The sequence below is a fragment of the Giraffa tippelskirchi genome, chromosome 5 (assembly GCF_054371585.1).
Source record: "Giraffa tippelskirchi isolate mGirTip1 chromosome 5, T2T-mGirTip1v1.2.pri, whole genome shotgun sequence".
Lineage (NCBI taxonomy): Eukaryota > Metazoa > Chordata > Mammalia > Artiodactyla > Giraffidae > Giraffa > Giraffa tippelskirchi.
In genome coordinates this window covers 108,565,374-108,709,219 of record NC_137279.1, presented here as the reverse complement: position 1 = coordinate 108,709,219, position 143,846 = coordinate 108,565,374, and the positions used below count along the sequence as shown (strand labels likewise).

Sequence of the window (143,846 nt, the reverse complement as noted above, 5' to 3'; positions counted from 1 at the left end):
GACTGGGTTTATCTGCTGTTTCTTCATTATTGCATTAGGTTTGAACCTTTGGTAGTCATATCACAGAAGTGATGCTATGTTACTCTCATTGCACTTTACCAGGTGGCACAGGATTTCTATCTGTTCCGCTGTTGTTGGTATTAACTTTGATCACTGAATTAAGGTGCTGTCTACCAGCCCTCTCCACTATAAAATTATTCTTTATTACTTTTGTAATTAATATTTTATGAGGCGGTACTTATCTCCTTCCTTATCAAACTTTCAATTTATTCTTATTCTTCATATCAATGGTGACTCATTATTTTCTATTTTAATTAAAGGGTTATAATGTGTTACTATGATATTATTTTCTCCCAGATTCTGTCATTGTGATCCCCTTAAAACTGACTTCTGTGACTTTTTTTGGACACATCTCCATCATTCTTTGAACATTTCCTTTCTTTTTGGAAAAACAGGATGTTCTAGGCTCAACTTACAGTTTCCCTGTCCCAGTTATGTGCTATGGACTGAATTGTGTTCCCAAAATTCATATGTTGAAGCCTTAACCCTGAAAGTGACTATATTTGGACATAGGGTCTATGAGGAAGTAATTAAGGTTAAATGAGATCATCAAGTGAAAGAGGAGAGTGAAAAAGTTGGCTTAAAGCTCAACATTCAGAAAACAGATCATGGCATCCGGTTCCATCACTTCATGGCAAGTAGATGGAGAAACAGTGGAAACAGTGAGAGACTTAATTTTGGGGGGGCTCCAAAATCACTGCAGATGGTGATTGCTGCCATGAAATTAAAAGACGCTTACTCCTTGGGAGAAAATTATGATCAACCTAGACAGCATATTAAAAAGCAGAGATGTTACTTGGCCAACAAAGATCCATCTCGTCAAGGCTATGGTTTTTCCAGTAGTCATGTATGGATGTGAGAGTCGGACTATAAAGAAAGCTGAGCACTGAAGAATTGATGCTTTTGAACTGTGGTGTTGGAGAAGACTCTTGAGAGTCCCTCGGACTGCAAGGAGATCCAACCAGTCCATCCTAAAAGAAATCAGTCCTGAATATTCATTGGAAGGACTGATGTTGAAGCTGAAACTCCAATACTTTAGCCACTCGATGCGAAGAGCTGACTCATTTGAAAAGACCCTGACACTGGGAAAGATTGAAGGCGGGAGGAGAAGGGGACAACAGAGACTAAGATAGTTGGATGGCATCACTGACTCAATGGACATGAGTTTGAGTAAACTCCGGGAGTTGGTGTTGGACAGGGAGGCCTGGCGTGCTGCAGTCCATGGGGTCGCAGAGTCGGACACGACTGAGTGACTGAACTGAACTGAGATCATCAATGTGGGGTCTTGATCTGATATGCTACTTATAAGTAGGGACACCAGAGAGCTTCCTTTCTTTCTCTCTGCCCTGTGAGGACACAGTGAGAAGGCAGCCTTCTGCAAATCAAGAGGAAAGACTTTATAGGAACTGAAACAGTCACCTTGATCTTGGACTTCTAGCCTCCAGGATTACAAGAAAATACACTTTTGTTGTTTATGCCACTGTCTCTCATATTTTGTTATGGCAGCCCAGGAAGACTACCATATCATGGAATTAGCTGTTTCTCTAAGAAGGCCTAGTTTTTTTCCCTTGAGAATAGTATTTAGAAGTCGCTATCTGGGTGCTGCAGGTGCTCATTACACTGGAGGTGTCACTATTCTCAGGACACTGGGCTCGAGGATTCATGTATGTGCTCACATGCACGTGTGTGTGTGTACACATATTTACATATGTATTTGTTTCTCTATTTATATTGAAAACAATGAATTCACACCAATCCTTCCACTTCGAGTCTCAAACCACAGTGTAGATTCTAGTTTTCCCCCTTTTCATGTTTGTAACTCCCACCTGCAACAATGAGAAACCTAGCTCCATTATGCTTAATATTAATTAGCTTATTTGATCAATTTCCCTCTATGTAGCCAGTCTCCTACTGCTGCTCCCTCCACAGCAAGGATCCCTTTCTCACCCCTTCTAGGCTCTGATACCCCATGCTAAATCGCTGCAACTGCCCCCTGTGTGGATGCCCTCTTCAGCCTGCCTGGGCTCCAAAACTGTGTACTGGGCCACCCCCAAATCCTCTTCATTCCTGTCAAGCTCAAATACTCATGCTGGCATGTCCCCACCCCTGTGTGAATATCCTTCTCATTTCTCTCAGGCTCTAAGGCCTCTGCCCCAGATCAACTTCTTATGCAAAAGCCCCCTTTAACAAGTTTCAACACCCATCCTCAAGTTGGACCCCCACATGCTTGCCATCCTCAACCTCTTGGACTCTGACACTCTCTCCTGCAAGGACACCTCCTTCCTTACCCAGCTCAGGCTCCATTATTCTGCATCACCCACCTCCCCTTGCTGATGTTCTCGCCCCACTCAGGCCTTTACACTCTGCCCTGGACCCCCCATTTCCTCCCTGGTGTAGACAACTTCACCTGAGTTGGGCTCTGACATCCCACTCTGAGACACCACAGCTATTCCCCTCCTCTAGTGCGGATGCCAAATTTGTTTGGCCCATCTATTGGCTTTTGGATTGAATTGTTCTGGAGGGAAGAGGAGTGGAAAGAGAAAAAAGAATTCCTCATCAATGGATGTGACTGTATATCTGTGGGAATAAATTTACAGATTGCCTATAATATGGAAATGAAGAATTTGGGAACACCCTAAAGTCCACTCAAGGTGTTATGGGAGGAATCCCTGGGAAGTAGGACAAAATGTAATTGTAATTTAGTGGGTAGTAATCTAGTAATGAGATTCTAATCATTGCACCCATTTTAAGACAAATCTGTATACACTGAAGGGGATTGGTTGGGTTCAAACCTGGCTGCTTCGGGTATTCTCTGCACATAGCAAAACTTCCTAAAAATCCTTGTATCGCCCCACTCATTATGGCAGCTGTTCTTCACAAATCTCTTCTCATTCTCCTTCCAGAATCTTTCAGCCCATCTGGCACCTCCTTTATTCTTCTCTATTCCAACCTCCTTCCTCTTGCCTTCTGAGTCTCTCTCTCTCTCTTTTTCACTAGTGCCTCTTATAAAATAAATCTGATTAGTTTTTACCTTCTCCATTCCACTCATCCCTTAAAAAAAAGTAGAGGAATTTTCCTTAGAACATAGAAGTAGGAATGACTGTGAATTCACTAATATTTATATATCTATGTAAATGTGATAAGGACTTCCCTGGTGGTGTAGTGGCTAAGACTCCATGCTCCCAACGCAGGGGACCTGGGTTCCATCCTTGGTCAGGAAACTAGATTCCACATGCTGCAACTAAAGATCCCATGTGCCACAATGAAGACATGGAACAGCAATATAAATAAATGAATAAATATTTTTAAAAATAAAATATGATGACTTTATTAGTTAAGGTTTTTTGGATACAAGTAACCAAAACCAATTCAAGCCAGTTAAGTTAAAAGGAGAACTTATTACATACATTTATGGAATCAAAAGAAAAGTTGACTAATGGGATTCCTAAAAAGGTAAGAAAAAGGGTAGCTCTAGGGTCTTCATATCAGATATTTGTGATTCTTCCTCCACTGTGACCCACTGAAGAGGACCAAAAATCCTGAAACCTTTCAATGATTCCCAGTTTCTAGAGGATAAAGGTATTACATGAATTATCACTACATTAATAAAATTACAAGGGGGAATATGCATGCATATGCATATATAGAGGTGTGATAATGTTAACTGAATTATGTATAGGCCTAAGTATTGAAAGACAATAGGCTTAAAAGATCACTACACACAACAATTATAATAAACTAAGCTGGTAATTATAAAGCTAAACAATCAAGAAGCCAAAATTTACAGTAATTTATAATGAATGTAATTTATAATTAATGCTCAAATAATTAAGCTATCAAAACCCACAGTAAATTCAAAACAACACTGATGAAGCACTAACAATAAAGTGCCATTACTCCAAATTGCAGGAATTCCAACTCGCTGTGCGCCTGCTCCATGAGAGCATCTCTTCATTGCCAACTTGGCCCAGCAGACAGCTTTCTCAGTGGAACATCAAATTAGAGTTCTATTTTATAACAGTCACTTTAGCTTGCAGACCCTGCATTTTAGTGATCTACAGTGACCCATTCAGTAGATTATTAGAGAAGAGTCTCTCATTATATACTGAATTTATGGCACTGTATAGAAATGTCATTTGCACATAAGAATAGAAGCAAGGCCTTGCATTCTGGGAAGGTTTGAGGCTCACCCATAGTACTTTGGGAGTCACTGCTCTGTAAACCTATCATGTTTTCTAGCAACTAACAGCACACTCATCTTCCTTGGGTCAAAATCTCCAAAGCTCAAGGCAGAGCCTTGAGCTCTGGCCCAGATCTCAGCTGGCCCAGCTGGAGCCAGCTTGAGCCCAGCCTCCAACTCCTGGGGTTGGGATGGCGGGGAGGGGAGAAGAGGAAGTAGGACCTCTTCATGGGAACGTGTTTTGTTTGTCTGCCCTGTGAATGTGGAGGGCAGTTCCCATAGAAGAGGAGCTCTGCAGATGATAGCACCCGCTAAATCACGGTGCTGACAATGAATACTGGATGAGACTTATACCATACAAATGCAGAGGCAATTGGAGTCTTTACTGTCTCCAGCTTCTGTGTAGCTGGAAGAAAAACCTTGATTCAGTTCAATCCAGGCAACAATGTAAACAATACCTCCAGGAAATAATCTCTCTGTGTGAAAATGCTCAGTGTCTCCCAGTTTCTGGAAACTTGTCTCCCCACCCAACCGCCCCCTTAGAATCACGTGGTGACGTCCCTGGTTTCTGAGTCTCCAGGGCTGTCTCTTTGTCTGTGGTCCTGGTCGCCACTTGCTCTGCTAAATCCAGCAGCTGGATGGTTTGTGATGTGGTCCGTTTCAGGCTCGGCAGGGCCCTAAGTTACTCCCTGGCTAACTCAGCCTTCCCTTAGTGTTCCTGGTCTGATGGAGGTCCCTCTGAATTTCTATCATGTCCCTCACCTGGCTCCCCAACCCTGTTGGTCTGTTCATAGACTTCTCTAGACCTTCATTCTGCCTGATATGGTTGCTTGGTCCTCATTGTCTATGCTTTGCCTCATAAAGTCTTTATGTCCTTAGTGCTTCTCATTTTCTGGATGTTTGAGGAGGTCAGTCCCAACAGTCGGGTGTGTGTGTTTTGTGGGGTATATGAGTGTAGGGTGTGTGTGTGATGAGGGGGGGAAGTTACCTCCTTTCTCTATCTCCCACTTCCTCTTCCCATAATCCCTCAGGATTGAAAGGAAAGCCTTCCCTCACTTTCTCTGTCATGTTCCTCATCTACCACAGAGAGAACTTTGCGGCTTCACTGACGCTCTAAGAACTGGTTCCTGATGCACTGAAAAGGAAGATAAGAGAACTTTGAAAGTGACAGCCTATGTTTATTGAATACTCATTATGTTCCAGACACTTTCTAACTACTTCAATGTATTACAGAGCTTGTTATCTAAAAGGAACACAAGTGACTTCCCTGGTGGTCCCATGGCTAAGACTCAGCACTCCAATGGGAACACAAGTGACTTCCCTGGTGGTCCCATGGCTAAGACTCAGCACTCCAATGCAGGGGACCTTGATTCGATCCTTGGTCAGAGAGCTAGATCCCACATGCCACAATTAACAGTTTGCATGCCACAATTAAAGATTCCATATGCTGCCGTGAAGATCGAAGATCCTGCATGACTCAACTAAGACCTGGCACAGCCAAATAAAATAAATAAATAAATACTTAACAAATAAAAAACGAATTCAATTTGTTGAATATATGCTTTGTGTGTATTAGCTTAAATTCTTATAACAATCTTCTGAGGAAGATACCAAGTCATAGAGAAATTCATTAACTTTCTTAAGGTCACACAACTGGTAAATGATAGAACCTGGATTTGAATCCAGACGTTATGCCTCTGAATCTGTCATTTTAGCTAATTGGCAATTCTAACTTTTAATATAATAGCCTGGATCTAAAGATTAGTGTCTTGCTGAGAAATCTCATTTTAAATGTCCATCACAGAATATTAATTCTTAATTTCTTTTTGCAATCTTCTGCAACAATTTACTCTCGCCCCAGGCAGATACTTGGGGCTAAGTACAGGGAAGAGCACATCCTCTGAAAGGCGAAAGAGAAAAATCACATTAATAATTTTACAAAATATTGACTTCTTACCACCATCACCATCATTATAACAATACTAATAATATAGAAGTGTATAAATTAGAAGGTAACAGAGGCAAATATGGATGGTACCCATCTGAACACTGTGTAGGGAAAGGAGCTCTTGACCAAGTAGACTTTACTGCTAAGATCTTCTTGACAAAGATACTTCTTTCTTTTTTAATCTCTGAAGTTATTATATTACTTGCAGTTAGAACAGACAAGGCCATTAAAACAATGTTTGTGTGAAATCACCTTCCAAGCCCTGTCAAGGAAAATCCACACTTTTCCCTTCCAATCCCCATGCTTCCCATTTGAGCTTCTTAGGACCAGCGGATGAAACTTGCCATGAAACAGTTGACAAAGATACTTCTGATGCCTTGACGGGTCCTCAAGCTATTAATACTTAGCTGAGAGATATGCCCCAAGGTTATGAGACCTCCTAGAACTGCTAGGGGGTCTAGCTAGCCAAGGGATTTCCTGGGCATGTGGCCTCTCAAGTTTCTCATCCACAGAGAGAAGAGGCACCAGTTAGGTACACTCAGGTCTCTGGCCTGCTTGACAGTTGTATTTTGTATGGTAACTAAACAGATGGGTACCCTATCCTGGTGAGCTTGGTTCACACAAGCTTGCCCTGGGACAGATCCTCTCTTTGGTGGAAAAATAAAATTTTTGAACTAGGAAGGTTGAGGACAAGACATGGAGATTGGTATTAACCAAGACCAGTGCCCTCTTATGGGACTAACCTGGGCAGCCACGCATTCCTTGGGGTCACCTTTCCTGTCTCTGTCTGAGTCTGGGTTCTGCGGAAAGAAGAGCCTGAGACAAAGGCTTCAATATGAGATTCTATTGGCAAGTGGAAACCAGAGAGTGTGAGTGAGGATCAGAGAGTGTGAAGGAGGGATGGAGAGAGCTATTCCAAAGGCCTGCGTCAGAAAGCGGGCTACTTCCTGGTTTGTGTGGGACTGTCTGAGAATTCTATCTGGAGGAAAGAAAGAAAAAGCATTTCCCCATCGGTTCCCATCCCTCTCTGGTCTGAGAGGTTCATCCCTCCTCTCAATTAGCCAAGTGTTGATTCTCTAGCTCATTCAAGTTCCCCTCTTTGTAGGTGAGAAGTCCTGGCTGGGGTGCAGGCAGTACTAACAACCCGAAGGTGGTCCAGCCCACTGAGGCCTGACTCCTGCCTACAGAGAGCTCAGTAAGGCCAGGAGGATCTGAAGAGGTGTGTCTGTAGTGCCTGCTTCTTCAAACAGCCACAACCAGCAGCACAATCTCAGGAGGGTCATTTCAGCGCGTCTGGCTTTAATTTCTTCACCTATAAGGTGGGAGGGAAGGGAGGTGGGGCAGTAAACTCAGTCATTAAGGCCCCTTTTGATTTTGACATTCCTCATAGAACAAAACTTCCAAGTGGGACCTGAGGAGAAAGGATGAGCCAGATACGAGACTAGCAGGAAGGAGCAGGCTTCCTAGGGAAGGCGTGTCTTGGGGGCTAAGTGAAGGAGGTGAGGCTGAGGTAGAAGATATGGAGAGGCTTCCATGATGTGGGGATCAGGAACACTCGGTTTGTGTAGAACAGCTGGTCATTTGAGGATGGAGTGGAGACGAGGTGTTGAAGGCATGTGGTGTGATGGCAAGAGCGGGTGAGAATCTGGGGTCTGATTCCAGCTCTGCCTCTGACCAGCTGTGACCTTGGGCAAGTCAAGCACTAGGTCCCAGTTCCTCAACTGTAAAGTGAAGAAGGTATTTCAAGGCTGTCAAGGGCTTGGGTAAGTCTGAGCGGAGGGGCCTCACGAGGTGAAGCTAGCGCTTGGCAGCTAACCCAGGTATAGGGGTGAATGTGCCCTTTCCAGCCCCACAGAACAAGAAGTGAAAACCTCTACTGATGGAGCAGTCAGACATTGAATTCTGAGACCCCTAATGGAATAATAGCAGGATTTCTAAATAGTAAAGACCTTGAGGGGAGGCTGGACTAACTAACAACATGAGGGAGGTGAGTCTGGGATTATTTGGGCCCAGATATCTGGCTGGGGTCATCATCTGGTCACCATTCTGCTGGGAAGAGGACTTATTTATTCAAGCAAGATGGGCTTTCGTCAGTCCTTCAGGTGGTTACTGAGACAGCGATGGTAGGTTGCTACTGAGAACCAAAGGTTCAAGCTCCTCCCACAATGTAGACATATTGTTAGGGTGCAGCTGTCTAACCAGACACCCTAGTTATCTGTACCAAGGCCCATAGCATGAGCTCTGGCCCAAAGAACATGAGTAGAAACGTAATGTGTCAGTTCTCAGCAGCGAAGGTTGATTATCAGCTGTGCCTTTTCCCCTCTTTTCTTTTCCACAGCAGCCTTGGAGCATGGTACACAGATGGCAGCATGACGACAGGGAAGGGCTTGGATCCCCGAGTCACTGCCTGGAGGAGAGGCGCTCAGCAACATCCTCATCGGACTTTTCACTGGCAAGAAATAAACTTGCATTGTGTGTGTCCCATCACATTTGAGGGTTGTTGTCATGGCAGCTATCCTGTCCTGTCTAGTACAACCATCCTAGAAACTTCCAATGAGCTCCAAAGCAGACACTCAGTTATTTGCGTCTACAACTTGGGAAACCTAAGGATGAGCCCATTGATAAGTCTTGGATGATATTTATTTTAAAATACCTAGGGCATGCTTGCTACATGCCAGATCTCTTTCTGCATTTGGGGATACAATGTCAGGATGACAAAGTCCACAGTCTTTTGAGGCTTACGTGTCAGCAGAGGGAGACAGATATCAAGAGGATGTGATAAATGCATGACTATAGGAGCAAGGGGCTTCCCTGATAGCTCAGTTGGTAAAGAATCCTCCTGCAATGCAGGAGACCCTGATTAGATTCCTGGGTCAGGAAGATCTGCTGGAGAAGGGATAGGCTACACACTCCAGTATTCTTGGGCTTCCCTTGTGGCTCAGCTGGTAAAGAATCCATTTGCAATGCAGGAGACCTGGGTTTGATCCCTGGAGTGGGAAGATCCCCTGAGAAGGGAAAGACAACCCACTCCAGTATTCTGGCCTGGAAAATTCCATGGACTATATAGTCCATAGGGTCGCAAAGAGTCAGACACAACTGAGCGACTTTCACACTTTTATAGGAGCAAAGTAAATTCAATGGCCTGCAGTGGAAATGTGGGCATCTCCTAGGACTGTTCTGCTTATTCCTAAGTTGTAGCCAATCCTTTGGTCACTTTATGTTATAAAAACAGCCTAAATTTCTAAAAATTTATTTTTAATTGGAGGATAATTGCTTTACAATGTTGTGTTGATTTCTGCTATACAACAACGCAAATCAGCCATAAGTATATGTATGACTCCTCCCTCTTGAATCTCCCTCCCCATTCCAGCCCTCTTGGTTGTCACAGAGCACCGGGTTGAGCTCCCTGTGTTATACAGCAGCTTCCCACTAGCTATCTATTTTATATATGGTAATATACGTTTCAATGCTACTCTCTCAATTCATCCCATTCTCTCCTTCCCCCACTGTGTCCACAAGTCTGACCTCTATGTCTGCATCTCTATTCCTGCCCTGCAAATAGGTTCATCAGCACCATTTTTCTAGATTCCATATATGTGCATTAATATACAATATTTCTTTTTCTTTTTCTGATTTACTGCACTTTTTATCACAGGCTTGAAAACTGGGATATCTGGTACAAGATAATGGTTGAAGTGAACTGAAAGTTGTTCAGCTATGTCCGACTCTTTGAGACCTCATGGAATTCTCCAGGACAGAATACTGGAGTAGGTAGCTGTTCCCTTCTCCAGTGGATCTTCCCAACCCAGGGATCGAACCCAGGTCTCCCTCACTGCAGGCGAATTCTTTACCAGCTTAGCCACAAGGAATCCCACTGGAGTGGGTGGCCTATCCCTGCTTCCCAACCCAGGAATAGAACTGGGGTCTCCTGCATTGCAGTAGATTCTTTACCAACTGAGCTATTAGGGTTAAATGCACCAATTTCATCCAAAGGTTGAATTAAAGACCCTGAGTTTTGGCCTGTTTCTGGCTTCCCGCTCTAGGGAAAAGGAGGGACGTAGCCAGCTTCTGCTTTCTCTTAATACATTTTCTTCCCCATCTCACCTTCTCACCTCTTCCTGGCTAGTATTTTGCACCTTTCAGTGGGGTGAGGGGGAGAGGGAGCATGTGGTAAGGGGTTGGGGCAGTTCTTACTTGACTGGGAGATTCTGTGTTCTTTAGGCCAGATAGATACTTAAAATTAACTCTTTCTTTGGAGATTCCAAGCACTGGAATTCTTTGGCCCAGGTAAATGCATCTCAATTGTGAAGTTAATTGGTTTTTCTCTCTTGATCCGTAGAAACCTGGCCTTCTCTTCCAGCTTCTTGCTGCTGGAATCACTAAATCTTCTGGGGGTCCCCACTGGGCGGAAGAACCCAAGACAACACTTCTCTGATTTTCCTCACCTGGTTCACATTGGTCCCTAAGAAATACTCAAGCATCTCATATGCCAGCAGGCTCTGGGAGCGGAGACTGAAGCCAGTTCAGCACCCTCCACCCAGGCTGACCACTTTCCCAGGCTGACCACTTGGGTTTTCTTGGGTAAGAGGAGGGCACAAGTCCAATATCTAACACTCCTCCTCCTCTCTTGCCAACCTAAGAGAACACACAGTAAGCCCTCTAGTGGTCCTCTAAAGCCCTCTCTCCAGGCTTGAAGGAGGTAGCACTCCCCATCTGGTCCCTTCCCCTTGGGTGGAAGGAGTTGGTTCTCTCATGAAATCGACAATTCCTTCCAAAGAAATCCTCCATAAATCCCTCCTTCTTCATTTTCTCACCTCTTTTCTATTTTTGTGATCTGGCTGAGAGGACCAACAATCATGGAAATGTCCTTGGCCATTTCCTTTGTAGATGTTTTGGAAATTTATTTTATTTATGCATTTAGTTTTGGTTGTGCTGAGTCTTTGTGGCTGCGTGCAGGCTCTCTCTAGTTGCAGAGAGCAGGAGCTACTCTCCAGTTGTGGTGCACAGGCTTCTCTCATTGTGGTGGCTTCTCTTGTTGTGGAGCACGGGCTCTAGGCATGCCGGCTTCAGCAGTTGTGGCTCACAGACTTAGTTGTCTTGGATTAGGGATCAAACCTACGTCCCCTGTATTGGCAGGTGGATTCTTCACCAGGGAAGCCCTCGTTTGTAGATTTTTCCTATGATTATCTAGCTTTGAAATCTCACATCTGTTCTTCCTTGGTCTTTTGGTAGAAATTTCTATTTCAATGTCTTGTTACACAGGTGAACAAACAAATTAAAGAGAAGATAGTTTCAAATTGTAATGAGCTGCATGAAGAAATGAAAATAGGGTGATGTGACAGAGGGTGGCCTGGGGGAAGAAGAACTCGTTTAGAATGTGTGAGCCGGGAAGGCATGATCTGTGATCTGTGAGGACATGGCAAGCTGAGCTGTGACCTAAAGGACAAGCAGCCAGTTCTGCCAAGATATAGGGGTGTGGGGAGTAAGGGAGGGTAAAGGATTTCAGGCAGTGGGAATAGCCGGGGCAGAACCCCAGGTGGGAACAGGTTTGGTGTGTTCAAGGAAGGCCACGGGCTGGGACTGAATGGAGCAAGTGATGGAGAGGACATTGGAGAAGTGAGCAGGCCAGATCACTCAGGACCGTGGGCTTGATGAGGGTCTTGGGTTTGTTTTAACTGTGCAGGGAAGTTGTTGCAGGGTTTTGAGCAGGAAATGACCTGATCTGATCTATATTTTAAACATCATTCAATGATATGGAAGGAAAGAAGGGGAGGGAAATATTATAGCAAAAAACCAACCTTACAGGCCTAATGAGACTCAATGTATAGACCTGCTTTGAATCCTGTTCAAATAAATTGTGAAAAGAGAACTTTGAGACAACCCATGAAATCTGAATACAGATGGTGTCAAATGATACTAAGTAATTACAGTTAGTTTGGCTAAGTGGGATAATAGCATGATTCTTAAAAGAAATTCTGTATTCATTTGAGGTGCACAATGCACAGGTGTTTATGGGTGATGTGCCATGCTATCTAAGATTTACTTAGTCATATTCCATACACACACATACAAACAAAACAACAAAAACCTGAGGCTTCATTATACTATGTTCTCTACTTAGGTATCTTTTTAAAAATGCATATGATATCACTCACATGTGGAATCTGAAAAATGATAGAAAGGAACTAATTTACAAAACAGAAATAGACTCATAGTTATAGAAAACAAACATGGTTACCAAAGGGGAAAGTAGTGGGGATAAAGTAGGGATCTGGGATTAACAGATACATACTTTATATATATTTATATATATAATAATAAATATATATAATATGAATATATATATAATTTATATATATTTATATATTCATATTATATATAATATATATAATAATATAATAAATATATATAATATATATTTATAAATATATATAATACATATAAATATATAAATACAAAAAATATATATATATATAAAGTATGTATCTGTTAATCCCAGATCCCTACTTTATCCCCACTACTTATACATACTTCATATATATATATATATATATATATATATATGGGAGAAGGCAATGGCACCCCACTCCAGTCCTCTTGGCTGGAAAATTCCATGGACGGAGGGACCTAGTAGGCTGCAGTCCATGGGGTCGCGAAGAGTCGGACACGACTGAGCAACTTCCCTTTCACTTTTCACTTTCATGCATTGGAGAAGGAAATGGCAACCCACTCCAGTGTTCTTGCCTGGAGAATCCCAGGGATGGCAGCGCCTGGTGGGCTGCCGTCTATGGGGTCACACAGAGTCGGACACAACTGAAGCGACTTAGCAGCAGCAGCAGCAGCAGCATATATATATATATATATATATATATATATATATATAAAATACACAAACAACAAGAGTCCACTGTATAGCATAGGGAACTAAATTCAATACCTTATAATAGCCTATAATGGAAAAAGAATCTGAAAAATAATACACATATACCATATATATATATGATTGAATCACTTTGCTGTATACTTGAAACCCTGTAAATCAACCATACTTCAAAAACATTGGGGAGAGGGACTTCACTGGTGGTACAGTGGATAAGAATCTGCCTACCAATGCAGGGAACATAGGTTCAATCCATGGTCTGGGAAGATCCCACATGCTGCGGAGCAACAAAACTCATGTGCCACAACTACTGAGCCTGCGTGCTGCAACTACTGCAGCCCGAGTGCCTAAAGCCTGTGCTCTGCAACAAGAGAAGCTACCGAGGTAAGAAGCCCATGCACCACAACAAAGAGTAGCTTGGCACAACTAGAGAAAGCCCACACAGCAACAAAGACCCAGTGCAACCAAAAATAAATACATAAAATCTAAGAAAAAAAAAAGGTCACTGAAAGAAATCATTTTCCCTTAGGAGTTGTGGTTCTACCCTTTAGGTAAAACCCTTGGTTTATCCTCTCCTGGAAGATATGATTTTTCCACACTAGGCCATTCCATAGTGCATTTCTGCAATGAAACCCAGAAACACAGACCTCACATTTACTCTTGGTGAGATCAAGGGTACAAACATCTGTAGCTGCTCAAACCACTGTGTCAGCATTTAGGGAGCTTTAATGCAGCCATAAGTACTGGTCCCAGCAAAGGAACTCCTGACTGCCTGTGATCTGCCCAGTTCAGTTAAGTTCAGTCACTCAGTCATGTCCGACTCTTTGCGACCCCGTGAACCGCAGCGCACCAGGCCTCCCTGTCCATCACCAACTCCTGGAGTACACCCAAACCCATGTCCATTGAGTCGGTGATATCATCCAACTATCTCATCCTCTGTCATCCCCTTCTCCTCCTGCCCTCAATCTTTCCCAGCATCAGGGTCTTTTCCAATGAGTCAGCTCTTTGCATTAGGTGGCCAAAGTATTGGAGCTTCAGCTTCAACATCAGTCCTTCCAACGAACACCCAGGACTGATCTCCTTTAGGATGGACTGGTTGGATCTCCTTGCAGTCCAAGGGATTCTCAAGAGTCTTCTCCAGCACCACAGTTCAAAAGTATCAATTCTTCGGCACTCAGTCTTCTTTATAGCCCAACTCTCACACCCATACATGACCACTGGAAAAACAATAGCCTTGACTAGACAGACCTTTGTTGACAAAGTAATGTCTCTGCTTTTTAATATGCTGTCTAGGTTGGTCATAACTTTCCTTCCAAGGAGTAAGCATCTTTTAATTTCATGGCTGCAGTCACCATCTGCAGTGATTTTGGAGCCCCCAAAAATAAAGTCTGACACTGTTTCCACTGCTTCCCCATCTATCTGCCATGAAGTGATGGGACTGGATGCCATGATCTTAGTTTTCTGAATGTTGAGCTTTAAGCCAACTTTTTCACTCTCCTCTTTCACTTTCATCAAGAGGCTCTTTAGTTCTTCTTCACTTTCTGCCATAAGGGTGGTGTCATCTGCATATCTGAGGTTATTGATATTTCTCCTGGAAATCTTGATTCCAGCTTGTGCTTCTTCCAGCCCAGCATTTCTCATGATGTACTCTGCATAGAAGTTAAATAAGCAGGGTGACAATATAGAGCCTTGACATACTCCTTTTCCTATTTGGAACCAGTCTGTTGTTCCATGTCCAGTTCTAACTGTTGCTTCCTGACCTGCATACAGGTTTCTCAAGAGGCAGGTCAGATGGTCTGGTATTCCCATCTCTTTCAGAATTTTCCACAGTTTATTGTGATCCACACAGTCAAAGGCTTTGGCATAGTCAATAAAGCAGAAATAGATGTTTTTCTGGTACTCTCTTGCTTTTTCAGTGATCCATCAGATGTTGGCAATTTGATCTCTGGTTCCTCTGCCTTTTCTAAAACCAGCTTGAACATCTGGAAGTTCACGGTTCACGTATTGCTGAAGCCTGGCTTGGAGAATTTTGAGCATTACTTTACTAGTGTGTGAGATGAGTGCAATCATGCGGTAGTTTGAGCATTCTTTGACATTGCCTTTCTTTGGGACTGGAATGAAAAGTGACCTTTTCCAGTCCTGTGGCCACTGCTGAGTTTTCCAAATTTGCTGGCATATTGAGTGCAGCACTTTCACAGCATCATCTTTCAGGATTTGAAATAGCTCAACTGGAATTCCATCACCTCCACTAGCTTTGTTTGTAGTGATGCTTCCTAAGGCCCACTTGACTTCACATTCCAGGATGTCTGGCTCTAGGCAACTGATCACACCATTGTGATTGTCTGGGTCATGAAGAACTTTTTTGTACAATTCTTCTGTGTATTCTTGCCACCTCTTCTTAATATCTTCTGCTTCTGTTAGGTCCCTTCCATTTCTGTCCTTTATTGAGCCCATCTTTGCATGAAATGTTCCCTTGGTATCTCTAATTTTCTTGAAAAGATCTCTAGTCTTTCCCATCCTATTGTTTTCCTCCATTTCTTTGCATTGATCGCTGAGGAAGGCTTTCTTAGCTCTCCTTCATTCTTTGGAACTCTGCATTCAAATGGGTATATCTTTCATTTCCTCCTTTGCTTTTCACTTCCCATCTTTTCACAGCTATTTGTAAGGCCTCCTCAGACAGCCATTTTGCTTTTTTGCATTTCTTTTTCTTGGGGATGGTCTTTATTCCTGTTTCCTGTACAATGTCACAAACCTCCACCCATAGTTCATCAGGCATTCTGTCTATCAGATCTAGCCCTTTAAATCTATTTCTCACTTCTACTGTATAGTCATAAGGGATTTGATTTAGGTCATACCTGAATGGTCTAGTGGTTTTCTCCACTTTCTTCAGTTTCAATCTGAATTTGGCAATAAGGAGTTCATGATCTGAGCCACAGTCAGCTCCTGGTCTTGTTTTTGCTGACTGTATAGAGCTTCTCCATCTTTGGCTGCAAAGAATATAATCAATCTGATTTTGGTGTCGACCATCTGGTGATGTCCATGTGTAGAGTCTTCTCTTGTGTTGTTGGAAGAGGATGTTTGCTATGACCAGCGTATTCTCTTGGCAGAACTCTATTAGCCTTTGCCCTGCTTCATTCTGTACTCCAAGGCCAAATTTTACCCCAGGTGTTTCTTAACTTCCTACTTTTGCATTCCAGTCCCCTGTAATGAAAAGGACATCTTCTTTGGGTGTTAGTTCTAGAAGGTCTTGTAAGTCTTCATAGAACTGTTCCACTTCAGCTTCTTCAGCATCACTGGTTGTGGCATAGGCTTGAATTACCGTGATATTGAATGGTTTGCCTTGGAAATGAACAGAGATCATTCTGTTGTTTTTGAGATTGCATCCAAGTACTGCATTTCGGGCTCTTTTGTTGACTATGATGGCTATTCCATTTCTTCTAAGGGATTCCTGCCCACAGTAGTAGATATAATGGTCATCTGAGTTAAATTCACCCATTCCAGTCCATCTTAGTTTACTGATTCCTAGAATGTCGATGTTCACTCTTGTCATCTCCTGTTTAACCACTTCCAATTTGCCCTGATTCATGGACCTAACATTCCAGGTCCCTATGCAATATTGCTCTTTATAGCATTGGACCTTGCTTCTATCACCAGTCCCATTCACAACTGGGTGTTGTTTTTGCTTTGGCTCCATCCCTTCATTCTTTCTGGAGTTATTTCTCCACTGATCTCTAGTAGTATATTGGGCACCTACTGACCTGGGGAGTTCATCTTTCAGTGTCCTATCTTTTTGCCTCTTCATACTGTTCATGGGGTTCTCAAGGCAAGAATACTGAAGTGGTTTGCCATTCCCTTCTCCAGTGGACCACATTCTGTCAGGCCTCTCCACCATGACCTGTCCGTCTTGGGTGGCCCCATACCACATGGCTTAGTTTCACTAAGTTAGACCAGGCTGTGGTCCATGTGATCGGGTTGGCTAGTTGTCCGTGACTGTAGTTTCAGTCTGTCTGCCCCCTGATCCCCCCTCTCAGTGCCCACCGTCTTACCTGGGTTTCTCTTACCTTGGACGCGGGGCCTCTCTTCATGGCTGCCCAGAGGCAAAGCTATTCGTGGGTGGCTCTTTGTTTTTGGTGTTGTCCTTTTCTTTTTCCTTTCTGTACAACTGGTAAGACAAATGGAGATGCACATCTGTCACTATGGATCCATCAATGGCTTGGATTTTCTGGATGTAATCTTGTTTAATGGAGCCAGGTCTTTTATTGCCTAAGATTTTTCTTCCCTGTGTGTAGAGCATTGTTGTTGTTGCTGCTGCTAATGTTCTCTGATGTCCTGGCACTAAAATATACAAAATACACACACATTCTCTCACACACACATACACATACAGAGTGCTTTTATTGCTCATCGAGAGTGGAGGCTCTGCCTAGCATGGTGTTCTGTGATGACCTAGATGGGTGGGATGGGGGTGGGGGTCAAGGGGAGGGGCTATATAGATGTATAATTATGACTGATTCACATTATTGTACGAAAGAGACCAGTACAGCATTGTAAAGATATTATCCTCCAATAAAAAAGATGTCATACCATTAAAAAAAAAAGTGGAGGCTCTGAATGATGCTTGGAATGCAGTTGTGATGGTGTCGTGTGAGCTAGGCAGACCTCATCCCTCATAGGCAGCAGCTGCTTAGCCTATTTTGTATCCTACCATCCTCCCGGATCCTTGATTTCCTTCCTCTGCTTGGCCTACGCTGTCATGTTGTTCTCTAGAAAAATCAGGTCACCCTGTACCTAACTTTCCCCGGCCAATGATTTTTAGCTGCTTACTAAGCTTGTTGTGTTGCATCTGATCCTCACTCAGCCCAGCCCTGTGCGCTACCATTAGAGAACACTACAAATCACCACTTGAGGACTATAATATCCACTCTAATGGTTAGAATACAAGGTCGCCCTCTCCCTTGTGTCCAAGTAGCAGTTGTAAGCTCCTGGAATAGGTCCCTCATTGCCTCCTGAACAACTTCAGTGTCTCCTGAGTTGGGGTCTTAAATCTCACTCCTCATCACATAGTTTTACCTTAGAACAGGCTCATTTGTGTGCTTTTCCTGCTACCAGAGTTTGGCATCTCCTCCCCAGCTGTCACTTACGGGATTTCCCCAGTGGGCATGATCCCTAACCACCTGCCATCAGGCAAGTCACTTGTATTTGAATCATATTTCCTTCTTATGCAAATAAGAGTAACATTCCGTTCTTCCTTCTTTCTTCTTCTTTTAAATAATTTTTTAAAATTTATTTATTTTTGGTTGCGCTGGGTCTTGGTTGCTTCGAGGGAGCTTTCTCTAGTTGTGGCAGGTGGGGGCTACTTTTTGTTTTGGTGCATGGGCTTTTCATTATGATGGATTCTCTTGTTGTGGAGCATGGGCTCTAGGCCTGTGGGCTTCAGTAGTTGCAGCTCATGGGCTCAGTAGTTGTGGCACTCAGGCTTAGTTGCTCCGCGGCATGTGAAATCCTCCCAGAACAGGGATTGAACCCATGTCCCCTGCATTGGATGACAGATTCTTATATGCTGTACCACCAGGGGAGTCTTCTTCTTTCTTTCGTGGCATTGTGCCAGGGCTGGGGGCATTTGCTGGGATGATCTGCGACAGGACTTGTGGCTATCCTTTACAAAATATAAGACCCTGCACTAAAATTAGCAATCATTGTAATAACCAAGAAGCCTCTCTAGGAGGTGGGAAGTGTATATACAGCAATAGCTACACAAGTCTTTTTAATTCAACGAAGCCTGTATTGAGTATGTGCCAAGCACAATGATCAGTAAGACACAGTCCCTGCCTAAGGAACTTAAAATCTTCTGTCTTATACAGGCAAGAAAACAGGTGCTCACAATTCAGAGTGATAACAGCTATGGTAATACTAAGTCCTTTATGCAAATACACAGAAAACACATCCAATCTAGACTAAGAGACCTCAGAGAAGACCTCCTGGAAGAGGTGTGGGGTACATGCAAGCTGAGCCAAAAGAGAGACTGGAAGACAGTTGCTCAGTGTGGCTCTGAGAGTGAAGGCCAGTGGTAAGGCTAGAGAGGTAGGCAGAACTAGATCATGGGGGGTTTGGAACATTAGGGTGCTACTGAAAGGTTTTAAGAGTGATGTGACCAGATTTGTCTAAAAGCCATCTGAAGAATATTTGGGAAAAAGAGAAGACTGAATGGGGAAGATCAGTTAATAGGCTACAAGGATAAGCTAGCTAGGAGATTATAACAGCACTATCTAAGATAATGCTGGAAGGTTGAAAAGAAGTAGGTGGATTCAAGAAATCTTTGGGAGGTAAAAGTCAATAAAATCTGATGTTGAATTAGATACGAGTGTTAGAATAGAAGAGATAGTAAAGGGTAGCACCTTTATTTCTAGCTTGAAGAACTGTATGGATGGTGGTACCATTCACTCAGGTCAAGATCATAGAAGGAGGATGGCCATATAGAAAAATGATAATTTCATTTTGGGCTGTGACTCACTTTCAGGGTCTTTGGAGTCCATGTAGAGACAAACATAGTATTTGCATGTTCTGATATGATGCTTGGCTGCGTCTAACTCCAGGAAAGGACAGAATTACAGAGTACATGGTACTTAAATGACTGCTGATGCTGGCTCGACACAGGATTTAGCAGAGACTACACTGGCTGATCCCTGGGAGGAGGAAATGGCAATCCATTCCAGTATTCTTGCCTGGAAAATCCTATGGACAGAGGAGTCTGGCAGGCTACTGTCCATGGGGTCGCAAAGAGTTGGACATGACTGAGCGACTGAGCAGGCATGCATGCACACTGGCTGACCAGCAACTCTGTGTGTGTAGTCTGGCTCAAACAAATGAGTTATGCCAATCAGATTTTGTCTCTGGAGAGTTTCAGCCAAGGCACTGAGCACAGAAGGTCATGAATGGACATTGGTGTTCGAAGATCTTATGGAATCAGGGGCTGTGGTAGCAGCCATGTGAGTTGCTAAGAGGGAAGTGAATTAGCCTCCCATTGTCTTCCTGAAAGTCCTGAAAAGAGAGGAGGATAGAACAGACACAGATTGATGAAAACCTGGGTGTCATGTCACCACCCCTGAGATAGAAATACAGATTTAGAGAAAGAGAAGGTGCCTAGTTTATTTTCTAATTTTTACTTCCAGTTTCCTTGAGCCTGGCTGTCCTTGCACTTTCTCTCCTTTAGTTTCTCTTTCTCTGCACACACACATACAAACATGTATATGTATACATACACGCACACATACATGTACACATACATATATGCACACACATATACATGTATATGATTGTGTTAAATAAACATATCATTCCATTGAGTTGGTGATGTTATCTAATCATATCTTCCTCTGTCGCCCCCTTCTCCTGCCCTCAACCTTTCCTAGCATCAGAATCTTTTCCAATGAGTTGGCTCTTTTCATCAGGTGGCCAAAGTATTGGAACTTCAGCTTCAGCATCAGTCCTTCCAATGAATATTCAGATATCTTTTAGGATTGACTGGTTTGATATCCTTGCAGTCCAAGGGACTCTCAAGAGTCTTCTCCAGCACCACAATTGTAAAGTATCAATTCTTTGGTGCTCAGCCTTCTTTATGGTCCAATTCTCACATCCATACATGACTACTGGAAAAACCATAGCTGTGATTATATGGACCCTTGTCAGCAAAGTGATGTCTCTGCTTTTTAATATGCTGTCTAGGTTTGTCATAGCTTTCCTTCCAGGGAGCAAGTGTTTTTCAATTTCATAGTGAAGGACAGAGAAGCCTGGTGTGCTGCAGTCCACGGGGTCACAAAAAGTTGGACATGATTTACTGACTGAACAACAAATAACAAAAAATATTTAAAAATTTTACTTTAGTTCTTTTAAAAGTGCACAGCCAAAAAAGTTGTAATTAGAATGGAAACTGGTACCAGGAATGGCATTTCAAAATGCTAGAACCTTAAGGCTTGAGGTTTGAAACCAGCTACGGTATCTCTGGAATGAGATATAATACAACTTTTTTTTTTCATTTAGGATAGGAAGTTTGCAGTCTGTGATTTTTTGGTGGAAAAACAGCTAATTAAGTTGTCACTTACTATCGCTTGAGACCCAGACCACATGCACACCAAAGGTGAAGCTTTGGGAAGCTTGATGCCTGAATGTAAGGATAATGAAGCAAATTGTTTACTGCTTGTCACCTTAGATAAGGGCCAGCAGCAAAGAGGTTTATGTCCAGAATGTCTGCCTATGAGCAAATAAGAAAAGCAGGGTGATTATGTAATGCTGGTGCAGGAAGCCCATTTTGCCTGTAGCTGGAGCTGTCTGATTACTTAGAGTCAAGTCCAGAAACTAATGGGCCCTGCCAGACTTTGGTCTGGTCCTAATTTTCTGTCTCATTGAGTTTCTAGTGCCAAAGTTAAAAGCTCTGATTGACAAAGATGGATGTTCAGGCCATTGGGGAAGAATTATTTGGGAGGAGAAGGAGTTGCTGGGGAAGATGACACCCCCACAAGCTTCCCCTAGGCATTTCCCACTCTGCCTTCCCCAAGAAGAACCCTCCCACCAAGAGGTCAGTCTCACAGCCAGAGTTGGAATTTAGCTTAGAAAAGACTTATCTTGTGTTTTTCAGCTACATCCCTTCTGTACCATGTGACATCAGCCAGTAAGAGAAGGACGGTCAGATTGAAGAACTAACAACTCTGGGTTCTAAACAACAGATGTATGAGCCTGGTCCTCAGGATTCATTTGGGATGTTAAGTATAGGCAGTCTCTCGAGGACATTGGCCTTACTGTGCCAGCTATGGGTCCCCGTTGCTTTGGGATCTGATAGGATTTAATATATGCTTGGGTTTCCCAGGTGACTCAGTGGGTGAAGAATCTGCCTGCAGTGCAGAAGATTCAGGAGACACAGGTTCAATCCCAGGGTCGGGAAGATCCCCTGGAAGAGAGTATGGCAATTCACTCCAGTATTCTTGCCTGTAGAATCCCATGGACAGAGGAGCCTGGTGGGCTACAGTCAACAGGGTCGCAAAGACTCAGACATGACTGAAGCAGCTGAGAGCACACACCCACGCAGGCACATATGCTTAGACCAGGAGTCACAGTGTGATTCTTGTCCTAGAGATTGCTTTCTTCCTCTGTTTTGCAAAGTGAATAATTTTCTCCCCCTGCTGTCATCCTGTTTTTGCGCCTTTGTTGGATATTAGGGAAATGGCAGAGGTTACATGTACCATTTAGTTCATAGACTGTAAGAAAGTGAGCAGTCTTATTTGGACATGATCTCACAGAAAAAGAAGAGGAACAGACAGAAGCTGAACATTATAGATTCTGGGGTAAGCAAGCAGTCTTTGAGACAGCCTAATGATACTCACTGACTCTGGATGAGGAGCAGAGAGTGACTTCATGTTGTTTCTGTTGGGGAGATGTATGATTTGTAGCTGTAAATGTGATTAAGTTAGATGACAGCGGCTTTGAAAATGTTTGAATAGGGGAAAGATTCTGTGTGCCAGGCAGGCAAGCACAAGAATGAAATTGACAGGCCTTTGTTATTTGTCCTGTCCAGTGATGCTGGAAGGGACAGCTCTATCTGTCACATGATCTCCTCTTTCTATAGTGTCACAGCTCCTGGCCCTGTGATGGACACTTAACCTCGGGCAGCCGTTCCTATGACTTTGTCCGGATTGAGTGGATACGCTCATTCAAGCAGACTCTCTCTCCCAACACTTGAATAAGGATTCATGGACTCTACTGCCATCCAGCATGGGCTCTGGAGTTGGGTCCTGTACTCTTGGGGGTTAATGAGTGGTCAGAGAAAGGTGAAGGAGTATCAGATGATAACACAATAGACCCTGGAAAGCGGGAGACAGAATTGCTGCTTCTGTTCCTAATGGGTTCCTCCTGACATCAATTACAGATCTTCACATTTCTGACAATGTTTTATTTTCTGTCATTGGAATTCACTGGATTTCTGCTTCCTTAAAGTAAATTCCAAACTGTAACAGAAATCTAGAGTTTGGGAGACAGATCTGGGTGGAGATGTGATTTTCGGGCCCTCCACATTTCTATGGAACCAAGACTCGGTGAGAGATGAAACCACCTAAGAAAGGCATAGAGGGAAACAGAAAATGTTGCTATTTTGATCATTTTAAATACTTTACTTGCTGTTAAAGACACTAGCACAGAGGTAAAGAATCTGCCTGCCAGTGCAGGAGACTTAAGAGACTCAAGTTTGGGTCCTGGGTTGGGAAGATTCCCTGGAGAAGGGCATGGCAACCCACTCTAGTATTTTTGCCTGGAGAATCCCATGGACAGAGGAGCCTGGCAGGCTTCAGTCCATGGAGCCGCAAAGAGTTGGACATGACTTAGAGACTGAGCAGGTACACATGCAAGGGCTTGTGTATATTATTTTACTTTCCCTTTAAACAATTCTGTGAGGTAGCTATTAGTATTAACATAGTTTTACAAATAAGGAAAGGTGATAATAAGGGTTGAATCACTTTACCCAGGTCACACAGCCTATAGCAATAGCAGTGATGGGCCCTGTCTTCTCACTGATCTGATTTTAATCCCCCATTAGGAACAGATAGGGATCCACAGAGCCAAGCTATTTGGTCTGGGCTGGAATCCGGGGGAATCATTCTTCCCTTGGGGTGGGCACCACTGTTCACCTGCTCTTTGCAGAGAAGCTGCTAAGACAGTAAATGAAATAAGGGACATTTGTCGCTGGAGCCCTTCATTTCCCTTTGTAGGTTTCCTCCTCTCTGGTCCCCATGACCAGCCTGCTGCTCTCTAGAGCCTTTGAGGAAGACCATGATGGCCCATCATAGGAGGAGGGAGGGGCCTGTGCTCCAAAGTTATCCCTCCCTGGGACCAAACCCGAGTCTCTAGTGTCTCCTGCACTGGCAGGCACATTCTTGACCTCTGCACTAGTGTCTTTAACAGCAAGTAAACTGTTTAAAACGATCAAAATGGCAACATTTTCTGTTTCTCTCTATACCTTTCTTAGGTGGTTAGGACTCCACCCTTTCACTTTAGGGGGTGTAGGTTGGATCCCTGGTTGGGTGTAGGTTGGATCCCTGGTTAGGGAACTAAAATCCCACATGTCCCACAGCCAAAAAAAAAAAAAAAAAAAAAAACCCAACAAACTTATCCTTCCCAAGGTCAATTCCCAGTCTCTCAGAGCTGTGTTTAATGCCCTCACATTTTACTAGTTGGGGGTAGGTAGTAGGGAGAGATGGAAAACGGTGTTTTTTGGACAAAGGGTTAGTTTGGGAAATCCCAAGTGAAATAAACACATAGAGATTTCTTAACCACACACCTTCTCAGAGTGTTAAATGTGTTAATGTGCATCTCCCCAGGGGGCATATTACGGGAAGAATTTCCTAAACCTACTTGACCACAGAACACTTCGGAATGTGGTTGTTTTCTAGTGGGGGAGGAGAGAAAGATATTGTGGAGGAATATGTGTGCATGTGCTCAGTCGCTTAGTCGTGTCCAACTCTTTGCGACCCCATAGACTGCAGCATGCCAGGCTCCTCTGTCCATGGGATTCTCCAGGCAAGAATACTGGAGTGGTTTGCCATTTCCTCCTCCAGGGGATCTTCCTGACCCGGGGATAGAACCCAAGTCTCCTGCACTGACAGAGAGATTCTTTACCACTGAGCCATGTGGAGGTGGGACACCTCAAATTCACCTCCAAGGTAAGCAACCACCTCTCTCTATTTGCAAACTACTGGCCTTGAGCAGAAATCTCCCTACTGCAGTGTGTATTTATGTCTGTACACTCATGCAGGCAGACAGAATTCCTGATTATCAGCTCAAAGGCAGGAACCAGATTGATTTTTATCACTTAGCTCTTAAGGTCTTCCATCCCCTAATATTTGCTTGGGTCCCCTTGAGGACTCGGTATGGACTTGCTATGAAGCCTGCCTCACAGTGTGTGGGTGTGAGGGGTTCTGGCTGGTTGTAGTGGAGCAGGGCAGGGCAGAAGAGCTTTTCATTCTAAAAAGGCCTGGAAGGAGACCAGGCAAGGTAAGAGGACACCTTGCCCCTTGCCCCTGGCCCTGATCCCTTGGGGGCCCTTTGGTCTACCCTACCTACTGAGGATGAGTGGGAGGAGCCTTGCAGGAAACTGCTCTCATACTGACACCTTCTGTTTATTTTTGCACCCCTAATTACCCTTTCAACTTGCTCTGGTTTATTTTTAGAGGTTTCCCATCCACCTCATTAACAGTTGGTAAAAGCTCCTGTCTCATATTTCTACTGTTTATACCCTTAATTAAACACCGGGGCCTTTGTTATCTCTGAATACCAGCCTTGTTAGAATTTAAATGGGATGGCTCCTAGCTATGGCCTTACTGATTTTAAGCATTCCCTCCTGATCCTACAACCCTTTTGTGTGCCCCCCTGGGGTTGTCTAGAGCCCTGTCTCCCCAGGGTTCTCTCTGTTCCCTTTTGGTTGTTCTTTTTCATAATCAAGGACTGAACTTGTAAAAGCAGAAGCCTTGAGATTCTGGCTGCTCTGTTTTCTGTTTTTGTTTTGTTGATTTTTGGCGGGGGTGGGGAGCATCCTTAGGCTCCTTCTTCCACCCTCACCTAAATTATGAGGAAAGAGGTTGGTTGGGATTTTTTTCAAGCTTTGCCATCCAATGTGTAAACAAAACAGCCGATGCTTAATTAAATGCACACCAGGACTCAGATCCCTGATCTTACACCTGCTGATCCTCTCATCTCATCAGAAAAGTGCTGCCTAATTACCTTCTCCTGCTGGCCTAGTTTACATTCAAACCTTCTTAGTGGGACCAGCCAAAGTATTAAATGCATCTATCATCAGAGGCAGGGCTTCCCAGGTGGCGCTAGTGGTTAAGCATCCACCTGCAGGAGACTTAAGACATGTGGGTTCAATCCCTGGGTGGGGAAGATTCCCTGGAGAAAGAAATGGCAATCCACTGCAGTAATCTTGCCTGGAGAATCCCATGGAAAGAGGGAGCCTGGTGGGCTACAGCCCATGGGGTCACAAAGAGTTGGACATGAGTGAAGTGACTTAGCACACACACATCATCAGAGGAATCAACCCAGGGACCACTTTGCAGAGGGAAGAAGGCTGGTGTGGGGCAGAAGGAGCACTTTCAGTCTGGTGGTGGCACAGGTCCAGGTTTCTAGGGAGGAAAGGAAGATGCTTTCTGGGCGGTGTTTGGGGGCCTGTCCAGGAGCTGCACTTTGGGCAGGGCAAGCAGTCCGTAGTCCGTCTTTCGTGGCTTAGGCCCACACGAGGCTTTGTGGACCTCACAGCCTCCCCGGCAAGAGTAAATCTGTTGTCTGTGTTGAAGGTTCGGGGGTATAGGCGGTGGTGGCCCCCCAGTCGCTAGAAGCAGGAGAGAATAGTTAGGGTCAGACTTTTCCAGGTTTTCTTTTTCTTTCTCTGTTTTTTTGGCTGTGCCGCGTGACATGCAGGATCTTAGTTCCTTGACCAGGGATCGAACCAGTGTCCCCTGCAGTGGAAGTGCAGCATCTTAACCATCGGACCACCAGAGAAGTCCCTTTTCCAGGTTTTATTCTCAGTTACCCTTGGCCTTGGGCAAGTGACTTTACTTCTCTTGTTTCCTAATCTGTATAGAGAGGTAATACTAATAATACCTACCTCATCAGATTGATATCAGAATTAATCAGGTAATGCATGTAAAGTAACTGGCATGATGACTAGCCCATCATAATCAATTAACAGGTAATAGCTGCCAGTGTTTGGCCATATGGTCCTAATTGGCCACTCTGGACCATAGGGGTAGTAGGAACACTTAGAGAACCTTCCAAAGATATATTCTCTTTAGCCTCTTTCTCCCAGAGAAGACCCTGTGTTCTGTGGATGGTGTAGAATAATTCTGGGTCATGCTGATGATGTTGATTTCAGTCTGAGGAGAAGTCATCTACTCCTTCACTCACATCCCAACTTATCCAAGAGACATTTATCAAGCACCTACTCTGCAAAGCACAGTGAGGACATCAGCTCTCAAGCAGCCTCTACTCTGATGGGAAGACCCTAACTATGACATACATCAGAATGAAATGTGACCTAGGAAGGAGATACAAACACTGGCCTTAGAGGAACAGGAAGAAGGAACTGTTCATTTTGATCTGGGAGGTACAGAACTCAGGGAATATGGAGGAGAGACATTTGAACAGCAACATAAGGGACAAGAAAGGTTTCAAAACAAAGGAAGAATGGAAAAGACTCCAGGATGAGGGAATAGCATTAACAAAGTCACGGAGAAGTGGAGATCCATAGGTGTTTGGGAAATGCAGTGTGCATGTAGAGAGGGGTACACGGTGCTAGACTTGAATGCCCAGGAAGGGAGTCTGAAGGATCAGGGTCGGGGTGTGGGTGTGCAGACAAAGAGAAGTGACTATGACAGAATGTGACATTTATTTCGGAGAGATGGCTAGCTGAGTCTGTGTGAAGATAGCTCGGGTCCCAGCATTTCACCACCAGGAAACCTCTTTCATTAATTTACTTCCGTATATCTCACAGTTTGATTTCGGCCACTTACCAAATTATATTTATTAATAGTTCACGAGGCTGTATTGAGATAAGTGTGCAGTTTCTAGAAGTTCCTTTAAATACTGAAGACCCATAGATAATCTGAAAGTGCCAGGTTGGGAACCAAGGGCATCAAGAGAGTTCAGAGAACAGAGATCTGCAGACCCCTGGTAAATGTCTGCAGTCTCCTGGCCCAGTGTCGGGGGTGGGGGGGCCTAAGCTAAGGCAGGGCTGCAGAAAGACAGGCACAGGTGGGAGGCAGTCTGTGGGTACAGTGAACAGGGCATGTGAGTAATTGGGGCCAAGGGGAGGGAGGAATAGAAATTCAGAGATTCAGAGGCCTGAGCATGAGACTATCAGTGGTATATTAATCAAGGGAGTGGGTACAGGAGCCCTAGAGGCTGGGAGGGAGGAGAGTCAGTGGAGAGAGGGAAGCAGACTGTAGGTTCCTACAGTCACCCACATGGAGTTCTCCAGCAGGAAGTTGGGAGCTTGGAAGGTATTGCAAGACTTTTTCTCATGGGGAGAAAAACTGGGACTCTATTGCTCTCTCATCCTCAGGCTCAATGCACAGTACTAGAGGGTGGGACTAGCACCCTCCTGGACAGACCTCCACCTTATCTCTTACCATCTGCTCCAATCAGTCCCTGATCACAGAGTCCACTCCCCCAAATTCTCCTGCATCGTCCCTTGGCGCCTGGACCATGCTGTTGACTGGTGAGTGCGTGCTAAGTCGCTTCAGTCATGTCCGACTCTTTGCGACCCCATGGACTGTAGCCCACCAGGCTCCTCTGTCCATGGGATTCTCCAGGCAAGAATGCTAGAGTAGGTTGCCACGCCCTCCTCCAGAGGATCTTCCTGATCCAGGGATCGAACCTGCATCTCATGTCTCCTGCATTGGCAGGTGGATTCTTTACGACTAGCACCACCTGGGAAATCCGTGTTGCTGACTATCAGAAGGCCAATCCTGGGTTAGGAAGTGAGGTGGATGGAGCAGCTCTGGACAGCACTCTGCCACCGTCTCCTGTGTCCACGCCCAGCTTGCAGTTAGCCTGGTTTAGAGCAGATGTTCTCAGTCATGTCCAGCCTCTGCTTTTGCTCTGTGGTGATAGAGCAAGGGTGTGAAATGGGAAGCAGATGGTTTGCCCTCAGTAGTTGTGCCTGAGCTGGCATATTGGTGGTGGTGGTGTGGGTGGATGTGACCTTCAGGGCACAGGGAAGAGTTTCCCAAGTGGGTGACTTTGCTGCTAATACCCCCTCCTGGTCAGGTGACAGTGTGCTGCCCATGGGACTGCCAGATAGATCCTGGGCTGGGGGGCATAATCCCATCCCAAGACTGTCCATGAACTCAGCTCTCTGTGACTGCCTGCCGTGTGGAATCCAGGAATTCAGAGCACAGTCACCCTATGAGCTGGGTCTGGGTTTCCTTGATTAGGAACAGCTGTCCTACTCCAGGTAAAGCCAGTCTCTAATTCTGGGACCAAATGGTCCTCCACGCATGGGCCTGGACTTCACCGGCATCAGGCCCATCTGCCGGCTTGTTGAAAAACAGATTCCTAGGCTCCACCCCAGGTCTAGTGCATCAGAATCCCTGTGGTAGTGATTTACATTTTAAACAAAGTTTCCAGGTGGCTTGAATGCACAGTAAAGTTTGAGGGTCATTGCTGGAGACCACCCTCATTACCATGACTCTTGATTTTCCATAGACCATTTCCTGACGCACAGGCTTGTGTTCTGATATGGGTACCTGACTCTAGTCTTGGCTCATAAGTCCTCTCGCTCTGGCAGTAGGTGTTTCCTCTCTGGCAGGCCTGCCATGATGGGACACCGGGACATGCTGGGGAGCAGGGGAAGCTATAGTGACCGCCCTGGTCACTGATGGAGGGAAAGTTGGGAGCCAAGGATTAAACCAATGGGCCAATGCTAAAGTTCATGAAAAGCCAAGGGAGAAGTTTGCTTTGGGAAATACTGGGTTTAGGCTGCAGCTGGACATCAAAGGCCTTGTCTGTGGCAGGTGGCAGTTTGGGCCTGGTGGGTCTTGGCAGCTGACACCACCACCAACATCTGCACAGAGACAGTAGGTGGTGTGAAGGTGGTGGTGGGTGAAATCGTCCAGGGAGAGGGCAGAGAGTTGGAGAGAGGCCAAGCGCTGGGCCTGGGGGCCTTCTTAGTTCTAGGGGTGTAGGTATAAGAGTTGGGATGGATGCAAAACAGCATCCCATGAAGGAGACCAGAGTCAGGTAGGGAGAGAACCTTTAGAAGGGAGGGCTAATTACGCAGGAAACACTCCATCCGGGAGCCACAGAGATGAAGTGGGAACATTTACTTTAATAAGCCATTGGCTTTGCGTCCTGGAGAGGAGAGAGTGGAGATGAGTGTTCGTGAGCTTTGGCTCTGCTCTGGATGGGGGTATGCCTGGGTGGTGGAGCACCTGTGCATTTGGCTTTCCTTAGGGGCTGGCATGGACTCTCCCACTATCCGGCTACAAGCTGGGCGGTAGCCCCTCCTCTGGCATGTCACCGTGTTCTCCCTGCACAGCTGGGCTTGGCCAAGCCTGAGCTGTTCCCCCATGATCATCCTGTGCTGGCTCCCCCTGCCCTGCCCCACAGGCGGCCTAGAACAGCCTGGCCCTTCTCTGCTCTTCCAGCCGGAAGCTGCACTCTGCTAAATGAGCTGGAGTTGCTGGAACTTTCCAGGACTGCCTAGGCCACTTAAACTTCCAGGTCGGTTGAACACCAGCCAGTTTTCCACTTGGATTTGAGTTCCCCCTCCTCCTCACATCTAGGTGCCTGGGGAGGCTGAAGAGACTGGCCGCTCAGCTGTGGCTGAAAGCAAGGAGGCTCACTCCAGGGGGCAGGCGTGGAGTTGGGGAGGAAAACCGATCAGTGCTGCTTGGTTTCACGTTTTTTCTCCCCAAAGTGAAAATCCAGCTGGCTCATTCCCCCTGTTTGCCTCTGAAGCTGTATCTGGTATTTATAGAGGACTGAACCAAGGGCCAATCAGCTCGGAATGGAAATTCCTGAGCCTGGAGTTCTCTGGAGCAACCGGGCTCTTGGCTTTCTCTTTTCCTGGAGTTCAGCTAAGGTTTTCTCTTGAAAACTTTGAAGTTCTGAGAAGTTTGAGGAGGTACAGATGGGGGATGGACATGAAAACACACACTGACTGTCTTTCTCTGGGTGTGGACACCTTGTGTGTTTTTTTGGAGTTGATGGTCTGAAGGTGGGTGAAGGGCCAAGAGAACAGAGAATGGATCACTGGGGGACCCCAGGGAAGCAGCTGTGGTGCCTGGCTCTCTGGGGGGTGATGGACATTGTCTTCTGTTCCAGCCTCTTGAACCTCCCATGTCTGACATTACCTGCCCCTGCGGACCTACTACTGGGCATCAACCAGAATTGGTTGTTGTTAGCATGAGCCTTCCAGCAGCAAGAAAAAAAAAACAAACGGTGGGAGATTTGACATTTAAAAAGACAGCTGGAATGAGTGAGATATTGACTGACACATTCATTAAATGTCACCACTTTTGTTTCTTTTCAACGTTCAGTGCTTAAGGTATTCTAAATTAATTACATAGCCACTTGATTTATTCCTTACCTCCCCCCTCCCTGCTCCCTCCGACCCTCTCCAGGCTTAAGAGCCACACAGAGGCTTAGCCCCTTTGTTCTCAAGTCACCCCGTTGTGAAAGAAACAGGCCTTCACTGCAATAAGCTCTACTGCAATAAGCTCTTAGGGTGCAGATTTGAGGCAGAGCCTGACCACTGGCATCAAAGCAACTATGCCCAGTTTTACGAATGAGGGAAATGAGGCTCAGAGAGGTTCTGTGATCCACTCAGTGTTGACTGGGGAAGCTTGAGAAGCTTAATACAGGACAATGCAGATCTTTTGCTTCTAGGCTCTTGGGTTTTCTAGATGTATTAGAGTCATAGATGAATCCACCCTCCCTTGGCGAATCTGGCAGGAAACAGGTAGCTGCTGGGATTAAAAGACTGGAGACTGTAGTTCTACCCCCACCCCTACTTCATTGCTGGGGAGAGAGCCCTTGGGAGCATTAGGGCAGCTCCAGGTTTGAGACCAGAGGTTACAGGAAGAACTTCTCTGCATAGTAACTCACTCATATTTGGATCATCTGGGAAAGAAAGTTCCTGGTAATTGAAGGAAGGCAGTGACTGAAGCTCGTCTGGCTTTTTGATTTCACGATCCATTTTAACTGCAGTGTGTCATTGTCAGTAATTTCTCCATGGAGATGAAAGACCAGGGTATAAAAGGCCATAGCCCTTTCAACCATGATTAGCAAGTCCTCTGTCATCTCAGGGACTCACATTTCTAAAAACACTTAGAGTTTCTAGCCACGGGTTTTCATCCCTTATTGCTCCACAGCTGAAAGTGTCCCCACAAACCTGACTCAGGCACAGACTGCAAGGTGAAGTCACAGAGAAAAGAATCGCTACATGTTCAGGATGCCTGAGGCTCCTGCCCACACTGGCATGCTGTGTCTCTCTGGATAATCCCTGATGTGTCACCAAACCTCCCCAATCTGTGCAGAAAAAAAGAGGCACCTCAGGGGAAAGAGTCACATAGCTCCCCACTCCTCCTTCCCCAGTACTAATTTACTGCAAGCTAGTCATCCTCAGCTGAGATCCCTACCGGAGGAGGCTCACCGCTCTGGTTCTGAAAGGAAAGAGATACAAGAAGTCATCTCACATGCCTGAGTCTGCAGGCTTCCTCTGAATTCTTCTGTCTGTCCTCTAACGTGGCAGTTCATCATCAGTTTCCCTTTTCATCATTTAATGGCACGGGCTTTGTTGGGAGCTGCACATCATAGAGTGATGAGCCCTTTCCAGCCTTCACTCTTGTGAAGTGAAGTACAGCCTTCCCTTCACTCTTCCTTGCATTGTCCAACACGGAACATGTTTATGGGCTGACTGGCTGGAGCTGGGTGTGATGGGCAGACTCCCCAGGTCTTTGGCTGTCTCTGGCACCCCACTCTAGTACTGTCACCTGGAAAATCCCATGGACGGAGGAGCCTGGTAGGCTACAGGCCATGGGGTTGCTAAGAATCGGACACGACTGAGCAATTTCACTTTCACTTTTCCCTTTCATGCACTGGAGAAGGAAATGGCGGCCCACTCCAGTATTCTTGCCTGGAGAATCCCAGGGATGGGGGAGCCTGGTGGGCTGCCATTTCTGTGGTCGCACAGAGTCGGACACGACTGAAGTGACTTAGCAGCAGCAGCAGCAGCAGCAGGAGTAACTGATATAGGGAAACAGATTGGTATGCGTGACTGAGGGTGCACAAAGAGGCTGTTGTAGGGCTCTCTCCAGAAAGGATGAAGCTGAAGTCTCAAAGGGTGCATTTTGGGGTGCATCATGAAGGGGATGCACAAATGGCTGGGTTAGGCAATCCTTCTCTGCTGTTGTTCAGTCGCTGAGTTGTGTCTGATTCTTCACGACCCCATGGACTGCAGCACGCCAGGCTTCCCCTGTCCCTCACCATCTCCCGATCTCTGGTTTATCTCTAGCATTGTCCTGACCAAATTGTAATTTTCTATGTATCTGTGTCCTCCTCTGAACTGTGAGCTCCTTGAAGAGCTATGTTAGAAGGCAGCTTGGCATCATGTTTAAGCATGTGAACTCTGGAATTTAGATATCTTGGTTCAGTTGTGTGACCTTGGGCTAGTTTCTTTTTTTTTTTTTTAATTACTTTATTTTTTATTGAAGGATAATTGCTTTACAGAATTTTGTTGTTTTCTGTCAAACCTCAACATGAATCAGCCATAGGTATACATATATCCCCTCCCTTTTGAACCTCCCTCCCATCTCAAGTTTCTTAATCTTTTAGGGTTAGAGGAAAAATTAAGTGATATAATGGATATAAAGCCCTTAGAACAGTGTCTGGCATATAGAAAATGCTTCGTGTTTGTTAGTTATTATTAATTTGTGTGCCTTCAGCCCTAGTGTGTTACCTGATACATTCTGTGTACTCAACATGTGTTCATTGAGTGAATACCTATGTTCACGCAGAAAGAGATGAGTCTTCATTCATGGGAATGAGTCCAGCTGAAGTTCTTGTGTCTTCTGGGACTAAAAAGGGCAGGAAGGAAAAATTGGGCTATAAGGCTGAGCTAGGTCGGCAGGTTGAGAGTTGGGTCAGGACATTGAGAGTTATGGGAGATGACTTCCACAGAAACTTGTCAAGAATTGAGTTGGATCCCTATCAATACTACTCGAAGCACTCTACAGAGTCAATCAATTTGTAACCCCCATCAAGGTCCCAATGATTTCTTTTTTTTTTTTTTCAGAAATAGATTCATCCTAAAATTCATATAGAATCCCAAAGGACCCCAAAGAGCTAAAACAATTTTGAAAAAGAACAAACTTGGAGAATTTATACTTCCTGACTTCAAAACTTAGTACTTAAATCAAAACATTTGCATTCATCTCACACGCTAGTAAAGTAATCCTCAAAATTCTCCAAGCCAGGCTTCAGCAATACGTGAACTGTGAACTTCCAGATGTTCAAGCTGGTTTTAGAAAAGGAAGAGGAACCAGAGATCAAATTGCCAACATCCAATGGATCATTGAAAAAGCAAGAGAGTTCCAGAAAAACATCTATTGACTATGCCAAAGCCTTTGACTGTGTGGATCACAATAAACTGTGGAAAATTCTGAAAGAGATGGGAATACCAGACCATCTGACCTGCCTCTTGAGAAACCTGTATGCAGGTCAGGAAGCAATAGTTCGAACTGGACATGGAACAACAGACTGGTTCCAAATAGGGAAAGGAGTATGTCAAGGCTATATACTGTCACCCTGCTTATTTAACTTCTATGCAGAGTACATCATGAGAAACGCTGGGCTGGAGGAAGCACATGCTAGAATCAAGATTGCCAGGAGAAATATCAGTAACCTCAGATATGCAGATGACACCACCCTTATGGCAGAAAGTGAAGAAGAACTAAAGAGCCTCTTGATGAAAGTGAAAGAGGAGAGTGAAAAAGTTGGCTTAAAGCTCAACATTCAGAAAACTAAGATCATGGCATCCAGTCCCATCACTTCATGGCAGATGGATGGGGAAATAGTGGAAACAGTGGCTGATTTAATTTTTCTAGGCTCCAAAATCACTGCAGATGGTGATTGCAGCCATGAAATTAAAAGATGCTTACTCCTTGGAAGGAAAGTTATGAGCAACCTAGACAGCATATTAAAAAGCAGAGACATTACTTTGTCAACAAAGGTCTGTCTAGTCAAGGCTATGGTTTTTCCAGTGGTCATGTATGGATGTGAGAGTTGGACTATAAAGAATGCTGAGTGCCGAAGAATTGATGCTTTTGAACTGTGGTGTTGGAGAAGACTCTTGAGAGTCCCTTGGACTGCAAGGAGAACCAGCCAGTCCATCCTAAAGGAGATCAGTCTTGGGTGTTAATTGGAAGGACTGATGTTGAAGCTGAAGCTCCAATACTTTGGCCACCTCATGCGAAGAGCTGACTCACTGGAAAAGACCCTGATGCTGAGAAAGATTGAGGGCAGGAGGAGAAAGGGATGACAGAGGATGAGATGGCTGGATGGCATCACCGACTTGATGGACATGGATTTGGGTGGACTCAGGGAGTTGGTGATGGACAGGGAGGCCTGGTGTGCTGTGGTTCATGGGGTTGCAAAGAGTCGGACAGCGACTGAGCGACTGAACTGAACTGAATCAAAACAATGTGGTACTGGCTAAGAGACAGAAATAAAGACCAACAAAACAGAACAGAGAGCCCTGAAATAAACCGTTACACGTACAGTCAAATGATCAAGGTTGCCAAGATCATTCAATGGGGAGAAGACAGTCTTGGCAACAAATGAGATTCACATGATAAAAGAATAAAGTTGGACCCTTACCTCACAGCCTACACAAAATTTAACTCAAAATGGATCAAAGACCTAAGAATAAAAACTAAAATTATAAGAACTAAACTAAATAGAACTAATAAGAAAACTAATAAGAACTAAAACTAAAACTATAAGACTATAAGAAGAAAACACTGGAGGAAATCATCAGGGCATTAGATTTGGTGGTGATTTCTTGAATATGACACTAGAAGCACAGGTAACAGAAGGAAAAATAGACAAGTTGGACGTCAAAATTAAAAACTTGTATTCATCAGAAGGACATGATCAACAGAATAAAAAGGCAGCCCACAGAATGGGAGACAATATTTGCAAGTCATAAATCTGATAAGGGATTAACATATTGAATACATAAAGAACTCTTAAAACTTAACAATAACAACAGCAAAAATTCAAAAGTAACCAAAGGACTTGAATAGACATTTTTCCAATGAAGAAATATAGACAGCCACTAAGCACTTGAAAAGACACTCAACATCACTAATCGTTAGGAAAATGCAAATCAAAACCACAACAAGATACCACTTCATATCTATTAGGATGCCTAACATCAAAAAAATCAAAAGATAGCAAGTACTGGTGATGATATAGAGAAACTGGAATCTTTGTGCACTGCTTGTAAAAAATTGTGCAGCTGCTATGGAAAACATTATGACAGTTCCTCAAAATATTAAAAATAGAATTATCAAGGTTCAGCAATTCCACTTCTGGGTATATGCCTCCTCAAAATTGAAATCATGAAGAGATACTTGTGTACCTGTACTCACAGCAGCATTATTCCAATAGCAAATGGTGAAATGTCCACTATGGATGAATGGAAAACAAAATGTGGTACATACACACAATGGACTATTACTTGGCCTTAAAAAGGAAGGAAATTCTGACATGTAACATGGATGAACCTTCAAGACATTATGCTAAGTGAAATAATCCAGACACAAAAGAGTAAACATCATACGATTCCACTCTTACGAGGTGCCTAGAGTAGTCAAATTTACAGACAGAAATCAGAATTATGACTTCCAGGGGCTGGAGAGAGGAGGAAATGGGGGCTGCTGAATAATAGGTATAGAGTTTCAGTTTTGCAAGATGAGAAAGTTCTATGGATGGATGCTAGTGATAGTTGCACAAAGATGTAAATATCTTTAAAGCCACTGAGAGGTACACTTAAATATGGTTAAAATGGTAAATTTTATGATATGTATATTTCACTACAATTTTAAAAAAAGGCAAGATCATAGCTGAGGTAGGGAAAAAAGGACAGGGTGAAAATAGATGGGTGTCAAGTTGCATTAAAGCATTTTGGATTAATTTGTTGTGAAGAATCATTTTGTGAAGCCCTTGATTGATGTTTTTGTTTATTAGCATTTTCATATATCAGCTTCGCTTGGGCACACCTCCATTATTATTCACATCACTTCCATTTTCCTTGACCTCTAAATGTTGATGGGTCCTGAAGAACCTCTCTATAAGACCCTCCTTTTCTGATTATATCGGCGTGGCAGCGTCAGCCTCCTGTTTTCACATCTCATTTTGGTGTGTGAGCTTTCTATAAATTAACATCTCATGCCTGACCTCTCTGCCAAGTTACATGTTGACTGCAGCTGTCTGTTAAACAGTCTTCCAGCATCTCAAACTCAGGTGGGCCCAAACTGGACTCATCAGTTTATCCCTTGTTCTGCTGAGTTTCTGGTTTCTGTGGAAAGCGCCATTATTTTTCTGGTGCCTGAAGTATAAGACCAACAACTTTGAATCCCATTGCCCTCTCCCTTCTTTTAGATCTGCTCAGCTATCAGCACCGTGGAGTTTTCTATCTGTGAGCATCACATCCTGCACAGGTGCCCTTGTTTCCCTGTGCACTGCCTATGGTAGCCCAGCCCTAGGTCCACTCATGAGTCTCTTCCTCTGGGCTTGCCACATCCGTGCTGGGGGTGCAGCTGTGACCTAGCCAGAGGAAAGCCAGGGAGAGCCAGTCCTGTTCCCTCTAGTATAAGATTAGACACTTGGATAGGGCTTACTCCAAAGAGGAGCAGAGCAGGACACAGGACAAATTGTGAAGTCCCAAGTGGCTTGTTGGAGAAGGAAATGGCAACTCACTCCAATATTCTTGCCTGGGAAATCACATGGACAGAAGAGCCTGGTGGGCTATAGTCGGTGGGGTCGCAAAGAGTCGGACATGACTGAGCAACTAAACAGAATGGCTTGTGGCTGAGTAATAACCTTAGGAGGTGAGGCTGGGTAAGTGGATGAGGTGTGACATTTAGATGAGGTGTTACAGTTGGACCAAGTGTCAGATTCAGGCGAGTCTTGAAGTTCCAGGTGATCAGCTCTTTGGGGAGCAGAAGTCAAGGCTGAAATGGAGAGGGGAGGGGCAGCAGGTCCATTTCCCAGGGGAGGTGGATTGCAAGAACTAGGCAAGGGCCAGGGCAGGGAAAAGGAGTACTCCTTGGGAGAGCAGTCCAGCATCCTGCCTGGGCAGACAATGCAAGCAAGGGGGGCATTGTGTTCAGGGGCTCCTTGTCTCCCCTAGATGCAGGCTGTGTGGAAGCCCTGGGATTTCCACTGCTCTAGGTCTTTACCTGTATGGACTCCTCAGTCTGGAATGTGCCTCCTCCTCACAACTTCCACATCTACCCATCCGAGATCAGGGGCGCCTCATTCCTTGAGCTGTCACTCAATCTGCAGAGCTATGTTATTCTTTTTTGTACTTCTGTAGTCTTTTATTTCACCTCCCTTTCTGTACTGACCACTTTCTACCTTGGACTAAGAGTTACTTATGTTATCAACTTACTAGACTAGAAAGCTTTTTGTGGGCAAGATTTAAGTCTGAGGCTAGCACAGTTGTGTCGCCCAACATACATGTGCGAGATTCGAGGTACAGTTCTTGGTTTCATGCAAAAATGAATAGACTAAAGTTTCCCTTTATTAGTGTCTCTGAATCAATCCTTCAGTAGCTGTCACCCTTCATGGGTCTGCGAAGTTCACTGTGGTCTTCCCACATGCTAATGATCAAATATTTCTACTTCCTCTTCCTCTGGTTGCTTGAACCCCTTATGTTTTGGAGGCCACACGAATAGTTCTGGGCAATAAACTGTGAAGGAAAGTGACATGTGTTCCTTTTAAGCCAGAGCACTGAACCCAGGATGAGACCCTTCCGCGTGCTCTTTACCCTCAGGCGTGGCAACTGACCCTGTCTAAGGTGTTAGCTGCTTTGTCACCCTGAGTTCCCCTGAATCAATCCCATGAACAGAACCTCTGTGACGAACATTAAGCTTGAATGAGAAATAAGCCTTTGTTGTTTGCAATCGCTGAAATATGAAGGCTGTTACTATTGCATAACCCAGCCCAGCCAGTCCAACCCATCTACCCTGATGGTTGATCTGCTCTAGATGTGACTAGCACATACATCATCTGATGTCAGTGGCTGGCGGGTGATCTGATGGGAAGGCAGAAGCAAGAGGAAGCTGCTTCTTTGGGCAGCAGAGTGCTTCTCTCAGCAGTTCAGCTCCCTTGGTGGCATCTCATTGTGGAGTGCCAGTAATTTAGATGCAGATGTGCAGGAAGGGAGAGAACTTTTCACTCTATGGGCTGCTTTCTAAATTAATTAAAAGCTGGGGGTGAGCAGAGAGGCTATCCCATTAAGTTTTTTTTTTTTTTAAATTAGGAGTCTGCAACAGGATTTTCTCAAGTATTGCAAAGTAGACGAAAGCACCGCACTTTCCCCACATGAGTGTGTGACCCGCTTCCCTGGAGAAGCTTCAGCATCTGGAGGGGCTGCTTGTTGAGCCGAAGAGCTGAGGAGACAGCAGAGCCCCGTGTACCAAATGCTCTGTGAGCTACAAGTCTGACAAAATGCCAGGTAGATTCCAGCCTTCCAGGACATGCAGGTATTCCTCGGGCAGAATAAAAAACAAATAAGTCCTTTGCTATACCTTGATTGAAGGGAAGTGGGTTACCTATGTGAAACAGAGATTAAAAGTAAAAGCTTTGCAGTATTCTGTATGTGTGCTGACTGCTAAACCTCAGGAATGTACAATGACAAGAGAAATGGGCCAGAGAGAGACATTTAATTGAATAAAAACTCCAGGCTGTGACGGGGTGGGAAGACACAAAGCAGTAATTAACAATAATTTTTTAAATGACGATGCAATTAATTAACATCCTGAGGATAAGGAGAGAGAAGGGGAGAGGCATTCTTCAGCCTGAAAATACTGCTCAATAAAGGGAACTTTGCATTTAAAGGGCTTCCCCGATAGCTTAGTTGGTAAAGAATCCGCCTGCAATGCAGGAGACCCCAGTTCGATTCCTGGGTCAGGAAGATCCTCTGGAGAAGGGATAGGCTATCCACTCCAGTATTCTTGGGCTTCCTTTGTAGCTCAGCTGGTAAAGAATTCGCCTGCAACACAGGAGACCTGGATTTGATCCCTGGATTGGGAAGATCCCCTGGAGAAGGGAAAGACTATCCACTCCAGTATTCTGGCCTAGAGAATTCCATGGACTGTGTAGTTCATGGGGCAAAGAGTCGGACACAACTGACATTCACTTTCACTTTTGCATAAAAAAAAAAAAACTGATATGCAAAAGGCCCTGGTTATCGTGACTTTGGGGCTTCCCAGGTAGCACTAGTGGTAAAGAACTGCCAGCCAATGCAGGAGACGCAGGAGATGTGGGTTTGATCCCTGGGTTGGGAAGATTCCTGGAAGAGGGCATGACAACCTACTCCAGTATTCTTGCCTGATTCACACTGATCACACCCGCTTCTCCAAGAAGGAACTCTACCCTGATTCACACTGATCACACTCCCTTTTCCAAGAAGGAACTGCTCTAAGGCAGCATTCTCATCTGCCTCCAGGTTTGAAGATGATGGACAGTTGCGTGTGCATTTTGAGCTCACTTCTAGAAGGACCCCCTCACATTAATTTCTGGGCTCCTGACCCAGGAAGCCCACTGCCCCCTTCACAGTTGCAGGACTTGCAGCATCTACCTAATGATTGAAATGGCCATCTTGATGGGATCATTCTAGGGTCAAGAATGATCCCATGGACAGAGGAGCCTGGTGGGCTACAGTCCATGGGGTTGCAAAAGAGTTGGACAAGACTGAAGTGACTGAGCATGCATACACGCATGCACACATGCGTTGTAACTTCAGCAAAGCTCACATCACCAACCCAAGAAAGACGTTTCTCCTAGCAGAGGAAGCTGACAAATGAATCAGTCTTGTATTTCATGTCATTCTGCAACTTGTAATCATTGTGTTCTCATCTGTGAGGGAGAAAGATCAGGGTAGACAGTGAAATTGGCATAAATTCACGCTTTAGGTTGAGTACTGGTCTCCCTTGAGGATGCTGGGGATGGGGTTCCAGAGCTGACAGCCTCCCTGGGGTGGGCTTCCCAGCCTCCAGACATTTACCAAGACTGCTGGAGCAGGAGTGGTAGCAGTTGGTCAGGGTGGTGTGGAGGCTGACCGTAAGCTGCTCAGGAAACGATTTTCCAAAGGCACTGGGAGGCTCATTCATGTGAAACAGTTGCTTGGACATGAAAGGAACGTCTAAGAGCAGTAACTCTTCCCTGATACACACTGATCACACTCTCTTCTCCAAGAAGGAACTGCTCTAAGGCAGCATCCTCATTGCCTCCAGATTTGAAGATGATGGATAGTTGCATGTGCATTTCGAGTTCACTTCTAGAAGGACCCCTTCACATTAATTTCCGGGCTCCTGACTCAGGAAGCCCGCTGTCCCCTTCATTGTTTCAGGACTTGTAGCATCTGCCTAATGATTGAAATGGCCATCTTGATGGGATTATTCTAGAGTCAAGAATGAAGCTCATGGACTGTTGGAAGTCTTTTCATGACCTTGAGTTTTTCCTCACTCTCAAGAGAATCCAGCCGCAAGATGACTTGACTAAGAAGGCCTATCGATCGTAGATCGTAAAACATTTGGGGAGAAAACTGGTCTTTATATCCGTGCCACATTAGCCCCAGCCTAAAGCTCAGTACAGGGTGAATTCTGGGTTTATCTATATTTTTTTAAAGCTGAAAACCTCTTTTGCCACAATATCTTGTTACCTCCTGCCCAATTTGGTCATCTTGAGGATTAGAAGACACTACTCAAAGTTACATCGACACAGAAATCTGATAACTTGACTTAAAACCAGGGTAGCTTTATTGAGTTGCTGCTCCTAAAGCATGTGTCACATATAAAGAGTAAGACACAAGGGGTGTGAACAGTTTTTACATTCTTGACCTTCCATTGTTGAAAGAAGCACTTCTTCAGCAGACCTGCCTCTTGTAAGTTACACACACAGCTCTAGAAACTGGCATTTCTCAGCTACGCACAGAAGTGAAGACCCACTCACGCATTTACCAGACTGATGGAGCAAATCAACCTAGTTCTAGGGGGTTGGTGGGAAGGCCACTAATTAACTCAATAGAAATGTACAATTACAATACAGAATAGTTCAAACATACTTTTTTCCTAAACTGAATTTGACCTACAGTAGAGATTTAAAGAAAAAAAAAATCCTTCACTACCACTGAAACAAACAAACACTGAAATACTTAATAATTTCTAGAACTAAAGTTTAAGATGAACATTGTCCCAGAGTCAAGGTGGCTAAAATAGACTTAAGCTGACTTGGTTTCAATCAAGAAGGTACTCTTCATAGAAAGATACGCTCCACCTAGTAGTTGGATTTCAAAACTCCCCATTCAGAAAAGAACATTTTAAGTAGGTTTTTCCTTGATCTGTTTAGGCATTTTAAACAGCTGCTTGATACTTCATGGAATTTGAAAGCTATGTATAACGCAGAAATCACTCCAGAACATATGTGCTTCCTTTTTTTTTTTTTACAAAGAAGGTTATTTTTGAGAACAAAGATTCTGTTTTCAAACAAATGTGGTCATTAACTGTGGCGCGCCAGAAAACATATGGCATGTTTTGTTTCAGCAGAACCGTTCCTAACGAACGTGACTCAGTTCCCATGAGGGATCAAGTCATGTTCAATTCAGGAGGAAAGTTCACAAGGACGGGGAGCCAGAAGCCCTGCACAACCAACCAGCTGAAGGCTCACAGATAGCTCTGAGTGCTCGCGATTTCAACATGGGACCAGGAGTCTGCACCTTGGTTTATGTCACATCAGCAAAGAGCTTCTAAGAGTCATAAGTCACCTTTGTAAAGGCTCTTGGCCAGATTTGCAGCTTCCCATGGGCCAATGAACAAAGCAGCCATTGCTCATCCTGCTCCTCCAGGGTTATGGAGCTCGGTGGAGACACAAAATTTCAGAAATTCAGACCACCTTCCCACCAAAGACGGCTATTTTACATTGTATTTAATAGAATCAACATATGGGCTCTCCCCTCTTTATTTTTCTCTTCTTTTCTTCTTGACAGCAGATCCATAAAAAGTGAAAGAACCATGAAAACATCACCTTGAGAGACAGAAAAGACTAAGACAGCTCTGACCACACGACAAGTGTCTCGGCCTTGGCTGACACAGGGGCAGCTAAGACTCCGCAGTGAGAGGCAGGCTGCCCCCGCTGCAGCACAACACTGTGTTTAGACGGTTGAACAAGTGCAAAAAGAACGCTGCTGAGTCTCGTTTGTGTAGCCCGGCCGCCGCCGTACAGGCTCATGGTGTCGGAGGTGGTTTCGGAGACGGGCACGAACTCTCGCTGTCGAAGCTGGCAGCTCGGTCTTGCCACTGCGAAGAGGGGGAAAAAGCACTTAGCCAATGCCAAGGGAATGTACATCTCAACTTGCCAAACTCATCTGGCCCATGCACTGAATCCACTTTTCTCCGGCTTTTTGTAAGCTTTTGTGAATTTTGCTGTTAGCCATGCAAAAAACAAGGAAAACAGCTTTAGGGCAGGGGGATGAATTGGGAGATTGGGATTGACATATACACACTATTGATATTATGTATAAAATAGACAACTAATGAGAACCTATTGTATAGCTCAGGGAACTCTACTCGGGATTCTGTGGTGTCTTAAATGGGAAGGAAATCCAAAAAAGAGGAGATTGTGTGTACGTATCGCTGATTCACTTTTCTGTACAGCAGAAACTAATAAAACAATGTAAAGCTACTATACCTCAATAAAAATTAAAAAAAGAAAACAGCTTTTGAGGTTCTAGTTTGGAAGACCTGGGTTTTAAAAAAGACTTGCTGTAGAGATAATGAAAGCTTTCTTTAGTGTGTGGAGTGTGTGTGTGTGTGTGTGTTAATGAGGTGCTATGACTGGACCATTTCTGAATGCTTCAGCCATTTTTCACACTGAAAATCAGATTTTGTTAGCAGCAGAAGAGGCCGTCTGCAGAGTGTGCCCTTACTGCCAAGAACCCGCAATCATGAATTATTAGCAATTTGTCTGGGAGCTGTTAGTACAGCTAAAACTCTGATCTTGCTTCCCCGCCGGCCTCTCCTCTTCAGTCTCTGTGCTTCCTGGGGGGCTTTACATTCGACTTGTGAAGAGGTAGGAGGCAGGAGGAGATGGCGGCCCCTGCCACTTTTGGGTACCCCCACCTTTTCCCCTCTTACTCTCCTGTCCCACAGGCTGCCACCCCTCAGCCCAGTTCTCACCCCTCTGTGAAGATGGTGAGATAATGAAGCGTAATGGAGGGAGGAGAGGACTGAGAGTGGATGACCACACTTGGTCATTGAACCCTTCTTTACACTTCAAAGCCAGGCAGAGCTGGAGCAATGCTTTCTGGGTGAGGATCTGACCCTGTGAATATTCTAGACCTGCTGTATAACTTCAAAGTGAGTCAATGTCCACTGCATACTCCATCCTTTCTGGGAGCAGAGGAAACTCAGGACAAGGCTCCAGCGAGAGAAGTTAGGCAGGTGGGTGAGATGGCGTTTCTTTCTTTCTTTTCTTTCCAGCTGTACCATGTCACATGCAAGATCTTAGTTCCCCGACTGGGGATCGAACCCGTGCCCCCCGCAGTGGGAGATCAGAGTCTTAAGCACTGGACCACCAGGGAAGCCCTGAGATGGCCTTTCTGAACCTGAAGCTCAGCCCCTTCTGTTTCTCTCGGGCTTTCTGGGTCTCCATGTGAAGTGACGGGGCTGAGAAGAAGTGGACTACGCCTTTGTGCAGTGTGTAGGGGTGGAATGGGGAAGGACAAGGTCCTGCCTCCAACCTCCACCTCACAACACAGCCTTTCTAGACAGAGCTGAGCCACTTAAGAATCAGACCATCCCAGCCAGCATCTCCCGTGGGAGCCCACAACACGGAGTTGAGACCCAGGCCTATTGATCACCTTCATGTTCCCAGATTGAAGGAATTCCTCTCTTTCAGTCCCTAGGCTCAGTTCTTCATGGTCCCTTTGTATCCCTGGACAGGCCAACTTGCAGATCTTTACAACTAACCAAAAAAGGCTGGTCCGGAGGTATTGACGACCAGCGTTACGTGACCTGAGCCTGAGCTCAGGTCCTGGAGACCGGCTGGGAGATTGCCCTGGCTAAATCTTTTGTTCTTGCAGATAAGAAAACAAGTATGCAGAGGAAGCCAACACAGCCAGTTAGGAGCAGAACTAGGATCTGAAATCAGGTCTACTAACTCCACACTCAGTATTCCCTCCACTTCATCCTGCAGCCACCTTCCCACCTGGACATACCAGGAGAAGGAGACACACGACGGAATAAGAAACCTAACCTCTTTGGGTCCATACCAGGTACTTACTCCTAACTCCAGGTGGCAGTCTCTCTGCTTGCAGCATCCACGTGAATGAAATCACAACCGAGGGTTTCCCTGGTGAAATATTTTAGATAAATAAATGTCTGGTTGTTGAGCCCACTGTGACTTCTGACTCAAGAGTTCTTAACCAGAAGGTGCCAAAAGATGGTTACCAATTTTCTTTCTATTCTTTCATTGAATAGACCTTCATTTTAGAAGTTCTACTTTTCTCTGTTACAACCTTTAACGTCACTTTTAACGTCGGTGAAAGGTACACTGCAATTACTGGCTTCTCCCCTGGGTAAGCATGCCACTTAAACAACCTGATGGATAGGCCAGTCCACAGGAGAAAAAACGAAATGGCCACATGGAGTATTTCTTTTTCTCTTTACATAATAGCTCAAAGAGAAGTCACACAGAGCATAATTGTTTATCCAGAACAAATGAAGAAGGCACACTGGCTCCCCTGCCAGCCTCTGATTTTTCCTGTGAAGATAAACAGGGAGGAAATGGGGTTCACGGACAATGGGAAGGTAAATGATTCCTGGCAGGCTTATTGTGGTGGCTCTGAAATAGCAGAGAACTTGTCCCCAGCACACCAAGGAAGGTGATTAGTGCAGGGTGGCTGTGGTCCAGTGAGATCTTTTATTGTTCTGAAATGGGTCAGATTCCAACAGATAGGTCCCATCCCTGGCAGGCGGTTTGAATTTGTCCCTTCATAGTAAAACGCCTTGGAGAAGATGGCTGGCTAACTTGGGCTCTGTATGTGGTGACAGCGATGACATGCAGCACTGAGCAGGAGTGCTGAGAGGCAAGCGGCCATAGTCACTGCAGGGGGAAGGTTGTTCGTTGCGGCTTAATCAATTTTTATTCATGAAAAAAAATCCCAGCAGGGAAAAATACCTTTTCAGTTAATTTGTTCCCTCAACCTGATTTTAAAACCCCAAACAAGTAAGTATGGTGTCCTCTGTTCTTGTTAATAAAAAAATAATGATCACAGAGCTTGAAACCCCTCTAAGAATGGTGCAATATAAACACAGTGGTTTCTAGATATGATGCCATTCATCTTCCTGGGGGTGGGAGAATAAAGTTTTTTGTTTTTTTTTTTAATGTATTATACAAATGGGAGAAACAAGTTCCAGGAGCCAAGTTCTTGCTCAATGTCCAGAACTGGACCAAAAAGGAGGCAGGATGTAAACTCTAAGGATGACTGAGATGATAAATATTCAAGTACAACGCATCACATGAACACAAGAAAGGCTTACTTTATATTATCCTTGTGGGTTTTTAGGTGCATCTTTATAAAGGGACTTCAACAGTGGGTGCTAAAAGCATAGGTACGCATTTTTATAAATTTGTACTGAAGAAATCCTAAGTTGCCAAGATGAATGCCATTCTCGGCTTCTTCATACAGAGACATGATCAGCTGAGCAGAAAACGGAAGGCTGGGGAGTTGGGGAGGGGCAGTCTTGGGAACCTGGTGTGCGAAGTCAATAAAAAAGTAAACCCAAAGGATATGAATCAATTTATTCTCTTTTCGTTTTCCATATACTGTTGCTTTCCCTTTGCTGTCTCATCAAATATTCATTTTCAAGGGCTTGGTTCTACTTTATCTTTCTTTTGTAGTCTGGACCAGGGAGTCAGAGTTCTCAAAGAAACAGGACTTGGAATCAATTATTTGGCTTAATTAGGTTGTATTCATTATGGAAAACGATTCTGGGGCTGAGTCCCAGCCCCACTGTACTACCCTGCACCCCACTTCCAACTCCAGCCACCGCTGACCGGTTACTCCAGTTCGTGTGAACAGACTAACCCAGTAACAGCAATGGGTTATTGTATCTTCAAGGTTAGAAAGGTGATACGAGATGTGGGCTCACTCTTCGTCCAGTCATTTTAGGTCAGAGTTTCTCAGAAAAGCTGAGATGGGAAAAGCTCACCCCTTCATTTTACCAACCAGGAAACTGAAGACCAGGTGGGGCAGTGAGGTGCCTGAGACCTCTCAGCTCCCGTTCCTTGCTCCTGCCTCTCTGCCTGCCTGAGCATTTTAGTGTACCTATTCTATCATTAAATATCTCCAAAGGATTTTAAAGGGGGAGGACAGTTGCCACGCCCCCTCCCTAGATTGAATAAGCACTGCAGTCAGTGAGGTGCTGGCTTCCCACTGGAGGCTCATGTGTAGGCGGAGGCTGATTGTGGGTACCTTACCCACACTTTGCAGAGAGGGCCTTCCGGGAAAGCAGGAGGGCCCAAGAGCTGGCCTCCCTCAATAAAGCTCCAGAGCTGTGGTAAAATCCAGGCAACCAAGAGATGGAAATGTGAGGTTTCATGCTGCTGGAGCACTGAAGAATTGATGCTTTTGAACTGTGGTGCTGGAGAAGACTTTTGAGAGTCCCTTGGACTGCAATGAGATCAAACCAGTCTATCCTAAAGGAAGTCAACCCTGAATATTCATTGGAAGGACTGATGCTGAAGCTCCAATACTTTGGCCACCTGATGCAAAGAGCCGACTCATTGGAAAAGACCCTGATGATGGGAAAGATTGAGGGCGGGAGGAAAAGGGGTAACAGAGGATGAGATGTTTGGATGGCATTACCGATTCAATGGACATGAACTTAGGCAAACTCCGAGAGATGGTGAGGGACAGGTAGGCCTGCAATCCATGGGATCGAAAAGAGTTGGACATGACTCGGTGACTGAACAACAACAACAAATGCTGCTGGAAGCAGGCTTGACCACCCTGAGCAGGAAAGGGAGCTGGTAGCTCCTCTGGGTTTTCTGCCTACATCTTTTCCGTGTCACAGAACATGGGGAAGGAGTTATTCTGTTTTTAAGGAGACTCTGCTTTTGAGCTGAGGGGCCATGTGGTTTATATTTTTTATTTATTTTTTTTAAGGTTTATTTTTTTATTAGTAGATTTTCCAATTTTTATACAGCTCTTGAGACTTCCTGGCTTGAAATCTATTGCTAATAAAATGAGTGAATGATCACCTCGCTTTCTAGGCTATGGACTGGAGTCTGAAAGACTCAAAATGAGGTTTAAAACTTTCCTCAAAGTTTTAAACTCCTGCCCATAGGCTTCGACCACCCCAACCCGTGTCCCAACTCATTTAAGAAAAAACAGGCCAAGAGACCATCAAGGTGATAAATGGCAGGATCTTAAACTGGTGGGGTTTGGTAGAGGTGGGGCAGATTGTCGATGTCACTGGAAGGAACATTTTCTTCGCAGTCGAGAAAGAAATAACTAGCTCAGGATTACGCAGCAAGTGGAAAAGGGCCAGGCCTGGAGCCCGTTTCGGGACTTCCAGGCAGTGCTGTGTCCATTACATCTCTGTTAGGATGTGGCTGGAAAGTGGGTCCTTGAAGCCACACTCTCTTCTCCAGCAGTGGGGAGAACCTACATTCATGACAGCGGAATCCTCTCTCTGGCCAGCTCCATCCACACAGTGAAAACTGCCACAGGATGGCCTGGCTAGAGCCTCAGGGAACTTACTGCTTGGACAGGGGTGAGATTTCCTGCCAGATTCTGATCTCACCCTCTTGGGGCTCTCTCCGAAATGGCTGACTTGGCTCAGGGACTCTGTGAAAGCATTCCTGGCCTGGCATGGTGAGCAGCTGGCCAGGCTTCCTCCAAGTCTTTATTCTCCATTTAGAACTCAGGGTCGCTTTCAATACACTCCACATCAAAGCCTTCTTGTCAAGCAGGTTCCCACTGTCTTCCTCCATTTCCTTCCTGCCTGTTACACCCTGGGTGAAAAGCGTGTTCCACCCCCCACACCCAGCCGCCTCCACCCCCACCAAGGACCCACAAAGGCGAGGTCTCGCAGCAGCCGACTGCCATTCTCTAGCCCGCGCTGCCATGCAGCAAACATGCCAAGGGCCAAGCGCGACCTCACCCACCTCTTTGAAGGATTTCTTTACCTCCACCAAGGAGTGCCAGTGTGCAATGGGCTTCCGTGGGTATGCCAGCATCTCGTTCCAGTGGTCCCTTCCCAGGCCTTCGGCGCTGATCCCCACACGACAGACTCCAATGATCTCATTGTGACCGACTCTAAGGGAGAAACAGAGGGCCTGGCATCAGTGACCAGACATGCTCTCAGAAAGCGAGGTCCCGCAGTCTGGGCCTCAACCCCGCTGGTCTAATTCAGAGCGCTGAGCTCTTTAAACAGATGCTTGGCAGGGCCTCAGGGTGCCAGCTGCAGTGAGACATTCCCCAGCCTCCTTGGATGGACTCTGGACACAGACAGATGAGCAAAAAGTTCTAACTTTGTTTGGAATCTCAGGAATGGTGGGCAGATGGCTTGACTTTGGGGAGTGGGAGTTTAAGTCTCTTCCTTTATTTGACTCAGCAAGTGCTTGAGACATCAGCACTATTTGGAAATAAATCAACCTACTCTGAATACCATTTCTCCACACCCAGCAGCTATGATTTGATTTATTCATTCAGCAAGAGCATCAATCATCACTCACATTTGTTCACCAAACACCTTCTATGCCTGAGAGCTTGTGCTAAAGATCCTGGATTGAGGCTTTACTGCATGGTTTTTTTTTTCCCTCCTTCAAGCATAAGTGACAACTGGAGAGAAGGAGGCACAGTGGCTGGAATAGTTGGAGAATCTGTCTGAGTCAGCCTTGACAGGAGAGCAGGATTTGAAAAGTGGAAGAGAAAAAACTCATACAAGGTGAGTGAAGTCAAGTTGGATGGATACCCTGGGTCCAGATCTGGAAGGTCTTTAGAGTTCAGGGGAAGAGCTTGGACAACAGGAGCCAATGATGGTTCTTGAGAAGGGCAGGCCCAGGAACAAAGTGATCTTTTAGGAAGGTGTGACTGGGTTGAGAGAGGGAGTGATGACAGCAGGGGTCAGTTTGGAGGCTGCACAGATATCCCTAAGCGGGAGTGGAAGCAGCAGTGGGAATGGAGAGGAGAGGGAGGGGTTCTCAAGGACAGATGCCAGAAGGAGGAACTGGAACAGTCAGGAGTGAATGCAGGTAAATTGATGGGTGGGGAAGCCCCTGATGGCAATGAGCCCTCTGGGAAGTGAAGCTTGAGCTTCTTTGGAAATCCATGATCTTCCTCAAACTCTTGTACCTCCCTGGGTGGAGCCAGATTTGAGGCCATTGAGTGCTTGAGCCACATGAACCACAAGGTCCAAGGTCAAAGAGCCCTGTGCTGTAATGGGGTGGGAGCGAGAGGCAGGGGATCATGGCCCCCTAGGACCTTACCTACCGATCATAATCCATAACGGAGATGAGCAGGCTGACTTGGTCCATGTTCTCCGGGGGAATGTCAAAGATGATGGCCTCATTGTAGACAGGGTTGAGGGTGTTCTTCTTTATGGTGGTTTTCTTTTTCTTCAGTCTCCGCCCGTCACAGAGCAGGGACACTTTGACATATGGATCTGTGCCCATGGGGGCAGCGGGAAGGGAAGGGAGCGTGTTAAGCAGATGTCCTCAAGCACCATTTGTGACAGAGGGATGAGAGCCCCAGACCTACTGTTGTTCTCAGATGGTATCAGTGGGATGTTAAAATAATTAAACCACCTTGTATTTATGTCGCACACCTGTCTCTGTGGACGCTCTGTGCTTCATAAACAGAGCCTTTAGCGACCTCAGGCTTTCTAGGAGAGTGTTTAATGGACTTTCGCTAATGGGGAAGCTGGCCCCAAATCAGACAGGAAACCTGCCCATGGTATGCAGTTCACGACCCTAAATCTCGGCTCCATTGTGGCTGGCTGGCTCCAAAGGGTGCTGAAGCTGAACAAAGGCACTCTCCTCCTTTTCCCTTCTTGGAGGTTTTTCTCTAAGGGCTTCTTGTCAGCATTAGTAACCAGAGGATAAAGTGGGTAAAAATAGAATTGATGACACCCAAGGAGTAGCCACAAGACAGAATAAATGAACAGCGACAGTCACAATGCTTGTGTGGTCCTCCCAACCTGACAACAGGATTATGGGTCTCATTGCTCCCTCAAGCTCACTTCTACCCAGCATCAGGGAGGGGAGGAGTGACCCTGCTCTTGGCCTCCCTGGAAACTGTTTCCTTCCCACTCTTGGCAGCGGAGGAGGAGGGGGCCATGGCCGGGGGACTGAGTGCCTCAGCCTCCTGGGACTCGGGGTGGCCGGCTGCCATTTCCTTTCTCAGTGTGATCTTGAAATCTCTCCAGCCCTCAAAGAGATGTCTTTTTACTGACCTCCCGTGCACCTCCCATCCTTGTCTCTTCTTTAGTTTTCTGAATGGGTATTTCACGCTCAGCTTCCTACCCTGAAATTTTCTACTCATCCAAGTGAAGCGACATCTATTGTATCTCACCGTGCAGGTGGCTCGGTCACCATCATAATTGTTATTTATGCTGCACAGCTCAAGACACAGGAGGGCAACTCACAGGTAATAACAGCTTTTGAGACACTGATGTGCTGAGACACCTTCTTGCCCAGAAGCCAGGGCTCATGAGACTCTGTCAGGAGGTGCAGGCCCAGCAGCCTGCTCCCTGGCTCCTCATTCACAAGTATGTGACTCTAACTCCTGGGCACCCAAGTACCCACGAGGACCTTACGCTCCCTGGGGAATCGTTCAGGTGGTAGAAGAGGTGTACAGCTTTGGGGAAGCTACAAAGAACCTCAACACCAGAAAAGAAACTCAAGCCTTAAAGGCAGTTCCATAGTTGCCCAGGTGCACTGCTGACTAACCAACATGACGACAGCAGCTGTGCCTTAGCCGTGGGGGTGCTTGGGTTTATGGGGGACCTGGGGAGACCACCAGGTGTTTAACCACCCTGCTGTGTCTGACAACCCATTGGCAAGGTTTCTCTCAGGAGGATGCTTGGTAAAAAGGAAGGGGGAGTTCCTAGAACTGCTGTGAGACAGCTTTCTCATGTCCTCAGGTTCTGTTCTCTATGGATATGCCCTGGACAGTGTTCAGGTCCAAGCAGACAAGTGGGAAAGTTACTTCCAAGACCTGTTGTTGACATGGCAACCTCTACACTTCTTAAGAGTGAACGTTGCCTTGGAAAGTGTCTTCAGGCTTGAGGCTGCCAAAGGCTGCTCATCCCCTCCCATGCCTATGTCCATACACTCCCATAGCGGAGCAAATGCCCACGTGGCCAGACTTAGAAATGTGTGACAGAGCCACCTGTTCCCTGGTGCTGCCAAGTCACTTCAGTTGTGTCCTACTCTTGCGACCCCTATGGACTGTAGTCTGCCAGGCTCCTCTGTCCATGGGATTCTCCAGGCAAGAATACTGGAGCAGGTTGCCATTTCCTTCTCCAGAGGATCTTCCCGACCCAAGGATCGAATCCTGTCCCCTGGGCCACTAGGCAAATGCCTGATGACTAACTGGGAGATTCTCAGCTTCCTTCCCCACCTCTATTCACTCCTATGAGGCATATCTAATTTATAAAATTCCGTGGGTATTTCCCTTGAAGGAACACATAATCTCACTATCATCCAAGAGGCTAAACAGAGACAGGACTGTTCCCTGGGTGGTTTGTGCTGGGGCAGAAGCTTGAGCTTCTAGTGGAATTCTGGCTCCAAGTGACCTTGAGGTCCTTTCCTCTCCAGTAATCTAGGATGCAGCTGAGAGAGGGGCACAAAGACCAGCAGTGTGTGTCAGCCTCCTTGTCATAAGGGGCATCAAATTCGGCATTTAGTATATGCCAGGCATTGTGCTGAGAGATTTATATATATCACGTCATTTAAAATGTCAATCCTATAAAATATTTATGATTATTCCCTTTTTATAGATAGAGAATTTGAGATTTGAGAGATTAAGAAACTTGCCTAAGATTTCAATTTAGGTCTGACTCCAAAGTTTACATTTGTAACCACTAGACTCAAAGTAGTGCAGACTAGATGTGGCAGAGATGGGTGGGTGTACTCACTCACCATCCTTTTTGGGGGTACTGATCCTTATGATTATTTTGTATTGTTTTTTATGGTCATGGTTCCAGTGGATAGGCTTAGGGAATTGATTCATGAGTAGTTTAGATCAAGGAGAACAGAAAGATCCTTGGTTTTAGAGGTCAATGTCATATAAATCAAGAACAGGCAATTAATGAGCTCCCTGCACCCCTGAGTTTAGTCCAACAGCAAAGCAATCTGGGTTGAAGGCAAACTCAAACTTATCCTCCAAAACAGGAGATCAAGTTTGAGAGACCGCTGGCATGAGTGTCCCAGGTGCATCACCCTTTGACAAAGCTACCCATTCATTCATCATTCAATACATACTTATTTAACGCTTATTATGTGCCATGAACTGTCCCAGACACTTGCTTACATCAGTGAACAGATGGAAATTCCTAGCAAAAAGAGGACCCTTGAATCTTCAGAATCAAGCTGAGATGTAATACCAGATTCCAAATGAAAACAAACAAAATACCCAATTCCAAACCCAGGTAGAAAAGAGAGGCAATCATAAAAGAGAGGTTAGAACTTCTTAGCATGAGAAAAGGCTCTCACTCCCAACCCTCATGATGTGCAACAACCCACATGATTATCTTGGTAGCTTTGCTGTAAGCACTCTCTATCTAGCACATCAACTTAATTACACCAGAGAAGACAGCGTGGGGACTTGGGGAGCAAAATCCTATTTCCTTCAGCAGTTTTGAGAGTCCTCAATGAATTTCTGTCCCTGCACACACTTATTTTGTTATTAAAATGAAATCTACATTGGTTGCATTTTTGTAGAAAGCCAGCTTGCTGCTGCCTAAGAGCCTTGCACGTGTTGGAAGAGGTTCTTTAAGCTCCCCACCACGTTCTGACATGTGGTGGTAGCTTCTGTGGAAGGAAAAGCATCAGGGCAGGCACTTTCAGGGGCAGCTTTCAGCCTGGAAGTCATGAGGGATGCACAGAGACGTGGGGGTGGCAGTGGCGGGGGAGCTCTGGGAGCAGAGGCATTCAAAGCCGCCACAAATACACCTGACTTCAGCGTTTCTTGACCACCCTTCCCTGAAACCTCATTTTCCAAAGCCTAATATCTCATCTTCTTCCAACTGCACCAGGTTGGGTCTGGGCCCAGATGTGTTCATCTGGATCATCACCTCTTTACAGCAACTGTGATTGCACTAAGGAAATAAAGAACGAAAGGGAAAATCTTCCATATACTCCCAGCCAAGTTCAGAGGCACCTCTGAAGTGGATTTATGTTTGTAATCAGAATCTGGAGAAGAGCCTCTTAGGAGGGAGTTTTAGGGAAACAAACCAAGCATTTGCTACTCTGAGTGCAGCCCAGGCTATTCTACATGCCTGCTCCTTGGAACGCTCCACCCTCTACCACTTCTTGGGCTAATTTGAGTCAACTCAGGGCAGAAGGTTCCTGAGACTCTGCTGTTATATTACAACCCAAAACCCTGCACAATGACCACAACTTGCAGAATTGTGGGGAAGGATCAAACCTCTGACATTGTGTCCAGCCTGCAGGCTCTGAGGCTGCCTCCAAACCAGCGTCTCCTCAGTTGCTAGAACGGCACTTGTCTCTCCTGTGGTACCTAGCGGCTCTCCTGGTGCTGAGACAGAGGCCCAGAACCCTGTAGGAAAACCTCAAATACAAATGCACTTTGCTTTTCAGTGACTCTGTTCCTCTGACTCACTACAGGGCTGCTGCAGGGCTTCGTGGATCAACAAACACTTAAGACACTCAAACTTGACATAACTCTTGGAAGTCCTGAGGCCTCACACCAACTAGAAAGATTTTTCCTTCTTATTTTTTCCTCCTATTTATTTGGTTCTTATCCTCTCTATCCTCCAAGAGAAGGAATGATTGTAATAGCTAATATCTACTGACTGCTCAGTCACAGAGTTGGACACGACTGAGCTACTGAACAACAGCAACTGGCTGCTTATTAGGTGTCTGGCTCATTTCTAAGCATTTACATGAATTAACTTGTTTATCCTTAAAGCAACCTGTGTAAGGTTTTTTGTCAGGAAACCAAAACATTACACAGCAAGAAAATTGCAGAATTGCTATTCAAAGCCAAGCCATTTGCCTGCAGGGCTGTGCTCCAATCGAAGAATACAGGCAATTCCTCCCCCTTCTCTCTGAACATCTCTCCACATCCTAAAGTCTGGACTGTAGAGAGGCCATGTGGCAAGCACCTGGGTAGGAGAGGTACCTGAGTAGCCTGTGATGTCCATTGCCTTGAGGTTCCGGCATTTGATCACGGTGAGGGTGAGCCTGCCTGCTGTGGGCAGGTAGCAGAGGGAGAACATGATCTCCCCCAAATCCACACTTTCCTGCAAAGAAGCAGACAGGAGGGGAGGTGAGGGCCGGAGCCCAGGAGAAGCTCTCTGAGGCAGAGTACTATAAGGCCAGATGGTCTGGCCTCCATCCTGGGAGTAACTGGGTATAAAAGGCAGTAATAACGACATTGGCTCTTCAGCAGACACTGTCCTCTTCAACTTTCTTTCTCAGCTCTGATCAGACTCTGGTCCTGGTCCTCTCTCTCCTGCTTTGGCCTCATCTGCCCTACCTGTGCCCTTTGGCTGCAGCCCCTCCAGACCACCAAGCCCTTGGGGGCCCAACCCTATTTTCCAGCTTTCCCTTCTCAGTCACTTGAGCCCTTGAGTCCCCACCCTGCTGGCCTGTGGTCATGATAGTATCCTGTAACAAGACCCACTCTGGCCAGCAGGGGTCCCCTCTCCCAGCATATCTGATTCTAGCTCTCAGCTCAGTCATTCTTCATGAGGCCCTCTGCCTTGGAAGCTTCTTTGTGTCCTAAGTCTCTTCAGTTGTGTCCAGCTGTTTGTGATCCCATGGACTATAGCCCTCCAGGCTCCTCTGTCCATGGAATTCTCCAGGCAAGAATACTGGGGTGGGTTGCCATGCCCTCCTGCAGGAGATCTTCCTGACCCAGGGACTGAACCCTTCTCTCTTGAGTCTCCTGCATTGGCAGGTGGGTTCTTTACTACTAGTGCCACCTGGGAAGCCCTGGCACCTTCCTTGCCTCTCCTGAAACACACCTAGCACTCCAACTTCCAGGCTTGCGCGTGGAAGCACAAGGAACCAGGACCTGCTCAGGACATGGTACTGACCAAGAAGACATACACTTGCCATTCCATGTTTGTGCCAGGTCTTGGATCCACTCTGTCCTTATGTGTGGTCATGCTTCAGCTATGAACCCAGCCTGGAGCATTATACCCTACTGCCTCTTCTGACCCCAGAAGCATCATGACCAGGGATCCCAGAAAGTTTCTGAGCAACAGAGAATAGGAAAACTTCAAAGATGGTAAGCACGTCCGACTGTTGAATTAAACAGCACTCTGCTGGACTGCCTCCTCTTCCTGTTCCCCAGCTGACAGAGGAGGGTGCTATCACTGCAAAATCTCTCTCTCAGGCTCTGAGGCTGACTTGGGGCTCCAGGACGTAGAGATGTTTCCTCCCGTAAAGCCCCCAGATCCAGGGTGGAAGAGGAAGAAGTCAAGGTTTGGGGTGGCTCTGATTTCAGGCTGGCTGGGGAGGCCTCCTGGAGGAGGTTGACTTCAGAGAAACAGAGCAGTCAAGGATTGTGCCAAGGTTTTTGTCTCTTCTCCTCACAAAGAACCACCCTCTACTGGGGACTCTGAGAGACTCCTGACACTTGGCCCCTCCAGCAGAATAATTCCCCCACCCCTTCCAGAGTGCTTGGTCCCAATGCTTTCCTCTAGGTGGCACTATACCCACTCTTTCCTTAGCCCAAGATTTGTCCTTTTTCAACCCACTCCCAAATCAAATCCCAGGAGTAGCAGATGAATCCACCCAGCTCCCTGGACAAGAAGCGGGTGGGGGTATTGTGGACTGGGGTGAGGGGTGGAAGGGTGGTGTCTGGCTGGGGCAGAGCTAGACACACTGTAGAGAGAGCTACCACCTCCCCACACACACACCCTAGTACATGGAGCCAAGACCGAAACCCATGAACTGTGCCCTGTGAAGCTCTTCTGTGATGGGCATTTCCACCTTTGAGGCTCACAGTGACTGTGCAAGGCCGAGTGTATTGTCATTATTCCCTCCATCTCACAGATAAGAACTCAGTGGTTAAATTCAGGTGTAATGTCCTGACCAGGCTTGTGCAGCTGGTAGGAGGCACAGCTGGACTCCAACCCTCACGATAGCAGCCCACCTAGGGAACATCTCAAGGTAACCCTGGCTCCTCTAGACCTTAGACCACAACTTCACCTGTTCTTTCCATTTGGATTTACCGAGCCCCTGTTAGACGCTCCATGTTTTGTGGAGAGTGTGCTGTCCCCCTCAACACACATGCAGCCTAGAGGGGTGTAACCAGTTAAAAGAAGGTGCCAAGAGGATTTCCTTGGTGGTCCAGTGGCTAAGACTCTGTGCTCCCAATGCAGAGGACCTGAGTTTGATCCCTGGTTGGGAAACTAGATCCCACATGCTGCCACTAAAGATCCCAAATGGCAGAACTAAGACCTGGTGCAGAGGAAGGGAGGGAGGGAGAGAAAAAAGGAGGAGGGAGGGAGAGAGAAGGACAGGGAGGGAGAGAGAAAAGGAGAAAGGGAGAGAAGAAGGGAGGAAGAAATAAAGGGAGGGAGGGAGAGAGAAAAGGAGAAAGGAGAGAAGGGAGGGAGGGGGGAAAGAAGGAGCCAGGATCTGCATCTCTCTCAGGTGCATCTCCTGTCTCCCTCCGGAGTCCCCTAGTCCAGGGAGGGAGAAACAGGAAGTGGCCCATGACAAGTGGCACAGGGCAGCGTGACTGTCCCCTCAGGCAGCAGGGGCCAGGTCAGCAGTGCACCTGGCTGAATGTTCCATCTCTGGAGGAGGCACCGAGCTACAAGGAGGACCCCAAATCCCTTGATTTCCTTATAACCCTCCAAGGTTCAATCCTGCCCAGTGTTCAAGAAATCGGTTCAGCCTCAATAACAGCAAGAAGAACCAAGGTTATTGCATGAGTACCACGTGCCAAGTCCTTTGCTAAATTACCTCCGTGAGTCTCACCACAGCCCTGTGGGGTGGGTGATCTTAGTACCCCCACCGCATGCAGGAGGAAATGACTGGTGAAGTTAAAGCGACTTGCTGAGGTCAAATGAGTGCTCTGGGGCCAGGCTTTTATAGGCCAGGACTGCTGCCCGAATGCCCTCGATATCGCCCCCTGTGCAGCTTCCAGAATCAAGACCCATCCTCCTAGCTTGCATTCTGGACCCTTAAGGATTAGTCCTGTCCTACCACCTCACCTGATTATTTTTCTGTATTTCTCCTCGCCAACACTCTGCTCCAACCAGCCAGTGTATCTTTGGTCCCTTTGGCCAACATGCCTCCTCTTCCTGTCTTTGTTTGGATGACAATCCCATGCATCTTGGAGGGCCCAGGGCCACGCCCCTCACAGGGACCCTCACCCAGGGTCCAGCCCATACTGAGCATGTGTCCCCATGTCCCTGCTGCACTTTCTGCCCCTGAGGTGCTCACAGGGGTGAACGAGTCCCTGCTTTGCTACAGCCAAGCCCTCCTATAGCGTCCAGGGACTAGAGGCCCCTTTGGGGCAGGGGCTTCGCTTTACACCTACTGTGCTTCAGAGATGCTTGATAGCCCAAGAGGAGCTACACAGACAGAAGAACCCTCGAAAGGAATGATTCTCCATATCAATGTTACCATCAAGTTAGGGCCCTGGTAAGCAATCTAGAAGTTCCCAGGGTCCCTGTGAGCGTGTGCTCAGTCGCTCAGTCATGTCTGACTCTTTCCTGTGAGAGGAGTGAGCACAAGGCTGCTGTCATGTTTTCCCACTCAGCCACCTGACAGATGCAGAGTGAAGCCTTCAAAGGCAGTCTTTTCGCAGGAGTCTAAGCTGGTTTGTTTGTGAGCTTGGGAGACTTGCCTGGGGCTGTGGGAGAGCCCTCAGGGTGAGCGGAATCCCCTGGGGCTCTGTGGGCCGCCTTCAGAGATGATTCCCTCCAGGGACAGCACAGTCAGCGGGCTCCTCCTTCCTCAGTAGAGCCGCCAGCTGGTGGCACACGAGGTGCTGAGTCTGCAGCCAGACTTGGAACTCCCCACCCCCCTTCTGGTTCCTGCACCCAACAGTGAGTTCCACCCTCCATCACTGGGCCCCAACAAGCAAAAGGAGTGTATCAAGAGTCCACTACGACTTGGGGGAAGAGAAAAAACTGGGGCCAGGTGGCCCGAAGTCCAATCTTGGACCTCCTGCTGTGGGTGATTGGGCCTGATGGCAAAACAGCTACTCTTGGTTCAGTGGGTCAAGGCAAATATTAATTCCCCTGCACACGTAGACAGCAGTGTGTGATCGGTCGCTTCAGTCATGTCCGACTCTTGTGACTCCACAGACTGTAGCCTGCCAGGCTCCTCTGTCCATGGGGATTCTCCAGGCAAGAATACTGGAGTGGGTTGCCATGCCCTTCTCCAGGGGATCACCTCTACCCAGGGATCGAACCTACATCTCTTATGTCTCCTGAATTGGCAGGGGGCTTCTTTACCACTAGCGCCACCTGGGAAGCCCTTGTAGACAGCAGAGGACCGGGTTACTTGATAAAGGAAAATAAATAGTTTACTTTTGAGTACATAGATGGGGCTAAGCAGACAGAAAGTCAGCATCTCCCGGAGGCATCTTTCTCTCTGGAAAGCCAAGCCCAGCTTGGCCCCATGAGCAGCCTTGCAGAGTCCTCTCAGCACCACTCGCTTTCTCAGGAGGTTTCAGATCCCGCACACTTGCCAGCCTTTTATCCTCACTGAGGATGTTTGTGGCTTTGGCTTTAATAAAACTAGGGGTGACCAGGGGCTGCAGAACAGCCAGCGCATTATTGCTTTCATTTTCACCTTCTGTCAAGAGAGGCCACCATAGGGCCCCTGACTGGCAATGAGCTCCCTGGTGCAGAAGAGGTCACTGCTGTCCAGAAAGCAGAAGACTCCAACTTAGCCCTCTGCACTGCTGATCCAAGGGGCTGATAGGGTGGGTCTGAGCCCAGCAGCAGCTGGTGAAAGTCTTGGCTATTGCTTGGAGAGGGGCAGGCCTGCAGCCAGGATGTTAGCGCTTGGAGAATCCTGTCCTTAATTGCATGAAGCCTGTCCACCTACATCATTGCCCATTCTAGTAGCAATCTCCTTAGCTGCTGCGCCCAGATGTTTGGGCAGTAAGTTTGTAAAGGCCCATCCACTGTACCGCATTGCCCTTGCTGTTTCCCCAGGAGTCCATCTGCAACAGCTCATTAAAGCATTTTTCTCTCCTTGATGCACTCACACAGCCCTAGGTGTAGAAAAAAAAATTTCCTATCCGTGGACTGCCCAGGAGAGACTGGGACTTTATTTAGTCCCTCCACCACTAAGTACTCAGGCTTGTCATTTCACATCTCTGGGCTTCGGTCTATAAAATGAGAGCATTACCCCAGATGCTATAGCCTTAAGGTCCCTGCCAGCCATAAAAACCAAGCATTCAAACTGGAAAAATCCATCATCAGCCATCACCAATTAAGATGGTCCAAGGATGCCTAAGGGCTTCCCTGGTGGCTCAGAGGGTAAGAATCTGCCTGCAATACAGGAGACTGGGGTTCAATCCCTGCGTAGGGAAGATACCTGGAGAAGGGAATGGCAATACACTCCAGTGTTCTTTCCTGGAGAATTCCATGGACAGAGGAGCCTAGTGGGCTACAGTCCATGGGGTTGCAAAGAGTTGGACACGACTGAGCGATTAGCACTTTCACTTTCACACTTTTAAGGATGCTTAACTGGTATCTGTCTGTTTACCCACCTCAAGGTATCCAGGAACTTTGTTTTGAAATTCATATGCTCTCATTCCTTCCATTCCCACTGCCCCCCACCTGTTTTGTTCTTCTCCAGGGCTGGCCTTCTTCCTCTTAAATAGGCAATGAGTGGCGTCAATGCCTCTGTGTCCGCCTGGGGAATCCAGGCTGAGCGAAGCAAGAACGATGTTTCCCCATCTCGTAGAGAACACTTCTAGTCTCTTAATCATTAAGTGGCTTGTCTGAATCGCTCAGCATCAGCAGAGAAGTATCCACTACACTTTCAGAAAAGTCACAGGAGAGTAAAAGGATCTTTGAAGCACTGGGCAGGAAGTGCTGTTAAGTTACCCTGGGGCTGGGGGGCTGGAAGGGAGATGGGGTGGAAGCCAATTTGGCTTCAATGGGTAAAGAAAGAGCCAGTGAGCAATCCCTCTGTGTAGGCCTGGGGCTTGGAATCGAGGGTAGAGATGAGTCAGATGTGGAGGCTGGACGCTGGGACTGATATCCACCCCCACGGCCCCCCAGACCTCTTCAGAGCCCACGCCATGACCAAAGCTTCTATTTGACTGTGGGGATTTTATGATGAATGCAGTGTTCTCATTAGATGGGGGGCTCTGTGGGAGCAGGGATACGGACTGGTTTTACTCATCATCAATCCCCCATGTCTAGCCCAGGGCCCAATTCACAGTAAGAGCTCAGGAAATACTGGCTGATGAAGGAATGGTTGAGCCAGTGGACTTGAGGTCAGGCAACTCTGGGTCCAGGGTCCAGCTCCGTTTATGAGGAGTGTGACTTACTTTAATCCTTTTCTAGTCTTGGTTTTCTAATCTGTGAAATGGGGCTAATAACAGTACCTACCTCCTAAGGTTGTTAAATAAAGATTAAACAAGGTAATTTGTGCCAAGTGCTTAGCACAGTGCCTGGCACACAGTAAGCACTCAGAAAGCATTAGCCATGATTATAATTTATTACGACTATCACAACTACTATTATTGAAAGCTCACAGTCTTGGTATAAGGCAGGAGAGAGAAAGGCACATAGGTAAGCAGCAGTGTCTGGCTTGATCAGTGCTGTAGGAGAGCTGTGGACAAGATGTGGGACCTAGAGGAGGAAAAAAGGAACTCTGCCAGGAATTTTAGGGTAGGCTTCCCAGAGAGGGTGATACTCAGTAGGATCTGAGGTGAGTGAAAAGAGCTTATAGGAGAAGAAATAAGCAGGAGGTTCTCAGGCAGGTGTCATTGGGTGCATAAAGACAGAGGAGAGGCATGGGAGTCCATCAAGGCTAGAGGGCAATGTGGACCACAGGGCAGGCTGAGAGCAGCCCAGACCAGGCTGGCGTGTCTGCCTCAGGGCCCACACCGCACAGTTTGCCCTTGACTCAGCAGGTGACTGAGACCTCTCTACACCTGCTCTTCCATCCCTATTTCCCTCTCAGGCCACAGCATCACTTTCCACCTAGGCACCCACACCAGAGACCATCTTCACCTGTGTCATCCATTCGTTACTGCCTACAAAATGTTTCCAAATACAGGGAGACAATAGTAATGAGACAGAGTCCCAGCCCTCCAGGAGCCTGTGTTCTGGGGGAGGGAGACAAAACTCAAGTAAGCAAAGAAAGTATTGTAGGGTGCTGAGTGAACCTGGGCAGGGACAGAGGGTAAAGAGTGGGGGGCAGGGTGGAGGCTGTTCAGACAGAGTGGTTGGGAGGCCAGTCAGACCTGAGAGAGGGGGGAGGTGGACTGCCATGAGGGGACAGCAAGTGATGCCACGGGAGTGGCATGCGGGGAGGGGAGGGGTGGTTGCTGTGCTGGGGAGCAGTGGGGGAGGGAGGCAGGGCCAGGTCTCAGAGGCCCTGAGGGGTGTTTGGATTTTCTCCCCCATGGAAAGCAGGACTTCGGCAGAATTGCAGAAAAAATGGGTGGCCGGGGAAGAGTGGATCCCTGGGTCGGGAAGATCCCCTGGAGGAAGAACTGGCAACCCACTCTAGTCCTCTTGCCTGGGAAATCTCATGGACAGTGGAGCCTGGCGGGCTACACTCCATAGGGTTACAAAGAGTCAGACATGACTGAAGCGACTTAGCACACACGCTCGGGGAAGAGAAGTTGATAGGATCCCAGCTTCCTAGCCCTCCTGTGGTCTCCATATCCAGTCAGTTTCCCAGCCAGGCTGTTCTGCCCTGTAAGAGTCTGCAGACTCTTAGGCCTGCTCCTCCCCTCCCCTCCGCACTACCTTAGCTCTGACCCATACCAGGACCTCCCAGTTTTCTGACTCCCTCCTCCAACCCCCTGGTGGCTCACATGGTAAAGACTCCTCCTGCAATGAGGGAGACCTGGGTTCAATCCCTGGGTTGGGGAGATCCCCTGGAGGAGGAAATAGCAACCCACTGCAGTATTCTTGCCTAGAGAATCCCCATGGACAGAGGAGCCTGGCAGGCTAAAGTCCATGGGGTTGCAAACTGTCAGACACAACTGAGCTACTAAACATAAGCACAGCCCCCAACCCCTCGGATCTATCCTCCTCGCTGTAATCAGAGGGTTCTCCTGCTTCAAATCGTTCAGTGGCCCCCCATTCCAAGCTAGTTTTATAGTTGGAAAACTCTTCTTCAAATGAAATATACACAATGGATGAAAAGTGGCTAGAAATGAGGCAACCCTGAATATTCGTTGGAAGGACCGATGCTGAAGCTGAAGCTCCAATACTTTGACCGCCTGATATGAAGAGTCGCCTCATTGGAAAAGACCCTGATGCTGGAAAAGATTGAGGGCAGGAGGAGAAGGGGACGAAAGAGGATGAGATCTGTTCGGTTCAGTCGCTCAGTCGTGTCCGACTCTGTGACCCCATGGACTGTAGCATGCCAGGCTTCCCTGTCTATCACCAACTCCCGGAGTTTACTCAAACTCATGTCCATCAAGTCGGTGATGCCACCCAACCATCTTATCCTCTGTCGTCCCCTTCTCCTCCCACCTTCAATTTTTCCCAGCATCAGAGTCTTTTCCAGTGAGTCAATTCCTTGCATCAGGTGGCCAAAGTATTGGAGCTTCAGCTTCAACATCAGTTCTTCCAAGCAACTTTCAGGACTGATTTCCTTTAGGATGGACTGGTTGGATCTCCTTGCAGTCCAAGGAACTCTCAAGAGTCTTCTCCAACACCACAGTTCAAAAGCATCAATTCTTTGGCACTCAGCTTTCTTTATAGCAACTCTATCCACACATGACTACTGGAAAAACCATAGCTTTGAATAGACAGACGTTTGTGGCAAAATAATGTCTCTGCTTTTTAATATGCTGTCTAGGTTGGTCATAGCTTTCCTTCCAAGGAGTAAGCGTCTTTTAATTTCGTGGCTGCAGTCACCATCTGCAGTGATTTTGGAGCCAAAAAAATAAAGTCTGTCACTGTTTCCATTGTATCCCCATCTATTTGCCATGAAGTGATGGGACTGGATGCCATGATCTTAGTTTTCTGAACGTTGAGCTTTAAGACAACTTTTTCACTCTCCTCTTTCACTTTCATCAAGAGGCTTTCTAGTTCCTTTTCACTTTCTGCCATAAGGGTGGTGTCATAAGGGTGAGGTTATTGATATTTCTCCGGCAACCTTGATTCCAGCTTGTGTTTCATCCAGCCCGGCATTTCGCATGATGTACTCTGCATATAAGTGAAATAAGCAGGGTGACAATATACAGCCTTGACAAACTCCTTTCTCGATGTGGAACCAGTCTGTTGTTCTATGTCCAGTTCTAACTGTTGCTTCTTGACCTGCATACAGACTTCTCAGGAGGCAGGTCAGGTGGTCTGGTGTTCTCATCTCTTTAAGAGTTTCCCACAGTTTGTTTTGATCTACAGTTTGTTGTGATCTCTCTGGGTAGAGGATGAGATGGTTGGATGAAATCACTGACTCGATGGACACGAGTTTGAGCAAACTCTGGGAGATAGTGGAGGACAGGGAAGCCTGGCATGCTGCAGTTCATGGGGTCACAAAGAGTGGGACAAGACTTAATGTCTGAACAACAACACCCAGAGTTAAGTGTCGCCAAGAGTCGGACACGACTATACCACCACCACTGCCCAGAATCCCTACCTTCAACCCCTCAGCCTACTTTCTTGGAGCATCTAGGAGTCAGGGTGAAAATCACTCACCCACAGCACCCAGGTCACTCAGGCTTCTTCATGGTTTGGTCCTTGCCTTTCTTGCCAATCATTCCAGTCCAGGTGCCCTATCATGGGCTGTTCCATCCTAAGTGCTCATACATGCCGAGTCATATAAATTTCACAGAAGCCTTATGAGATATATGCTATGATTATCTGCATTTTCTTCATGGGGACCCTGACGTACCTTGAGGCTCTTCCTCCAGCCCAGCACACAGCTACTCCGTGGCAGAGCTGGGATGTGACCCCAGGCAGCCAGGTTCGAGAGCCCACAGTTTTGGCCACTACAACATCCTGTCTCTCTACAGCTCCCCCTCCCAAACACCAGGTTCTTCTGTACCTTCACGCCTTGGCCCTGCTCTTTCCATTGCCTGAAATAACCTCTCCTCCCTCCTGACTGTCCTGGACAACACTCGTCTTGCCAGCCCAGCTGTCCTGTTCTCTCCTCTTGGGTCCCTTCTCCTCACTCCTCTGGTCAGGCTTGGGGTGTCTCCCATGGTCCCTGGGTCTCATGGCCTGGGGACGGGCGTTACAAAGGCTTTGAAGCAAGGCAGGGCACATCTGAGATGCAATCAGCAGGATCTGGTGACCCACAGGATGAGGGGGCTGCAGTGGAGGAGAGCAGAAACCAACATTCCTTCCACCGCGCACATCCCCCAAGGCTGGATCAACTCTCTGCTGAGGGAGAGGAGCCGAGAGGGTGGGTGCTTCTCCTTGGGTGCCACGAGGGGGGGTCCTGCTGTGAGCACCGGGCTGGCTGACGTGGGCTGTTCCCTGCTCCTCTGGGGGCCTGGGCTTGCAGGGCTGGGGAGAACGCCACATGCTGAGGGTGGCCCGGGTGGAAGGGTGGGCTGTGTCTGTTGTGTTGCTCGGGCTCCCTGCTGGGAGCCGAGGCCACTTCTGTTTGTTCTGACTTCCATGCCTGCTTTTTCTCTCAAGTGCTCTCTGCCCCAAGGGCTTTGCAGCGTTATGAATAAATGATCTAGCAAAATGGAGGCAACTTAAACGAACTCCATACACTCCAGCTGCAGCCCATGTTGTGGGCACAGAGAGCTTGGGACTGGTCGATGGAAAAGAGAGAGACCCTCAGGCTCACAGAGGGCAGAGAGGCGAGAGAAGTGGGTGTGATCCTCGAGGTGGGCTCGGTCCCGGGGACACCTCCAGACACGACAGCACATCAGTGGGTGGCAAGTGCTTCTCTATCTGAGCATCTTCAGGGAAACAGCTGGTCTTATTTAGGAAACTTTTTCACAGCCTCTCCTTCAGGAACCTGCCCTTGAAAAGAGGTTTAGCGTTTGGCATGCACCATTACTTTTGGGCAAATATCCATGAGTCAGAATCACACTGGGAGGTATAGATCTCTTCCTAATGACTTTTTAAAAGGTGGGCGGAGAGGGAGAGGGGCTACGAGGGGGCAGAAGGAGTTTGAGGAGAGCAGAGTTTGGGGAAGTTCCAGAAGAGATGGAGGCCATGCCTGGTCAAGCTGGAGAGTCTGCCCCACTCGTGCCTGTCTGGAGAGGCCAGGGCCAAGGACCTCACCTCCGCTCTGGTCCATCCACAGGCATCTTCGCTAATGACAGAGAGGAGTAAATGGCACATTAATGAACTTAATGATGAGCATCTGTCTTCATTTCTTGCCTCAAATGGTCCTGCCGCGTGGCTGTCAAACAGCTGTCAGTTTCCCCCAGAGGGGGTGGGTGGCTCAGCGGTGAGTGATCTGCTCTTTGCCTGGGCAGGACTGCAGCAGCAGGGCTCTCAGAGGAGGGAAGACAGATGCCTTGGTCCCAGCGGGATGGTCTCCTGGGGCAACGGAGAAATGTTTCTGCAAACAGGTGTCCTGGAGATGCCAACGGGCAGGGGTCTGGTTCCAGACAAGGTCTCCAGCTTAAACCACCAGTGATGGGGGCTTTAGCTTCTCCATCTCTTCACTGACCTGAAAGTTTAGGTTTTTACCTGTCTCCTGTTCCAGACACTCTGACCTCTGGGCCTTGCTGCGATGAGGCTTCTCTCTGAAGACCCTCTTTGCAGCCTTGCATGGAGTTGCCCAGGCTGTTCTGGAAGCATTCGCTTCTTTCAGTTATCCTCCCACCTCTGCAGCTATTCCTTCCAGTTTCTGCTGGACCATCCTTCTGTCCCTGCCTCTAAGCAGTGGGTTCTAAACAGTCATTCTCTCTTCACTCACCCATAATGTCAACACCCACCTCCATGCTCATGACCCCCAAATTTATGGTGCCTTCACAGACTCTGCCTCTAGACTCCACACTCATATGTTCCAACATGACATCCCAACCTGGACATCTCACAGAAACTTGAGATTCTCGGGGAGAACTCTGAGCTTCTGCTTACATTTTCCTCTTGTTTTCTTCAGCTCGGGAAATGGCCCCTCCATCCCCTCCGTTTCTCATGGTTGTTGCCTGCCTTCCTCTCTCCTCTGCATTCAGTTCATCACGAAGCCCTGTCAGTTCCCATCACTGAGTCCTGTTGATTCTATCTTCAAATCCGATCTCGAGTCTACCCACCTGTCTCTACCTCTAGTGCCACAGAGAGGACAACATCACCTTTCACCTGCCCGTGTCACACCTCCTAACGGACCCCTTGCTTCCCTTCGTTTTCCTGCTCCACTTTCCACACAGCAGGCAGAAAGCACTTCCAAAACTGTAAGATGGACCATGTCACTCCTCTATTCAAAACCCTTCAGTGACTTCCTCCTGTGGTAGAACAAAAGCCAAAACCCTTACCAAAACCTACAGGGCACCACCTGATCAGGGCCCACCCCTTCCTCCACTCGCCCAGGTCTCAGCAGCAGGCGTTAGCCCCTCAGGCTCTGTCAGCCCCTCAGGTGTGCCCCCACCCTCACCCTGCAGATTGTGTTCCCTCTGCTTGATCATTCTTTTCCCAACTCATCACACACAGCACGTGTCCTCTCATTGTTCGGGCACTTCTTCCAAAGCCATACCTCCTGCTCTAGACTGCGTGTTCCCAAAGGACAGGGACTGGGCCTGTTTGACCAGGACCGGGACTAGGGCTGAGCAAACCAGGGGCCCAGGGCACAGCGGCAAAGTTGGTGGAGGCCCTCACTCAGTTTCACTCATAAGTGCCTCCAACGTGAATGCCTCCTTGAATTCCACCCCCTTGGTGCCTTGCTTACCCTGTTCTCCCTCCCATCCCATATTTTACTCACCACTGTATTCCCAGGACTGAGCATAGCACCTGGTCTATAACACAGGCTCACCAATTTTGGGGGCTTCCCAGGTGGCACTAGTGGTAAAGGACCCACCTGCCAATGCAGGTAGACGTAAGAGATGTGGGTTTGATACCTGGGTTGGGAAGACCCCCTGGAAGAGGGCATGGCAACCCATTCCAGTATTCTTGCCTGGAGTATCCCATGGACAGAAGAGCCTGGTGGGCTATGGTCCGTAGGGTCACAAAGAGTCAGACACGACTGAAGCAACTTAGCATGCACGCATGCACCAATATTTGTTGAATTAATGAGCAGCTCGGCTTTGTGGGGTACACCTAGTTAGAAGGTGATGAAAAGGACCCCTGCTTAACCTCAGCCTCAGGTCTGTCCAGCCTTGTCCCTGTGGCTAACAAGACATGGCTAACAGCTCAGGGTGGTGCCTCATAAGGTGCTGCCCAGGAAGTGGTCTGGAGCGCTCCTGTTCTGGATTCCCTTGGGAGGTGGGGACTTGACTCCTGAATTGCATCCCAGGTCTGTGGAGTCAGGATCTCTGAGGGTGGGCCTGCATGAGTGAAGGATTGACAGGCTTCCCCAGAGACTCTTATGTATCTTTGGTTTGCAACATAATGCAAACAAGGAGATTCCGAGGCTGCCCTGGACTAGACCCTAATAGAGTCTCCGTGACCACGAGCAAAGTGATTCAGTATCAGTGCTGCCAAGTAAAAGTTAGCATCACAGAGGGCCTCTTCTCCTTTGTTAGGTGCAAACAAGGTTGCAATGGATCAAAGCCATATGTCAATTCCCCTGGACCACTTGCTCACTCTTGCCTTCCACCTTTTCCCTTTGCACCTCAGGCACACTGCTTAGCTGAATTTTAGTAAGAAGGTGCCTCACCCAGATTTAGATGGTTTAAGAAGACTGGATAGTGCTTTAAAAATGTATGACACCATTTTGTAAATGTTCCTTATTGTGGTAGTTCTCCAAGTGTGGTTCCCTGACTACCACCAGCAGCAGCACTTAGAGCTTGCCAGAAATGCAAATTATTGGGCCCACCCTCATCAGGTGTGGGGCCCAGCACTCCGAGTTTTAGCAAGTGCTCTAGGGAAGTCTCTTCCTGAAGAATCCCATGGATAGAAGAGCCTGGCGGGCTACAGTCCATAGGGTCGTAAAGAGTCAGACACAATTGAAGTGACTTAGCATGCACTCAGGGAAGGTCTCAGGGGCTGAGAACCTTTGCCATGTGGAATTAGAAAAAGCAATTGAGCACACATACTCTGATTAGGATTCTGATGTTTCTTCCACTTCATCTACTTATTTTGGTGATCAAAGCCAAAGTCAAGAGAGAAGGGGACTGAGAGACATGCAGCAAAAGCTTGTGTGTAGAGGCCATGCAACACACTGGACTTAATTCATTTTGTTCATACGGGATTCCTGGGAGGACGCATGATTATTGCCATACTGAGGATCACAGAGACTAAGTAATCACCTAGGGTCTCAGAGTGATCCACCAAGTCTGGATGTGGACTCCCAACTGCTGACTCTGAGGCCTTGCTCTTCTCCTCCGAGCCACCCAGCCTCCTTTGGAATTGTGCTCCATGACACCTACCTTCAGCCCCTGGTTAATGAGGCTCCGGTGAGCTAAGGACCCATGTGGGTTTTGAAAGTGAAATTTCTTGGTGTTCCAAAAGCATGAAGCACTAAAGAGGAAGCCCCTGAGATTTAAAGTTGTGGCTTCCCTCTGCCTGCCCCTGTCTGCTTCCTCCTGAAGGGGGACAAGTACGATATGTAGGGCTCCATCTCCTGCTCACTTCAACCAGCCAATGCCCACATCCTGGCCTCAGTCAGCCGTTCCTCATGAAATACCCCTGTATGTCATCATCTCATCCAGTACTAAGTTGCTCCAATGGACACTGTCTCGTGCAAGAAGATGGGTGAGGAGGAAGCTGGGCCAGCATGCAAGAACCCTGGGCTCTCTCTGCATGATCCTCCCCACTGGCTTCTCTGGGGTGCAGACACCATGTCTGGGAGGAGGAAACCCTTCACAAAGATGTTTCAGGCATATAAAGTGTTTCCCTCTGTCTCCTGCAGAGTTGGAGTTATTTTCCTCATTTTTGTTTTCTTGCTTCTTTAGGTCTTGAGGTGGGGCAAGGGGACAGTCTGCAGTCCTTGTGGGCCTCCTAGGAGAGCTGCAAGTGGATTCACTCCTTTGGTGTGTGATCTTTGTGGATCGGAGCAAGACAGCCCCAATCACATGTCACTAGGCAGCTAGAGACCACGAGTGATTGGTCAACTCATCCGGTCCTAGCTCCCAAGCAGGACCACATTAAATTCAACAACTGTGGTCTCTTAAAAAAAAGAAATCTCACTACCACCTTTTCCAGTGTTTCACCCTCCTGGAACTCAAAATTCTCCTTGATGTCCAATCCAGTGCCTCCCAGGTCACTTACGCCCTTCCCTCCTAGTCCACATTTGCTAGTTCATCATAACACAGCCATATGCCTTCAGAGTCTTGAAGACAGTATCACTTTTGACTGCCTTCCCTTCTCTAAAACTGAGAAATCCAGGGTCCTTGGCCTTCTAAAGTTTCCAGGTATTTCAGTGGCCTTCTTCTAGACCCACAATAGTCATCAACAAAAAACTCTTGCTTTCTGGGCTGGTGGGAAGTTGAGATCTTGGCTCTTCATCCAACCAGAGGGCAGGGAAGTTCTGGTACAAGGGAATGAGTACCAACAACCCAATGGGGGATGCATGGGGTTTGGGGCAGGGTTCAAATCCCTGCTCTACTGCGTTCCAGCTGCATAACTGTGGATGTCATTGAACTTGCTTAACCCTCTCTGACAATGAGCATCAGAGGTGGTTCCCTATGTGGCAGCTGCTCTAAGCCCCTGATATGGAGGCATATGAGGAAACCACAAGGAAGACTTTGCCAGCTGCTAGTAGAAAAAAAAATCAAGATTTATGTGCAGTAAGCTCACAAGGATTGTAAACCTCTCCTTTTCCTGCCATACTGGGGAAGGCAACGGCCCCACACCTGGTGGGCTGAGGGGCCCGGTGTGCTCTCTGGATGTCTGAGTCAACAAGAGGAGGAGGGGCAGTTGCCTTGGGCGCATCCCTGCATGGAGGGTGGGAACAAGGACATCTTCTAGTCGGGATTTCAGAGGACACAGCTCCTGGCTTCAAGGCCCACGAGAAGCTGTGCTGGCTGGCAGGCTGCCTCTTTTTTCCTCCTATCCCAGGGCTTCCCCACCCAGCAGCATCTTTAATAAGTAGGGCACTATGGAAGGGCATCTGTGGGTAACTTCTTGGACTCTAGGCTCCAGCTCAGGTGTCCTCAGCAACAGGATAAACTTGGGGGTGAAGCGAAGTGCTGACTCATTGGAAAAGACCCTGATACTGGGAAAGACTGAGGGCAGGAGGAGAAGGGGGAACAGAGGATAAGATGGTTGGATGGCATCACTGACTCAATGGACAGGAGTTTGAGCAAACTTCAGGAGATAGTGAAGGACAGGGAAGCCTGGCATGGCACAGTCCATGTGGTCACAAGGAGTTGGACACAACTGAGCAACTGAACAACAAACACTGAACTTGGAGCCAGGACGCCTAGGTTCAAATGCCAGCTCTGATAGCCTACATGTTGTTACTGGGCCTCCCTGAGCTGCAGTTTTCTCAGCTGTAAAATGAAAGCATCATACCAGATGACCTCACCTTCTCGTCTATAAAATGGGCTTAACCATGAAGATGAACAGATGTGTGCACTTAAACCCCCTGGATGGTGTCTAGTGCAGAGCAGACTCTTCATGTGTGGCTGCTTGCTAAGTTGCTTCAGTCATGTCCGACTCTGCATGACCCTATGGACTGTAGCCCGCCAGGCTCTTCTGTCCATGGGATTCTCCAGGCAAGAATACATACTGGAGTGGGCTGCCATGCCCTTCTCCAGGGGATCTTTCTGACCCAGGGATTGAACCCAGGTCTCCTGCATTGCAGGCTGATTCTTTACCATCTGAGCCACCAGGGAAGCCCCAGGCTCTTCATACACCTCCTCCAACTCTCGGCCCACTTCCTGCTCTGTCCTGCTGTGGACATGCGTCTGGCTGGGGTTGGCCTTCGTGGTCTCCAAGCTGCATTCTGACAATCTACCTCTGGAAGGAGAAGCTACTGGTGGGAGAGGAGGGCAAAGGAGGAGGGAGCCTGGCTCCAGGACCCCTAAAGATACCCGAGGAAGCACAGAGCTCTGTGCTGGGAGGTGGTTGTGAGGCCCCGGGCCTCCCCTCCCCATCTGCTCACCCAGGAGCATAATGATGAAACACCAAATTAGCTCCATTATTGTAACTCCTCCAAAAATTACAAGCCACGTGCTCTGCCAGAGAAGCTAATGTCTCCCACTGGTGAGCAGGTGACACTAATGGTTATTTCCTTTTCCAGGCACCGAGTACCCAGTGGCAGAAACAAAGAGCAAGGCTGAGGCTGAGAGGCAGCCCCGGGGGTGGGGAGGAGGGGATCATGGAGCCGGGCCTCTTGCCTGCCCCCGTACTAGAGCCACCACTGGTGGGGCCTGAGCTCCACAGGGGAAGTTCTTTCAAATCCTTCCTTCCCTCTCCCAGGGGGAGTGCCTCTTGGCACTGAATGAGCCTGAACAGCCCCCAGGCTCAGGAAGAGGCCAGTCTGGTATCAAGGCAAGGCCATACTCCCCCAAGCCTCAGGGCATCCCCAGGCTGGGCATCCCCAGGGTTCTCGCTTCTCCTGATGTGGCTGCTGCTGCTGACAAGGGGGCCTGCTACTCCCTGGACACACTCCTCCCTCAACTCTCAGGCTCCTTATCCAAGTCACTGCCCAGCTTTCCCTGCTTCCCACACAGAGCAGAGCCATCTTCTCACCTCCTCCTCCCACCCACCTTCATCGGCCTCCCCCTCCTACCAGATAGCTCCATCTCCTGTCTGTCAGAGAGGCCACTCTTCCTCAAGGTGGTAGGACATGCCCAGGCCAGCCCAGGCCCCTTCCCTCCAGGCCAGGCCATGGGAATCACTGATTCTGGGACCTCCGTTCAACGCCATCCACAAGTGCCAGGGCCCTGCAGGGCACCCACTACTTGATTCTAGCCCATCCCTTTCTTAGAGATTAGGGTGGGAACTGGGTCTCTTATGGAATTCCTAGCCAAGCACCTTCTGCAACTACTGCAATTATCAGTTTGAGAGTAAAGACCTCTCTGCGATTTAATCAATGTAAGAGCTCAAGGGGCCTTGGATATTAAAAAGATCCCTTCTCATTTTACAGATCAGAAAACGGAGGCTTTGAAAGGCTGGGTGGCCAGTTGGTGCTAGCTGGAGTTCTTCAATGCCTCTGTCTTTCACTTTCCAATTTCATTCCATATGTATAAATTAAGCACCTGCAGGATGAAGGCCATGGTTAAGAGCTACAACATGTACACATATTGCATACTCAGTCATGTTTGACTCTGCAGTACTGTGGACTGTAGCCCGCCAAGCTTCTCTATTCATGGAATTTTTCAATCGAGAATACTGGAGTGGGTTGCCATTTCCTACTCCAGGGGATCTTCCAGATCCAGGAATCAAACCCAGGTCTCCTGCATTAGCAGGTGGATTCTTTACCACTGAGCCACCTGGGAAGCCCTAAGGACTACAGGGGATGTACAAATAAATAAGGCTGAGTAGTGGCAGTGGAAAGGCGAGAACCCTGGATTTCAGAGACTGCAGACCTCTACCGCAGTAAGGATGATGACAAAGAAGAGCCTTCAAGATACCACTCATAGCTCACATTCATCAAGCACTAGCCGCGTGCCAGGTATTTGGCTAAGAACTCTGGGCTTATAGATTAGGGGTTAGTCTTACCCACATTTTACAGATGAGGAAACAAGCAGAGACATACTCGCAAAGATAGTAACCAGCTCACTTAACCAGCTAAAGAGAAGAGAAATGTGGTTCAAACCCACACAGCCAGACCCCAGGGCCCCTCCTCTCACCCACTGTGCCAAACCTTGCTGGTTTGCCGAAAGGTTGTCCTCAGCAATCATATAGCTCAACTCATTACCCAGTGCTCTGGTTTCCTCTAATGCTTCTGGAGCCCTGGTTAAGCAGTGCGTGACAGTGCTTTACATCTGTTTTCTCAATTACTTGTTTTTATAAATCTTTTAAAAAGAACCTCATTTAGTGCCTCACAAATTCATGAACTAGGTCTTATGATTACCCCCACTTTGCAGATGAAGAAACTGAAGCCCAGAGGTATTCATAAGGTTTTTGAATTTGGAGACCATACTCTGAACTGTCTCTGTGATGTTCATTATTCTCTCCTGTCCTAGGAGTAGGAGTAGCTTTGTTTTCCTCAAGCATCTGGTTTATATTTATTTCATGGACACAGAACTCTGTGACCAGGTGTCCTTTCTCACGTAGCTGCTAGAATGCTTCCAGGCCCAGGGTGAGTCAGCTCCGGGCAGCGTTCAGATGGTGGGGCATGGGTGCTGGGTAGTGGCCTCCTTGGACTCCATTTGACTTTTCCTTTTTTTTTTTTTTTGCCACATTTGAATGATATCTTAAGTTTATTTTGAACCATATCATAGGTCTTGTGAGCTAGTTAAATCCTTTTTAGAGCAACACAAAATGACAGACACAAATAAAGGAAAGTTTATAGTACTTGTGGTGTGCAACCTTCAGACAATTCACTCTGTCTCAGCTTGATTTTCTTTATCAGCAGAATTAGGATAATGTCCCTACAAAGACTTGCTGAGGACTGAAGGAGACAATGTGTGCAAAAGGGTTCTGTAAATTCAATCGTGCTATGTCAGAGCCAAGTGGACTTATTGGTACTATTGTTCTTAATATGGTAACAAGATGGGATCCCGGCCCCCAGGGCACCTGACCCGGAGGCTGGTGAGGGGCCCTGGCTGGTTGGGACCCAGTCCTATGTGTTGGAAAGACACTCAGAGCTGCGGATGGGTTTCTTGGAGGGGCCCCAGGCTGCTGTGGTGGGATTAGAGCTGTGCTAGACCACCCCGCCCTTACCTGGAGGCTGTCCCTGGGTCTCTGGTCACTAGGAAGCCAGCTGACCCAAGAAGGACAAATGATATCGCCAGGGCCACCCCCAGTCCCCAGAAGGTCAAGTGTTCACTGTGAGGTTGTCCGTCTCCCCCTGAGGGTCTTCCAGGATGTTCCAATCTCATCAGCGAGGAGAGGAAATCACTCCTCACCAGGGAGCTCAGGGATTCCCTGACAAAGATGGGCAGTGGCCATGGTCTGGAGGTGTGGTAGGGGCACCCGATTCCTGAGTCTGTCATCACCCCCTACTCCTCAACCCTGCTCACATTAACAGTCTCCTCCTCCTGTTCTCCACAACACATCCTTCCCTTCAGGCCAGCGTTCTTCCAGAATCTTCATCTTGGAAACTTCCAGGCCTAAACCAGACAATGTATCAACCCTCTCTCAGCCTCCACAGCATTCCTGCCCCTCATTGCATTTGTGTGATTTTTCTAAGTAATAGGAAGATTTTGGATTTCATCAAAATGTTAATGGCAGTTATCTCAGGATAATGGGCTTATGGTGAATTGGATTTCTCTTTTTGTGGCTTTCTGTATTTTCCAGAATATCTAAAACAAGAATATAATGCTTTGCCTTGAGGCAAGGAAGGGTAACATATATTACAGTCGTGCAGCTTTTAAAAACGATCTCAGTTTTGGTTCTCTGTTCTATCGCTTTCAAACTGACTTCAGGGAATCTCCTCAGTGTGCTTCATCTATAAAACTGAAATACTGAATTCTCACTGTGTTGAGAGGGTTAAATGAGATATATACCTGGAACATACTTTAGAAACATGTTAGGCATTGTTGTTAGACATGGGAACAATAAACTGTGGCAAGAACCTCTGGAGGCCCTTTCTCGTGGATAGTTCACTTCAACCTTGTGAAATATAGGCTATTTCCCACATTTTACTAATGAGGAAACAGAGAGGTGATGTGATTTGTCTAAGGCCACACGGCAGAGGCAGGATTCACACTCTGGCTTCCTGACTCCAAGTCCTGCTGACCTGCAGGTTCTTGCAGGCTGGCACCGTGTTTGCCAAATGCCTTGCAGAAGCCTCTTGGAGCCTGACTGACAGAACAGAGCTGACCACGTGGCCTTGAACAGTCCTGCACCTTCATCCATGCCTCGGCTTCCCCAGAAGTGAAGAGATAATCCTTATCCCCGCTTCTCAACATTTGGGGATAGCCTAAAGTAGAAGCAGTTGTGGGTTTATTACAGTCACCCATATGGGCATGTCACAAGCTGAATGATCTTTAGGACACTAGGTCTTCCTGAAATTTTTCTTTTCCAAATGCAGTTTCTCAGGGCAACCAAAAGATGTCCCTCTCTGGGGGCCTGGAGTCCTCAGAGGGGAGGTGACAAAAGAGCCAATCAAGCGAGATTGAATGAGTAGAAGCCCCTTGTTGGGTCCCTAGTGTCTGAGGGACACAGTGTGCGTGTGTGCGACTGTGTGTATGTGTGTGTGTGTGCGTGCAGGGCTGCCCGAGGTCTGGCCCAGGGAAGACCAGGCCAGCTCCAGCCGGCCAGACCCAAGGTGGTCAGGGGACTCTGTTGAGAGGCTCACTTCCTTTCTCATGCAAGAGAAAACAAGTTGCTCAGCCAGAGTTTCTCTGGTAAACACTGCCCAAATTGGGTTGGGGGAATATTTTTCCCTGGGGAACCCTCACTCTCGAAAGAGAGCTGGGTGTCTGCCCAGCCTTGGATAGGATTTACTAATACAAAAAAAAAAAAAAAAAAAGCCCTGTCAGCAGGAATTGGAATTACAAAGGCAGTCGCTGTCTGTCTTTTTCTCTGGCCTCTTTTTCTTCCTACGCCTACCAAAATGGCCCAGAAGCAAGAAGAAAGTTTGTTCCCCTGTTTTTCCTCTTAAAAGTCACCTCGAGGGCTAACCTCCACTTTCAAAAGGCCTGTGCAGGGTTTGCCTCCCAGGACAGCACATGGGCTGCAGAATTCTTCCTAATTACACTGCCCTTCCCCACTGCCCTCTAGGCGTCCAAAACTTAGCTGTTCTGCGTGTTTTCCTCCTGCTTTTTCACTTGCTGCCTAACTCTCAGTTAGTCTGATGTGTTGGTCTTGGGGAGCCAGGCTTGGGGGGGAGGACCCTGGACTGTCACTCTAGCAGGACCCTTGGGGAGTGACTCAGCTGGAGACGGTTTCTGACAGTGTGGGGGAGGCATTTTCAAGCAGGTGCCTCCAGTCACACAGCCAGCCTGTCCCCAACTTCTCCTGTTTTCATGACACACCACCAGAGCTGTTTTTCTCTCTGGAATTTGGACTGATCTGACCACGTGATCCAATGTGTCACTCCAGGGATGTGAGTCAACCAAAGGCTCTCGGAGAAGGTGGATTCACTGGGCCCCTAGAGGAAGGAGCCCCAGGCCAGTGCTGTTATAGGGCTGGGCTGGGGGAACTCTGCTCCCCATTCCTCCCACAAGGACTCTGGAGAGGGCTAGCCTGAAGCAGTACCACCCTTATTCCCCATCCCAAGGTACCCCATCTTCCTCTTTGGGTTTTCTCTTTGGGACTAGCTGCCCCGTCATGGAGAATGAGTAGAGAATTCAGAGTAAAGAATGAGAATCAATCCAGTCCTAAGAGGAAAACATGGCTATAGGGGACGACTGATGAGGATGAATGAGGGCCAGATGGGCAGGGAGTTGGCCAGGGGATGGCACAGGGGTTGGCTGTGGGGTAGGGGGAGGCCTGTTGGAGAGGCCACATTTATCTACATTGTTGCTGATACAGAAACACCATAAAAACATGCTAACACTTGGACATGGTTGACCCAGACTCTACAGCTAGCTCTGTCTCCTCCCTCGTATGTCTAGGCAGAGGCTTGGAGGTCAGGGGTTAGTTGGCTTAGGCTCCAAGGCACTCTGATCTATAGCTTCTGTTTCCTCCTTGGTTTTCCTGCTGACGTTGCTTATTGCTTTGCCCATTTCCACTCCCAGTAGAGACTGGGAGTCTCCTGTGTGGAAGAGACTAACTGTGGCAGAGAGAGTGTCGTCTTTGCTCTGTGCCTTTTCTTCACTCTCTTTAAAGCTCCAACCCAAGTGTAGATCCAAACCTGGTCTACTCCTGCTTCCCACCGCATCCCTGAGACAGCCTGGCAATGTGAAAAAGAACTTCTCCAAATGCTAACGGTGAACCAAAGAAACAACCACAGAGGACACAACGGCACCCTAATAGGTGTTGGGAGCCGTTCTGGAACTACTTCCGGGTGACAAAGTCACGGCACCAATCAAGAAGAAACTGCAAAGCGTTTCTCTCCAGGATCGGAACCTTCCCTCCTTCCTGTTTCTATGCTTTTGTTGTGGCTAACTCTATCTCATTCTTTGATGGCTGGAGTTGTAGGGGCTTCCATGATGAGATCATGAGAGTCCAGTAAAAAGAAAAATGATCCCTTGCCCCAGAGAAACATTCCAAAAATGGTTAAACCTACTGAGGTCCCTGACTGGTGGGTCCCTAACATTCAGCCAGGGAATAAGGCCATGATCATTTGGAAAACAAGCCCTAAGCCTATTGTGACCTGGCCTCATGAGGAAATTGTTATTGATGACTGGAAAACTTGGGTCATGTATCAGGGAAAATTACAGAAACTAAGCCAATTGCCTTTTCCCCTCAGAATCTAAGCATAAACGGAAAAGATATATATAAATTGTATTGTAAATAGTTTCTAGGTAAACTGCAAAAGACTTCCCCCTGCCAGAAATAGTCTTGTGGTATGTGGGTAGATGGTAAACAAGCCACCACTGACAATGGCTGTACTATGAAAAACTTTGCCCTTAGCCACTGCTATAGTTTTTAGTCATTGAAGCAAGACGCTGTACTTGCTGTAGTAGCAGGCTGTACAAAATAAGCAGATGGAATAATATGATTTATAGATTATGTTTTAGTAAAATAAAAATAGGTTTCAGGGTAAACATGTAACCAAAATGTGACAATCGACAAGGAAAAAACTTTTAACACATCTTAGAATCAGGGGATGTTGATCTGAATGGAAAAATATTGTAAGAATCATTACGTAGAAGATCATGTGCTATATAAATAGAGACTAAAGCAATAAAGATTATGGTCTTTGGGCCATCAAAAAACTCTCTGTCTCCTTTCTTTTCCTTTCGCCGACGCCGTTCATCCCTTGGGGACCCCTGGACCAGCTGGAGCGGGACTCCGGCAAATAGGGTGCTTTCAGAATCTTTCACCACCGAACTCCAGGTCCAAAGGGCTGGGACGACTTCTCAGGCCCTTCCCCGGCAGCTCTTTGCCCATTTCTGGTGAGCAGCACCCTCTCTTTTCTGGATACTCGTCCGTGTACTCCTAAGAGCCTGTATCCTTCTTGACGGAAACCTCATCCCATTCTCCTACCACCTGGGGCCTCCCTCTTAGGCCTCATTTTGGTTGGCAGGGTTGTTTCATTCTCAGCCTACTGCAGAACTAGGAGGGCTGAGATGGAGAGTGAGTCCTGCTTCCTATCTCAGGTAGCAATTTCATCTGCGCCCCCCAAAGAAGGGCCTCTCCTGCATATACAGGGATGGCCCTAGATGCCCCTTTATGAGCTCGCAGAAGGCCAATGGCCATAGCCATTCTTAGGTAACAAGAGGCAACAAACGCTAATTAAAACCACAATTGCCTTCTATGGATAGAGCCTTCCACACTGCAAAGACAATATACCGATCAGGTCCCACCACTCATGAGCAAGGTGGTCCATCATTTATTTGAACACCTTCTTGGTTCTGAATGTTTGAAGACGGGGCTGGAACTGAGTCTAGGCTTAGAGGCTAGCGAGAACTAAATTCCCCAGGGCAGTTTAAAGAGGGGCATGGTTTGTTTGTGACCGAGGCAGGGAAGCTGGGGAAGGTGGAGAGGAGCCAGCCAGCTGATGGACGCAGGCATTCTATGGGAGGCATGGCGGGAAGAACCTCGGGGAGCAAGTGCCCCCTGAAGCCTGGCCAAGTGGCCATGGATCAGGCAATGGGGCAGAGATATCCAATTCCCACAAGAACAAACCTCCGATCAGAGCTGCTATTCATTTTGTGTAACTTGGGGTGGGGTGGAGCCATGCTTGCATCCCATGACCAGGTCAATGAAAGAAGAGGCCAAGAGGGGGACCCTTCAGAAGAAGCAGGAAATTAGAGACAGAGGGGACTAGGAGAACAACTGTTGTCCCCATCCCAGGAAGAGGCAGGCTCTCAGGGAGAGCCCCCCCAACCCGCCCCAGAGCCAGCCTTGAGGCAGCAAAGAGGGGAGTTAGGAACACATTCAGTGGAGCCAATGTACCCGTGGTTTGACTCCTAACTCAGCCTCCCACTGGCTTTGCGACCTTGATCAGGTTGCCTGAGTTCTCCAGTCTGGAAACCAGATAATGACAGTACTCACCCTGCAGGGTGGTGGTGAGGATTAAATGTAAGCACATAGAGCCAGGCATGTGGAGGCAGAGAGGCCCCAGCTGATGCCCTGCTTCCACCTGCTATCAGAATTCAGCGCGCACACGGTGATCTTGTGGGTCTAGTTCTCTCATCCAGCCCCATCTCACTTCAATTCCCTCCCACTGGGCACATGCTCAGACTCACGATTTCTGATCACAGTAGGAAACAGCTCCTGGAGAAACAAGGTTCATTGCTAAGGATGTTGTTGGTGCCCTCCCTGAGCACCAAGCTGCTCTAAGTCCAGAGCATCGGCAGGAAGACAGGGAGTTTTCTGAAGCAGTCACTGGTGCTTCTCAGGTCATCAAGACTGGGTGACTCCAGCCATGCTGGCCAGAAGGACACTTCAGAGAGGGGGGTGCTTTTAAACATCCTGCTCAGTCCCTCCCATCCCAGGTGCTGTCTCTCTACTAATTCCCAAGGCCAAGTGGACTCCATGGAAACCCTCTGTCCCCAGTTTTGCTGCAGCCCTAGAGAGACCCTCTTTAGAGATCACCGATGCAACGGATGTGAACTTGGGCAAACTCTGGGAAATGGTGAGGGACAGGGAAGCCTGGCATACTACAGTCAATGGAGTCGCAAAGAGTCAGACATGACTTGGCGACTGAACAAGAACAACAGAGACACCCTCAAGGTCTTGGAGACTTTGTCCAGAAAGGAAGGCATTAAACATTCACGGAGAATGAGTAGGTGTCAATTCAGACCTGAGAAGAAAACACAGCTACAGGGGTGGATTGATGAGGATGAATGAGGGCCAGATGGGCAAGCGGTTGGCAGGGGCGGGGGGTGGGGGGATTGTAGTGGGTGGCTGCCTCCTGGAGAGACCACAGTTATCTACATTGCTGCTGACACAGAAACACCATAAAAATATGCTAACACTTGGGCAAGGTTGACCTAGACTCTACAGCTAGCTCAGTTTCCTTCCTCCTCCTAGGAAGAAATAGGTATGTGCGGTGGAAGGCTTAGTGGTCAGGGATTAGTTGGCTTAGGGTCGAGGCTCTTTGATCTATAGCTTCTCTTTCCTCCTTGGTTTTCTTGCTGACATTGCTTGTTGGGTTGCCTATTTCCATTACCAGTAGAGACTGGGAGTCTCCTGTGTGGAACAAACTAACTGTGGCAGAGAGAGTGTCGTCTTTGTGCCTTTTGAACTTCATGCCCTGGGCTCCAAGTCTTGGCCCTTTCCTCTACAGTACCGAGAGGTTCACAGGCACAGAATGAAGATAGGGAGTGGGCAGAGGCCTGGGAGGGAAGGGGAGAGGGAATGAGTGAAATAGCCAGGGGAAGAGAATTCCCTGTATAAGCCTAGAGACAAGGCAGCCAGTGAGAAGAGCATGAGGCTGGGTCTCATGAGACCGAGGTTGGGGTCCCGAGCTGCACAGACTCACGGAGCCATCCCAGACAAGCTCTGTGATTTCTCTGGTCTCATCTTGCTCATCTGTGACAGGAAGACCCTGGGCCAGACTACTTCCAAGGCCCTTTCCAGCTCTGACTTTCCCTAAGTCCTCGAGAAAACGGAATCATAACACCAGGGACCAAAGAAATTAGACACCCCTCAGGGACGGCCCCAATTCTTCCCAGTTGGTTGCCATTCTGGCCATGGCTACACCCAATGATCTGAGTCTCTTTGGACTGCAGCTGATCTAGGGGACTCACTGTAATCCCTTCCTCCAGAACAAATCCTGTGGTTTGAATGTCCTTGACAGTGTCCAGAGGGGATGTTTGCCTGTTGCTTCCCTGCATGTCTGTGTTCAGTTGCTTAGTGTCTGACTCTGTGATCATTGGGTTGTAGCCCACCAGGCTCCTCTGTCCATGGGATTTTTCAGGCAAGAACACTGGAGCGGGTTGCTGTTTTCTTCTCCAGAGGATCTCCCCAATCCAGGGACCGAACCTGAATCTCTTGCATCTCCTGCCCTAGCAGGTGGATTCTTCACCACTGTGCCACCTGGGAAGTTGGTGACCAAATAATATCTCTCCAGGAGAAAATGTCGCCATGGATTATCAGGTGGTAGAAGCCACAAGACAAGTGTGTGCTCTGCACGGCAAGGTGGGGGGAAGCTCATCAAATGCACCAATGTTGGAGGAATAAATTTTGGTTGATGCATGAACTTGTTGCCTAATGATTTCCCATTCATTCTCTTGTAAGGGGAAGATTAGATATTTATACCATTGAGATGCACAGCATACTAATGAGGAGCACACAGAGCCAGGGCAGGGCAGGGTCAGCTGGCCCAGCCAGCACGGAGCTATTGCAAGGTGCCAGCAGAGGAGGGAGGCAGAACAGGGCTGTGGTCTGGTTGCCTGTAGAAGCTGGGTCCTGTGGGCAGCTGACTAGGGTGGGCAGTGGGGCTGTCTGGATGCTAGGGTGAGGAGGGAACTGTTTCCATGGTTCTGAGCCTCTGGCAGCCTCTTAAGGCCATTTCATCTGAAGCTGCAGAGATGACCTATTGTGAAAGGCTGAGTTTAGAAATGACTTGAAAGAGAACCCCCAAGGCCAACGGAGCGGTTACTGAGCAACTCTGCTTATAGCCAGGTCAGAGCCCTGTCTGGACCAATTAGCTTGGTTTTCCAACCCCGCTGGGAAACCTTTAACCCCATGTACCTAAGAAAAGCTACTGGTCCCAGGTGGCCCAAGTGAGTGTTTCTGGAAGGCTGGTGCAGCCATCACCTCTGCTGAAGGGACAACTTGCAGGTCTGGAGCTCTTGCTTGTAGTGCGGGGACCCTGCGGCAATTCTGAAATTCTGTCCCCTCTCTCCCCTGAAAAGACTTGTTGCCTGTGGGTTGGAGCTCAGACCCACACCCCGCCTCTTCCCTTTGCTGGGTTTTTGATGGATTTTCAGCAACCCTTAGGTAAAGGAGCCTTGGCCCTTTGAGCAGTTCCCAGAAGAGTCAAAGTCACATTGGCTGCGGAAACTGGGGCCTGGTGGGGTGAGTCACATTCTCAGGACCTGAGCTTTGAGTGTGGTAGGACCCCTGGTGCACCCCCTTCCTACTTCCTCCCTAAGTAGAACAAGAGCTCAGAAGGCGGGGCTGCAGGTCTTATTTTTGGAGCAGGGAAAGCACTCCTGGCTTCGACATCCCCATCAACACTTGGCATTCTTGACGGAGGCAAGCAACCAGGCCCTTCCTCTCCTCCCCTCTCAGAGGAGACATGCTGGCTGGCTGCATTCTACATTGGCAGGGGCTAAAGGAATCAGCTGTGTGGGGGTCTGGTCTGGACATTTTTGCCCCTCCCCCAGCTGAAGAATTGATGCTTTTGAACTGTGGTGCTGGAGAAGACTCTTGAGAGTCCCTTGGAGAGTAAGGAGATCAAACCAGTCAATCCTAAAGGAAATCAACCCTAAATATTCATTGGAAGGACTGATGCTGAAGCTCCAATACTTTGGCCACCTGACGCAAAGAGCTAACTCATTGGAAAAGACCCTGATGCTGGGAAAGATTGAAGGCAGAAGAAGAGGGTGACAAAGGATGAGATGGTTGGATGGCATCACTGATTCGATGGACATGAACTTGGGCAAACTCTGGGAGATGATGAGGGACAGGAAGGCCTGGCATGCTACAGTCCATGGGGTCGCAAAGAGTAGAACATGGAGACTGAACAACAAACAATGGCCTGAGGGTGGAGGTGCAGGAGAGCTCAGCATTCCTAAGAATAATGAGGATACTGAGGCCAGGCCCCAGGGAGTGTAGAGGTAAGTGAACACTAGTATAGACAAGCAGCTCAAGCTGAGCAGCAAGTAAACAAGTGAGGCCTGCAGCCCCGAGCCACGTGGGGGCTTCTGACTCAGGCTGGAGTCAGGCTGCCAGGAGGGCACAACCAGGGCTCACAGGGGCCAGGCCACCGAAACAGTGGGCAGGGCTGGCTGGCTTCATACATTATTCAGAGCAGCTCTGACTGGATGGCCTAGGGAGCAGTCTTCATGGGTTTGGGCGGGCAGCCCGGACCCAGGCCCAGCCTTGCTCCCTTCACATCCCCTGGAGCCTCCATGTGACCCTGATCTGCCCTGTGCACCTCTCTTGGAAGGTTCTCTCTCTCGGCTTCTCTCCAGGCTTGGTCCTGCTTGCAAGAGTTCAGTCCAGAATTCAAGGCAGAATTCCAGGGATACCTAGCCTTGCTGCAAATTCCTGATGCAATGTGCTGTCTTGGCCTGATTTGCTCTGAGTGGACTGGGGCCATTCATCCACTCCCCTCAGCTCCATCCCACTTCTCCCCAGGTGTGGCAGATACATACATGCACACTGCAAAAGCAGCCTGCCGAGTCACTGAGAGCTCACTTCCCTAAATGACACATAAATGAAAAACAAGAGTTCCCCTAAAATGATACATACAACCATGTCCCAATCTTCCACTAATGACCTCATCTCCAACAGGGCTCCAACAGCTCTTGGCAAGGCTGATGCTAAGCAAAATGGTCACATCTCAGTCTGACCCATTGCAGGGTCTGATGTTGTTGATCCTTCCCTCTCTCATCCTGGACACACTGTCTTGGTTTCTCAGGAAACTGTACTTTCCTGGTTTTTTCCTCCTAATTAACTGGTTGCTGGTTATCAGCCTCCTTTGCTGACTTTTCCTCATGGTCCCCGCGGTCTAAACAGTAGAGTGCCCCATGGTTCAGTCTTGGGTCTTTCCTCTTCTCTAAATTTGGAATCTCAACTAACCTCATGGATTTTAACTCCATGTACATGCTGATATCCCCTCTACTGAGTTGTTCAGCCAAGGCTTCTCTTCTGGTATAGTCTTTATCCAAGTTACTATCCAACACCTCCACTTGAATATACCAAAAGTATCTCAACTACCACATGTTCAAATCTGAGTTCTTGATCTTCCTCCTCATATGGGTTCACCCTCCAGAATTTCCCAACTCAGTTGATGGCGATTCCCTCCTGAGTTGCTCAGGCTAACAACCTTGATTCTTCTCTTTCTCTACACCTTAGACCTGCACCTAATCTGTCAGCAAATACTGCTAGTTCTACTTTTGAAATACATCAAGAATCAAGAACATCTTACATCTCTACCCCTATCCCTGTCCAAGCCACCACTGTCTCTCTTTCATGGCAACAGCTTCCCAATGGATTTCCCTGTCTTTGCCCTGGTTGTATAGTCTATTTCCAACCTGTCAGCCCTAGTGATGCTTTTAAACTTTTGACTGTGGAACCCCATGAACCGTTCCTGCCCCTTTCCCCCTCTCACTTAATCTTTTATTCTCTCTCCTCTCCAGCCCCATTTCTGCTTCAGCCACATTGAACCCTTACTTCTTTGAACAAACCGGGTGTCCTCCCACCTCAGGATCTTTGCATTTGGCATTTTCTCTGTCTGGATCTCTGCATGGCTCTCTTCCTCTTATCTCTCAGGCCTCTCAGCTGGCCTCCTCTTGGGGATATCTCCCCAGACTAACCTGTTTTACCCTGTGATTGGGCTTCCCGGGTGGTACAAGTTGTAAAGAACCCATCTGCCAATGCAGAAGACGCAAGAGACGGGGGTTTGATCTCTGGGTCGGGAAGATCCTCTGAGGAGGAAATGGCAACCCACTCCAGTATTCTTGCCTGGAGAATTCCATGGACAGAGGAGCCTAGCGGGTTTCAGTCCCTGGGGTCACAAAGAATTGGACATGACTGAGCAGCTGAGTACGCAAGCACAGGACCTCTCCTCCAGCCATCCTCCCAACTCAACACGTCCCACCACACTTCCAGGCTTTATTTTCTCCAGGCGACTCACCACTCTCAAACATACTATTTATCTCACTTACTTATTTGTCTCCCCACACCAGGGTGTAAGCTCCCTGAGAGCAGGGGCTTCATTTACCATGCATCTGCAGTGTTTTTTATACTCTTCTCGGGGTTCTTGCAGGCAAGAATACCCAAGTGGTTTGCCAGCTGAAGCTCCAATACTTTGGCCACCTGATGTGAACAGCTGACACACTGGCAAAGACCCTGATGCTGGGAAAGATTGAAGACAGGAGGAGAAGGGGACAACAGAGGATGAGATGTTTGGATGGCATCACCGACTCAAAGGACACGAACTTGGACAAACTCCAGGAGATAGTGAGAGACACGGAAGCCTGGTGCACTGCAGTCCATGGAGTCACGAAGAGTCAGACATGACTTAGCGACTGAATAGCAACAACCTTCTGCAATGTCCAGGACTGTGCTTGGTACCTTGCAGATGCCTGAAGAAATCACCACTGGATGAACAATTCCTGAACCATCCCTCCTTGGCTGTCCTCAGTTCTCTTTTCTCTGTGCTCTCCCCCCTACTTGGTATCCTTTGCTGGCCCCCCTCCTCTTTCTTCTTGACTCTGACTGTTCCCTAAACTCAAATCTTATTCTTGAATTCTCTTTCTTCATCTGCATCCCCCATTCCACTCCCTCACTCTTCCAGCTTCAATATCACCTCTGTCTTCCCCCACTCCCTTTTCACGCCAACTTAAACAGTGTTCTTTTGGTTACATTTTTACTTGCTCTGAAACCCCCACCCAACTGTCAGCTCCTTGAAAATAAGGCCTATCTTTGTCCTTCAATACCCAGTGTTCTTGGACCCAAATAAGTTCTTAAGAGGTTATTGAAGACATGTGGGTGAAATTTCATTATGCTTCTCTCTTGCTCCTGCCCTCCCTCCTGGCCAGGGTAGAACTGGGAGCCTGAGATCCAAGGCAGGCACTTTGAAGGTGTTGCATCAAACTGCCGGTCAATGAGTATCTAGGAGGCTTTGTCCCAGGGTGATTGAATGAGTCACAGTGAAGCAGTTTTGTAGATTCTCTGACTCGAACTGAAAAGGCCTTTTGTAAGCTACCCTTGGATCCCGCTGGACTCAAGCACCTGGGTGTGAGAAAAGGATGCAACTAACTCTTTTCTGGCAAGGAAAGCAATTTCATTCCAGGAGGCCAGTCTTCCACCAACACACTGGGACCTGCATGGCCCCCTGGGACAAGAAAACTGCCTTCCTACCTCCCCCATCAGATTGTGAAGCTTTGAGGACTGGACCGAGTTGAAGTTTTCATATCCCCCAGGCTAGCCTGGTGTCTGGTACACGGTAATTATGCCACAAGTAGTTCCTGCACAAAGAGAAGAAACCCACCGTATGCGAGAGAAGTTCTTTCTAGATCTATCCCCCAATCCAAAGAAAATAGAGAAACACATTCCCTTTCCTCTGACTCTCTCTCAATACTCTCTTCCTTCACTGCCATCAAAGCCTGGCCTAACATCTTCTTTTTCTAGAAACTTTCCCAAACCAATCTTGTCTGACTCTGATTTCTTTTCTCCATCTCTCCTCAACATTTCTGCTTACGGCTTGCAGTACAGCAGCTTGGATAATTTTGTTTGTGAACATCTGAATTGGTCTGTCCCCAAGTGTGTGCCCTCTGTGTGAGAGGGTTGGGAGGTTGGCAGGGGGGGTCACTGGACACAATTCCCATTAGCCTAAGCTATAGGAGCTGGGCTCTTTCTTTGTCATCCTTTCCACAGCCCAGCCCGGCTTCTATACACAACATGTGCTCAGTGATCAAACTGACAGCACATCGTTGACACTCCGTACGTGTTTGTTGACTGAAAGAGGAATGAATGTCAGACTCAGTGCCCATAGGAAGAACACTGGGGAGATGGCAACAGAATCCAAGTGTCAGCACAAAAGTCCCCTGGAACAAGAGGAATGAACCAGGTCACGAAGAAAAATCCAAACCAAACACTCTTCTGGATTTCCTGATGAGCTGCACAATTTCAGCGTCTGTCTTCTGCCCAAGGAGCCACATAATCACACTTACTCCCCTCCAGCCGTGCCAGGACATGGGCTCTGCTGAAGGCCTGGACTTTCTGAAGGCTCTCTACCACTAACTGTCTGGGTGATAGTGGGTGTCACTGAGCCTGCAACCTTCATTTCTTTACTTACATATAGGGCACATATAAGGCTTATGGTGAGGATGAAATGGGATAAAGTTGCTTGCACTCTTGGCTCCGGGTAGGGACTCAAGTAATAACCTCCATATTAATAACTGGTAGATGCGGGACCTGAAAGGTGGGGAGGGCACTGCGCTCAGGTGCAGGACTGTATCTCAGAGGAAAAGGGGGAAGACAGTTTGCTGACGGGGCCTTGCTTGTGGTAGCAACTCCCTGGAGGACATTTCCCAGGGGCTTGAAGAGAGGACTGATTCTTATTGCCACTGAAGGGAGGCAATTCTGCCCAGTGGCCTATCAACCCAGGGTTTAGGCCTCAAATAAGGAGACCACACTCCCGTGCACTGGGTTTTTCTGCTCTGAAATCGCTTCTTTACAGGAGAAGCTGAGAATCTCAGAATCTCATAACTTTGAAACTGGTTTCTGAGGAAAGTGCAGCCCAGAGAGGGCAAGTCATTTTCCCAAGGTCACACGGAGAACACACGGTAGGACAATACATCAAAGAGAGAAATAAAATAGGAATTAATAATAGCCAACCACCTGTCGGAATAGATGGTCCGGACCAAAGCTGGGGCTCAGACCTGGGGGTGGTATAAATAGTGCCCTGGAGGCTGAGTTAGAAGAAAGACACTGTAAGAATGGAGCTCAGCAGGCTGCCCTGTGACAGTGCTGCCCTAGGCATCTTTGCATTTTATTTAACTGACTACATATAATACAAGCTAGGTACCATTATTACCCCCACTTTCCTGATGAAGAAACTGAGGCACGGTTTAGACAATGTCCCTAGGGTCTCAAAGCTAGAAAATGCAAAAGCTAGAATACAACACAAGTTTGTCTGGTACCAAAGCTCTTTGTACCCAGCTCTGCTCATTCCCAGGCTAGAGAATAGATTGTTCCACCACACAAGGCCTCCCTTCCCCCCTGCAGACTGAGTCCAGGCTCCCTGATAGTCTATGGAGTACTGCAGGCATTGCCACCAAAACACACACATACATGCACTCACACATACATACACACGCACACACACATGACCACACACGCTCACTCTGACTTATGGGGAACCTGGTAAGGCAGAAAGATGGCCAAGTCCATTAACGCCACCAAGCATGGCACATATTTATGGCCCCAATTACAGCCTCCATGAAGGAGCAGGAATGGGGACAGGAACAGTTTCGTGCGCTGGGGTCTGAGGCCTCTGTAGCAATAACTACAAGATTACAGAGATGTTAGCAAACCTTGGTGATGACGGCTCTATTATAATGATAAATCTACAGCTTTATATAGAAATAATGAGACTGGGGGCTGGAGGCGGGGAAGGGAAGAGCAGAAAAATCTCAGCCAATGGAAGTTCTGGGTGGAGAGAAAAATGGCAAACTGCAGGGAACTCCCAGGAGACTTCCAGGGGACCTTAGTCAAGCCAGTGAGAGGGGGAAGCCTCAGTGGCAGCCTGAGCGTTTTGATTCCGGGGAACATTAGAGGGCTCCCATGGCCCCAACACGTCTGCTGTGCCTGCTTCTCACCCTCCAGTTGAGGGGGAGGGGTAGCTCTGTTACAGCCTAAGCTTCACCCAGAACAACTTGGGGATGCTGAGGCCAGTGTCCCTTGGGCCTTAAGGGTTTGCAATGAAAAAACCTCGCCTAATCAGATGCATACCTTCCTTTCACTAGCTTTGAAGCTCCATGTTCAGTGCTTGTAAGGAAACAACACAAATGCTCCAGGCTTTGCTACTCTAAACCACCTTAAGCACCGGGGCAGGGACCAAAATAAGGAATCTGCCTGGTTCCACCTGCCAGGGATGTACCTGATCCTCGCATACGCGTGCAAGGAGCAACAAGCGGACAGCATTCATAGACTGGTGGGACCTCAGAGCAGCCTCCCCAGCCCCCTTCTCACAGGGCCTCTCCTTCTACCAGACTGTGAGTCACTGACCCTCCACTTCAGTCCAGACCACCTGATCCGACTGGTTCATTTCTTTGCTACTCCAGACATAAGCCATCTACCTGAACCATCACTATGAAGGAATGCAGAGCCATGCCTAGCTCTGCTCATTTTCAAAATACTACTTGACTTTCTCCTCCAGGAAGGTTTCCCAGGTTAACTGCACTGCTTCTTTAATAATCCTTTCCCTGTGCACCAATGTGTAGTTTTATTTGAATTAACTAAGCCATCGGTCATTCAGCAAGAAGGTGCTGAGTTCTTACGTTTGCATAAAATGACACGCTCAGCCCTGAGGGAAAATAATAAAGTCAAATGTGGGACACAAACCATTCCTAAGCCACTGGGAGGACTTTGCAAGACAGAATATCTTTCGGTGTATAAATGAGGGAGCCAGAGAATAAATCCAGGCGTGACTGCTCTGAGAGTAAAAGGACTTCCGGGGAAACTTTCAAAAGTGGGTTGGTTTGGGTCCGAGAGGTAGGGGAAAGGCCTGCCTGCCAGAGGGAACCTTGGGAGCAAAGGCAAGAGGCGGAAATGCCAGGCATGTTCAGGGACCAGCTGCAGGTTAGAGGAGCTGGAAGCCAAAATGCAGCTCTAGGAATGGAATCCGGAAGGAATCTGGCACGTAGGAGAGATGGGAGCCGACTGGGCTCATCTGCACCGGCCCCCATGGCGCTGGCTGCAGGATTTTACTTACATGGAGTGCTCAATCATTCCCCGTCACTGCAACTTGGGCCTCTCTGGCCTCAATGTAATTACAATTTTAGAGTCAGCTCAGGCAAACGCACCAGCCCTTTATTTCCTTTTCCCTTCCTTTGCCTGAATCCTTAACCCCCCTTCCCCGCCCCCCCCCGGATAAAGAGACCGCCCCTGAGAGTCAGCCTGCTGAGAAGCTGCAGAGAGGAGGGCCCTGGTGGCCTCACCAGACAGAACATTCATCCCACAGACTGCGAGCAAGATGGGTGTATGAGCAAGTCACTCCACCTTCAGCTTCGGAAACTCCTGGTCCCAGACTCCTCCTGCCCTTGGCTAGAATGCTTCCCCTTCCTCTTTGCATATAAAATTATGTATACCAATCCCTCCCCACACAGCTAAATTCTCTTTCACCCAAGAAACCGTCCCTGACTGTCCTAACTCTCAGATCTTACAACCTCACACATTGTTTGCTACTTTGCATCACTAGCTACTGCATGAACATTTCTTGTCTCTATAATTCAAGTTCTGCATTCGGTCAAAGAGGCTGTCTTCTATCCCAGACCCTCCTTGCTCCCCAGTGCTTCGCACAGGGTCCTGCTTAAGAGAAGATGGTGGAGGACTATAATGGTACTGACTGAGGGTGATGAGGATGGTGAGGGTTTGTCCTTTTTCTCAAGCTGGGCTGGGGAAGAGGTGTGGGATGAGAGTAGGGACAGCCACGGAATTCTAGGAAGTTAGCATTCAGGTGAGGGGCCTCCCTGAGCGCAGACTGCCTGCTCCAGGATGAGGGCGTCCATCGTGCCTGGAGCTAAAGTCACAGGAAAGGGACGTCTCTGGGGAGGAGAAGGGAGGCTCCTCAGAGGGCTGAATTGAGCCCTGCTCCTCACAGCCCCTGGCCCCTGCCCCTCTCTCTCCCTGAGCCCCTGGGCCTCAGCCTCAGTATGGGGAGGAACTAAGCCACTCTTCGCTACCTGTACAGTCACCATAATGAAGCTGCTGCCATTCGAGACCACAAGGGAAGAGCTGCACCAGATGTAAACTTCACAGTGATTTATAGAGCAGAGCTCCTGAGCTTGGGGCTGGTGCACAGCTGCTCTTCCAGCCGGCCCCGTCTGCCCGCCCCGTCTGCAAGGCCCCTGCCTGTGCTGTTCTCTGTTCTTGGGGATGCCACTTTGGGAAAGCAAAATTAGGGGAGGCGCTGGGACATCGAACTGGACCAAAGTTAGCACCAGCTAGGAGAATGGGCTCTCCCAGAGACCTTTCCGGAGCAGAAACAGAGCCCACCAAGCTTTCTCTCCTTGAACAAATCAATTCCTTTTCCCACCAGAGTGGGGTTGATTTTCCCAGCTTCTCTCCTTACAAATTCAATACATAGATATTGAGCATTGATTGTCCACCCAGAGAGTGGGTGCCAGAAAGTGGGAGAGTCTGCACCCAGAGAAACAGTGAAAGAAATATCCCAGGGGACACTCAACCACTTGGCGTTCAAGACACCAGACACAAGGCCATTGGCATTTGGTGGCAACACCCCTTCAGGGCTCTCAGCTGCCTGGCTGGACTTAGACAGAGGCACATCCCACACCTACACCTGCGGGAGGCAATTACACAGTTTCTTCAACAGCCACCCAAGGCCCTGGAGAACATTGTCTACATTGGACCCGAGGGTTTTGGAGATGCCCTCTTAATTCTCTGTGCCAAACCTGCCCCCCTCTTAAAAAGCCAACTCAAGCCCTACTCATTTTCAAAATAGTGCTTGACTTTCTCCTCCAAGAAGTCTTCCCAGGTTAACCACATCCAACTCCCATTGCTTCTTTAATAATCCTTTCCTTGTACACCAATACATAACCCTTTCCTTGTGCGCCTTGAAACCTTCCCGGTTAATTCTAATTGGTCATAAAGAGCCCAGCACCTGCCTCTGTAGTGTGTGAATTAGCCAGCTCTCCTTTCAGGCTGGCCTCCTCCCCTACCACCTTCTAGATGGCCCAGGCAGGCCGGCCGTAAGAGCAGCACCTCTGCTGCATGGTAGTTTCTGGTTCTAGTTGTTAAGTACTTCCAGTCCCCCTTCTGGACATGTGGTAGGATTGCTTTGCCCTGTTCCCTTAATATTAGAAGTCACATGTATCTTGCTTTGGCTAATGAAACGTGAGTGGAAGTGACATGTGTCATTTCAGCGTGGAAACTTTAAGAAATAGTGCACGATTTGCCACATCCCCTCCTTCCCGAGGTGGTAACTAGGAGCAAAGGGTCAAAACGGAGCCTCTGTCAACTTGGTGACAAGGTAGAATGGAACCCTGGTTAAGCTGCAAAGCACACGTAACATGAATGAGAACTAAATCTTGGCTGCTTTAAGCTACCAAATCCTAGGATTATTCGTTGCTGAGGCATAACCTGGTTTATCCTGTTTAATATAGCCTGTCCTTGATTGCCTGTGCTAGGCTTCTAGTATACATCAAAGCCCTTGGCACATGCTGCTGTTTGAGTCAGTCTATAGGCCTGGCCCCATCCTCACCCATGATTAAAGACATACATTGTAGGTGGTAGTCCTGAGGCCTAGCTGTTAGAGGCAACCACTACAGAAGATGCATCAGAAGCAATAGACACAAATTCCCTTTCCTTCCCTTCCCAACCACTTGAGAGCTCTGCTGTCACCCTCCCTCCCCGCCCACCCCCCAATCTGGGGCCCAGTGCAAGGATTTCCCCCGGGATGGTCTGGGCTATGAGTAGGGGTCCCCTTTCACATCCTGAAGGGCAGAGGCCCATTTGTCTCTAGGGGTTCGGGGGTTCAGGGACACATCCACTCAAATCCAGAGCTATAAACCCTTAAGAGGCCCCCGGGGCCGGCGGTACTCACACTCGTGGCGTACTGGATGTCCTTCCAGATGGAGGTTTCCCGGGACAGGTCGGAGGCCTCAAAGAGGTTGTCCAGGATCACCTCCCCGATCATGTCATGGCGGGAGAAGCGGTCAAAGTCGAAGACGCTGAGATGCAGCTTGCGGTCGGCCAGCTCCTCGTAGGGCACTGGGAAGTGGAAATTCTCGTCGAAGGTGGGGTTCAGGGTTTTGCGGTGCACCCGGGTCTGCAGCTTGCACTTGCGATCGGGCAGGAGGTAGATCTTGACGTAAGGGTCGGAGCTGCCGCAAAAGTCCTTGGCTGGGAGGTCGAAGGCCTTCAGGATGCGTACAATCAGGGTCTCGTTCTCGTAGTCGTAGCGCAGGCTGAAGTTGATCTTCCCGCAGCTCTTGGCCTCGGATTTGGCATCGTCCCCATCCACCGACTTCTGCTTATAGAGTTCAGGCTTGATGCGGCCGATGCTGGTGGGCTGCTCGGCCGCTGGGGGAAGCTCGTTGCCATAGTCCACGCTGGACACGTGCATCTGCCGCGGCAGGTGGCGCTTGAAGGACGTGTGCCTGGAGTGGGGGGAGGGGTGAGAGAGTGAGGTCGGGGAAGGGGAGAGAGGGGTGTAGGCCGACATGGCTCACGGCCCTGGCTCATCCTACCCCATGTGAGGCCCCCTTTACTTCCTGCTAGTTGACCCCCTTTACCTCTGTTGCACTTTATGCGCATGTCTTAATACATGTAAAGTAGTTGGGATGGGGCCTGGTACATAACAAACTTTAGTAAATGTTAGCCATTGTGATCATTATCTTTTCCCCTGATTTTCTGCTTCTGGCTTTCTAGGTTTCTTTCCTGGTAGAGGTGACTCTGGTTTGCCTATTAAATAAGCTCCCCTATTTAGAAGGACCATCCTTTCCCACCCTCCATACAGCATTCCTTCATCACCACCACGATCATCACCCCCTTTCCCTCTGCCACTTTCTAGCTACATGACCTGGGACACATTATTTAATCTCTCTGTGATATAAGATAAGAAAAAATAAAAGTAGCAATTGCACAGGATTGCTGTGGGGGCGAAATGAATACACACAAAGTGCTTAGAACAGAGCCAGGTATATAATAAGCTCTTATTACCTCATGGATTCTTACATTGGCTCCTCACAGCAACCTTATGAGCGTCATTAGCCCTATTTTACAGTTGGGAAAGCTGAGGCTTAGGAAAATGAGCAATTTGCATGATGTCAAAAAACAAACTCCGTAAATGTGACCCAGCACTTGCACCATTTCTGGCTTTCAATCTGAAGACTATGCCTGCTTCCCTTTGACCAGTCCGCTGGGATCCTGGACCCAGGAATCCATAAGCGCCCCAAATTTTTAATAAATACAATGCCTTATGCATGCATGTTCCACATCTTTTAAAAGTTTCTGAATTTAAAGTAGGTTTTTGTCATTACATGGTGGTTGTTTTTTGTCATTTTGTTTGTTCAGATAAAGAATGTCATGTATACAATTTCTGTAAGGCAGCGAACTCTGTCAAAGGCTATTCTCAAAATGTTAGGAATCTCTTGCTTCTCCCCCCCACACTGCAGACTCCATCTCAGAGGCGGTATGGACATAGACACATCATTAACTTTTATATTCTTTTCCCTCTGGACAAGCCAACACCTCCCACCCACACACATCTCAGGGTTGACCACCTGCATAGCACCCCACCTCAAAGGTTCCCCTCTCCTGAAGTCACTCCTGGTGCCCACCTCCAAGCTGATCACCCACCATGGAAGACATCATCTGACATATTCTCCAACCAGAATACGCATATGATTATTTCCAGTCTCTGATCCTCACAGGTTGGAATCTCATTCAGGTATTGGATTCAGGAATGTGGAGGTAAGGAAGGGAGGGGGAGGAGAGGGGAGGGGAGGGGAGGGGGAGGGGGAGGGGAGGGGAGGGGAGGGGAGGGGGAGGGGCCCACCCCGGGGGAGGGGCCCACCCCTCACCTGGTGGACGATGCTGGCTCTGTGGTCTGTCGCTGCAGCCGTGTGTGACGCTTGATGTGCTCTTTGACGGACATCTGCACCTCGGCCGGGATATCTGGGGACGTGTGGCTGATCTTCACAGCCGTCTCTAGGAAGCCCAGGGTGTGGGGGTCCTTGAGCTTGTCCGCCATGTTGGCTGTGGAGCTGGGGCTCTGGAGAGCCTCCGGGGAGGGGTTAGCAGAGGAGGGGCTGGAGGCCTCCTTGTTCCTCCAGGGCATCCAGCACAGCTTCCAAAAGAGAAAGAGAAAAACTGCCACCAGGGCCACGCCACACACAATAACTACCACTGCGAGGAGGCTGACAGAGGTGCCTGCCCTCAGCCAGGCAGGGAGGGACAGAGACAGACAGAGGTGGGGAGAAGCCGGGAAGGGTTTTCAAAGAGGGGCCACACACAGGGGACAGAGACGGAAGAAGAGAAAAGAGTGGTCATGAGAAGGCTACCCAGGCAGAGCAGGGATGGTTGTAGGGTCGGTGCTCCATATCCAACTTGTGAAATATCTACAGCCTCGTGTTCACCTCAGGCTGATTTCTCCAGCTTCGCCCCTCCCCCCACCACCAGCTTGGGGAGCACCTGGACTGCCTTCCCGACTCCCTACTGGCATGTGCCCAGGGAAGGGAAAGTAATTTAAATAGCAGCCTAAGCAAATGTACAAATTCGTGAAGCGTTCACTTTTGGATGCTGTTTGAATTTCTATTAGAACTGTTACTATGGCCAGACTTATAGCAGACTAGTTTTTTGCAGACAGCTCTCTTCCTCCACAGGTTGTGAAGCATCAGGGGCCCCAGGCTGAGATAACCTCATTCTCTTCACTCACCCCAAGCCCGCCAAGCCCACAGCAGGAGCTAATATATAGTGAGTAGGTTGACTTGACGTGAACGAGATCAGGCATAATCTCCTTGAGGGTGGGGATTAGGTCTAATGCTTCTCCTGTATTCCCAGAACTGTGTACACAGTAGGCTCAACAAATACTTGTATGAAGTTGGAATCTCCCTGGAGAAGGAAATGGCAACCCTTTCCAGTATTCTTGCTTGGAAAATCCCATGGACAGAGGAGCCTGAAGGGCTACAGTCCATAGGGTTGCAAAGAGTTGGACATGACTGAGCACGCACACACCACACTATTTGGAATCTGATCCACACAGTTTACTTCAGAGCTAAATACAAACAATTTCAATAGCTGTCCTTTGCCCTCATTCCTGTGGCTATGTGAGACCTCTACTGTAACACTGGTATTTTTGAATGTCCTGGTTGGTTCAGAGGCAGGCACTCACTGTCCCACCCTCTGCCCCAAGTAGGATGTCCATCACCCCAGGATAGTTGTGAAGGATGCCTCTCTCTGGGAGAAGTTACTAAGCACGCCCCCCCCCACCCCACTTTTGAGCTCAAGGCCTCTTCTTACTCTGAGACATCAGGAAGCCTTGAACCAATGGGTTTGCACAGAGGTCACTTGTAGACAAGGCAGCAAAGGAGGCTTGTTGGCTTGCATATGACTGAAAAATCAAGCAGTTCCATCATCACCATTGTCATCATCACACCAGATTCCTGGCTTCTCTGGAAATGGCCTGAAGGCTTGGTAACTGGACCTGTGCTCCCACATACTGAGAACTGGCGATGCCCTTTGGAAGGCTGTATGCTCACCAGCTCCTGTCCCTGTTACTTGCCTGCCACTGCAGGCCTGTGAGCTTGCAGCCTCTGAATTATCCTGTCCCAAGCCTTAAGAGAAGGCAATGGCACCCCACTCCAGTACTCTTGCCTGGAAAATCCCATGGATGGAGGAGCCTGGTAGGCTGCAGTCCATGGGGTCGCTAAGAGTCGGACACGACTGAGCGACTTCACTTTCACTTTTCACTTTTCACTTTCATGCATTGGAGAAGGAAATGGCAACCCACTCCAGTATTCTTGCCTTGAGAATCCCAGGGGCGGCGGAGCCTGATGGGCTGCTGTCTATGGGGTCGCACAGTCGGACACGACTGAAGCGACTTAGCAGCAGCAGCAGTAGCAGCAAGCCTTAAGAATCTTGGGATTTAAGGTGAGGAATGACCCTACAAGTACCAAGGTCAGGCTGTGCTTTTGCAGGTGGGAGCAGTGTTCCAGAGGAGGGACTTGCCTGTGGTCAGAGATCACAGAGCCTAGACCAGGGTCCAGATGTCCACTGCCTGCCCAGTCTGGGGCTCATTCCACTGTCCCAGACTGTTTGTCCCGGATTAAACTGTAGGTTACTATAACCCTGTGTTACTTTTTATTTGTCTGAGTCAGGGCTCAGAATAGAAATTGACACATGAGAATGAATGAATGAATCAGTTGATCAATGTCAAATAAAACGGCTGTCATTATCACTCAACCAATATTTACTGAGCACTTGCCATGTTTCTGGTACTAAACTAGGCTGGGAGATGCTTGGTCCCTCTTGGGGGGATCAAGAGAACTCTCACAGCATGGGCCCCAGGGAAAGCTCTCCTTCTTCCAGAGGGACCTGAGGAAGAGGCCAAAACATCAGTCACCCTCTCTGGGGAGCTAGCACTGCCTCCCGACTCCCTGGCTGTAGGGTATTGGCCTTGATCAGCTACCACCTTCAGGACTAAGGAATAAGCACACAGGACCCTCATGCCTCTTGCCACCTTCTGCAGCCCCCAGGCCCCTGCACAGAGACCTGGGAGCCTTTCCCCAGCATAGGAACTGAGGTTAGTCCACTAAAGGCTGCTGGGGACCGGACAAACTGATTCTAAGTTAACTTCTAGACTAAAGGTCTCCAATTACGGCGTGCATGCGTCCTGGGAGCGTAAGAGAAAAAAATATCAGATTTCTTGAATATTTATTCATTATTTGAAAAATAAAAAATCAGAATTGTAATATACAAATTGATAGTAATGATGGCATTTTGTTATTGAATTCAGTCAAGTTATGAACATTACAATGTCCAAGGCGCAAAGTGCTTTTTATGTATTCACTCATTTAAGACTCTCCAGTGAAATAGGTAAAGATTATTATCCTCATTTTGCAGATGAGGAAACTAAGGCACAGAAGGTTAAATAGATTGCCCAGGGTCACATAACTGCTAAGTGTTTGGAGAGTCAGCTTTACAATACCACTTTTGTACATGTGTATAGAACATGGGAGCAAATAAACACATATTGGAGGCATTAAATAAAAATAAATTTTGCTGTTATGATTTCATGATCTAAATAGTTTGGAGACTGTTTCCTTAAGCCCTGATACCCTTGGGGTTCATAGGAATGCTACCACAGATATAGCTAAGTATATACCACAGATATATATATATATATATATATATATATATATATATATTTAAAAGTATCTGGCCATCTCTGAGCCCTCTACATCTGTTCTTTGTTACAGTGGTTCCGGGTGCATTCTCTGCAATATGAGTCACCTTAAAACAAAAGGTATTTCTAGGGTTTTGTTTTCCTTTGGTCATACATCTTTCTTGTAATAATTAGAATTTTAATGAGAAAGGGGGAGGGATGGGGGGAATCCAGAGAGCAGAGAGTGCATTTAAATGTTCAGTCTGACAAAAAAAAAAAAAAGAAAATTGAATTCGTAAATGAAAAGAGAGGTGGAGGAATCAATTTTTCCTCGGCATGGTTGCTGTTTGGAATGTGTCTCCACATGACCCCTTGCTGTTGTTCCCTCAGCACTGTGAGATTATTGGGAATTGGCACCCGGTACTCAATACTGGTTATGTAAGGCCAGGAGGCCCTTCCTCTGCCTGGAGACTCTTCTTCCAGGATACCTCATAGGAGGGCCATGCAAAGAGAATTAGGTCCCGATGCTGAGTGGGTTCACCCTCACAGGGGAACGAGGTGGTGAGCAAGGCTGGTAAGACCAGAATTAGGCCACGGTGGGTATGATTGCAGAGGATTTAGCTCCTTTAAAATCACTACATGTGGCCTGGAACTTAGCCTGCCTGCAGAGCCTGGCTGAAAATGTGTCACAAAGGGCTGTCCAAAGGCCCAGGTGACCTAAGACATGTGCCTTCCTACCCGGGGCCTGCTGGGACCAACCCACCAGGATGCATTACCTCTAGTAAACTGCAGGTGCATACACAGCCTTCAAAGCCTTTTCCCCACTCAAGTCTTGTTTGAACCTCAACCCTGTGAGGCAGATAGCATTTTGATGGGCAGTTTAGCCACCTTTTGAGTTCTGACCCAGTGCTCTTCATATTATACCATACACTAGCTTCATGGTAAGAGAGAGGAAGGACACAGTTGGGGGAAGGAGAGGGTAGGACAAATTGAGAAAGTAGCATTGACATATACACACTATCGTGGGTAAAAGAGATAACTAGCGGGAAGCTGCTGTGTAACACAGGGAGCCCAGTCTGGTGCTTTGTGATGACCTGGCGAGGTGGCAAGGGCTTGGGGAGGGAAGCTAAACAAGGAGGGGATGTATATATATAATTATGACCGAGTCGGGTTGACATACGGCAGAGACCACCACAGCATTGTAAAGCAATTATCTTCCAATAAAAGAAAGAGAGGTAAGCCTCTGGTAAGGGAGAAAGTCCTACACATTGAAAAAGAGGATGAACTTCCCAAGTGTTTGTATTTGTATTCTTCCTTCCTCTCCTTTTCCTTCTTTATTTCCCCTTCAGCCTGGAGAGAAAGAAACATTGTCCTGGAGTCAGAGTGAGCTCATTCAATGTCCATCTCTACTGGTTTTCAACTGTGACTCTTAATCTCTCTCAGCCTCTGTTTCATCATTTGTAAAATGGGTAGAGTAATAGTATCTACCTCATAGGGTCATTGTGAGATTTAAATGAGATCAAGTGTATCAAAAGTGCAAAGGACAGTGCCTAGAATGTAGTAAGCCATATAATAAATATTTGCTATTTTTATTAGAATTATCTAGTTCTGCCAAGTCTGATTTTGAACATCTTTTAATTTTAAAATTTGTCTAGTGGGCAGAACACATGCAAACCATGAACACTAATAAGAGAGATAGCTTTAACTTTATCATTACAAACTAGGAACAATTTTACCAGTGGAAATAATACAATTATTCTATTATATAATATATATTAATATAATACAATTATTCGATTATGTCTATATATATTATAAGATGTATTATAATACATATATATTATAGCTAGATCTCCCTGTATCTCAAGATGTAATACATACTATGTGAAAGATCTCACATCTCCAAGTTTTTCTGTCAATACTCATTGTTCAGTTGTTTTGCCATTACTGTCACCAACCAGCTGGTGAACAGAAGCAAGCTCCAAAGGAATAAGAAGAAATTCATGGAAGAAAAATGTACAATTCAGAATGTACTATGCTTTTGCAAAGTTTGCTTGGAAACTGGGGAAAAGAAGTCCATTACTCAGTATTAGGCATCAGAGGAGACCAGTATTTTATGGGCATCTGGTTTGGGGAACCATATTGACCAATTACCCAGCAGCCTCTGGGAGAGCACATAGCGATGGGACTTGGCTTCGGAAACACACCCAGTGATCTGGTGCTGTGCAGGGCACGTGGGTTCTAGCCTGGACTGGGGAAGTGCTCAGAGACACGACGCAGACATCTCCACTGAGCACCAGTGCCAGAATGACCACAGAGCACGCCCATCAACTGTGTAACCTTGAACAAGTTACTTAACTTCTCCAAACTTTGGTCTCCTCTTTACTTCAAAGAATCACTGTAAATATTAGATAAAGTAAGGCTTTGAGCACAATGCTGGATACATGGTGTGTGTGTGCTTAGTTGTTCAGTCATGTCCAACTATTTGCGATCCTTTGGACTGTAGCCCACCAGGCTCCTCTGTCCATGGGATTTCTCAGGCAAGAATACTGGAGTGGGTTGCATTTCCTCCTCCAGAGGATCTTCCCAACCCAGGGATTGAACCATGCCTCCTGTGTCTCCTGCATTGCCAGGTGGATTCTTTACCCACTGAGCCATCAGGGAAGCCCAATATGTGGTGAAAGTTCCCAAGGGTAACTTTTCTTCCTGGTTTTTGTTTTTGTGGTGGATAATAGTTTACTGGGTACAGAATGGACCCAAAGCTTGGCCACTGAGGCAGGGAAGGGGGACATGGGACCAGGGGGCAAACATGTGAGAGACCTCAAGACCCTTCTTTCCTGGTGATGATGATCAGGCCCCTTCTTTCCTGATGATTCCCTGAAGGCCATCAGGGCAGGACCTGCCTGTCACCTTAAGTGAGATTGTCTGACGGGGGGATGGCTCATGGCCTCCCTCTCTCTATGGAAAATGGTAAGCTATTAATTAGCAACCCAAGCCTTTCTTATCTCCCCACTGACACTTCTTTCTCCAGAGACAGAGCCCTGATACCCTGGTGCTCCCTCCTCTTCTCTCCACCCATAGTGTTAGGATTTATCAGCCTTTCTCATCGCTTGCTATTGTTCCCATTTTTCTAATGGGCTTCTGTGTCAGGAAGATCCATTTTGTAATAGTAACAGACATTCTTGCTAACAGACTGTAATTGAAAAGATAAACTGGAGAGAGGAAGTGAAAAGAAAGGACCATTTCCTCTGTTTCCCTCGAAGAGGGAGACGGCCGGCTGCAGGGTCTGGGGTTGCTGATGGACCCTCAGAAATGGGCAATGCCAGGCTCTGCAGAGCGAAAGCTGCCTGAGTGAAGGGGCTCCCGGGCAGACACAGCTGGAGGCACAGACCCGCACAACTCAGGGAGCAGCCAGCAAGAAACTCAGAGGCCCCAAACCCTGGAAGGTGCAGTGTCTAATCTAGGAAGGGAAAAGACTCTGGTCAGAACCATTAACACGAACACTAACACTAATGAAAGTGTTAGTCGCTCAGACGTGTCCGACTCTTTGTGACCCCATGGACTACTGTAGTCTACTAGGCTCCTCTGTCCATGGGATTCTCTAGGCAAGAATACTGGAATGGGTTGCCATGCTTTTCTCCAGGGGATCTTCCCGACCCAGGGTCGAACCCATGTCTCTTACATCGCCTGCATTGTGGAGCAGATTCTTTACTCTCTGAGCCACCAAGGAAGCCCTAGTAACAGTATTTGTTATTTATTTCTATATAGTAAGTGCTGTGCCCCTTACAAGATCTCTTAATCTTTACATCCTCTCTAAGAAATTAGTATTCGCCTCTCAAAGATAAAATAACTAAGTTGAGAGATGTTAAGGTAGTAATTTGTACAAAGTGTACCTCAATTAAGTGGAAGAGTTGGGATTTGAACTGGCGACTTTCTGATGTCGAAGCCCAGGGTCTTGAGCAGTTCCCTGAGGGGTCTGGAGGCAGAGCTGAAGTATTCCAGAGGCAAAGTCTGGGCAGAGAAGCTGGGGAGGCATTTCTTCACTATAATTAGGAGAGGATGGGGAGCATCGTTCAGGTTTTTGGCCTGACCCTCTGATCCTGGGCAGAATTCTGGGGGCCAGCCTCCTCATCCCCCATCTCTTTCTCTTTCCCTGGAAGATGCAGAAACTATAGCCATCAGGCAAATAATCAATGGCCCCTGGAAAAGTCCCATCCAGAAATGTACCTGAGACATCCCTGAGAGAGAGAGAGAGAAAGAGAGAGAGAGAGTGTGTGTGTGTGTGTGTGTGTGTGTGTTGGGGCAATGAAGGCTATTTTGTTTTGAGGCTCACAGACATCTTCCATTAATAATAAGTTCTGCTTGTAAATTTATTAGGAGAACCTGGTATAATTAAAATTCAGGATTGGGGGAGGGGGAGCAGGAAGCCTTTGCTTCCTTTCCTTCTTTCAGAGATCCAGGCTGAACTACTGATGGGGATAATTAGTGGAGTCCAAACAGAGAAGGAATTAATGCTCTTGGAAAAGCTGTGATGAGGAGAGACGATGCTGGACTAATTACGGCCGCACCAAGCTTTATGACTGGGTGCCTGTTTCCGCCATCATTAGAGAATTCAGGGATAAATCGGAGACTAATATGGAGTGTCATAGCTAACAGAGCATTGGCATTAATTTAGGGATTATTTTAGTATTATTATTCTGGTGGATGGTAACTGTACCTTTCTGCCTGGTGGTCAGGACATGTGGCCCCTCTGAATGGAGCAGTCAAAGCTGGGATGATGGGGAGAGGGGCAGACAGAAAGCTGGATTCTTTTCCCTCTACCTCCATCTCCCTGTTTATACCTGCAACCGGTATAAGGCAAAGGACACAAAGAAAGGTGAAGAACTGCCTGCTAGTATCCCTGGGGTGGGGGTGGGGGGTGAGGATAGGTGGATATTAAGAAGGAAAGCAGACCCTTTACCTTTGGAATTTTTAAAGAAAAGATGGGACTTGCTTTTAGCTCAGACAACGGGGTTTCCAGTTCAGGGTCTAATTGAGAAAAGAGGTCTGCCTGGTCCTCATGGATCAAGAAAAACAGTTCAGCCCCCACATAGAGAGAAGGGAGGGATAAGGTAGTGTCATATACCTGGAGAATCCAGGGCTGCATGTACTGCTCACTCCCACTTTTCAGTCCCTCTGCTTTCAGTTCCTAAGTGTGGCTGTGTCCTTCTGTTTTTATTTTTAAAAAATTTCTCCCTTTTTTCTCCACCTTCTGTTTTTAGGCATCTTTTCCTAAGTTGGACTAGCAAGGGTGCCACTTAGTTGGGTCAGGATTTTTCTCTTACCCTATGTTCCCCCTACTCCCACCCCACTTAAAGTGTTAATCACTTAGTCGTGTTAGACTCTTTGCAATCCCATGGACTGTAGCCTACCAGGCTCCACTGTCCTTGGAATTCTCCAGGCAAGAATACTGGAGTGGGTTGCCATTTCCCTCTCCAGAGGATCTTCCCGACCCAGGGGTTGAACCTGGGTCTCCTGCATTGCTGGCAGATTCTTTACCATCTGAGTCACCAGGGAAGCCCTACACAGACCTGAAAAAAACCTAGCCTGATCCACATGCTTCAATCCTAGTCCTTATTATTTTCAGTCACACATCATACCCCAACTCTGTGGACAGGGAGGACATAGTCATGCTAGAACAGTTAGAAAAGAACACATCTTTTGTGCAGAGCTTGGGAGGATGGAACATTCTGTATCTACCATCCCCACTCTTGAAGTTCCCACACAGAGAGAAGATAAATTCTAGAACTGTAAATCCAAGGGCTCTACAACTCCTAGATCCTCGATCCTGGTTCTAGAATCTTAAAGCCCAAGACACACCATAGTCTGAATATCATCACCACAGGTTCTAAAGGATTCTGTATTGCACTTTTCCCCAGAAAGGGCAAAATCTGCAGAATTCCTTCCTTCCATCAAGGAGTGAGGGACTGACTCAGTTACAGAAACAGAACTTTTTTGTGTGTTTGGATGAGATGCTGTGCATTTAATTTGGCATCACAAGTTGGAGAAATATTATCTGTGCTGCAATAGGCCAACTTCAAAGCCAGGTGGCTGAATCACAGAACATCTCCAGAGTCATTGGAAAAGTGAACAAACATCACATACATCTCATGGCCGTAAGTACACCAGAGAATAATCATTCCTACCTGCCAGCCTAGAAGGGGCAGGGCTGCTCAGGCTCTCTCAATGGATTCTTGCATTTTCTGGAACAACTCTGTATTTCTTACTACCTTGAGAATGCTATCAGAATCCAAGCAACCCACACCTAACACTCTGCAACTTGGCTTATGAAAAAAAGTTTATTCACCTCCATAAGGCAAAGGACACAAAGAAAGGTGAAGAACTGCCTGCTAGTATCCCTGGGGTGAGGTGGGGGGTGAGGATAGGTGGATATTAAGAAGGAAAGCAGACCCTTTACCTTTGGAGATTTTAAAGAAAATATGGGACTTGCTTTTAGCTCAGACAGCTGAGTTTCCAATTCAGGGTCTGATTGAGATTTCTTGTGCAATTCGTATCACAGACCTTGGCATATAAGAGGGTCCCCCAAAATGATAGTAGAGTCTGAATCTCAGTTGTTGTATCTCAGGGTGTTACTTGAAATCCCATGAGCTAGAGACTTACAGGAGCAGAAAGGCAGAGGAAAACATTCAATGGCAAAGGGATCTGGGAATACTCTCATCACTTGCATTTTTCATGAAACTGCAAATAAAAAGATGCAGCATTTCTCTGAATGGAGAATCTGGACCCAGACAGTTGTTCTGGAATGCAGTTGTTCTGGGATGCCTGAGAGGTGAGATACCTAGGGGCCTGATCCCGAATTCCACAGCATCACCCCAGACTCCATGCACACCTAAGCCTCCAAGATCCCAAAGCCACACATAACCATTTTTCTTTTTCCTGCTCTGATCAAGGGTCTTCTTCTGCCTCTCCCATCCCTTTCAGACCCCTCCCCCCACAGCTTGGCCCCAGGGCTTGTGACTCAGCAGCCAAAGTTAAAGTTCCCCAGGGCTGACAACTCAACCTAGCTCTCTGAAGCAGCCTGCAGGGAAGGCATACTGATTCATCTGGGCCTGCTGGCTCTTACTCCTCAGCCTTCCCTCATCCCCAGCCTGGCCATCCAGGTACCTGTCATTGCAGACTATGGGGTGTCCCTCTGGAGTCAGAACACCAGTGCCTCCCTGTATCAGGATGTGTACACACGTATGCCAGCTGCCCCCCACTCTTAGCATTTCTGCTCTAAACAGACAGGAGGAACAGCCTCCATTCCAGGTAGAACTTGACAGGTGTGTTCTCACCTTGAATTAGCCCCTTTAGGGTCTGAGGGGGTCAGAGCAAGCACTAAGAGACCCACTGGAGAAGGATCATTGGAGCAAAGAAGGGAAGGGAGCTGGGGAGGCAGGCAGGAAGAGACTCCTTGACTTGGGGAAAATTGTGTGTCTGACGGCCATACGGAGTTGGGTAGTGCAGGAGGTGATGGCACCTGAGAACCAAAATCTGATCATACTTACTGGGCCTAATTTGTTCAGAGATTCTTCAGGAAGAATCAACCTCCATCACCGTACCACCCTCTAAAAGTTCTTCTGCATATCTAACCTCAGTCCTTTCTGCTGCAGTAATCAACTCATTGATTCAACACTGCCAGGACCAGAGTTGGGGGGAGCAGCGCCCCCTACAACCCACACAGAGCCGAAGTGGGCTCCACCCGCCCCACAGTTGGACACAGCCCCCTCACGCACAGAAGTGTCCCCGGGGCCCACTACCCTCCTCCCTCTCCCCTATTCCCTAGCAGCCCTGTTCCTAACCTAGGACCTAGCTACATCTCCGACCTTTAACCTCAAGTGAAAACAGGGCCCTGGAACCTACGGCCTCTGGAGAGCTTACCCCACCTGTACCTCCTCCCAGAACCGCGGCTCCAGTCCCCACTTCTGGTCCCAGGAGAAGCGCGTGGAGATGAAATTCCCGCCTCTCGGGGCCCCCTCCTCGCTCTCCCTCGTGGATGATGCGCCGCCGCGGGGCGACCTCAGCGTACCTCTAGGCCCAGGGCCACGGGGGTCGGGGTTGAGGTACAAGGAGGGGTGGAGTCTGTGGAGCCAAAGGAACCCCGGAGCCCGGGTCCCTGCAGGACCTCCCCACCCCCACTCCGCATCATCTCTCGAGGCTTCACACTGCCCCCAGCCTCTCCCCATCGCCCGTTACTCTCCCGCCCAGGACCCTCCAGACATCGGGATCCGGACAAAGAAGCCCGGCTGCCGGGGGCGAGCGCGGCCGCGCGGCTCGGGTAAGACAGGTAAATACCCGCGGCGGGCCGGCAGCCACGCCGCCCACCCTCTCGCGGTTCCCGCCGCCAGGGCGCGACACGCCATTCCCGCTGTCGCGACTCCCGGGAGACGCCGCAGTTGCGCGCCAGGCCCGGGCCCCGCGGGGCTCGCGCTCGGGACTCACCGACTCCGGCGAGCTCGACCCGGCTCGGGCTCCCTCCTGGGCTCGGCAGGCGCCTGGGACTGCGTCCGGCGCAGGGTCCGTGCCGTTCGGGCAGGAGGCGCCCGCTTGGCGAAGTCGGCAAGAGACACCGGCTCCGCCGCTCATCGGCCCCGAGTCCGAGTGAGTCAGAGAGAGACCGAGGGAGCGAGTTATAGGGGTGGGGGGTGGGGGGTGCGGGGGGGAGGATGCCGAGACACCCTCCCCCACCCCGCCCCCCGCCCCCCAGCGGAGACGCAGAAAGCCACTCGCAGTCGGGGACACCCGGACACAAAGACCTCGTGCCAGGCGCAGACCCAAGTTTTTCCCTGAGAGACCCAAGGGGCTGGGGCCGCGTTCCCCGAGAGATCAGATAAACTGACGGGACAGACCGACAGACGCACCCAGGGACCTCGACACCCTCCGAAGAGACGAGTTACTTCCTCAGCCGGAAGTCCTTGGTCTCCTGCTTGCTCCACTGACCCCCTCCCCTGGAAGATCGCCCGCGGGGCCAGCAGAGAGAGCAAGAGGGAAACTGAGGCCCCTCGGGGAGCCGCGTCCTGGGAGCCCCGCTTTCCGCGGGGACCCAGCAGAGTCACACAGGCTGGGGCAGGCGGAATTCTCTCCCTCCCGGGTCCCCTTCGCGTCTCTATGCTTGTCCTGCGAGCGATGGCCAGTGCCCTAGCCGGGGCTGGATCCGAATCCAGAATCCTGAGCTAGAGTTCTCCACCTAGGCTCCGGGGTTCCCGAGGCTGGGGCTTTGCGGAGAAGGGACAGCCAGGGCGAGACTCCAAGAAGGGAAGGGGCCTCTGCTTTCCTTTTACCTGAGTCGGCAGCGCTCGGACTCCGCTCTGGGGGCCCTAGCTCGAAGCTCCGACAAGTCTCCACGTCCAGCCCGAGAGGGGGCGGCCGGGCCCGGCACAGAGAGGCCAGGACCGCGAGCGCCGCCTGGCACCGAGGCTCCCCGGTCCCCCGCACCCCACTCATGCCCCGGACACCGCAGCCCTCCAAGCAGCCGCCGGAACCCGCGCCGCGGCCGGACTAGGGCGGGGCAAGGCGGCCCCAAGAAGACCCTCCCCGCAGCGGCCCCCTCCGGCTCCGTTCGGCTTTTAATCACTTCCCCGCAGGGTCTCCGCCCCTCACGTGGCATCCCGCGGCAGCTGGCAAGTCTGGCGCCTCACGGCCGCCCCCTCTACACTCAGCGACCGGTCTGAGTCCGGCGGTTCAAGGCGGAGGGACCAAGTTGTCCCGCATCCTGGAGGGTTCAAGACCTGAGAAAGAGCCTGGGATCCGACTCCGCATTCACGGCCTGGTGTGACCTTGGGCCTCCCTGAACCTCAATTTTTCCTCTTTGTGAAAGGGGTACAAATGAAAACGAGTGCTTCACGGGCTGCGGGGAGATGTAAAGACAGTGGTTGTGAAAACACTGGGCAAATTGCCACATGCCGCACAAGTGGCAATGAAATGGAGAAACCTATTCTAGAAAGATGGATGACCCTGCTAGGAGAGGGAGGACCTTGGCCAAGGTTCCTAATCGGGGAAGTTAGTCAGACTTGCCCCCTGTCCTAGCCTCGAAGGCAGAAGACCCCAAGACTATGGGGCCATGCGAACTGCAAAAAGACTTTCTGAGCCCCGCATTCCTGCTGTCCGCGGTACCCGCACGTTGCTATGGTGACGGGAGGCAGCGGCCGTCTCTCTCCATGGCAACCGGAGGGGAAAGTTTCTGGCGAATAAGAACGGGGGGCGTTTCAAGAGGGCCCTCAGTTCCCGCCAGACCCATCTCCCCGTTTCTGTGCAACACTACCTATGTTACGCTTGCTGTTTAAGCGTAACGAGGGCTAAAAAGACCGAATATTAAACCGGAGGATTGAGGCTAGACTGGGCAGAACTCCCTTCTCGGAACTGTGGCGTAAGGTCCAGAATCAGGTTGACTGAGGGGCTTTTAGGTGCCCCTTTCAACCTGGAGGTCTGTGGACAGCCACCAGGTCGCGGCCCTGCGGGGCCTATCACAAAAATCTTGCATTCTCGGCTGGTCGTCGGGTGGGCCTCTTCCTCTGTGGGTTTCACCCGAAACTCCAGGTTCAAGTCCCTTTGCCTTCCCGGAGCTGAGAAGGAAACTTTAGCTGCAGTCTCTGGAAGCCAGGGGGCTGGTGTGTATCCGGGTGGCGGGTGGAGGAGGAGGGTCTTTCCTCCTAACTAACACGCTAGTTGGAAGTGGCTCCGGCGGTGACTCACGTTCAGGAGAGAGCAGATTCGGAGCCTCAGCTCCTGGCCGTCTCCATCGTGCGCCATCTGCGCTAGCCGGCCCTTGACAGCCCTGGGCAGCTAGTGCCCCGGGTACTGAGGGTCAAGACGATGCTTAAGTGAACCCTGGCAAACTGCCTGCGCTTCCTAGCTCTGTCCATGGTGCTGAAGGCTCAGCTGATGCGACCGGTGGCATGGGCACCCCATTAGGAGAGGGAGGTAGGCCGGGCAAATGCGGTGGGTTCGAAGCTTCCACTCTGACTTCAGAAGCTTGCGATAGGGGAGGACTTGGAACTCAGGCGGGAGTGACTGAGAAGACATGATCCTGGCCACACAATGCAATCCGGGCCACCTTCTTGTGAGAGGTGCTCAGTTGCAGTGCCAAGAACGAGTGAGGCTGTGGAGTCCCCATTCTCCTCCCAGTGCTTTAAGAACCCAGCTGAGGAGCCCAGAGGTCCCATCAGTTTTCCCTCCACCACTTGGATAGACTGGAGCTCAGAGGCCCCTTGTCACACACTCATTAGCAGTTTCTGAGGGGGTAAGTTTGTGTTTATATAAAATAACAAATGGAGACTAACCACTCTTTGCCCCTGTTTATGGCAGCTCTGTTACTCAGCAGCGAGTTCTCCCTCCCCTTCTCCAGTTCCTGGGGAAATTTGCAGAACAAAGCGCCTTGTTTTGCCTTTGCAGAGAATGAAAAAAACACTGGTCCGTTCCAAGGGCCCAGGCCTGTGATGCAGGGAAATCAATATTTTGCTTTACAACGAGTGGGGGAATTTGCATCTAAACTGAAGGGAAAGGAGCCTGTTCAGAGCAGAGCAGGTGGCAGGAACCGAGAATTAACAGATAATTTCTCATTGTTCCCGGATTCTGCCTCCACACTCGGCAGGCAGCTCTGCAGCGTCTCTGGCGCCCCGGCAGCAGCTCCGGACCTGGCATTTCTCAACCACACGGGGAGAAAAAGGTTCGCTCAGACTGGGCTGTGGGCAGGGGGCTCAGGCTCCCCGTTCAGTCAATAACTATTGAATTTGGACTGTGTAAGTGATCATGTGTGTGCATGACAGTGATGAGAGAGACAGAGATAAGAGAAAGAGAGACACATGGAGAGGCAGAGGATGAGAGGGATATGTACCAAGACAAATATAAGAGAGAGATGCAGAGAACAGAGAGACACAGAACTGGCATGTATATAAAGGGGCCCATAAAGAAACACTAATTCAAAAAGAGAGATAAAAGAGAAAAGTAGTTATTTAACAATTCTTACTTTAAGAGAAAAGCTCTACCCTAGTTGTCATCTTCCTGCCCTCTCCCTCATACTTAATTGCTGATACATTTGGTCACATAACCAGCCACAAAGCAGAAAGAAAAAATCCTCATGTAAAGAAGGGACTCTTTCCTCTTTAGAATCCCTTTCGACTGCAAGCCCACTCCCAAAACACATCTAGGTTTCTTTCCATATGAAAAGACTAAATTCAGACTCCGGGGTCCTATTCAGACCTGGGTAGGGAAGGAGAGAAAGAAGTGAAATTGTTATCCCTCAACTCTTGTCTCTCAGAAGAAGATTATTCTTTGTCCTCTTTTTGGCTTGCAGGATCTTCTTTCCTTTACCAGGGATTGAACCCACACCCCCTGCAGTGGAAGTTCAGAGTCTTAACCACTGGACTGCCAGAGAAGTCCCGGGAAGACATTAAGACATTCCAAGTTTTGGGGTAAAAGATAGGAAGGTGAAGGAGGCACAGAGCCAGCAAGACATAGGCAAACAAGGGCACAGAGTTGTGCCCCAGGGGGCTGGATTCCAGGGCTGGTGCCCCAAACCCACCCCGGGGCAGTCACGCTCCCGTAAAAGCCTCGGTTTCTTTATTGACAAGATGACTAAATGGGATGAGAAGCTCTTTGAGGCTCCTTCCAGCAACCACACTCTAGGATTTTACTGGAGAGGAAAGGAGAAAGCTGAGCAGGGAAAAGAAGGAGGGAGTGAGGTTTTTCTGGCTCTGAAGAAGAGGGTGAGTTTAAAATGTCCAGACTCACTTTGGGCTTCTCCTCCCTCGTTACTCTTATTCCTGTACAGTCATGGCTGGAGCACTGTAAGCCTGATCCACCTCCCCCCACCCCCCACCTCTACTTCCCAGGCCAGACTGCTCAGAAGCAGGAGAAGAGGGTGGAGGTGAGGCAAGAGGCAAAGTGAGAGGAGGTTTGAGGCAAAAGCCAGCGGCCTCCCACTCCTATGCTCTCCTCTGATCAGAAATAACTGAAGTACACTTCCCCTGTCCCCTACCCCAAGTCTCTTAGGCACTGGCCTGACTGCCTTTGCAAACTTCCCACCCTGCTCTGAGCTGCAATGTCCTGTTGAGTTATGCTACAAATAAAATAAATTAAAACAAAATAATAATTTCCAAAAAAATTAAACCTCAGTAGGAAACTGCTAATGCTGTAGGCGGGAAGAATGAGCTCCTTTGACATGAACCGATGTGTCATATTGTCTTTCCATCTCAATGCAATTTCTAAATAGGGAACCCTTTCCCCATTCCCTCCTCCCCTCCACACCCCCAGCAGAGATGTAAAGGGAGCAGTCTGACGTTCATAGATACAGAGAAATAGACACAAGCAGACCCACCGCTTTGCCAAGCAGATTGGAGCCGACAGGACTCTGACTCAACCTTGAGGACCGCTGATCTCCTCTTTCCACCTCTCCCATATCTTGCTTACTGAAGCATCTGGCCAGTTTTGTGAAGGTTTTCAATTTTCTCTAAGAAAACAGACATCAGCTCAACCTGCTCTGCTGGTGAAGAATTAAGTTGATGTCCTGAATTGAGGATTGGGAGTAACTTTATACCATTGTTTGGAACACACTCTTCCATGGAATCCCAATGGGGTTTCTGCCAAAACAGCTTTATCAGTATTTCTAGCAGATGTCATCCTGTGCCCCTCACCCCCACACCAACCTAGCAACTCTAGGCAAAGTTGCGTGACTTCTGCAAACCTTGCCCTTCCAAGACATTATAAGAGTTTCTAGGAACTCCTCCTTGCCTGAAAGATAGAGAAGACATTGCAGAGCTCTAAGCAAATACCCAGGTGTTTTTGAGAGTCCAGTCTTGCTTTTATTCTAAGAAAGGTCCTCAACAATTCAAGCTATCTAAAGTGAAAGTGAAAGTCACTCAGTTGTGTCCGACTTTTTGCGACCCCATGGACTATACAGTCCACGGAATTCTCCAGGCTAGAATACTGGAGTGGGTAGCCTTTCCCTTCTCCAGGGGATCTTCCCAACCCAGGGATGGAACCCAGGTCTCCCGCATTGCAGGTGGATTCTTTACTAGCTGAGCCACAAGGGAAACCCAAGCATACTGGAGTGGGTAGCCTATCCCTCCTCCAATGGTTCTTCCCACCCAGGAATCGAACTGGGGTCTCCTGCGTTGCAGGCAGATTCTTTTTCAGCTGAGCTATGAGGGAAGCCGCCTCAAACTACCTAAGCCAAGGGTATATTTGCCCCTCTCTCATTCCTTCCTAGGTGGCGCTAACGGTAAAGAACCCACCTGCCAATGCAGGAGACAGAGACATGAGTTCAATCCCTGGATTGGGAAGATCCCCTAGAGAAGGGTATGGCAACCCACTCCAGTATTCTTGCCTGGAGAATCCCATGGACAGAGAAACCTGGCAGGCTATAGTCCATAGGGTAGCACAGAGTCGGACACAACTGAGCAACTAACACTTGTAGGCCAAAGAAGTCTGGGAACCAGGAAAGCAGATACAGGCTCAAGGTCAGAAATCATCATCTGTAATCCAGACCACCTGACCTGCCTCTTGAGAAATCTGTATGCAGGTCAGAAAGCAACAGTTAGAACTGGACATGGAACAACAGACTGGTTCCAAATAGGAAAATGAGTACGTCAAGGCTGTATATTGTCACCCTGCTTATTTAACTTATATGCAGAGTACATCATGAGAAATGCTGGGCTGGATGAAGCACATGCTAGAATCAAGATTGCCGGGAGAAATATCAGTAACCTCAGATATGCAGATGACACCACCCTTATGGTAGAAAGTGAAGAAGAACTAAAGAGCCTCTTGATGAAAGTGAAAGAGGAGAGTGAAAAAGTTGGCTTAAAACTCAACATTCAGAAAACTAAGATCATGGCATCCGGTCTCATCACTTCATGGCAAATAGATGGGGAAACAGTGGAAACAATGGCTGACTTTATTTTTCTGGGCTCCAAAATCACTGCTGATGGTGATTGCAGCCATGAAATTAAAAGATGCTTACTCCTTGGAAGGAAAGTTATGACCAACCTAGACAGCATATTAAAAAGCAGAGACATTACTTTGCCAACAAATGTCCGTTTAGTCAAGACTATGGTTTTTCCAATAGTTATATATGGATGTGAGAGTTGGACAGTGAAGAAAGCTGAGCGCCGCAGAATTGATGCCTTTGAACTGTGGTGTTGGAGAAGACTCTTGAGAGTTCCCTGGGCTGCAAGGAGATCCAACCAGTTCATCCTAAAGGAGATCAGTCCTGAGTGTTCATTGGAAGGACTGATGTTGAAGCTGAAACTCCAATACTTTGGCCACCTGATGTGAAGAGCTGATCCATTTGAAAAGACCCTGATGCTGGGAAAGATTGAGGGTAGGAGGAGAAGGGGACGACAGAGGATGAGATGGTTGGATCGCATCACTGACTCGATGGACATGAGTTTGAGTAGGCTCCGGGAGTTAGTGATGGACAGGGAGGCCTGGTGTGCTGCAGTCCATGGGGTCACAAAGAGTCAGACACAACTGAGTGTGAGTGACTGAACTGAACTGAACTGAAAGCAGTTTTAGAGCTGGACCTAACAATGGTGAGCCTAGGGCTCTCTCTGCATTACCTGAGAAGCGTGAATGATATTAGAGGTGAAGGGCTAGGAAAGAAGCCAAGTGTGCTCCTTCACACTGACTTTGTGTAGAAGAAAGAACATGGGTTTTGGAGCCAGACAGACCTACGTTCAGCTCTTGGCTCTGTCACTTACCAGCTGTATCACTTGAGGCACTGTATCTTAGCTCTCTGAACCTCAACTTTTTCATCTGTAAATTGGGACATATAAGGTCTGCTTTATTGTATACAAGGATTAAATGCCTGGAGTTAAATGCTGATTTTTTTATGGCTGATTCATGGCGTTCAAACAAATGACAGTTCCTACCCCTTCTTTCTGTCAGATCATAGAGGGAAAGCCAGCAGTTGCATTGTCTACAGATTAACCCATAAACTGAAGATTGCCAAGAGAAAATTTCTCTCATTTAATTTTTTTTTTTTGGCTATGCCAGATCTTCACTGTGGTGCGCAGGATCTTTTCCCTGACCAGGGATTGAACCCAGGCCCTATGCATTGGGAACACAGACTCTTAACCATTGAACCACCAGGGAAGTCCCCTCTATCATTTAATTTTATAACAACCCTAAGGCTAGAATATAAGGGTGCTAGTAGTCCATTTGGTAAATGAGGAAATTAAGTAAATGGTCCCATGTCACACAAGCTAAGAAGTAGCGGATAACTGGAATCTAGGCCTTCTGGTTCCTGGTGAGGGTATGAATAATTTTTTTCTTTTACAAAAAAGGTTATAATATTTTAAAATTGACTTCATGATAAAGAAAAAGTACTTGGAAAGAAATTACAGAGCAGTGAAAGATTCACTCCTGTCTCTCTGCAAAGGTCTTGGCCCTCTGGCCTTAGTCATCGAATTACCCCTTGGACCCAGTTGCTGGTCTAGAGAAAACAGCATCATTGATGAAACACAGGGCTGGGGCCAAACATCTTCATGGCTCAGGACATGCTTGGCTGCTCCACTCTTGACAGAGACAAGACTCCTCCGAGGGCAGCTTAGGGAGTGTCTGCTGCAGCTGGCTTGTGTCCTGTGGTCATAGCACAGCTTCCAGGAAGGGCCAAGTCAAGATTCTTGTAAGACCAGGACCCCAAGACTGGAATTATCCCCCAGGAGCCTGGAGAGGGTTTGTAATCTCAGGACTCTGGCTTTTCCACTAATGAAACCAGATAAAATGCCAAAACTAATTAAAGTGACAAATCCACGAAAGGTCCTGTCAAAACTAGAAAGTCTTAATCCTTGATTTCAACAGAACCCAAGCAGGAGGACTCAACAGAGTGAGTTTTGGGTCAGGGGCCTACCACTCCCTGTGCAATTGAAGGGTTGTACCCCCTGGAGAGAACAAATCTGTTTCCTAAATTTTAGCCTCCATCCATTCAGTAAAATAAAAATCCTTTTTTATCCCAGCCCCCAACCCTCATCTGTGTGTCTTTGTTTGCTAGAGGTGCCATGAATGACTTTACTGACTCAGCCCCCACCTTCATTCCTACTCCTGTACATTTGTAAAGTGGTACAGTTTACACAACACGCTCTTGTATGTTGTCTCACTTCATACCTGCAACAGCCCTAGGAAGTGGATATTATTATCTTTCTTTTACAAGGTGAGGTCTCAAGAGAGGCTAAAAATAACTGTCTCGGGATCACACTAGCAAGTGGCAGAGCCAGAACTTGAGCCTGCGTTTTCACATCATTCATTAATTCAGCGTTTATTGAGATCTTACTAAGACCCAGTTCTGTACCAGGCACATGAGATATAGTCCTATGTTGTTTCCCATAAACACTGGCCTCCAACCACACACAGCGTGCAGAGCCCTCAGCCCATGACGGGCTCTGTCCTGAGAGAATGCCCATAATCACTTGTGGAGAGAGGCCACATGTGAAATTGGTTTAAAATGAGTTCTTTGACCTCTTTGCTGCAGAGGTGCCCAGGCGCACATCGACTGTGAAATTCTCTTCTGTGACATGCTTCCCTCTGGATCGCTTTCCTCTCCTGATTCTCTTACTCTCTCTCATCTGCCTCCTCCCAACCCTTCCTTTTTCTCCAGGGTTCAACTCTCATCCCTTCTTCTGTCCCTGCACATTCTCTTGAGTGATCTCATCTACTCCGAGGGCTTTAAATACTAAATAATGCTAACAGTATCAAACACTAAGATTTATTGTGTTTTAAAATCTATGTTGCTTGCTTAATATGTGCTGTGCTGTGCTTAGTCGCTCAGTTGTATCTGACTCTTTGCGACCCCATGGACTGTAGTCCACCAGGCTCCTCTGTCCATGGGGATTTTCCAGCCAAGAATACTGGAGTGGGCTGCCTTGCCCTCCTCCAGGGGATCTTACCAACCCAGAGATTGAACCCAGGTCTCCAGCATTGCAGGAGAATTCTTTACCATCTGAGCCACCAGGGAAGCTGCTTAATATGGATTGCATCATTTAATTCTTACAACAACCCTATTATTATGTGCAGTTTACAGGTATCAATGATAGAGCCAAAATTTGAACCCAGGAATTCTCACTCCAGAGCCTAGACTGTTCAGTTCAGTTCAGTCGCTCAGTCGTGTCCAACTCTTTGTGACCCCATGGATTGCAGCACGCCAGGCCTCCCTGTCCGTCACCAACTCCCGGAGTCTACCCAAACCCATGTCCATCGAGTCAGTGATGCCATCCAACCATCTCATCCTCTGTCGTCCCCTTCTCCTCCTGCCCCCAATCCTACCCAGCATTAGGGTCTTTTCCAATAAGTCAACTCTTTGCATGAGGTGGCCAAAGTATTGGAGTTTCAGCTTCAACATCAGACCTTCCAATGAACATCCAGGATTGATCTCCTTTAGGATGGATTGATTGGATCTCCTTGCAGTCCAAGGGACTCTCAAAAGTCTTCTCCAACACCACAGTTCAAAAGCATCAATTCTGCGGTGCTCAGCTTTCTTCACTGTCCAACTCTCACATCCATATATGACTATTGGAAAAACCATAGTCTTGACTAAATGGACATTTGTTGGCAAAGTAATGTCTCTGCTTTTTAATATGCTGTCTAGGTTGGTCATAACTTTCCTTCCAAGGAGTAAGCATCTTTTAATTTCATGGCTGCAATCACCATCAGCAGTGATTTTGGAGCCCAGAAAAATAAAGTCAGCCATTGTTTCCACTGTTTCCCCATCTATTTGCCATGAAGTGATGAGACCGGATGCCATGATCTTAGTTTTCTGAACGTTGAGCTTTAAGTCAACTTTTTCACTCTCCTCTTTCACTTTCATCAAGAGGCTCTTTAGTTCTTCTTCACTTTCTACCATAAGGGTGGTGTCGTCTGCATATCTGAGGTTATTGATATTTCTCCCGGCAATCTTGATTCCAGCTTGTGTTTCTTCCAGCCCAGCATTTCTCGTGATGTACTCTGCATATAAGTTAAATAAGCAGGGTGACAATATACAGCCTTGACATACGCATTTTCCTATTTGGAACCAGTCTGTTGTTCCATGTCCAGTTCTAACTGTTGCTTCCTGACCTGCATACAGGTTTCTCAAGAGACAGGTCAGATGGTCTGGTAGATGGCCTAGACTGTAAGGACTCCCAATTATGAATCTGACTCCTCACTCTTTCCTTGGTTCTAGGATTGCATTCCTAAATTCTTCTTGTGAACACTTTTACCCCAGGCCTCCTGAATTAAACCTGTTCAAAATAGAATTCATATTTTTCTTCACAAACCGGCTCTGCTTCCTTAAAGAAGGACATAACTAAACCAAACTACACCCTAAATCTCAGGGCCCTCCTTGACTCTTGCCTCTTCCATATCCACCCACGTTCAGTCTGTCACCAAATAATCTTGTTTTAATCTTTAAAATGATGAACCCCTGTCCTCCTCACCACTGTCACTGCTCCAGCATAGACACTCAATATCCCTCTTCTGGATCATGGAAGTCACGTTATGGGATATTCTAATTGTGTCACCCTCTCACTTAAAACCCTTTACTGACTTTCCAAGGCCTTCAGGATGAGGCTGACACTCTCTAGTATGGCACTCAAGTCCCTTCCAGACCTGGCCTCGGTCCACTTATTTAGCCTCCTCTCCCACTTATTTAGACCCCTTCTACCCCTATAGGATGCTTGTGCTAGGGTCACAGAGTGATAATCCCTGTTTCTCATCCTCACATCCCACCCAACCTCCGTGCTTTTGCTGATGGTTCCTGCAGATCCTATCTCTTCTACCACAGCCCTCTCTAGATTCTGGAAGTTTGCAATTGCTTGTCCCTCTGCCTTGAACACCTTTCCTCTTTTCCTTATCACTCACTTGGTTCCTAGAGAACATACTGGGGCATGGAGGTTAAAACTGTGGGTTTCAGAGCCAGGCTGTGTGGGTTCGAATCTTAGATCTGCCATGTAGTATCTGTGTGACCTTAAGCAAGTTACTAAACCTCTCTGTGCTTCAGTTTTCCTGTCCTTAAAATGGAGATGATACTAGTAGTATCAGAATACACTTTCTTGTCAGTATACCCATGTACCAAGAGGTTTAAATGAATTGAAATACATGAAGCACTCAAAACAGCCCCTTCCCTGAGTTCCAAAGCTGTTCCCTTTCTCATCAGCCCAATGCTCACTTTTATTCACAGAGTTTAACAACAGTACATCATTGACTTGTCAGTAGGTTGTGAACTCATTGAGTTGGGATCTCTGTCTCATTTATCTTCATCTCCTCAATGCCTTAAACCTAATTCACACTCAGTGAGTGACTACTGCTCTGAAGGCAGGTAGATATGTGAATGTAACACAGTGTAAAGCAAGAGTGTGAGTGCTGAAGGAATTCCAGAGTAGAATTAAACTAGCCAAATCAGGAGTTTTTTAGGCAGGTGAGACTGGAAAGAATAGGGGAATGGGAACACCTTCCAGGCACAGCTTGGGACAAGGCTTTCAGGCAAAAATAAGTGCTATAAGTGAAGGGGGAGTGAGCAACTTTCCTCGGCTGGAGCACAGTTGAGGACAGTTCGTAGAGAGGACCATCAGCCCTCAAGCATCCCCACATTCATGGCTGGAAGCTCAGTCTCACTTGCCTGGATTTTTACGAAGAGCCCAAGTTGTTCCAGCTAGTCAAGAGGCCAGCCAAAGAAGACCAGAACCTGGCCCTCAGAAGGAGTATGATGAAACTACAGGAAGTTGGGGAAGACAAGATTCAAGCCCTTCTGTGAACACACCATAGTCTAGGTCCTGAAAAGTTTCTTCGTGAGAGAAAATTGCTCATTTTTCCAAGTATGAAGGCATCACTGGTAAGCAAGTGTGTCTGCTGGGGCAGCTAACTGTTTTCCAGGATGTTTCTGATGATAACACTAATTACTGTCCAGTTAGTGGTGCTAACTGGGGACTGCTGCTAATGGGGACTGTAAATGGAGAATGTGAAGTCAAGTGGGCCTTAGGAAGCATCACTACCAACAAAGCTAGTGGAGGTGATGGAATTCCAGTCGAGCTATTTCAAATCCTAAAAGATGATGCTGTGAAAGTGCTGCACTCCATATGCCAGCAACTTTGGAAAACTCAGCAGTGGCTACAGGACTGGAAAAGGTCAGTTTTCATTCCAATCCCAAAGAAAGGCAATGCCAAAGAATGCTCAAACTACCGCACAATTGCACTCATCTCACACGCTAGTAAAGTAATCCTCAAAATTCTCCAAACTACGCTTCAACAGTACATGAACCATGAACTTCCAGATGTTCAAGCTGGATTTAGAAAAGGCAGAGGAACCAGAGATCAGATTGCCAACATCTGCTGGATCAGCAAAAAAGCAAGAGTGTTCCAGAAAAACATCTACTTCTGCTTTATTGACTATGCCAAAGCCTTTGACTATGTGGACCACAACAAACTCTGGAAAATTCTTAAAGAGATGGGAGTACCAGACCACCTGACCTGCCTCTTGAGAAATCTGTATGCAGGTCAGAAAGCAACAGTTAGAACTGGACATGGAACAACAGACTGGTTCCAAATAGGAAAATGAGTACGTCAAGGCTGTATATTGTCACCCTGTTTATTTAACTTCTATGCAGAATACGTCATGAGAAACACTGGGCTGGAGGAAGCACAAGCTGGAATCAAGATACCTGGGAGAAATATCAATAACCTCAGATATGCAGATGACACCACCCTTATGGCAGAAAGTGAAGAAGAACTAAAGAGCCTCTTGATGAAAGTGAAAGAGGAGAGTGAAAAAGCTGGCTTAAAACTCAACATTCGGAAAACTAAGATCACGGCATCCGGCCCTATCACTTCATGGCAAATAGATGGGGAAACAGTGGAAACAGTGGCTGATTTTATTTTGGGGGGCTCCAAAATCACTGCAGATGGTGACTGCAGCCATGAAATTAAAAGACGCTTGCTCCTTGGAAGAAAAGCTATGACCAACCTAGACAGCGTATTAAAAAGCAAAGACATTACTTTGCCAACAAAAGTCTGTCTAGTCAAGGCTATGGTTTTTCCAGTAGTCATGTATGGATGTGAGAATTGGACTATAAAGAAAGCTGAAAAAAAAAAAAAAGAAAGCTGAGCACCAAAGAATTGATGCTTTTGAACTGTGGTATTGGAGAAGACTCTTGAGAGTCCCTTGGACTGCAAGATCAAACCAGTCCATCCTAAAGGAAATCAGTCCTGAATGTTGATTGGAAGGACTGATGCTGAAGCTGAAACTCCAATACTTTGGCCACCTAATGTGAAGAACTGACTTATTGGAAAAGACCCTGATGGTGGGAATGATTGAAGGCGGAAGGAGAAGGGGAGGACAGAGGATGAAATGGTTGGATGGCATCATCGACTCAATGGAAATGAGTTTGAGTAAACTCCGGGAGTTGGCGATGGACAGGGAGGCCTGGCATGCTGCAGTCCACGGGGTCGCAAAGAGTTGGACACAACTGAGCTACTGAACTGAACTGAATGGGGACTGTGCAGTCCACTCCCCTACTACCCACACACCTCCTGTGGCCTCCTTCCCTTTCTACTTCGTATGCTCTTTTTCACTCCTGCACATATATTCTCTTTCCATCTCTCCCTCCAACTGGTGAGCTGGCTGTGGGAGAAGAGAGGGTCAAGGGTGGGGCTCTCAGGCCTCCCAAATTAGAAAAGTGCACCAGAGCTGGGAGGCGGGCAGAGAACAAAGGGCAGAGGATGGGGAGGGTGGTAGAAGTTGGCTTCAGGGAGAACATCTGTAAAGTTCAAAAGGGAGGGGCGGCCCCATAGCCTATGAGGGCAACATGCCCCTCAGGGTATGTAATGACTATTTGCTACCCCCACCCAAGGAACCTGTTGTGCCAGAGCCTGGTACTAAAGGGGTTTACCCCAGTAGTGTGGAGATGGCCTAGTGCTGAAACCAGGTGATGCATTGTCTAGGCTGCTGGTAGGAACATCAGCTAAGCTTGATAGGAACATGTTTTGTTTTATTCTGAGTAATTCTTCCACACACACGCACACGTGCAGTCTACCACACAGACATACACACAGAGGCCACATTCAGACACATGTACTCGGGGATTTTTCAGCCCTGCTCCTGAGAGCACTGACAGTTTCTCTGACTTGCTCTCCTTCTGGAAGGCTTTGAGCTTTTAGGAAACCTCAGCAGTTTTTGTAAGAATGGACGAAGTGGGAAGTTTTCAAAGTGCTGAGGGAATCATGGAGGAGTGGCCCAGAGCCCACTGAAGTCTTAATTCCTGAGTGGGCTTCTTCACGGGGGGTTGAGGGGAGGTGGAGAACCACCCACTGACCCACCTCAGTGAGCAGAAACCAACAGTGGCTGATGGAGCTCAACACTGGAGGCCCAGGGAGAGACAAGGCAGGAGGAGGAAATGTTAAGTCTAGGGCTTAAGAAGGAGGAACCAGGAACAGGAGGTTGCTGAAGTGTGGCCTGGATGCAGAGGAAACTTCCAGATAGAGAAGATATGGGGGTGGCAGGGGGCCACAGCTCTGCAACCCGGGGGGAAACCACAGACTGAGAGAGCACCTTGGGCCCCGGCAGGAGGGGTGGACAGCCTGGCTTGTCTCATCTCTTTCAATTCTCTATGATTCTTGCACATGAAAATTGCCAAATACCAATTGCTTTCCTCACAGCTGTGGTCACCTGGGGTGGAAGGTGGCTGAGAGCGGGTGGGTGGGAGGCAGGGGGCTTTCCATTATTCATTGGATTAATTGTTAGAGCAGCCAAATGGCACAACAAAGGGACGTCAGTTCCTCTCCCTGAAAGCCATCCTGATCGTCCTGGAGGCTGCCTTGGGGTTTGTGACCAGAATGTGGGTTCTGCTTTCCTCAGTCTCCTCTGGCTACCCTCAGACAGTTCCTTGGCCAAGAAAGCAGCTCCCATGATCCTCTCTCCCCCACCCTCCCCACAAGGCCCTTGAGTCTTTCCTCATTTTGAGCTTCTGCATTAGGAGAAGGGTCCCATCTTCCTATCTTGGTTAGACTCCTGAGGGCCCTTTATAGACTCTATATTTCTGCTGCCTTAACTGCCCTCAGACTTCACGGGAATGATTTACTAATGATCCATCTCCTAGACCAGAGAGGGACCAGATCATCTGTGATGTGAAGGCAAGGCGTGCATCTGTTTTGTTCACTTCTGTTTTCCCAGACCTTGCTTAGTAGCTGTTGCATAGTAGGTGCTCAATCAATTTTAATCAGGTGGATTAACTGACATAAGAGTTTCAAAATTGGTGGAGATGATAGGGGGAGTTGTTTTTAATGTGATCAATTCCTCTTTGCCAGGAAAGGAATAGCCATGAAGTGTCTAAAGGCAAAGGATAGGATTGTGGACCACAGGATGGGAGAAGGGTGTGTCCACCACCCGAAATTCCTAAAATAGCCTGCACACTGAGAGCAACTGCTTTGAAGATCTAACAACTAAAGCTTTGAGATCTTCTCAGAAGCTCTTAGACCAGAGCCAGGGGCAACCCTCCTAGGAGGCCTTTGCCTCCCTCCCCTGATCTCACTGGCTCTGATGCTAGGTGCCTCCAGAGATGTAAATCAGGGCAGGTGCTGCCCGACTGGCTCCAGACTCAGCCCTTACTCACTCAGTCATATCTGATATCTTTGCAACCCCATGGACTGTAGCCTGCCAGGCTCCCCTGTCCATGGGGATTCTCCAGGCAAGATCACTGGAGTGGGTTGCCATGTTTCCTCCAGGGAATCTTCCCCACCCAAGGATTGAACCCAGGTCTCCTGCACTGCAGGCATATTCTATACCCTCTGAGCTACCAGGGAACCCTGGCCCCACATTCTGGAAATCCTATTCTTGGGCCAGGAGCCTCATCTCTTCTGCTCAGTTTCTTCTGGGAGCTGTTGCAGATTCCTACTGCCACCTCTGTGTTGTGCTTCTAAGAGGAATGTCTCCATCCCTTAATGGCCCTACCCAAATGAAGACAGAATTTTATTTCTTGAGTATTCTCAGGGTGTGATGACAGTCCAGCAGTTTGGAAAAGAGCCTCCAAAACAACTAAGGAAGGAATTTTAGATGATATAAAAAGTTTTGTGTAGTTAGATTTCCAAAGCAGAGCCTCTGATCAGAGTTACCACACTTAAGCCAGAAAGAGCACATGCATGTTATTGGCACTCACAGAGGTCCTGGGCTTGCTGGGGTCTCAGGGGTCATCAGCAAAATGGCAGGAATGAGTCCTTCCCATACAGTGAGTGGTTCCTGACATTCACTGTAGGCTCTGCAGTGGCAGCTTGTGGGTTGTTTGTGCAGTAACCAGTCAGAGAGTCCAAAGCTAAAGGCCACCAGGACCAGAGCAGGAGCCAAGGCCCCCATTGTAGACCCAGAATGCCAGAGGCCAACAGGGGTAGGGTCAACACATAGCAGGCTGGGCCCTAGGCAAGTGCCACAGACACTTACGAATGTTCACAACTCGCCTTTACAGGGAGGTGGTGTTGAGCTATGTGGTTGAGTGGTTTAAGTAAGATGAGAGAGTTTAGGGCTGAGCAGAAAGCTTCCTTTCCTTCCAGCCACTGCCCATCTTTGGATGAACTGATCAGGCTACACTGATCTCTCTAATCAAAATATGAAATAAGTAGGACCACAGTAAACTTTCACCTGCTTCCCAGGTGGCTCAGTGGTAAAGAATCCATCGGCAATGCAGGAGACGCAGGAGACATGGGTTCGACTCCTGGGTCAGGAAGATCCCCAGGAGAAGGAAATGGCAACCCACTCCACTGTTCTTACCTGGAGAATTCCATGGACAGAGGAGCCTGGAAATCTACAGTCCATGGGATCACAAAAGAGTTGGACACTACTTAGTGACTAAACAACAACAAACTGTCACCCAGAGAGTTGGATGACCTCCATTTTCAGCCCAAGACAGTTGTCATTGGGCAAGACGCAGCAGAAGTTAAGAGCAGGGGCCTTGGAGTTAGTCAGAGATGGTTATAAATTCTGGGGATCTGATTAATTCAATGTATATAAACCACCTCACCCCCATTTAACCTCCTTCTCCTCTTCTGTAAGAGGGGATAATATGGCCACCTGCTAGAACTATCAGGAGTATTGAACGTGGTAATACCTGGGAAAGACTTAGCCTACAGTAAGCGCTTATTAAATGGTCACTCTGTGAAGATTATTCAGACTTGGTAAGTGATTCCTGAGTGAGCTCAAATACAAGGGGATGGCCTTGATAAAATGCCCGATTCCAGGTGCCCAACTGAACACACTAACCACATAGTAACAATCCTGCACACTGCTGCCCTGGCCCCAGATTGTCCTCAGGTCCAGCGGGAGTACTCTGCCCCCACGTAATACAGGCAGGTGTCTTTGCAGGCCTGGAAATCTTCAGATGGTCCCTTTCCCTCAACACTGAGATGGGCACTAGTGGAGGAGGGGGCTACTGGTTAAATCAAGCCGTTTGACATGAATTATGAATCGGTGACCTTTCCCAGCTTAATTACTCCCTCTGCTGGGTGGTCCAGGCTCTGGTGCTACGTCCCCAGGGGGCAAATTTTGCTCACAGTCAGCAAAGCCCAGGGCATAGAGCTTCAGCTTTCATCCGCTCTGGTTTGTGCAGCTATTTCTGTGGGAGGAAAGTTCTCTCACTGTGATGAAGGTCACGCCCTAGGTCAGTAGCTGGCCCCCTTTGGGTTCTCCTAATCCCTTGACCTTTGCAGAATCGGCTTATCATTCTTTTATGCTTGATATCATTGCCAGTTCATTTTTTAAAAGTTGAACCTGAAGGTTATTAATGAAGCTGAGATACTAATAGATCTGTGGGTTCTTGAATTGATGCATAGAAACAAGCACATTCAGACAAAAAATTCACAGGGCACTCGATGGCCCTCTGGAACCTGAGGGGGATTCTGTTAGTTTGCAGCTTTGAGAGGAAAGAACCAAGATGTTGAATTTTTTTTTTAACTAGAAAAGTTCAAATATACGTAAGAGAGTAAAATGAAATTCCATGCATCTTTCCCCTAGCTTCAAAGATTATCAACATCCTCCCAATCTTATTTCGTCTCTTCCCCCAACTCCTTACTTTCCTAAAGTATTCTGAAGCAAATTACAGATATTATGTCTTTTCATCTGTCAACCAATTCTTCTACATGTGCTTCTAATAAAACCATATATATTAAGCAAACATAATAAAACTAACAAAATAATAATTTTTAGTATTACTCAGGCCATATTCAAATTACCCTGTGGTCTGAAAAATAATGTCTTTTTATAGTTGCCTTGTTTCAATTAGGATCCAAAGTGGTTGGTTTTCAATGACTTTCTCTATTTAAAGTTGGTGAGCTGATAGAATGACCTAGAGAAAAGTCCGGTAGTCATTAATATAGGATAGGGCTGGAGACATGGAGAAAAATTTGCATTTTTCAAAGACAAGGCTTGAGCCCCAGAAAATTGTTTTATGCTTGGGCTGTTGGGTAGTGTGCCTTGGAGCCTTGGGTGCAGAGGTACTCCTTTGGTGTAGTATCAGTTTAATAGCCATCTTCTGGGGCAAGTATCACATGATTACTGCAAACTGGGCTGGGGGCTTTGCCAGAGCCTTTGTGCTGCTTCTGTCTCAGAAGTTGCATCTGTGTCTTCCATTCATGGATTTAAGGGATGGTTGTGGGCATGTGTTCTGAGCTGAGAGCTGAGGGAACAGACAAGGAGCAGACACAGACTGGCTGCTACAGAAGCTCACCACAAGAAATGTCTTAAGCCCTTTGGCAAGTGTGTGCAAAGAGCAGAGGGAGCCACTGTGCCTGCTGAGAGTCAGGGAAGACTTCCAGAAGGGGCCACACTCTGAACTGATTCTGGAGGTTTTGAAGTTTCCAAGAGGATCGATAAGTCAAATCTCCAGATTTTAAATCAGAAACAGACTTGGAAATCAGAAAGAGATCAAATATCTACTTTATTACAGGTGAAGCTGAATTGGAGTTCTCAATAAAGAAGGCTGAGCACTGAAGAATCAATGATTTTGAATTGCAGTGCTAGAGAAAACTCTTGAGAGTCCCTTGGACTTCAAGGAGATCAAACCAGTTGATCCTAAAGGAAATCAACCCTGAATATTCATTGGAAGGACTGATGCTGAAGCTTAAGCTCCAATACTTTGGCCACCTGATGGGAAGAGCCGTCTCATTGGAAAAGACCCTGATGTTGGGAAAGATTGAGGGCAGGAGGAGAAGGGGTAACAGAGGATGAGATGGTTGAATGGCATCATCAACTCAGTGGACATGAGTTTGAGCAAACTCCAGGAGATAGTGAAGGATAGGGAAACCTGGTATGCTGCAGTCCATGGGACTGCAGAGTCGAATACGACTTAGTGACTGAACAAGAACAGTAAACTGAATTGGAGAAAACAGCTTAGATCCAAGTCCTGAAGGGCTACCTGCTGCTCATCCTGAGTGATTTTAGGCTAAATGCAATAGGGAAGCATTGAGGATGTAGAGAACAGAATGCAACATTAAAGAAATAACAGGCAGTTTGTAAAATGCTATTGTAAACAGGTCAGAGCTTCATTAGAGTGGACCCTGGAGAGTGACGTTGGGAAGTTTATCTTAGCATGGGCCAGGAGCATCTATGGGTGTTCAGTTCAGGGAGGTCTCACAAGTGAAGAGAGAGGAAGGCTTCCAGTCCAGTCTGTGGCCTCAGTGTCCTTGCTCAGGGTGCTATCCTGGCTTAGGGACCCTGCCTAAAACCTTTCAACCATGTCCTGCCCCTCACACACTCTTCTTTAGGAAAGCTTCTCTTGCATCACTTTTTGCTCTCCATGTTAATCTGTGTAGAACCTCCCACCTACACTGCACTCAATGATTGCAGTGGAGGCCCCAGCACTTCCCACAGGATCTTCCACATTATACAAGTACTTGTTGCCAATGCTGTTATCTCCCACAGACTTCTGGATGTAAGTGATTAGGTTAAGATGAGGTCATGGGAGTGGGGCCCCTGAGATGGGATTAGTGCCCTTATAAGAAGAAGAAAGCACCAGAGCATGCTCGCTCTCCCTCTACCATATGAGGAAACAGCAGGAAGTCCACTGTCTATAAGCCAGGAATAAAGCCTTTACCAGAAACTGAGTCACCCAGCACCTCAATCATGGACATTATAGCTTCTAGACCTTTGAGAAATGAACGTTTTCTTTTAAGTCATCCAGTCTGTGGCATTTTTAAAGTAGCAGCCTGAGGTGAGACAAGTGGGGAGCTTGACAATGACTCCCTGGGTGAAGTGGTTGGAAGAAAACATGATTAGGGGCATATAAGAGTGAGCAGTTGTGGGGTTGTGGGAATTATGAGTATGGTCAAGTTTTTCAAGGAGTTTTGCTATAGAGGGGCACAGAGAAAGGAGGCAGCTGCTGGAGAAGATTGCGGTATCAAGGGATACCTTTATTTTTAAGATGAGAGATATTTCAGCATGTTTGTATGCTGATAAGGATGAGCCAGGAGGGAGGGGAAAGTGATGATACAGCAGAAAGAGGAGTCTGTGCAGGAATGATGACCTTGAGCGGGAGTGGGGGAGATCCAGTGCTGAGGGAGAGGGCTTGGCCTTTGACGGCAGCATGGCCACTCCATACCTGGTAACAGGAAGGAGATGGGAGGGAGATGGACTCCATGCATTCACTGTGAAGGCTGGTAGATGGACACAGCCATGGGAATTTCTATTCTTTAATGATGCCAAGTGATTAACTGAGAGTGAGGATGAGGTCATGGGAAAAGCAGGATTTGAGGAGGTGGATAAAGTATGAAAAAGTCCTCTTGGAGCATATAAGCAAACTAGGTGAATGTAGAAGCACTTCCCAGAGGCACTGAGGGCCCGCTTGATGTTTGTGGTCATGAATTTAAAATGAGACAAATCAATATGTGTGTGTGGGGGTTTTTTAGCCATGATTGCAGGGAGGAGTAGGAAGAGTTGGATTTAATCAGGATTGGAATTTTGCCAGCCAAATGCTAAGAAAGAGATAGGGGCAAGAGAGTTTATTACAAGGATGCAAGGTGGCACTTCTATGGATGGACTTGAGAATCTAAGCCAGGTAAGGCATGAGGCAGGCACAAGCTAGGGAATGGAGAGTGAGGAGTGATAGTCAGAGTGACATTATAGGTAAAGATGAATGGGAGCAGGTGGTTAAGGAGGAGGACAGGACTGAGGCAGTAGACAAGCCAATGAGCTGAAAGGCCAGAGACCTCTATATGGCTGTGGAAGTCACCAGGAATCATGACAGGTAGAGAGGGCAAGTAAGTCAGGTGATAAAGTAGTCAGTGAATAGGAGAGGTCTTTAGGAGGGACTGTGCATTCGTGCTTAGATGCTTCAGTCGTGTCCAACTCTGCCACCCCATGGAGTGTAGCCTGCCAGACTCTTCTGTCCATGTGATTCGCCAGGCAAGAATACTGGAGTGGATTGCCATTCCTTCCTCCAGGGGATCTTTCTGACCCAAGGATCAAACCTGTGTCTCCTGCATTGCAGGTGGATCCTTTACCCACTGAGCTACCTGGGAGGCCCAGGAGGGACAGTGACAATTGCAAAAAGGGAGGATACTGAGTAGTATCATCTGACGACCTGTGCTCCAGGGCAGCTGAGAATTCTAAGAGGGAAAGAGAGAAAACCGTCTGAAAGTGGCAAAAAGGAGTGAGGGCACTGGCCCTAGGTCTGGGTCAAGAAAGGGTACGTGGTGTTGGACTCCTGGTGTTGGGCATATGCTGTGAACCGGACAGGCATGGATTTTTATGGAGATTAAATTTCAACCAAGGAAGACAGATAATATACAAGTACATAAATAAACATACAAGATAATGTAAGAAAATGAGAAGTGTTTTGATATAAATGAAAAGGGTGTTGTTATTGATGGTGTCTGGCCCTTGGGAGTGGAGGGAGCTGGCTTCTAGTTAGAGTGGTTTCAGTGAATTGGCTGTAGGGATCAGATGTCCCAGGAAGAGGAAAAAGCAAGTGCAAAGACAAGTTCAAAAGCATGGTATGCTTGAAGCAAAATCAGAAAAGATCAGGATCCTTCAGAAATAAGGGGCTAGGCTCTAAGTCTGAAAGAGGAACCTAGCCAAACAGAGCCCCCAAGAAGCAAGGATCTGAGCTGAAGTTTGTCCACAATGCTTCAGGATATATTACATTCTAGTTGAATTTCTGTGTGGTTCTGAAAAGTTATAGTATTCCCAATACCTGCTTTTTATAAAGTTCCACATTTTGGGGTTTTTTTTGCCCTTAACCAAATTCTTCTCTCTTTGTCTAAAATCAAAGAACAGTTTTATTCTCTTTGCATTATTGGCTGAACATTGTGTAATTGGTCTTCTCTCTCACGTGTTCCCATTTTTTATTTTATTGATATTCAGTGCAAAACAAAAAGCTGTGATCATGAAAAGGCAATAGAGGGATGGCTGGAGGAAGCTTGTCAAAATAACCTCCTGGCTAGTAGTTTTGCTTCTGCTCATCCCTATGACTTTCATATGCATAGAAAAGCCAAAAATTCCTCACAAATGGTGGAAAAATGCATTCTATTACTTTCAGAGACTTTGGCTCTGACAGCTCACTCTTCAAAAGTGGGTGCTTTTAGGTTGTTCAAGAAAACAGCACATCGAAATAAAAGCTATTTTGCTTATCTGTTTCGTAGTTTAGAAGAATATATTTCAGTACATTTTCCAGAGAGATTTTGCTCAGAATCTTATCAGTTTATTTGGAGTCAGCTTGCCTGCACAAGCCCTTGACTTCAACTTGAAGACAAAAGCTTAGAAACTGTGGGTGAGGCTGGTGAAAGAGAATCTCTTAGAGAAACCAAATTAAGAAAACTGAAATGCTTTTCAAAATGAATAGAATTTCTTGAGAAGCAGAGACTGAAGAGAAAACTCAGAGCCTTAGAATTAATACCCCTTCCCATTGTATTCCTGATATTTGTTCATTCAGCCTCTGCTTGAATTTCTCTAACAAGGAACTCACTACCTGAGAAGACAGACCATTCCTTTTTTAAGCAGTTTTTACTAGGAGAAGGTTCTTCTTCTGTAAGGACAGAAATGAACTTTCTGCCACATTCACCTCTGGATCCCAATTTTATCCTCCAGAGCCTTCCCCACAAAGCAATTCTTCATGGATCACAAGGCAACTTTTCCATTCTCCTTGGGTCCAGCATTTCTGATTACCTCTCTTTGCCATTTTCTAAGGTCTCTTCTGCCACCCATGGCCTTCTAAAATCCAAAATGGTAAAAGTCCAAGATTGCAACCCCATTTCAGATCTGTGTTGATCTCATTGTGTTAAGGAAGAGGACACACTGGGCAGAGTGACACATGATCAGCAGAGGATAAGGGCCTGAAAGTGACTGTCTACCGCTCAGTATCTCCAGCAGATGGCTGGTGCTCCCCTGCAAAACCAGAACTCATTCCCATCCCTCCTCCTCCACAAGGGTCAAGGCCAAATATTACATAAGCACATGAATTTCTTATGCTTTTTTTGTGTGTGGTCATGAATCATTTTGAAAAGCTGATAAAAAGCTCTGAGCACCTTCTCTAAAAAAAAAAAATGAGCATATACATAAAATACTGTATTCAACTTCATCACATTTATCTACTTCACCCTGATTCCCATGCATGAACCACACCCCCTCCCTTGGGGTACCAAGAGTCCTGCTCTGAACAAAGCCTACACAGCTCAGCATTAGGTCCTCCATGGCGTTTCAAAAGAGTTTTCAACTGAGGGCTTGAAATGAGTCACCCCATCTACCCATCCTTTCAATCAAATACATCAACTGTGTGTCATGTGTCAAACCCCAGGGGATAGCACTGAATAGGATGCAATCTCCTTTCTCGGGGAGTTTATAGTCCAGTGGGCAGAGAACAAGTAAGCAATCATGCTTACACAATTATGCTATTATAGCAACAGCACTATAATAGGTATAAGGATGTAGCACGCACAGCAACAAGGCTTATAACCTTGTCTGGGTATGTCCAGGAGGATTTTTTTTTTAATTGAAGTATAGTTGATTAACAGTGCTGTGTTTAATTTCTGCTATGTAGCAAAGTGACTCAATTATACATGCAGACACACACACACACACACACACACACACACACACACACACACACATATATATTCTTTTCCACTATGGTTTAATCACAGGATATTGAGTATAATTCTCTGTGTTACACAGTAGGGCCTTGTTTATCCATCCTGTATATAGCAGTTTGCATCCGCTAATCCCAAACTCTCAATCCTTCCCTCCTCCACCACCTCCCCTGGGCATCCACTAGTCTGTTCTCTATGTCTGTGAATCTGTTTTTGTTTTGTAGATATGTTCATTGGTTTTATATTCCACATATAAGTGATATCATATGATACTTGTTTTTCTCTTTCTGACTTATTTTGCTTAATATGATAATTTCTAGGTCCATCCATGTTGTTACAAATGGCATTATTTCATTCTTTTTAAGGCTGAGTAATATTCTATTGTATCTAACACATCTGCTTGATCCATTCATCTATCAATAGACACTTAGGTTGTTTACGTGTGTGTGTGTTAGTAGCTCAGTCATGTCCAACTCTTTGCGACTCCATGGACTGTAGCCTGTCAAGTTCCCCTGTCCATGGGATTCTCCAGGCAAGAATGCTGGAGTGGGTTACCATTCCCTTCTCCAGGGGATCTTCCCAACCCGGGAATCAAGCTCAGGTCTCCTGCATTACAGGCAGATCCTTAAACATCTGAGCCACCAGAGAAGTCCACTTACATGTCTTGGCAATTGCAAATAGTGCTGCTATGAACATAGGGATGCATGCATCTTTTTGAATTATAGTATCATCTGGGTATATACCCTGGAGTGGGATTTCAGGATCATATGGCAACTCTGGTTTTTAGTGTTTTGTGGAACCTCCATACTGTTTTCCACAGTGGCTGCACCAATTTACATTTCCTTTCCTCTACACTCTTTCCAGGATTTATTATTTGTAGACTTTTTCATGGTGGCCATTCTGACTATAATAAATAATAATAACCTCATTCCTGTTTCAATTTGCATTTCTCTAATAATTAGTGATGTTGAGCATCTTTTCATGTGCCTACTGGCCATCTGTATGTCTTCTTTGGAGAAATTTCTATTTAGGACTTCTGCCCATTTTTCAATTGAGTTGTTTATTTTTCTGTTATTGAATTGCAGGAGCTATTTGTATATTTTGGAAATTAAGCCCTTGTTGGTCCATCATTTGCAAATATTTTCTCCCAATCCATAGATTGTCTTTTTGTTTTGTTTATCGATTCCTTTGCTGTGTAAAAGCTTATACATCTGATTAGGTCTCAGTTGTTTATGTTAGCTTTCGTTTCTATTGCCTGGGAGATGACCTAAGAAAACATTGGTACGATTTATGTCAGAGAGTGTTCTGAGCATATTCTCTTCTCAGAGTTTTATGGTGCCATGTCTTATATTTAAGTCTTCAAGCAATTTTGAGTTTATTTTTGTGTATAGTGTGAGGGTATGTTCTAGCTTTACTGATTTATATGTGGCTGTGCCGGTTTCCCAACATCACTTGCTGAAGAGGCTGTCTTTTCCCCACTGTATATTCTTGCCACTTTTGTCAAAGATTAATTGTCCATAGGTGTGTGGATTTATTCCTGGACTCTCTATTCTGTTCCATTGATCTGTATGTCAGCTTTTGTGCCAATACCACACTGGTTTGACTACTCTAGCTTTGGTGGTTTTGTCTGAAGTTTGGAAAGATGCCTCCTACTTTGTTCTTTTTTGTGCAGGGTTGCTTTGGCAATTCTGGGTCTCTCATGGTTCCATATAAATTTTAGAGTTACTTGTTCTAGTTCTGTGAAAATGTCATGGGTATCAGAAGGACTTTTAAGAAGAGACTGCTAAGTCCTCCAAAAGTTTCATATTTAGATAAATGTCTCTATCTCTTTTAACTTTTTATTTCATATTGGGGTATAGCCGATTAACAATGTTGTGTTAGTTTCAAGTGGACGGCAAAGGGACTCAGCCATACCTATGGATGCATGCATTCTTCCCCAAACTCCATTCTCATCCAGACTGCCACATAACACTGAGTAGAGTTTCCAGTGTTATACAGTAGATCTTTATTGATTATCCATTTTAAATATAGCGGTGTGTACATGTCCATCTCAAACTCCTTAACTATCCCTTCCCCCATCATCCCTCCCCCACCTCCAACCCCCACCCCCACCCCCAGACAACCATAAGCTCTTTCTCTAAGTCTGTGAGTCCCTTTCTGCTTTGTAAGTATAGATAAATGTCTTTAAATCCCAGCTTTGGTACTAATTCAATAGGCCAAACTTGTCATACTCTTGGCCCAACACAACTCCTCCAAGCAAAGACTCACTTGTTCATCTGCTCACGAGGCTGCAGCCCCCAGAGTCACTGTAAATACCGCAAGAGCCGCTATTTCTTGCCCCTTATGCTGTCTCCTCCCTGAGGAGCAGCTGCTGCTTCTTCCAAACATCACTGGCCCCCAGGCAGGTAAAACTGGGACATGACTGCGGTTGCTAATGAAGAGATGTTGCTCCTCTAATGAACACAATGGCGCTGAGATCCCACTGTGGATGAATGATTACCTCCTAATTAAACACTGCCTTTTGTTTCGCACTCATTCATTCAGTATTAAATGTGAATGAAGTTTGCTTCATGTAAGACTCAGCTCTGACACCTTCCACTGACATCACCAAGATTTTTCTCCTGTGATGCTTACCTTACCATCTGGCTCTCTTAAAAATCAGAATGTATATGTAATCTTTGAAGGTGGAAAACTTTCCCTTGTAACTCTGGATTCTCTTTGTACAGATGATCTGCACTGGGATTTTTTTTTTCTTGCCTCCAGGTTCTGCTTGACATGATCCTCTTCACTGATTAAATCCATTCTTCAGTGTGATATTGACCAAGTTTGTTTACTCTTCATGCCACTGGAGCCAGGAAGGGAAGGGTGAGGAAAGATCTCTTTTTAGCTTAAGTTGTGGTGTAGGCTAAGAAGAATGCAGTCATTTTCCGGCACAGAACAGCGCTGACTTGGGAGACAGGCAAGTTTTGAAGGCCTTGTAGGTTGTCTTCATGATTTGACTGTATCATCTGTTCAGAAACTTTGCAGTTTCTCCAAACATTAGACATCTTCATACTCAAATACCTTTAGAAGCCCAGGCAGGATTTTTTCTGAGCTATCCAGGTTTATCTGGGCAGCTTTCTCTGGCAGAGAGCATCCAGATTTGTCTGTACTTTGCAATGATCGTGACCTCAAACGCGCAGGAGACAGCGTAACGGGAGAAGAACGAGGAATCAGGAGCCAGGGCAGTTAGTGGTCCCGTCTGCCAGGATGGCATTTCCAGCTCTCCTTGTGTTTGGGCTCACATGGTGGTTTGGGCCAATGAGATGGAAACCAAAGAAACACGTAACACTTTCACACCAGGGCGATTAATTGCTGGTGTGAGAGCCTCCGGAGCTCTGAGCCGGTGGTGGCTCCATCAGTAAGGGTCCTTGGGGTCCTGCAATGAGCAGACCCGCTCTTCCTAGTGTGACTTATGCACACGCATCACCGTAACTAACACACACTCCAAGTTCCCAGGGGTGGGATTCATCCCTAATAAAATTAAATGTGAACCCACATTTCAGAGTGTTCCTGATCATTTCCTTCTTTTTTCTTCTTTTGGTTTTTGGCAATGTCTTGTCAGACCTGATTAGATCATCACTGTTTTAGCGGAATGTAGCAGATGCAGAATGCGTATCAGGAGCAGGAATGTCAGTTCTGCCTTTCTTATTGCTCATTCAGGCTTCTATTATTGGTTTTAACTTCTAACCACAGGAATCCTTTTAAACCATTTGTCTGTTTTATGAGGGCTCTTTTAGCTAAAACTAGATATCATAATCTCTAGCTCAATAAAAACTAAATATTATGGGATAACAAAAAAGTACATTGACAGGTGAGGATACCACTTTTGTGGGGACCCTCTGGGTGTGGGGCCCCCACTTTTCCTTCTGAGTCTTTCTGGACCATTCAAGATTCAGAACCATCCAACATGTAGGCCATATAAGGGCTCTGGTGTCATTAAAAGATTAAATAATGCTAACTGTAATATTTTATTTTTTAATAATAAAATACAAGCAGTGCATTTTATTGATTCAAAGATGATTTTTTTACATTTTAATGTCTCAGAAATTAGGATGTATCCTACAACTGATAGCATGTCATGGTTTAATTGGTATAGCTTTAACAATTTTCTTCCCAGCATACACAAAATGATGCCTTCTTTGATAAATAAAATATAAGAAATAGAAATTTTAGAATCATCTTCTCTAGACCCAAATGGATTGTTTTGTGATCACTTTTGGAGACTACTTTTCAGGAATCTTGCTACTCAAAGTATGCTTATGTTTTAGGACCAGCATTATGGACACTACCTAGGAATTTGTTAGAAAAGCAGAATTTCAGGCTCCATCCCAGACATCCTAAATCAGGTCTAACAAGATCCCCAGGTAATTTGTGTGCATGTTAAGGTTTGAGAATCCCTACTCTAGAGGCATGGAAATTTGTGATTTGTCCAGTGGGAGCTTATACTGTATTTGATGTGAGCAGATATACTTCAAAGGCAAGTGCTTTATCTACCTTGATGGTTGATGTTTACTCTTTTAAGACTCTGGGGCACCTCCTCAAGGGCGTGCTGTTTGTCAGGATACATTTAACAGGAGGTTTCCTGTGTTTTCAGTCTTGCATGAATTCTATGTTCCATAACAGCACCTGAATACAGGTGCCAGAGAGCTGGTAAGCCAGCTTTCGGGGATAATAGAAATTCATGTATCTCATTTGTATGGAAAAATTCCATAAGGTGAACAGCAGCCATTTACAACTCTCTTCCCTTCTGATATGTAAAGTAACTTTTACAACCCCCTCTCTTGAGAATGATTCTAGCCTCTGGCTTTCTGGATGACTTGTTAGATTTTTGATCCCTGTCTCTGCTAAAAAGGGCTATCTTGTAAGAGAGTATATATATGCCCACAATATGTTAAATAAACACCTTTGTTCCTTCAGAGCATTGGTCCCCGTGTGTGTGTGTGTGTGTGTGTGTGTGTGTGCGCGTGCGCGTCTCTCTCTCTTTGTCCCTTTCAGGCGGCTCAGCCTCTTTTCTTCCTTCTTTCACTTTCTTATCAGTAGACTCTGTACCCCCAAGTTCCAGCCCATGTAAAGGGCCACAACACTGTTAAATGTTTAACAACTGGATCTCTGGAAAAGAAATTTGTAGTATTTGCCAGTGGGGCTTCCCTGGTAACTCAGATGGTAAAGAATCTGCCTGCAATGCAGAAGACTCAAGTTGGATCTCTGGGTAGGGATGATCCCCTGGAGGAGGGCATGGCTACTGGAGAATTCCATGGACAGAGGAGCCTGACAGGCTATAGTCCATTGGGTCACAAAGAGTCAGACACGACTAAATGACTAACACCTTCATGGTGTAAATATTCTTCTGTGACTGATTTCAAGCTACCAAGGGTTGTTTTGGGTACCACTTCTGGAAATTTGACAATCAGCTCTCAAGATCCAGCCTGAGTCAACTGCAGTACTTTCCTCCAGAAAGTCTTTCGTGACGCCGACTCCTCCTCCTCTCCTTTTTCCAAGATTGAGTAAGAACCACCTGACCAGTGTACATCTCCTTCAAGCCAGAACCAAACTGTGCTACTTTACCTTATTCAGTGTCTGTGTGGTAGACAGAATAATGGCACCCTCAGAGGTATCCATGTCCTAATCCCCAGAATTTGTTAATAAATTATGCTGTATTACTAATAGCTGGCCGTGAGATGGGATGATTATCCTGGATTACCTGTGTGTATTGAGTAGAATCCCAAGAGTCCTTATCAATTAGAGAGAAAGGCAGGAGAGTCAGAGTGATACAAGGTGAGAGAGACTCCATCAGAGCTGATTGGAAGGAACCTCAAGCCAAGGAACGTGCCAGCCTGCACAAGCCAAGAACAAGCCAGGTGGCAATGTAACCCACAGCAAGTGTACAGATAGGATGTTGTTGTTTGTTGTTTAGCTGCTAAGTCATGTCCGACTCTCTTGCAACCCCATGGACTGTAGCCTGCCAGGCTTCTCTGTTCATGGGATTTCCCAGGCAAGAATACTGGAGCAGCTTGCCATTTCCTTCTCCAGGGGATCTTCTCAAACCAGGGATTGAACTCATGTCTGCTGCATTGGCAGGTGGATTCTTTACCCCTGAGCTACCAGGGAAGTCCACAGATAGGATAGTTGTATAGATAAAAAGCAGTGCAAGCTCATTGGAGCCCAAGGCGTCAGGCCTAGCCAGACCAAATAGACTCAAGTGCAAAATAAGCCAAGGTCAAGGTGCAGAGGTGACGACTGGTCATGGAGAGAAAGGCAGATGCAGAGTGCAAACATCCAGTTGGGGCTCAGACAAGGCAAGAGGGAACAGGCAGGCCTGCCCTCCACTAGTGCTTCCATTCATGTGCCACTCTATTCCAAATTCAAAGTCCAGGAAAATAGAGTGCAGCTGGCCTAACTTGGGGTCCATGCCCTCCCTGGCTGGAGGAGGACAGGTCACCTCCTTTTACAATCCTGCCAATCTGTTACCCAGCAGGAAACAGGTAATTTCCCCAAAGGAAATCAATGTGCTGATAGGAATGAGCTGTTAAAACCAACACAAATCCTTTTGGGCAGGAAGCATTGCCTCTGTTTTTGGAGCCCCCTTCTAGGCACCAGGAGAAAATTACTGGCTGATATATACTCCTGTTTGACTCAAGGCAGGACTGTTCATACCCAGGGCATGTTATTCCCTAAAGTTTTTGGAGCATCTACTGTGTATCCGGCAGTGAATTCCAGTTCCAATTGAACTCACGGGCTGATGAGGGAGAAAAGACCTGTAAAAGGACTATTCTACAAGGCATTTGATGGCATGGTACACACAGTTTAACAGAGTGGTTCAGAGCCCAGATTCTGCAACCAGATTATATTTGAACTCTGACCCTGCCATTTACAAGCTGTGTGAACTTCAGCAAAATGTTCAGTCTTTCTGTGTCTTTTGTTCCGAAAATTCAACGAGTGTGTGTGTGCTAAGTAATTTTTGTTGTGTCTGACTCTGCGACCCTATGGACTGTAGCCCGCCAGGCTCCTCTGTCCAAAGAGTTCTCCAGGCAAGACTATTGGAGTGGGTTGCCATGCCCTCCTCCAAGGGATCTTCCTAACCCAGGGATTGAACCAGCGTCTCTTTAAGTCTTCTGCATTGGCAGGCTCGTTCTTTAACACTAGAGCCACCTGGGATGCCCCCATTCAATGAATTCAGTTCAGTTCAGTCGCTCAGTCGTGTCCAACTCTTTGCAGCCCCATGAACTGCAGCACCCAGGCCTCCCTGTCCATCACCAACTCCCGGAGCTTACTCAAACTCATGTCCATTGAGTCGGTGATGCCACCCAACCATCTCATCCGCTGTCGTCCCCTTCTCCTCCTGCCTTCAATCTTCAATGAGTAAATCTTCAATCATTCAAGGAGTAAATATTCCTAAAAGTGCTTCACAAGTACTTTGTGTTTGTAAAATAAAGCCATTAAAAGTGAGCCCAGAGTGGCAAGGAAAGCACAGAGGAAAGATACCTAACCCTAACCTAGAAGTCTGAGGGACAGTCAGAGCACTTCCTGGAGTCAGGCAGCTGGGACTTGATGGAGGTTGCTGAGGACAAAAGGCCAGGGTTCTCTAGGGGGCATCTGTGAGCTGTCATTACAGGAGGTGGCAGTGATGAGGTGGGGGCTTCAGCTCCCCTGCAATGTGCCCCTTTTCTCCAGACACAGTAGGGGAGGCTGGGCCAATTCAGCCACAGTGGGTTCTTGGAAAGGAAAATGTCAATAGAAAAAAGCCAGCCCAGCCTGAGCCCTTGTGAAGCCTCCGTACTGCCTGGAAGGAGGAGGGGCCTGTCTCCTGTTAACGCACGGGTCAACGGCAAGATTTTAATCCAAGTCCGGCTCTCTGCGGTTACCAAGTGTATCTTTGGGTTGCCTCTACTAGGAAGTCTGTACATCTGAGGGATTAAACAATTAACAAGCTAAGAGTGCTTACAGGGACTTCCCTGGTGGTCCAGAGGTTGAGAATCTGCCTTCCAATGCAGAGGATGCAGGTTCCACTCCTGGTTGGGGAACCAGGATATCACATGCTGTGCAGCAACTAAACTCACTACCTCAACTAGACAGCCTGCGTGCCACAAACTACAGAGCCCACACACTCTGAAGCCCACAACTAGAAAGAAGCCCATACACCTTAGCAAACATCCTGCATGCCACAACTAAGACCCAATGCAGCCAAAAATAAATTAAACAATATTTTTAAAAATTGCTTAGAAACCCAACTCTTCTTTAATGCCATCCCAACGTGATTCCTACCACCTACATTATTGTAATCATCTCACAGGCCTTCCACAGCTATCCAGTCTTGTCCTGATAAACTGTAGTTGAAAAAATCGTCTGTGCCCCCAAGGGCCCCGCCTCTGAGGACGTGGATAATCAAAGCAACCTGATTCTTACAAATTTTGACAAGAGCCACCTTTGATGTGAGCTCGCAAGCCCTAATGAGCTTGGCGGACAGGTGGAGAGAGGGCCACGGACATGGAGTCAGAGTGCTGTCTGCAAGGTAAGGGGAGCGGACGCTGCTGATAAATGCCTCTCTGGGGTTGGCCCTCAGAAATGGAAGCTGGGGCTCTCATCTGACCAGGCCACTCCTGAATCTCTTGGTCCAAGCAGAGCCACGGGTCACCTCTCTCTTTGCAAGTGCTCTGAGGAATATCGATCCAGTATGGAGATGTCTCATTATATCCATTTCTCAGCTTGTTTAGAATGTGTTTCGTTGTGCAGTGAGTGAAACTGGGGAGCACATTAGTAGGGATGGGGGCCCCCACGGGATCTCCACCCATGATTACAAGGTGACACACTAGGAAAAAGCTTATTTGCTCTTGAGATGTCACACGTACTGCAGGCCTTAGTGAGGCTGATGTGTAGTGAGGAAGAGAATTCATTTCTTGCTGCTTGACATTATTGGTGAACACTCGTCCATCAATACATTGAAACTACAAGAGAGCAGTTCTTTAAGTGGCTCAGATCAGGGGTAAGCACTCTCTGGAGTAAGGTGGGGGCAGAGGGAGGGGTGGTGGGGGAGAGTTTGAGTAGGAATCAGATTTGCCCGCCCACTGGAATCCCTGCACCTGCCGCTCCCTGCTGTCTCCTTGCCAGACAGGAGCTGGCAATGGACCAGAATGTGAAGTGGAATTGCATTAAAGCAAAGATGTAAGACATGATTGGGCTTAGCATTCCTTCTCTCCTTTGCTGGAAGCTTCTCAAGAGTCAGAGGTGTGTCTTTTATTTCTTCCAAAGCCAGCCTCCCACCAGATGCCCTGCCCACCTCTGTTCTTACCAAAGCAGATTCAGGGCTGGACAGAAATTTCCATGATGGAAGAGGAGAAGGGAGAGGACCCCAGCTTCAGTTACAGTCACAGGAGCGATAGAGGGAAGGCGAGAGGGGAAGAGATGGCCTTGGCCGGGCTAATACTGTCTCTTCCATTTGTTAAGCCTTACTCAATACAAGCACAGCCCCCTGTGAGCACCGTTCTTTAAGAATTCCAGTCACAAGGGTCTTTCTCCTCTGAATGGGGAAGGTCAACAAGCCAAGTGGCAATGCCAGAGGTCCTGCTGCAGGCTGCAGCGAGCCATGCGGCCTCCCCCCATCCCCTGCCCTGTCCCTTCATTTTATCCATACACATTCATTAGGATGTTTTTGTTTAATCTTCACAGCCACTCTCGAGGGTAGGAACTACTATTCCCAGTTTGCACAGGAGGAGACTGAGGTCAAGGGGTTTTATGGACAGCTGGTAAACGGTAGAACGTGGATTCAAATCCAGCTCCATCTCTCTCTGAAGCTGGTACACTCGTCTCTCCCCACAGATATCCATTGAGGAGGGGCCCAAACACAGTTAGAGGGTCTGGTCAGGCAGTGTGGAAAAACGCAGCCTCAGGGCACCTGCCTGCCACAGTGGAGTAGCCGGAGCAGCACCACAGTAACTTTCTCTGCTGGTCAAGGAAGCTAATTGTTATTGCAAGTGTATGAGAGCTGTTCTATTGTATCTGTTCTTCTCAGAAAGAAAATAATGCCCCCAAATTGAGAGCTTTAAGTATTATTAGTAACAAATTATTTGCAACACCCTCCACAACTGATTGTAACACATGCCTTCAGTACTTCTCAAAGGAAGTGGTGCCTCAGAAGCAGATTCCTGGTCCCCACCCCACTGATTTGGATCCAGTTGGTCGGGGATGGGCCTCAGAAAGCTGCAGTTTCAGCAAGTTTTCCCAGGGCCATTCTGAAGCTGATGGGTCCTTAGGCCCCACTCAGAGGAACCCACTTAGAGTACACTGGGTTGTCATCCCCAAGTTATCGGTCAGGAGGGAAGGGTACTGGGGCTGGGGTCAAGAGTCCTCAGTTCTGACCTCAGCCAGCTCCTCCCCATGGTGTGGCCTTAGTCTGGTCCCTCTGGCCAGTTTCTTCCTGGGGCACTGACTGGATGAACTCCGAGGGTCCCTCCAGTTCTAAGAGGAAAGCTTTTGAGGCAGGGCCCAGTCCAGCCCATCAGGAGTGGAACTGTGTGCTTTCTTTTTATATTACTTTTTTTATTGAAATGTAGTTGATTTACAAGTTCAGCAGTGATTCAGTTATATGTGTGTGTGTGTGTGTGTGTGTGTGTGTGTGTGTATTCAGATTCTTTTCCCATATAGGTTATTATAGAACATTGAGCAGAGTTCCCTGTGCTATGCAGTAGGTCCTTGTTGATTATCTATTTTATATATAGTAGTGTGTATCTGTTAATCTCAAAATCCTAATTTATCCCTCCCCCAACTCTTTCTCCTTTGGTGACATAAATTTGTTTTCTATGTCTGTGAGTCTATTTCTGTTTTGTAAATAAGTTCATTTGTATCATTTTTTTTATATCCCACATATAAGTGACATCATGTGATATTTGTCTTTGTCTGAACTTTCCTCACTTAGTATGATTATCTCTGGGTCCATACATGTTGCTGCAAATGGCATTATTTCATTCTTTTTTTTGGCTGAGTAATATTCCATTTTCTATATGTACCACATCTTTTTTATCCATTCCTCTGTTGATGGACATTTAGGTTGCTTCTTTGTCTTGGCTGTTATAAATAGTGCTGCCACGAACACTGAAATGCATGTGTCTTCTTGAATTAAGAGTTTTTTAGCATCTATTTACCATTCGATTTATTTTATTAGTTATAATTTATGTCCTTTGCCCATTTTGAATTAGAGTTTTGTGTCTTTTCTGGATATATGCCCAGGAGTGGGATTGCTGGATTATATGATAATTCTATTTTTTAGTTTTTTGAAGGAATGTCCACATTATTCTGCATAGTGTGTGGTTTCTCCAAGGCAGAGAGGATGGGAGCTGGAGGAGCAGGTGAGGAAGGAGGAGTGTTAGTGGACTGACACGGTCCCGCCATTCAGTGAGTGGGGCCCCAGGGACAGGACTGTCCCAAGATGCGTCAGAGTAGCTGCCTGTACCTTCAGTGACTACCTGTACCTGGATTCCTGAATGCTCAGGA

General features: G+C 47.3%; 1 protein-coding gene across 6 annotated transcripts; it reads right to left on the bottom strand.

The window, feature by feature from the left end:
• Positions 1–41,634: 41,634 nt before the first annotated feature.
• Positions 41,635–108,781, bottom strand: SYT6 (synaptotagmin 6). 6 transcript variants are annotated; one of them, XM_081485728.1, is made up of 10 exons: positions 107,740–108,249; positions 103,976–104,099; positions 103,152–103,301; positions 97,395–97,485; positions 95,957–96,222; positions 93,976–94,531; positions 55,271–55,391; positions 50,396–50,567; positions 49,069–49,219; positions 41,635–43,193 (listed from the first exon to the last, which is right to left on the bottom strand). In XM_081485728.1, the coding sequence occupies exons 5-10, from the start codon at positions 96,211–96,213 to the stop codon at positions 43,122–43,124; spliced, it is 1,329 nt and encodes a 442-aa protein (XP_081341854.1). In that variant the 5' UTR covers positions 96,214–96,222; positions 97,395–97,485; positions 103,152–103,301; positions 103,976–104,099; positions 107,740–108,249; the 3' UTR covers positions 41,635–43,121. The 6 variants fall into 6 exon arrangements, with proteins under 6 accessions (XP_081341854.1, XP_081341855.1, XP_081341850.1 ...); XM_081485729.1 differs by lacking the exons at positions 97,395–97,485; positions 103,152–103,301; positions 103,976–104,099; positions 107,740–108,249 and adding an exon at positions 108,579–108,781 and having other exon boundaries at positions 49,090–49,219; XM_081485724.1 differs by lacking the exons at positions 97,395–97,485; positions 103,152–103,301; positions 103,976–104,099; positions 107,740–108,249 and adding an exon at positions 108,579–108,741 and having other exon boundaries at positions 95,957–96,305.
• Positions 108,782–143,846: the final 35,065 nt, after the last annotated feature.

Bases quoted from the DNA above. Each gene is read 5' to 3' on its own strand.
- SYT6 (XM_081485724.1), bottom strand. From the start codon at position 108,741: ATGAGTGGGGTGCGGGGGACCGGGGAGCCTCGGTGCCAGGCGGCGCTC. The intron at 50,568-55,270 runs GTACCTCTCCTA...CCATGGGCACAG, and splicing joins GGACATCACAGGCTACTCAG to ATCCATATGTCAAAGTGTCC. The intron at 49,220-50,395 runs GTAGGTAAGGTC...TTTCTCCCTTAG, and splicing joins TCCGTTATGGATTATGATCG to AGTCGGTCACAATGAGATCA.